Consider the following 144,179-nt stretch of genomic DNA (forward strand, 5'->3'; position numbering starts at 1 on the left):
ATAACTTAAAGTTACTATCTTACTTAAAAACCACGTCACCAAATAAGTAAACACTTACATAGTGAATAATAAATTTGGGTCGTTACACTTAAAACATTGATATAAACCAACAAGGATTCAATACTTAAATTGTTTAACTAATAATATTTCAGGTTATTAATAATAATATACCATTAAAAATAAAATACTTACACCAATTCATTGAGATTTTACGTGGGTATAACCGTATAAGTGTCTATCTATCAACAACGTTCACCAAGAATTTTCTTTTTGAGTCAGCTCTATTTTTACCTAGAGTTTTTTTCTTGCTTTAAAAAGGGTGGTTTTTGGTTGTTTTTGACCCGGAATCATTCATGGACATCGTTTTCTACGCTTCAATTTAAATAAGTGGGTTTCACATAAATTAGGGTTTTTTTGTTTTAATTATTTTGTGATCTGTGTCTCAGTGCGACGTTGTTTGATTTCCTTTTTTTTTTTTTTGCAGTGTTCATTTGGTTCACATCAACATATAACTTTAATCAACTACTGATTCAATCAAAATGACAAGATCGTCAACGATACAAGTTCAGAGACATGAGTATTTCAGTTACTTTTATTTTCTCACATTATTTGTAGGTTTGGATATGTCGTTCTATGTTATTAACTTGCATGTTGTGAGTTTTTTTATAGATTCATCTTTTCTGTTTTTAACGATTTTTTTTTTTTTGAAGAAGCTAAATTAGCTCACCCAAATTGACACCAGAGATAATCAAACCTGAGATCTTAAGAAGGATTACACTCCAAAGTCGCAAACTAATACCACCAGACCAACCCAAGTGGGTTCTGTTTTTAACGATATTAAATTTGTCATTGTATCTTATGTACTCTATTAGTTTGAATATTAGTTTGAATGAATATTTTAGTACTAAAAAAATGTTACGTAGGTGTCTAGTTGTTAATTATTGATGACAAATATGTGATTATGTCGTCATTTGCAAGTAGAAGAAATATTTACATAAAAATCACAGTTCACATTAGAAAACCTAGATTTTTGTTGATCACCTATGAAGAGTATTTATTTGTATGACAACTAGGGGGGAAGTTTAATTACCAGAAAGGTGAATAAATTTATACATATACTCAATCACATTTTATCTTTATAATATAATAATGCTCAAAATATATTTTATATTTTAACCATATATTAAAATAAATCCCATAAATTTTATCTAAAATAAATAAATATATCCCATAAAAAAATTATAAAACATAATTAAATATCTACATAAAATGATTGCACTTTGTACCAAAACCACAAAACATGATTGCACTCCCGAATACAGTTATCAATTTTTTTTAAAATAAGCAAAATATAGTTATCAAACTAAAAAGCAAAATACACTTGAGGTGCCACCTTTGTGGAAAGAGTTTAACCTCATAATCTCAAGGTGTTGAGTTCAAATTCCGTCAAAATAGTTGTAAAATGATCATTATGATTACTTGAAGTATTCCCCTTTACCAATTTTTTTATTTAAAATTACCACCATAAAAAGTAAAACCTGTAGAAAAATCAAAACAAACCAAAATATTGGGCCTAGAGGGAACTTCTGAAATGACAAGGGTGCATCAAGTAAGTTTATGGTGAATGGTTGAATAATTACTTACCATTAAACTAGTTTTCCCTCATTCAATAGCGTATTTGAATCTTATGAACTTTCCCAAACAAATGAAATGACACACTATGTATGGAGCTATAACTGATCGTGAAAAACAAAGCACTACAACATTTTTACAAGAAATCTCATTGCTTAAAAACCACTGCATTAACCGTAAATATAAACATCATAATGACAACCATTTATCATCGTTTTAGTGCTTCAAAAGTCAAGACATCAAACTAGGAGAGCAGAGTTAGGATCCTCTCCGTTTTCTCTCTTCATTTTATCTCTCCATTACTATCGTTTTGAAATGTATAAAAAGTAATTGGACCCACCAAATGTCACACTAATATATTTTCAAAACATTGGTAATGGAACTAATGGAGAGGGTAAAAAATGGTGAGGATCTTGATCCGGAAACAAAAGCTGATATCATACCATTTCTCAATTCCCGTTTCCTTGATGAACTTGCTGAAGAAGAGTAGCAGCCAGCTTTAGGGTTGCTTCTAAACGTTTCTGTGTATCTGCGTCTCCACCATCCTGCAAACTATTATCTGCTAACTGCTGATTTCCATTGACCTCTCTTTGAACCATCTGTGATAACTGGGGCACATTTGGCATCATCTGATGTTGCTTTTGCAACTGTAGAACGTGACCAAACTGAGATGTCGAGTGTTCAGAACTTGCCAGGTTGTTTTCTGCAGCATATGATTGTCTGGATGAGGTTTCCGACTCGTTAAATCTGTTCTGTCTTGGATCACTCGTTGCAGATGTGCTCATAGAGCTTCCCAATTGCCTCTGCTTCTCAAGAAGAGATGCAGCTAGTTGTGCAAGCTGTTCTGGCTGCAGGGATCCCACAGGGGTTGAAGGATCAAAATTTCTCATTTCTGGATATGATGACCTGTTATTACTGCCAAATGGAATACCAGAATTTCCACCGAAATGTTGAGTTGAACTTACATTCATGTGATGATGCTCGTCAGCAATAGGTTCAACGGCGCCGCTGAATTGATGTGAAGGTAAAGTTCTATTCGAGATTAAATTTTGTGGATTTTGAGAAGGCCAGTTTGGTACGGATGTCCGTGGCTGGGTGGAAGGATAATAGCGACTTCTTTCATCATAGGACTCAGGCATGCCAACCGCAGAATGAGCTGAATCAGAAATGAATGGAGCTGCTTCAAATTTGTTTCCCGGAAATGAAAGATTGCTTATACCAGAATTACCCAATTCTGAAATAGATGATGGGTTTGGAGGCATGCGTACGGATGGATAAGACGAATTTGGATACAATATGTTCTCATTATAGGACAATAGGTTTTCGTTTTTCGTTTCTCTTTCAATGTGCATAGGACCTTGGTTCAAACCCGGATATTCCAACCTCAGAATAACACCAGATATGCTCAACTTACCAGGTACCTTTAACACTTTCTCTGAGAAATCTGATGGAGGTACGAGAAATAAGGTGGTCTTGTCATCCACCTTGGAAACCGCAGCCCGCTGCTTTTCCTCCAGATAATGCATAAACTCATTGTAGAATTCAATGTCAGCATCGCTTCCTGGCACAAAGAAAACAACCCAGACTCCAACAGCTTGGTAGTAATGCTTGGACAGCATGTCTAGACTAGTTCTTGCAGTGCAATCTAAGAATTCCGGTCTGAAATAAATGCATTGCATTAAAACTCAACATAAAAGAATTGATAGGAAAATGAAGTTAATAACTATTGCCCTGTGTTCACTTTATTTCCTAGTTTCAACATTTTGTGTGAAATGGTGAACGTTAGAAAATCAGTGGAAGTGACATTTTTGAAGACAACTAACAAAAAATGCCATTTGACGTTGTGTTCACTTTATAAAACTATTGCCCTGTGTTCACTAACAATGGAGAAATCACTTTCTATTTCACTAACAATTATAAAACTATTGCCCTGTGTTCACTTTATTTCCTAGTTTCAACATTTTGTGTGAAATGGTGAACGTTAGAAAATCAGTGGAAGTGACATTTTTGAAGACAACTAACAAAAAACTTTTACAAAAATGTTTTTCACTATGTTTACCACTTATACATGAAAAATAATGAAAGTGACATTTTTGTAAGAGCAGAAAATTAAAACAGTGTCAAACCAAAACAAACCCTGATTGTTTTCAAGTTAAACTGAGGTTTGAGGTGGTTAAGTTAAGTGAGACCTAAAACAAAAGAATAAAATGGTTGTTTCACTAAGATTAAACTACATGGCGGGTGAAGTTTAATTATAGATCAATGAGGTGCTGTTTCTACCAAAAGACTAGTTAGTTATATCCTTTGGATTGCCATTCAAGAAAAATGCTTTATGCTATGGACAATAAAAATGTCACAAAAATATCAGTATATCCCTTTTTTGGTAATCAAAAGTTCAGGGAGGTGAGGTACCCCATTCCGAGGTCAGTGAGGGTTTACAGATTACAACAATTTTTCTAGTTTAATAGAGGCAAAAACAAATTTCAATATTTTCCCCCTAGCATCTCCAGGTTGTCTTTTCAGCCCATTTTAAAAGCCACTCTATCTCATGAGTCTTAGTAAAACAATACTAGTATAGAAATAGAAAAAAGTGAACTGTTTCAAAGCTGACACAAGACATTCTAAAAAAAATAGATTATAAAAGGAAAATTGTATACTTACAATGCGATATCTAGGACTTTCCCTACAGGGAAGCAGCGGGCACGACAAATAGGGGTCCCGCCTTTAGCAATGGTTCCTTCCCATTTCCACTCAGATGAAGATGAATTATCAGGTTCAGGTGTAAATCTTTTTTTCTCAACAAAATTTGATTGGAGAGCACCAGGACCCATTTGGAAACTATCATAAGGTTTCCGGCCTTCATGTCTGTCTATGCGAACCAGAGGTGAATTTGGTGGGTGATTAAATGTTTGTCCGTAAGTGAAATTTCCAGCGTCAAAGCTTTTATCAAAAGGCTCATGATGAGGAAAATCAGGTAATAATCTTGGGAAAACATGTTTTTGTCTTTCTAACTCAGAGAAAGCATACTCTGGAAGCTCTCTCTCAGGAGAAGAATCGCTCTTTAGTTTTTTAGCAACATGTAGATAGGGAGCATCTTCAGGCAAGCCCTGCAGATCTTCAAAGAATGGACCCCTTTGAGAATATTTCTGTGGAAAATCACCCTGATGAAAGTGTCTTTCTCTTGGTGGACTATTTATATGTTCATAAAATTCTTGTGATACTCCAAGTGGAGTGCCCTTCTCTCCAATATTCCTTTGCCCGTATGTGTTAGCTCCACCAGCCCATGAAGAACCCCTGTTGTTAAAGTCATAAGCATCAGAATCTCGAGAATCCCAATTCACGAACATATTCGGAGAACTAATGTTTTGCTCGCCGCCAAAGCTCCTATCCTGCCTGAAGTTCTCGGAAGATCCACCACGACCGCTTGACTTGTATGATGGGGATCGAGGGCCACCAAATGAGCTCTTCCCACTGCTTGATGAACCTGATTCACTCTTGGCAAAACAAATATGAACACGGGGATTCCCAAATAACTTTCCCTTGAGAGCATCCATTGCTCTGCATGCTGACATCTGATTTCTATAGCGAACAAATGCATAACTACGACCTGGAAATGTCGAAATCTTCTCAATCTCACCAAATGGAGAAAAAGCCCTTCCCAAAATTAATTCATCCACCTTCAACTGAGCCGGGAACCCAATCCACAAAACCTCACTGGGCTCTGGATTTTTATCACTAAATTTGGATTTGTCAGAATAATGTGGTTCAGGGCTACCATGACGTCCTCTAATCTCTCTTTGAGAGAAAGGAGATCCCCTTAATGCCGATCTTCGTTCATCACGTGAATAATCTTCATCACGTGTTACTGTTGATGGCTTGTCCTGTGATCAACAATATAAACTAAATGTGAAATTGTTGTATGTTTCGGGCATTCAGATTTTAGTATTTTTTAAGAGAAAAAAGAAACTATTTATATAACCAGGCTTAGATCACAATATGAAAAGCATGAAGGCTTTAACCAAAAACTAATGTATTATTGAGCTTACATAAAGAATTAAAGATTCAAACAAGTTTTATTTTGGTTTCCAATTGCCTTATCCTAACATATTGTTCCCATATGGCATATTGCTTGTGGCTTCCAAGTAATGTATTACCGCCTAATCTCCTTCAATATCCCAAATAGGAATTCCGCATAAAGAAAAAACAGAAACGCAAGATTAGCTATCTTATCCCATATGAAGTTACTTATCATCGATGATTTTACAGTTCCTTTAGATCCAATGGCATAAATGGACGCCAGACAGAGCCTATCTCAATCAGATTATTCTCCATAGTGATCTGAAGGTCACAGAATAACTTGGCAGTAGGCACCAAACTACACAAGCTCTGAGAGGACTGTAGGAGTGTTAGTTTACATGAAATCAAATCATTGTAGCATAACAGATACATGCATCGAGCCAAACCCAGTGTGGTCTTTCTCACTTTCACCAGTCATTAACCATATTAAGTATCAAAAATAAAAAAATATTATTCCAAGAGTGAGCTCCAATTTCCATATAAACAAAAAGTTTGAAAAAGCAAGTAGGCTCTGGATTATATAATAGGGGAGCAAACGGAAATTAAGGGGAGAAGAAAAGCAAGTATAGTGTGGGTTTACAGAGCAGAAAATGCAAACGGTTTTTTTTTTTCTTTTTTCTTTTGGTTTTATTTTCAGTTTGGCTGAAACTACAAAAGAAATTTATACAAACGAAATGGTAAACTGAAATCGCTCAGCCTGATATTGTCTTCTCTATCACTGTGCTTACTATTTATAATTTTATATCATCTCCATGAACTAGTTTGTTCTTCATAGATCAATAAATCTGAAACGGCACCAAGTCGCATTAGTATAGATATCACATACATACTGTAGTAGTGGGTTTATCAAATGTTAACTAGGCTAGATTCCCTCTAATAAGCTAGAGAAGTAAGATGCAAGAGTGATACTCTGCTCAATCAAGTGCCAAATCAGGATATAATACCATGGTCCAAGCTACATGTGAATTGGTGTGGATATATCATCTTGTTGATGAGACTGGATTCGAGAGGATAATGCATATGAAGTTGCAGGCCATGCAAGTCAAAATTAAGCTGCAAGCTGAAACTTAAGTAAATTGGCAATTATTGAGCTTCAAAAAGTATAGCTCACTTACAATGTTTGATAGTGTATTTACAAACATTGATGAAGTCTCTTGGCTTTGCCTCAAGTAATAAAGGCAAGTTAGACGAGATAGGATTAGAAATGACAACATTAGAGAGAGGGTTGGGGTAGCACCTAAAGTAGAAAAGATGGTGGAAACTAGACTGATGTGGTTTGGGCATGTAGACAGAAGACCTGCTGATTTTGTAGTAAGGACAGTGGATCAGATGGATGATGACTGGTAGTCAATTCACTAGAGCTCGAGGAAGATCTAGAAAATCTATAAGAGAAACTATTAAGAAAGATCTAGAGATTAATGAGTTGGATAGAAATATGGTATATGATATAATATTATGACGTTGTTTGATCCATGAAGCCGACTTCACTTAGTGGGATAAGGCTTGGTGGTTGTTGTTGTTGCTGTTGTTGTTGTATTATGAGACAGGGAGAGTAATTCTAAATAGTGATGCAGGAATTTCTCCAGAACAATCAATCAAATATCAATAGTTTGGTTCATGTTTGGAGGCCTCAAAAAGCCACAGTTCTACTAAGTATGTGCTTATGTTTTGTTGTTGCTTATGTTTTACAGAAATCCAGTCTACAACTACAGCCCTGACAAATGCAAGTGCATTCCTATCTGCAGCTTTATGCATTGCAAACCAATAGGTTTTAACTAGATTAATGTCTAGGCATGGAAAATTATGACTTAACATGGGGAACAAGATTCAGATACTTGATTGGGTAATCGCATGTCATAATCCACACTCCAAATGGACATGAGCATCCTAAAACATCATATAAAAATTATGTTCACTGATACGAACACAAATTTAACGTCATAAGCCATGCAAGTCAACATTCACATCCATAATTAGTAGTTACATATATTGTGTTGGATATTGAGCCATGTGCACTAGATTCAAACACAATAACACTGAATTGATATTACCACATCCTGCTGCAGATTCCAATAAGTGACTTGGATTAATTTCTGGTCTTATTGACAACGTAAGCAGTTCTGTTGTTTGAATGTTAGGATATTTCTGTAAAATTTTATTCTCTATTGCTAAACTTAATGAGTGAAGTTATTATTTGAAATTGATCTATATTGCAACTTAGATTGAATTTGATCTGCTGACTGCAGATTTCCAAATTGTTTTCATGTAGTGTGTATATGCTGTTTTACTGGGTTTTGGACTGTTATTTTTTCATAATTTTATGTAACAGGTTCTTTGATTGTTGATTTTTTGAACTTGTGCTAAAGTTTAGTTGTATATATTATAAATATAAATGAATTGTATTTCCTTTGTTTTTGGTTACCATAATATTGGTAGGAAGTTTCCACCGCCGTTAGCGATGACTAATCTCCGTCGGGGAACCTGTGGGGCACACAAGGTGGGTTCTCCCCTCCCAGCCGAATTTTCTCCATACACATGAGCCAGGAATCGAACCTCTGACCACATGCTTAAGGGGACCAAGACCCTTACCACTTGGACCAACTCATTGTTGGTTTTGAATTATATTTCCTATCAAATATAATTATGTATTACATCCATAATTAGCTTTCTTTAATATTACCAAATTAAGTACTATAAACCCTTTTCATGGAAGTGTATGCAAGAACTGAAAATTGAAGGTGGAATTCCCAGTCCCATATATTATATACCAATACATGCAATGTAATTGTAAAGCAATTTAAAGCAGTAGCATCATCTGATGCATAACATGTCAAAATTCCATAAAATCTCCAGGTCATTATTAGGCTTATATGTTTGGCAATATCAGCAATCTAGGCTGAAACCCAATTGCAGTGCTACTAAGGAGATTTCATTGGCAGAGCAGCAGATTTCTTTAACATTAGGTATTTGGTTGCGATTTGGTTTGAATCACGATGCCTTAACCACGGTGATGAATAAAATGAAGTCATAATTATGGGATCCTGACCACTGAAATGGGCAACCTTTAAGGTGACATTATATGATGAGCTATTGAGTGGTTAATCTTTGAAACTGTCCTGCTGTTTTAATAGTTTTATGGTTATTAACTTTTGAAGTATAGAGGAAACTGATGAGGCCAAGCAGTTGGAATGAAAAATACAACCAATTCCAGTTAACATATGAGTTGAACAGTCTTTTTTTTTTTTTTGTTTATTCTACTGGTTGAAACATTGACTTACTGGGTAGAATGATGTGCTAATAGGGTTACTGCCCACATACTATACAGCTGATGAGCCTTCTGTTTAATTTAAGTTTCTTTCGTTTCCCTACAGTGGCAATCTCCCTTTAATTTGCCTCTTAAATGTTCAATTCTTTGGGTAAAATCTTTTTTATTGTCTTTTACAGTCTTAAACCAAACAGAGCTGAAGCGATCAACTTCATGCAAAAGTAGGACACAATGAAAAGAAAATCAGAACTTTCAATTAAATGCCTAGTTTAAGTTTTTTACTCTACAGTAATTATCCCGGAATTGTTTTATCGACACAAATGTCAACAACAAACACCGCATATTGATACATCTTTCGTTTTTTGGAAATTTTTCTCTACTTGGATTGTGCACACCCGTGTCGACAAAACTGTCGGAATAACACAGCTCTATTTATCCTCATATATTTAAGTTCCAGATTAAATCTCTAGCCTTCTCTTAAAATCTAACCAGTAGGTGCTCCTAACTGGCTTTTTTATTTGAGATGTGGTATGTGAATCCTCTCCATTTTTTTATGTTCAGTCCTCTCTCCTTTTTCTAATCCAGTGGTTAATTGAGCTACAAAGAAAAAAAGAAGAGAGAAAGTGTTGGATGAATGGTCAAGATTATGGCAGCATGAGGAACATGAGAGAAAGTACTGAAGAGGATCCAAATCCGGTAACAGGAGCAACACATTCCACCCATTTTTTACGAGGTTTTGTATACATTTGATGTCAAAATCATTGGATGCAAAATTTCGGAGTGCGGAAATCCAATTCAGAACTTGCAAAAATGTGAGATGATAATGCTGCTAGATTTGGATTTGGTGCAATAACTGCGTCATGCAGTTACTGATATCAATTGTCCGATCTCAATAAATGGTCAAGCTCGCTTAAAGCTAATTTATTATTTTTTAATCTGAGCCCGTCGAACTCAGAATAACGACCGAGATCATTTACTGCGTGAAATTTCAACTGCAGCCGATTCGGGTCTAACGCTGCTTGGATCCATTTGGTAGTGTTGGAAGTATGGATTGGAGTGGAGTATCAATTTAAAAAGAAAACATTGTGCCATGCTTTTCTTGACAGTAATGTGCATGTAGTGGATTAACTTAATTTGATGGGTGAACCTTATCAATTACAATACATGGAAAACAATGACTGGTGTGTTGTATTCCTAAATTTTGTTGTTGCAAGTTTTTATTTATTTATATTCTAAACTTTATTTTCTAATTTGATGGATGAACTTTATCAATTACCATCACCATATATGGTCTTGATTAAATGAATTGAATTGAATTAAATTGAACAGAGCTGAACATTTGGGGTATATACATATAATCAGCTGGAAAAGTAACAAACAGTATAAGATTGGCAACACTGACCGCCTTTGCAAACTCGATTCTAAGCGGGTTGCCAGCAAGAGGAAAACCTTGCAGCGATCGCATAGCATCAATGGCATCTTCATCCATTTCAAAGTTGATGAAAGCATAGCTTCGACCGGGCTGAAATGCAACTTTTTCAAGCGGTCCAAATCGTATAAAAGGATGAGCAAGTTCATCCTCTACAATGTTGTGTGATAGATTCCCAACCCAAAGATGCCTGGAAGGAGGATTGCCATTGTTACCACTGCTACTACCACCACCACCGCGCCCCGTACCACTATTACCCTTATTGTCTTCATATCTTGAAGGATAATCCCTCCTAGGTCGATCCCTTCCGCCTCGACTTGACTATTATCAAACACAACACAGACACCAACAAAACACGGTAAATTATCATCTTTCAAACAATCTTCACTTACAAAATTAACACAATCACACTAAAATATTAAATTACTGAAATAAATAAGTTCAATTAATTGAAAAAGTATCATCTTTTTTCAATTAAAAAAATCATCATCTTTTTTATTTTCTTGCAACAGTTTGCTGAGAGAAATAAAAAAAATATATATCAAAAGTGAAATTGGTAACGAATTCAAGCTAAACTAATTGACGATAGTGAAAACAGAGAAACCCTAGTAGAGTGAATAGTGATTGAAGTGAAAAAAGGGGAAACTGGAAATTGGCGAAGTAGAGATAAAACTAACCATGGTGAATTGAAGAGGCGAAATTGTGAGAAGAAAAGAGAAATAACGAATGAGAATTTTGGATTCGCACGCAGAATTTGAGGATCGGAGAAAGAAGTGAGTGTCGCCGATTGAAGTTTTCAGTTTTTAGGGTTTGTGATGGTTAGTGGTGAGTGAGGGTAATACTAATCGCTATAACTGTGACTGTAAAGACGCAAGAACAAACGACAGATATGCTCATGAATCATGATATGCAAAAACAAAATACTATACTTTTTTTTTTTTTTTTTTTATAAGAAAAAACAAAATAGTAGTTGGGATCCTCTCCATTTTCTATTCTTTCCAACTCCAAAATACTATACTTGGTAATGCTGAAAGAGTATAAAATAAAATACGTATTTTGTCGTAGGGTGAGCAATGGACCGGTTAGGATAAGTATTTTTTGGGTTACTAAGAAGTATTCAATTTATTAGAGTAACAATATTATTTTAGATATAGATATTCTCGGTTATAGGTTCTGAGTTCGATTTTTAGCTTATTGTAAACAAAAAAAATGACATATAGTTGAATGTGATGTTTTTGTAAAGAAATAAGGGACAGGACAGAACAAAAATAGTTGTCCTGCATTTGATTTAAAAAAAGGAAAAAGGACAGCACAAAAAAAGTCACGAAGGACAGGACAACTACCCACTTTTTTGTTACTCACTAAAGTGGGGGACATCTTTTTGTCCAGCAGACAAATAAACAAAAAATACATTTTTATCCTTTAGGTTATCTCATTGCCTCTTCCTGAAATTTTTTTCCTACCCAACAATTATTCCTTTACCCCTACAAACACATTTTTCTTCCAATATTACTCTTTTAATTGTTTGACTTCACCCCTAATTTTTTTTTTTTTTGCCACACAAAAAATTTGTATAGTCAAAATTTCATACCGGAAAACTTTAATAAAAAATTCCGGGAGGAAAAAAAAAGCTGGAATTTCTAGCGTGCGTTGTTCAAGAGTATTGCAACATATCTGATTGCTACAAAATCAATATTTGAAAGGATTTTGATAGTACCCATCAACGAGGCAGTATCAAAATCTTTGGTTGCTCTTCATGAATTTTGATACCAGTTTATTGGATCCAAATCCCCTATCTCTAATTAATTGTTGTTGAACAAGAAAAGGGAAATTGGATTTGAGATTGGGGATTAGAGATTTGGAAACTGGAATTGGATCGAGAGTGAGAAGCATCGAGGTGTTAGTTTCTCATGATGTTGGAGATTTCTGGGTTTACGAGATGAAGATGATGTTGGGATTTTTTTAAAAAAATTTTTTTTCCAGAAAAGAAGATGAAGATGATGAACATTGTTCATCAAATTAATTATGAGATGGTTTAATTTTAATTAGAAAATATTTTTTAAAAAAAAAGTAAAATTATGCATTTTTTTAACTAAAAAATCATTGTACATTAAAAAGGACATTACAGTAAATTTTGTATTATTTTGTCCAGTACTTAACATATCAAACAAGATACGGTACAAAATTGTTTGTTCTGTGCACCGATCATCAAACAGAGTGCAGTACAAAAATTTGTCCTGTAACTCTCACTTATCCAGTACTGTTCTGTCCAGTAATCATCCTTTTACGAATCAAACGCACCCATATATTCTTGATTTTATAAGAAAAGTTGTTTGCTAAGTCACTAGGTGAAAATTTTGGTTGTATCCTAGAAAGAGAAACTCTTATCTAGGCACACACCCAACACCTCATTGTTGGGCACAACCAATAAAAACCTTCCACAACATTAAAATCAATTAAATCATAAATTATAAAAAAATCTCTTCTCTCTTTCTTCTCGGTACTTTACAATCTACATATGGTTTCATTTCAATGTCAAATTTGACAAAACCAGTGCACCTTTGAACAATTAATAAAGAAAAATAGAACATGCGGTTTGAACTAGATCCATTTCACGGTCAAATTCACAACTAAAAATTTATCAATAAAATTGGCAATAAAATCCATATAAGCACGAACAAAAATTGATAATGAATATAATTTGAAATCCTTTCAATTGGTGCGATGGGAGGAGGAGGAATCAATCATGGTGGAAGGTCTTGCCATCGCAGTGGACGAAAACAAGCGGTGTGCAGTGTGGGTGGGTAGTTGAAAACAGTGGCAATGGAAGAAGAGGAGAGAAGAAGGGCCACCTCACCGGTTCGGTTACTTTAGATTTTTACAATTTATATTTTATTTGATTTTAATGATGTGCAAAGTTTTTATTGGTTGTGCCCAACAATGAGGTGTTAGGTGTGTGCCTAGATAAGAGTTTCTCTCCTAGAAATTCTTAGTTCGATCTTCAATTTTATTGTAAATAAATAAAAAATGTTTAGTTATAAAGAAAGAAATAACATTGTTAAGAAAAAATGCAACAATACTACGACATATAATGGTCTTGTTGAGTATCAAGCTTCGTTATACGTAAATAAATTTCCAACTAATTAGACTACTGAATTATGTAGATACTAGGTATTCAACCCGTGCGATGCACGGGTTTGATTAAATTTTTTATTTCATAATTTGTTTATCGAATAAAATAATATGATATTTAATTTTTTTAAAATTTGATTAAATTTTTTATTTCATAATTTGTTTATCGAATAAAATAATATGATATTTAATTTTTTTAAAGTTCAATATGCATATATCATATATGCATATTAACCGCCATTGAGAGATTAAAGCAAAGGTACTCCATATATGTAGAGAAAGATTAGTTTTGCAAAAAAAAAAACAAATTAAAATATTTGTTTTGCCAAAAAAAAAAAAAAATTAAATGATTAGAGGGGTACTATGGGTAGTGCGCAGAGAATCCATTCCCTTTTTTGTTTTGAACAGCAATCAATTCCCTTCTTCCTTCTCTGTTAGCGTGTTTCTCCTCTGTAGTGTTCATTCCAACTCCATTCATTTTCTGCTATTCAGCCGCTGGGCATGGTGGCGATAGATGGATTTGAGGGAGGGTTTGGTTTGTGTTTTTGTGCGTGATCTTTCTGTGATGCTAAACAAAATTTAACTGACGGCGGGTTTGGTTTATGTGTTTGGGCATGATCTTTCCGCGACCTACTCGTTCTTGAGTGAGATGGTGATTTGTTTGGAGTTTATAGGGTTTGGGATATCTCCTATCGATATGAAACATGGGTTGGTTAGCCGAACAGTTGAAGAAATTTCGCAATCAACAATGGGGCTTATGCACATACGGTATGTGATCAATTGATTTGGTATTTTAAATTTAACTTTGGTCAAATTTTGGTCTCTGATCCTTGAGTAATCTGAACAATATAACACATAGATTCATAGCAATAATTTTCAGTTGGAACAACACATACCCTTTTGCTTTTGACAGAGATTGAAATCATTGAATCATATCTCATATCATAGATTCATAGGCTTACTCACCAAAAGTAGAAATAAACATTTGAGTGAGCAATGCAAAGGAAAATGTGGGGATCTCTCATAATTTTGGTTGTATATGACTTCTAATGGATCTAAGCATGATTTCTGTCGAGTGCCTGTTGAAAATAAAAATGAGCTTGTTTATTGTGGTAAATACTTGGCAAATTGAAATTGAAAAGTATTTATTATGATGTGTGAAGTATCTTAAGATCTTTTTCTCTTATCTGCAGTTGGTTTTGAAATGTGGCATCTTGGGTTGATTAATTTCATCAAGCCGCTATTTGCTATTGAATATTTGGCCAGAATTTGCTGAGTCCAGTGAAGCAGCCAATAGACAGGTAACTGAAGGAAATGAGTTCTCTGTAATCAAAATATCACACTGTCACTGCAGTCTGCAATATAGTATACACGGTTGAATGAAGATTGCTCGGCTCACATTTTGTGTTAACTTTTAAATCCGATTTACTGAATTTCAAATATGAATTGTTCGATTTTGTTACTGAATTAAGTCATAGCTCTAGAAAAGTCCTTTTAAGATTTTGTAAGCTTGGTATTGTTGTTAACCGATTTCCATTTAAAATTTGAATATTCTATGGTAGATGGTAGCTAGTTAAGTAACTGTTAGTGTAACTAAACTACAAATAATTCTAGCGCATAATAACTTTTCTTATAACTCAGTTGCTTTTGTCCATTTTTATGTTTCTAAACTCTGCAAATATTTTGTTTTCCCAATCAGGTCCTTAGCTTACATATTATAACTTATTATTGTCTAGAAAATGTTGCTATAATAACTTATTCAATCATTTATAAATATGGAGGTGTATTTTACTACATGTTTCCATTGAGGCGAGACCGTTAATCAACCTATTGGTTAATTAATTGGATTTTTTTTTATATATTAGCCCTTCAATTCTTAAAAATGGCTCTTAGTTATAAATGAGTTCAGTCAATAGATAGATAAAATTTGAGTTCTCTCGAACTATTTAATTTTAGAAGGAGCTCATTAAACACTTTAGTTCAATCATTTGATAACACAAATAAGTTAGCTTACAGCTTATTATATATATGTTAAGTTTGTTTGAAAGAAAAAAAAAACGCTCATATATAATGCTCTTAGTCATAGAATACTTATTAAAATGAACTTCTTTTACTAATACAATTAAGAAAACTGAAGACTAAGATGGACGGGAAAAAAAAATTAATCCCTCAAATTTGAAAAATGATAACTTAGTTTTTAAGAGAACATCAGATAACTTAGTCTTTTATTTATTTAACATTACAGTTCTAAATTTGTCTGAATTCATGTAAAAGATAATTCAAGGCTAACACAAACACACACAGGTCTTTCATTTACTTTGATGAATGTTTAATAAAAAATTGTTGAAGTGTTTAAGAGTAAATTAACTAACATTTTCTAATTTAAGCAACTAAATCAACATCTAATTTAAGCACCGTCCAATACTGACTCAAAGGCTATTTCAACAGGAAATTCTTCGCTGGCCATGAAATCTGGACATGAAACATGGGTTGGTTAGCCGAACAGTTGAAGAAATTTCGCAATCAACAATGGGGCTTTTGCACATACGGTATGTGATCAATTGATTTGGTATTTTAAATCAATCTTTGGTCAAATTTTGGTCTCTGACATGAACTGGTTTATATTCTTTGATTAATAGACATTGATGGTTCAAACATATTCAATGTTTTCTTTTTTGTAACATATTCAATGGTTGATTGGAATAGTAGTAGGCTGAAGCTGCCCCTTTTCTTATTCAATATTTATTATCTTATCAAGTATATTTACATTGAGGAAGACCATGAAAAACTTCATGGTATACTACATTTTTAGTGTGTTGTACATAATTCTCATCACTTTCAATAATGAGAATCTTCAAACCGTTCGGTGAAGTCACCCTTGAAAAAGCAACATACAGCTGTCCATGACTAAATACAGGTTTTGGCAAATATAATCCCACATAATTTAATGACTGGCCCTGACTTTTGTTTATTGTCATTGCGTAGCACACCTTTATGGGAAACTGCTTCCTCCGCAAGATAAAAGGCCACTTAGAGTCATCAGAAGTCAGAACAATCCTTGGGATTAGTACTTTTGAACCAACATTAGATCCTGTAATTATTTTTGCTTCTATTATTCTTTCTCCCAAATGCAAAATAATGAGTCTAGTTCCATTGCACATTCCTAAGGCAGGATTGATATTTCTCAATAACATAATAGGCATTCCTTCTTTAAGCTCTAAGCAATGATTAGGAAACCCATTAATACTCAAGGAGTTGAGAAATTCTACGGGATACATAAGCTCTTGTTCTGATATGTTATCAGTTGTTTTGTCAATTTCATCTGAGCTTCTGTATTGTTTTGTAGATCCTTCAGTAATCTGAACAATATAATTATTGATTTCATCAACTGTTTCATTTAGAGGAGTGAGTATTGCCCTTTCCCTGAGATATTCTTCATTCCACAAATGTCGCTTTAAGTTTGGATATGTGCTTTCCACAATTTGTTTGAGTGGATCGCCCATTGGTTGGATAAGATATTGATTTGGTATCCTTGTCCATGATGCAATCTCTTCTCCATCTTTGCATATAGTTTCAATGTTTCCATCACCAAGTTGAAGGAGCCATTTATTGAATTCGCGTGTCGAAGCCTGTTGTTCACCTGTAGTATCTCGGACTCTCATGCTCTTGGACAACATAAAAATTTTGCAGTGGTCCCACAGATCAGAATTGTTGATACATGCTTGAACTATATCATGCCGCCGTCCTTTTGGTATCACCGGAAGTATTTGCCTAAAATCTCCTCCAAGAATAATGGTCTTTCCTCCAAACGGCTGTTTTTTCTTTTCTGGGAATTTGTAACCAATTATGTCTTGAAGTGTCTTGTTAAGAGCTTCAAAAGCAAATCTTTTAGTCATTGATGCTTCATCCCAAATTATTAGATCTGTTTGAACCATTAGCTGAGCCAGATGAGTATTTTGTTTGATCGAGCACGTGCTGTTTTCATAGAGATCTAGTGGAATTTGAAATCTACTATGAGCTGTCCTTCCTCCCGGCAATAATAGTGATGCAATACCTATCAGGAATAAAAGAAATTAAAAATAAGTTTGATAGCACAAAAGTACATTAACAATAGTATTAAAGAAGATAATATTAAGATATGTTGTATAGATAAGTAGTTAATTTTATATTAAATACATGAAGGCTAAAAATGATTAAAAAATAAGGAAACATACATATTTACGTTAGAAATAAGGAAATTTATTTTTTATAGTTGATTTTTTATAAAGATTACCTGAAGAAGCTACGGCAAGCACTATTTTTTTCTCTGACTTGAGTTTGGCAATGATTGTTCTGTATAGAAAAGTTTTACCAGTTCCCCCATGGCCATATACGAAGTAGACTCCACCCATGTTTGTCTCGACTGCTTTTAAAACATGATTATATACAATAAGTTGTTGGTCATTGAGTAATGGATGACACCTTTCATGTTCTTTTATCAGCTCGATAACATTATAATTCAGCTCTTCTAGAATAAGGCGATTCTCCATGGCTTCCGATGCAATACTACTTGGTAACGGCATTCCAGAGAAATCAGAAAGGTATTTTCCATTTTGCACCAAAATCTTTTCAAGTTCAATTAAGCAGTATGATTGAATCTGTTCATCAGTCAGCTGCAACTCAGAGTGGTGAAACAATTTTCTTTTTTTGTAGAGAATATCATCAGACAAAATTTTCCAATTATTTTCCCAAAGCTGACTTATATTTGGTGAGGTTTGTGTCTCTTCAAAATTATTGTTAGTTTTTGTCCCTCTTATTTAATATTTTCTTGAACATTTATTTTCTTATTATATTATATAAACTTGAATATTTATTGTTGTCAATATATAAGTTTGGACGAAGATTTTATATATTTGAATTTTGGTTAAGGTAAAGAAAGTCTTATAGATGAATTTAAGATTTAACATGTGTCATCTTCTTATTTGCTTAAAAAAATGTCATCTTATTCTTATAAATATTCCACTATTTTATTTTCAGCCGTAACGTAAACATTCTTTTAGAATATGTACTTAATTTATCCAAAAAGTTATATTATTATGTAAATTAAATTAATAATTTTTTAATTGTTGGTGAATTTTAGTTGTGTGTAAATATGTTTAAATATATGTGTGATTATATTTTCTAAATATATGTAAATATATTTTAACATCTACGGTTTTAATAATTTCTAAAATTTATTTTGACAAATGAGCATCAACAATTTTTATTTAATAATTTTTGTCTTTTTTTAATTTAATTTAGAAAGTTTTTAGTACAATTCTAAGTGGGAGGAAAAAGTATTTAGCACAATTCTTTTCATCGATTCATTTTATGGTTGTAAGAATAAGATGGCATGCGTAGATTAAAATAGGACCGTCCATTAAAATTCATATATACTCATATTGAACCATCTAGATTTAGGCAAGTGTTATACGATAAATGCATGAAGATTATATATTTGGACAACCTCTAAGTCAATTTGAATCAATATAACTTCTTGCATGTATTACAATTATAAAAACCGCAAGACTTGAGTGTCAACTACAAAAAAAAAAAAAAACTTATTTTAATTTCTACTTTGTTTTTGTTTCTATATTTCTCTTGATCGAGATCAAGTAGATCACATACACATTGTAGACAATATAGTATTTAAAAATGAGACACATATTTATATTTCTAAATTATTTGGATTGTCCTCTTTTAATTGAATTCCTCCAACATCAATATACCCTCGATCTATATAAATTTTAAGGCACTTCAAAATCAATAAATAGAAGTCTCTTTTATCATCTTCAACTTATTCACATAAAAATAATTAATTATATTTCCATTAATCAACAATTTTTTATACAAATCTTTTACCTTATATAAAATAATAAATGAAAAAGAAAATAAGAAACAAATAAACTAAAACATTAGACTAATAAAATAATAAATGAAAAAGAAAAGTTGTCTAATTACAAACATTATATCAATAAAAAAAAATGATGGTTTACAAACTGCCATTAGAGTTAAATACACATCCTTACATGAGGTGTCATTTCATAGGCTTTATAAGGAGCAAAGATGCAACGTAAGCAAAAATATAAGTATGTTTTATCCTGTTCTTCTCCTTCACATGAAAAAATAGTCATATTCATATTAATCGATTCAACTCAAAGTTTAATTAATCATCGAACAAAACACCGGTTGATATTTAAAAAAATATCCAACCTAAAAAAGAAATAAAAAAATGATTAGAGATGTTCTAAACTCAGAGTAATAGAAAAATTTTAATTTACAAACATATTAATAGGCAACTATCACATATATGTATATCAATTTATTAATCAATCACGTGTAGAAATACCTGATATTCTAAGAGGTTAGACACCATCACATACCAAGGACAAAAACCAATATACTTATGATGTAACTATATATATGCACACAATAGCTTTTAAATCAATTCAAGACACTATAATGTGTAACTTTAAGATATGGAAGGTGAAGATGCATAACTTTTTTCTCATGGAGATGTTAGACAAAGAAACCATAGAGTTTTTGCCATGAGATAGATAAATTAAAATTTTGTTAAAACATAGAAGGTAGACTTCCTGGTATGGTGGTGGTGATAATTATCTTTTGGGTTAACTTTATATAGAGCTTGTGTTTGATAATTAGCTAAATTTACATATTCAATATTAGTGTCTCCAAGAATTCTTTGTTTTCAATTGCATTAATAGGAAATTGTAACATACAATATATATTTTAATAAGATATTGCAATGCAATTAAAACAATAACATGATGCATCATTCCACCTTTCATTACTTGCAATTCATTTTTGCCTCAATTCAACAACAATAAATTGTGTTAGTTTTTTTTAATATATTATTATTGTTTATTATTTATTATTAGAGTAACTCTATTATATGAAATATGAAAAGGTTTTAATAAAGATTGTAGACTTTTCTTATAGAGTGTCACATCATCACAATAACTTATATGTCTAAGTAGAGTTATAAAATTAGAAGTATGATCCCTTTTAATTCATTAGGCTAAGTAGAAGTATGATCCCTTTGGTTTCAAGCAATCCCTTCTAAACAATATAAGTAATGAAGAATGATCCCTTTTTAATTCATTTAGTATTGAAAGAATATATTTCAAGCAAGAGAGACACACATTTTTTTTATTATTAAATTCAGTTCTTTAAGGGATTGATCAAAGAGGTTTGGAATATCAAAGTGAGTCACTTGCTTGAAATATAATGATTCCTTTTTTTGTTAGTATTGAAAGAATTCCAATAGTCATGAATATTTTGTGGTTATATAAATCTTATATATTAGTTGGTCCATTTTAATTTAATAATTTTTCATTTTAGTTAGTTGGTCCCTTGTAAGAAGTTATATAGTGATAATTTGATATATTGATAATTAAAATAAAAATGATTTAATTAAAGATAATTAAAATTAAAATGATTTAATTAAAGGAGATGATGAAAAGGTTATATAGTGATAATTTGATATATTGATAATTAAAATTAAAATGATTTAATTAAAGATAATTAAAATTAAAATGATTTAATTAAAGGAAATGATGAAAATGTTTTTTAATAGAGATTGTAAACTTTTCTTATAGAGTGTCACATCATCAAAATACTTGATTGTGAGCAACTCAACATTCCTTTTACTTGTAAAAGATTTTAAGGCACTTCAAAATCAATAAATAGAAGTCTCTTTTATCCTCTTCAACTTATTCACAAAAAAATAATTAATTATATTTCCATTAATCAACAATTTTTTATACAAATCTTTTACCTTATATAAAATAATAAATGAAAAAGAAAATAAGAAACAAATAAGCTAAAACATTAGACTAATAAAATAATAAATGAAAAAGAAAAATTGTCTAATTACAAACATTATATCAATTAAAAAAAAATGATGGTTTACAAACTGCCATTAGAGTTAAATACACATCCTTACATGAGGTGCCATTTCATAGGCTTTATAAGGAGCAAGGATGCAACGTAAGCAAAAATAGAAGTATGTTTTATCCTGTTCTCCTCCTTCACATGAAAAAATAGTCATATTCATATTAATCGATTCAACTCAAAGTTTAATTAATCATCGAACAAAACACCGGTTGATATTTTAAAAAATATCCAACCTAAAAAAGAAATATAAAAAATGATTAGAGATGTTCCAAACTCAGATTAACTGAAAAATTTCAATTTACAAACATATTAATAGACAACTATCACATATATGTATATCAATTTCTTAATCAATCACATGTAGACATACCTGATATTCTAAGAGGTTAGACACCATCACCTACCAAGGATAAAAACCAATATACTTACGATGTAACTATATATATGCACACAATAGCTTTTAAATCAATTCAAGACACTATAATGTGTAACTATAACATATGGAAGGTGAAGATGCATAATTTTTTCTCATGGAGATGTTAGACAAAGAAACCATAGAGTTTTTGCCATGAGATAGACAAATTAAAATTTTGTTAAAACATAGAAGGTAGACTTCCTGATATGGTGGTGGTGATAATTAGCTTTTGGGTTAACTTTATATAGAGCTTGTGTTTGATAATTAGCTAAATTTACATATTCAATATTAGTGTCTCCAAGAATTCTTTGTTTTCAATTGCATTAACAGGGAATTGTAACATACAATATATATTTTAATATATTATTATTATTAGAGTAACTCTATTATATGAAATATGAAAATGTTTTAATAGAGATTATAAACTTTTCTTATAGAGTGTCACATCACCACAATGCATGCTTGTGAGCAACTCAACAACTAAAGTAATTTTTTTTTCATAAAATTTATTTTGTCAAGCATGAAATTTTTTTGAGGAGTAATTTTTTTATCACCACAAATTGCAAATCATATTTACACATGCATGATTTATATTTTATGTTTGGTAGTGTAAAATATGAAAGAGCATATATCTATTCATTGTTCTTTTTGTAATTTGTCTTTTTTTTTTCTTTTCTTTCTTTCATTATTATTGGGAGCCATTATTATTGTAACATATAGATAATTACTTTGGAGGATGAATGGACACACAAAATAAATTGTGGGACAAATTTTAAATAGATATGAGAAGTTCTCTAAAGCATGCCACATCATCACAATGAAGGCCTATGAGCAATTCAACCTTCCTTTTACTAGTAAAAGATAATTGAGATAGGAATAGGAATAGGAATAAAAATATAAATAACTATTGTCATGAATAGCTTGAATATTTATATATGTATTTAAGATTAATTATCATTATTATTGTTGGAAATAGTAAATGTTTCTTATTCATAATTTTCACAATTATTATTATTATTATTATTATTATTATTATTATTATTATTATTATTATTATTATTGTTATAGTAAAATAATACAACACAAATGAAGATGATTCATGTGAGGATGTTATGGAGATGTTTTAGCCTGAAAGGAAGGATGAAAAGTTATTAATGTTGCATTGTTGTTAAAGTAAAAATACCAAGAACTTGTGTATGAAAAAATCTTATACTTTAGAATTGAACAGATGATGAAAACAAACTGGGAGTCAAAATACTCAAGAAGATGCACAGGACCTCATGTCAAAAATTCGCAAAAGTATGAGCATCTGTTCACCATTAGTTGCACTGTTGTAGCCCTACATGCAAGTCTGCAGTTTGAAATTCAGGTACTAAACTAACTATTACTGATCCAACTAAACCTAAAATAATTAGAGTTTTTTATTAGTCATTAGAGTTCATATATCATGCTTATAAGTCACTTAAAAAGGGACTAATGCGATTTATATTCGCCAATGGTTTATTTTTTCAACCCAAAAATAAGTATAATATAAAATAGAAATTTTGACAAATTTGTTCATAGCTTATAGTATTCAAGTGTGCAATGAGAGTCCTAGAAGCACATAAATAGCCTATCTTAATAGAGTTTCATAATAGAAGTTGCATATATATTCATATAGCTTACATAGTTTTTTTGTTTTTTTTTTTTGGTCTTTAGTTGACACAGTTTTACCAAGTATGTAAAACAATTGTGTCATAATTTTTTTCTTTCCAAATTTAATATTTGTTATATTTTTTCATATTCTTTATATATTCAAAGATTTTGATTTATAATTTAATAATTATATTGTCCAGCTTTCCAAATTCAACCCATGCATATTATTTTAAGATTTTTACCGGCACAAATAATACGGCAGAGTAATAATAATATAAGCTTTATACTATATGCAGTGTAGAAACATTGGGAAGATCAAGCGGATAAAAAAGATAAATTATACTTTTAAAATAAGATAACAAAACAAATACACAACATAAATAACTCCAAAAACATAAATTTCATTAATACCCGGTGTTCAACACCGTAAAGCTTAAAAGTGAATAAAAACCTTGAAAATGATATAAAAAAATAAACACACCAACAATGCAAACAGGCCCAAAAACATAATCTTGTCCAAAAACACACAAACTTTTAAAAAACACTTAAAACACAATATCGACCACTTCTTCCAACCCAAGCTTCACTCTTCAGTCATCCAAATCTTCCACAATATCCTTTTGATCCACATCAGCCGAGTCCGGTGAAGAATGCAATCTGAAAAAGTAGTCAAGTAATGTTTTAGCATACACTGCTCAAAGACAAATAATGATATAATTTGTAACATCTTACATCAATCTTCTCCTCTTCCGTGCCAAAATTGGCGTCTTAACAGCAGGAGGTCCACTTGAGGGAGAACAAACATTGGCCACGGTGTCTTCCGGCTCTAACTGAAAGTCAGAAAATTATATGGAGAATTATAAATAGCATCAAATTTATTAGCAAGCAAAATGATATTACCACACCACAATGTTAACCACCTTGACAGTCGGCTTCAAAATTTTATTTGCCGTAAAACTTCGCCTTCCACGACTTTCAAAGTAAGAACTCATTCTAACTTGGAAAACATGTGTGGTACCAATGATATTAAGGAGTTGTTCAGGCAGTTCAGAGCTTCCCTCATTTCCCTTTTCAAATATGAAAGACATGTATTATTAGATGAGCAGGTTAATGCATACTTTTTTTTTTTTTTTTATAAACCATGTATACATGGAAATATCAATTTAGATAGGCACATATACGCACATTTTCCAAATTTGAGGTGAGGTCACCTAGCTTAACATGGACCACCTGCTCAGCAATTTCATCAAACAATACAAATATGGCTGTATCGGTACGGTCTTTCACCTGAAGCTCTAAACGGAACCTATAATACATATACCAATAACATGATTATATTTTTCAAGTACTATAGGTTCAAAAAAGTACCTAGTCTTTGGAAAAGTACCTAGTCTTTGGATATTCTATATCAACTTTGCAATGGTCACTCCTAAAATTTGTTTCAGTGGGAGAAATAGTTTTTCTACAATCTGGACATGAAACATAATACCATCCATTTTTCACTAAAATGTCATCGACAGTTGCAGCACAATGGTAGACAGCATTCTGCACATAAACTCGAAAGTATGAAAATAGGTGTTGTTAATTAAACAATAGATTAACCTATAAAGGAAATAAGACGTTGTTTACCATATTACTCCCTGAAGCTGCAATGTCCAAAAGTTCAGATATAGTCTTTACTTTGTTAACCTTAGGATGGAGAGGAAGATCTAAACTTCCATCTAGGCATGGCAATAAAACCCATACCCGCGGGTACCCGCCCAAACCATACCCGCTTTGACGGGGAAAACCCGAGTTGACTGGGTTTGGGTTCGGGTTTGGGTTTTCCCCGATTTCAAAAGATGGGGTTGGGGCGGGTAATGGGTACATTGATACCCACCCTGAACCCGTCCCCGAACCCGCCCCGCTTATACTAAAAATTAGATTTCATCTCTTTTAAATTAGAATCGCTTAAACAATCTCTTAAATTACATATATGTTTATTTTTTATTTTTAATTTGAGTATTAAACAAATCATTTTCTCTATTTCTTTCTTTATTTAAAAAAATATTGTTGAGAGAAAATAATTTTGGACATTTAACTCTTTTTTTTAATAAAAAATACTAAAATACAATATAAATTCATGTGGAAAGAGGCGTAACGGGGATACCCGAAACCCGTTGGGGATACCCGATCCCCGTTGGGTATGGGTTTGGGGTTATACTTTTTATCCCCGCTCGAATTTGGGATGGGTTTGGGCAAACCCGAACTTTATGGGTTTGGGTTTGGGGAGGGCAAAACCCGTCCCCGCCCCGCCCCATTGCCATGCCTACTTCCATCCATAACATTGGCAGCCCTTCAAAGACATTGCAATAACATATAAGCATTCAAACAAAAGGAAAGAAATAAAATAAAATAATAATTTGAAAACATACTTGGACGATTGAGCGAGTTTAATAGCTTCTGGGACGTCTATGTTGATATAAATTGTTGTGGATCTTGAAGATTGTACCAAATACTCACCTGAGAAAAAACATATATAAACAAACCCTTTCAGTGGAATAATATAATTCACGAAATATTTGGTAAATTTATTGGTAAAGCCGGTAAAATCGTATAGCAAGTTTAGGATAAATGCCCTCTTAATTGTAAGAAAAAAATAAGCTTGGATTGATGCTGATTTTTAGGCTTCTAGAAGAAAACTAAATAACCCAGGCAATAAAAGAGTGCCAATCTCTACTCTCTACCAGAGTCCTAACTAATTCCAGCCTATCTCTGCCATGATGTTTTGAACCTTAATTAACTGCTTTCTCAATTCATCAAATATCTCTATTAAACGCTCATGGTTATGCTAAAAAGTTTGTGACTGATCAAGGTTTCCTACATGCACCTTATATGTTAAATTGGATTTTGTAGAACTTTTAAATTTTTGTAAATTTATTATAAAATTAATACTATTTAGAAAGAATGAATAAAAAAACAACTAAAATGAAAAATATACCTTGATATTGTTTAACCAAGGTGGATGTGAAAATTGCCACGTTTGGCTCAAGAGTAGCATGCTTGTATTTTTTCAATTTTTTCTCAAACATTGAAACATGGTCATCCCACAACGTGACTCTTAACATGTCTCCACTGCAAAAACATTTCAAGTTGCAAAACCTCATTAATATGTTGCTTTCATACAATTGCTATACATTAAAACAATTAGAATGATAATGAGCAAGTTTAGATCAACCTTTCATTCCTTAAATAGAGTGACATAATATCAACCTTCCCATTAGCAGTTGTCCTCTCTTCAATCGGGGTTATTTCAATAATAACCCCAATGACATCTGGTTAGGAAAAAAAAAAAAAAACTTGACTTGCATGAAAAGAGATTAACCAAGAATGAAAACAAATAATAAGATAAACATACCTGCGTGAGACTGGTTATCAAATCGTTTGTGCAAATCTTCAAAACGAACAAATTCAAAAACATAGCGTGGGATTTTCCCATCATCATATTCTTGAGGTGTAAAGTGTGTTGATCCAGAGAATTGTAGCATGGAAGGATTATTTTCCACTATGATATATGTTTTTTTTATTTTTCAAGACTGTAAAAGTATCAATCACATACATTTTCCCCTCTTGCAAGACATTTTTGAATAAGTGTGCAAGCCTACTTGGTATTGTGCCATGTATGTAATTGTGCTAAATAAAAATTAAAGTTAGGAGAGGTGAACAAAATAATAAACAATGATTTAATAACTGCAATTAGGAATACCTTTTCGTCCATCAGTACCATGTCTGTACTAATGATACCCCTCCTTTTGTTTATGTTCCAGGTGTCCCACAGCCTAGTTATTCTGACTGTGACAGTGGACTTGGGAGTAACACCAGAGAGATCGTCGAGAAAGAGAGGCACACCATCAGGTATGACTTCCTTAGTCCTACACAAAAGGAAAGAATTTCCCTCACATATAAAAAAATGGAAAATGGGAAAATGGCACCATAAACAAATTTATAAAAAAGGGAAAAAGTGTTTTACTTTTTGAGACTATTTTCAGCAGGTGACATGGTGGAAAATGGAAGAGGATATCACTATAATAGCCAAATGGAGCAAGGCAATATGCATGGAATGATAGTGAAATGTGTCTAACTTATAAAGGTGCAAATTGTTTAATGATGTGTGTTATATTTGGAGGAATGGGAAGGGGCAAAATATTTGATGAGAATGTCAATTAAAGTTGATACTTATTTTGTAACTGATATTAGGAATATAAGTTAATTGGGTCATTATCTCCAATAATTATTTATACTGCAATTTTTATCTTTGTTGGTTAATCTTTTGTGTAAATAGTCTTTTGATGGGAAAAGGGAGTGACGTGCCCATAAATTTATATTTAGTGGATGTATGCATCTATAGTAAAAAATAAAATAAAAAAAAAAAAAAAACTGATTCAGATAAATTGAGTGAACCATGTTGGGTAGGGTTCACAATGCTCCGTTATATTCTTATTGATTATTGATGGCTTCTCATATAACAAATCATTAATTTTTTCAACTTAATTTTTTATGAGAATTGATCATTTTTTTTTTTCATACTATTCAATTTGTTTAGTACTGATGATTTGATATCATGCAAAGAGTTAGCTAAAAATAATCGTAAAAGAAGTTAGAGAGTCCAAAATATTGCTTTTATTATGTTAATGATAATAAAATAGGTTACAAAAAGTTATATGAGAGTTAATTACGAAGGATATAAACACACATAATAATGAATAATAAGGAAGTTAATTGAGGGTTATAGTACACATAAGCATGAATGCAATGAGAGAAGACACATAAGCATCAACTATTGCTTAGAAAAAAGAAAAAAATGAGGAGCTTTGTAGTGACGACACATCAGCAAAAAAAAGTTTGCTTTACAATTATATATAGATAAGTTAATGCAAACCAAGATTGCAAGGGAAATTCTATCATGGGCACAAACCCAAATGAAAAATATTTGGGCACACACAAATGAAAAAATATATAATTTAAAATAATTTAGTCACATTGTTTCACAACATTTCATTATCTTATCTATCGGTAATTTTTTAAAAAGTTTGTGTGTGCCTAAACATTAATGTTGGAAAAAGTTCACATTGGTGTGTGAATTGAAAATAAAATTGTCCCATATCGGGTACTAGAGCAACTAGTGTGTTGTAGCATACTAGTGTGTAGTTTGAGGAAATAAATAAATTAATTTTGATATCGGTTACAAACTTTATTTATTTATTTATTATTCATTATTTAAGGTTATAATGGTGCTTAAAAACTCTAACCGAAAAATTGAATGGTGGTAGCCAAAGGAAAAGAATTAGAGTAGCTCATATTATTGTATGGAAGATCAGAAACCAAAAACTGATTACCTAGCAGCGCAAATACTTTAGAATGAATTTTGTGAATGTGATTCTTGATTGAATTAATTTAGTAAGCCTATGAACATGTGAGTTTTAGTTCTTTTGGTTTTTTACTAAACAATCATGGTGGCTACGAAATACGGCGAAGACCTTGTTTGTCTTTTATCTTGGTCTTCATTTACTAGCCATACTGTAATTCTGTTGTAGGCTCAATTTTGAGGTTAGTTAATATCTCTTATTTGCCTTTGTTATGTAGTGATGCTATATCATTGAAACTCATCATAGAATTTGATATTAGTATGAACATGATATAGATATAAAACTATTTGCTGATGGAAATATTATAGATAAAATTTGTTCATTTGAATTCGATGAAATTGTCATGGTTTAGAATTTTATACTAAACATGTTAAGAATTCTTTTTCTTGAGAAAGGTCACTTAAGGTGATCAGAAAGTTATTTTTCGAAAGATGATTTAGGAAGTTGTTTTTCGGTAAAATTGATTTAAAAAGTTATTTGATTCCAAATTATGTTTTGATTATGAATATGAATTTCCTTTGGAGATTTTAAGTTTGATATGTCTATATTGAACTTGTTCTACGGTTTGTTAGACTTATAATTTTTTATAAAACTTCTATTGTGATTCATCAATTGATTTTGTTCAAAGAGAACATAAGATAAATTTTTTTGTATATTTTATAAGTTGAAATTTTCTTAATAAAGAGAAACCTTATTCGGTTTAAAAGTGATCAAGTATCACTACTTCCTTTAAATAAAGAATGGTCTTAGTACCATTATCCCTTTGATTTGAGATTGGTCTTAGTACCATATTGGAATGACTTTAGCGTCATTATATTGATTGATATTGTAGTATCATCAATACAAGTGGTATTGTAGTACCACTTGTGGTATCGTAGTACCATTGATTCATAGATTGAGGTTGTAGCATCAATCTGAGTGATATTGTAGCTAGTATCACTGAATCAGCGATGAAACATAGAATGATGTCGTAGCATCAATTCGAGTGGTATTGTAGTACCATTCAAGAAGGTGTATTCTTTGACCGATTTCTATCGTGTAGTAGCATATCGGTATACAGTTGAAACTGGGTTGTTTTATCCTGGGGACGGCGTGGTTGATAGTCTGCTTGCACAATTTTGGGCAGTGCCACGAAACGTCTTAAAGAGAGCGACCTAGTCCGCGGCTCAACCCAGTAATCTCTTCGGTGGCTAAAAATTTATTTTTAAACGGTTTTTTAAATCCGAAAACAACAATTTTAAGACGTTTCTTTCTGCCATGACTACCGAAGAAATTACTGGTTCATATTATTATGTCACCGACTATTGCAAACCATTTTGGTTTAAAGGGAATCACTTCAAACATTAGCAACAAAATAAATCGTATTTTTAGAACAATAAAAGAGTTGCTAACGTGTTGAAGGATTATATTTCAATTGTATTTGAAACAATTGAACACGTTTAAAAATGATAAAAAGTCTAAAGAAGATGCACTTGAAAGTCTGATAACTTGTCTTCTTTTGAAAGAAAAAGTTGTAAAGCAAGATCAGAAAAATAACGAAGTGCTTGTTGCCTCGAACAACAACACTAGAAACAGAAAAAGATACTCATCACTTTTGTTGATGAATGTTGAGATTATTTTTCATAAATCTTATGGAAAATAAAAGTGATAAATGATGTTCTTGACATGTTTCAATTCTTTGGAATTTAAATTGAAAATTAGTTCAATAAGAAAGTCAAGTAACTTCATTTTGTTAAGGCACAAAATATGATTCCCACATTTTTTAATGAGAATGAAATTATACATGAAACAACTACAACTTACTTTTTTGAGATGAACGGCAAAAAAAAAAAAAAAAAAAACTTTTACCGAGCTAATTGTTACAGTCATGTTTAATTTCGTCATTGCATCTCATTAGTGGGGGAATTCAATTAACTGGTTGGTTTTGTGCTAAATAGAGTGCCTAAGTGCAAGAACAAAATTCACTTGTGAAATTTTGTAGAACAGACAATTTAACTTGTCTTATTTTTCTGAACTTGGAGTAATTTGACGAAGGTTCAAATTCTCGACTCCAAGAGAGTTAAACTCTCTAGTAAAGCCCATGAATGTGTATTTGTTGATACACAGTTATCATCAAAGCTCGTAGGTTGTAGCCTAAATGCTAAAATGATCATAGAATCAAAAGATGATTTCTATGAAAATTAATTTCTCTTTAAAATTGGGAAATAGTGGGGGCTCTAGTGGGGGCATTGTACCTGATCACATTCCAGTGATCAGAAGCAGTAATGAGAACATCAAACAAGATGTAATAGAACCTCAAAGAGGTAAAATAGCAAAAAGTTGCTAAAAAGTATGAACCTGTTTACATGGTTTATAAATTAGAAGATGATCCAACGAACCTCCAAGAAACTGTCTTTCTTGGATGCTGATTTATGGTTGTAGCCGTAAATGATGAGATAGATTCTCTATGCTGATTTATGGTGGTAGCCGTAAATGATGAGATAAATTCTCTATTGTCTAATAAGACTTGACATTTAGTAGACTTGCCTCATGAGTACAAATTGAATGATTATAAATAAATTTTAGAAAGGAAAACAGATATATATCTTTTCAACATGTTTTCTCCAATTACAAGAATAATATCCATAAGGCCAAATGGATGTTATAACTACTTTTCTAAATAGTGAATTGGAAGAAGAATTTTTTATGGAACAACCTAAATATTTTTTTAACTCATGGGCAAGAAAATTAAAGTCAATATGTTAGATAAGACTTTTTTGAGTCTTAATCAAGCCATAAGAAATGGCATGAAAAGTTTGATGTAACACCCCAATATTTTCTATATGCATTTTATTGATTTATTATTTGATAAATAATTTCTATAGTAATATTAATTATTTTATATTCTATTTATTTTATTATTTGACGAGGTAATGGCTATTTCAATTATTATTTTGATAAGTCAAAATTGAACTATTTTGGTGCTACCAAGTGTATCAGACGTGAATGCCTAATAACATGACTACCTTCCTTCTATGTTACCAAAATGCACATGATGATCTCTTCTCCCTATTTGATATGTTATTAAATATGCCTAATATTTCCAAATCATTTCCTAATGTTTTGGTCTAAAAATAATTGAGAAGATAATTTCCTTTAATTGTCTTCAATGCTATTACCCCATTATTTATTTGATCAAAATTATGATCATCTCTCAATATACACACAAAAATATATTCTCTCTTTACTTTCATGATGTTGATGAGATGATACTTACCCATCGTTTCATCTCTATATATTTCAATCCATTTCAACCTCATTTTTAAATTTGGAATATGTTCCACCTCTATTGGCCAACTTTATTGCAAGATATTAATTCTTTATTATTGACAATTATTTTCATTTAGTGATGATTGACCATTTCTTTCCAATCTCTTTCTTAATATCACGTAAACCCCTCCCACACTATTATACTTTGTTCTAAGCCATCTCTCAAGTATATTTCTATTTCCTCAAAGTCAGTGAAGCAACAAACGCCTACCCAGCCTAGAAACGTTTTACGGTCCTTGCTGGTACGAGCAACTTCCCCTATTATTTAAGTGATCATCAAGTTTTGTTATAAGTCTCATTCTCCTCTAATTTTATTTGCGTAAGTTCTTGTCGATGAGCCTTTCTATACTATTTTCTATTTGTTTCATGAAAACTCCAATAATAGTTATATTCGTTTCCCGAGAGCCGTCACCGTAAAATTGTGATTGCGTCGTCGTTAACCGATGGATAGTTGAAACGAACTTTGGAGCGTGAGATATAGTGTGTGCATTGTAGCTGCGAACTTAGTCTATTATTGTGCTTGTAATGAAAGCGACTAAGGTAAGGGCTCTTTCCCCATACATTCATGCTACATAGGAATTTGTTGTGAGATAATGGTAGAACCTTTATCACTTAAAACAGGCCGAATGAATCAACTTTATGAACATAAATAAATAGATAAATAAAATTATTGGAAATAATCAGAAGACACAAAAGAAAATTAAAAGGGGCGAGGAATTAAATAGGTTCGGTTGATATATGATAGTGTTAATTGTAATGTTATATATTTACTTGTATGCTTATCGTAGTTTTGTGATTATGCTAATTGTTACATGTATCGTATACTTGCTTTCATGCTAGCCCATGTTTTCAAGTCTGTGTTGATTTCTTTGTTATATAAGCTACATATAAATGAATAATTTAACCGTTTTATATTCATATAACTATACTGTTGGTTTCATTACTTTTTGGTATAACTAAGAGGAAATATAAATAAAAGTGTATGGAAGGCTAGTTAATTATGTCGCAGGTGAGTTAGGTCGAAGAAAGTGGAGTTTCATGCATCATATAGGATATGTATAACAGAGTTTCTATAGGTAGCCTTTGTGGCTTGGTTTATTTTTAGGGCCTGTGTGACAGAACTTACTTTTAGCATGTGTGGCAGAACTTATTTTTTAGTCTGTGAGGCAGGAGCCTGTGTGGCAGAATCTACTTTTAGCCTGTGTGGCAGAACTTACTATTTAGCCTGTGTGGCAGAAGCCTGTGTGGCAGATTTTCTTATCCGAATCATTGTCTCATATAGGATTTGTCTTAGTTACATTGCATTGCATATAGAGAGGAAGAAAATTAACAATAGTAGATAATTATTCTGGACATAAAAGATGTTGGAGTAAGCCCTAAAAGCCAATCTATTTTGATAGAATCTTCTTTTGTATCATGACCTTGATTTATATATATATATATATATATATATATATATATATATATATATATATATATATATATATATATATATAATAAGACATTTCTTTATTATGTTTGTTTCAAACTAATAAAGTCCCTAGAATAGCTAGTCTAATTAATGGAACATTAAGTGTAACTTAATAGTGAGACTCCATTAAACATAAGGACACTATTCTTAAAGTATCCATAGTCATGTTTTACTGTGATGTGGGATAACAGTAAAACATAGAGACTATTATGTGAGTAGACTGATGACCTCATCTCACGAGTCATGAATATGAGATATCAAGTCTTCACGTAGATATATATATTAGGAGTAATATTTATATTGGATTGACCCGTCATGAGAATACTACATAGTATGTTATGAAAAGTGTCATAAGTTATTCTCATAGTGATAATGGTGTATACCACCCTTCGACCTGAAACCACTATGGACCCTAGATGTGGAGTAGAGTGCTTAGTTGCCGTTCAAACATTGTCCGTAACAGGATGACTATAAAGTCGGTTGATGGGTACTCCACAAATCATGCTGAGGGACATGAGTGACCTAGATGGAATTTGCCCCTCCTTCATAACAGGAGCAATATCTGCAGACCTCTTGATGGAATATGACTGATAAAATGCGTGGTCACGCCGAACTAAGTCAATATGAGATATTGAGCTTATTCGTTGCTCAGTATATTATGGGATCAAGAAATAAGATATTGAACCATACAAGGGTGACACGATCTATGCCTTGTGTTCAATATAGATATAAGGGCAAAGGGGTAATTATACACACGATCGTTATCACGGAAAGGATTCGTCAGATCACATGACATTCTCGTCGCTTGGGTAACAGTGATGTGTTGCTAGATACCGTTCACTGTTTATAATATTAAATATATGATTTAATATTATTGCCAACGTTCCGAGAACCTATAGGGTCACACACATAAGAACAGATAGAAGAGAGATTAATTAAATGGATGAGATTCATTTATAATTTGGTACACCGTAAGGTACGGTAAACTTAAGTGAGAAATACAGTACACCATAAGGAATGATACACACAAGTGGTTCTATAAATAGAACCTTTGTACCGACTTATTTTTCACGTGAAAAACTATTAGAAAACCTAGCCGCACTAGGATTTCTTGTTCTCTCAATCTCTCTACTTCCGATCATTCACAGCTAGCACTGTAGACGGAGGGGCTGTTCGTGTGGACTGAGTAGAGGCGTTTGTCGTTCGTGCAGCGCTCGTGATCAAACTCCTCGACGCTTCAAGAGGTAAACATATGAACACATAGTGATTCTTATTGTTCTAAGTGTTCTAGGTAAAGGGGTTTTTCCGCTCTTGAGTTTGATTTTTAAAAGAGTTTTAAAAGTCTACCTCTTGATCACCCTTCAGTGGTATCAGAGCTTTCTTAGATATCATGAATTCTATATGTTCGTTTACTGTTTTGTTAGCGTATTGATAAGAATATGATTCCTATTTGTTTATGTGATTCAATCGCTAATATTTTTCCAATCGCTTTAAAGAGAGAGAGGTTTTGCGATATACTCCAAGTTTTCAATATGATTGGAAACTCTAGAACAGAATATGATTCGGTTGAATATGTGGATCCAACTTTTGCCTTTTGAATCGTTTGAATAAGGAGTTACATTCTTGACATGCTTGATTTATTTTAATTTGATTAAAATATAAATTAACACCTTTTTGTATGAAGGTCGTATTGTAAATATGATTTACAATATGATGTTGAAATTTTTTGATTTGATATTGATAAACATTGCTACTGCACATGTTTCTAAATTAAATTTTGATTTAATCAAATTAATACAATTGGATTGTTTTCTCGGTTGATTTAATTAAATTTTTCTACTGCACATGTTGATTTAATTAAATTTTGTCTGTTGACATATATATATTTGTTTCAATATCAAGTCAAAGTTTTTCAAGAGGATGGTTCTTAATTTTGCAATCACTATTGGATATTGATTTTGCAATGGCTTTTGAAAAGTGTTTCAAATCGAGATAAGCATGTCAGATGTGTAACTCTACAATTTTTATTTTAGGAATGTGAATTAATTTTTGATTTATGGAAATCAATGCATTCAATTCTTATTATTTTGTTTCTATTTTTCCTGATTGTATCCGGATTGTTTGTTAAGCAGTATCATATATTTAATTGTCTTTCCAAATAAGTTTCGGTACGTTTCTTAAATTTTAAATATGATGCATATCAGATATGTGCTAAACATGTATTAGTTACTTATTAAATTTTAATTAATTATTAGAGGTGTATGGTTATGGCCTTAGCGTGTTTGGTGTTTATTTTATTTGGTTCAAATACGGCCTGCGTGTCGTGGTTTATTATTTATTTTTATTTTTTTTAAATACGGCCTGCGTGTCGTGACAATTTATTTATTTTAAATAATTGTAATTGCTCGTGATGACGGGAGGCAATACCAAATAAGGACGCCGGTGGAAAGACTTGAGAAGTCAAATCAAAGACCAAAGACTTGAGAAGTCAAATCAAAGACCGAAAATTTGTAATTTATATTTAGTCTATTTTTGTCTTTCACGCTAGGTGGCCATAACTATAGTACCTATCTTATATATTTTGTATGTGATGCATGATATGTAGGATGTGTATGTTAGCATGTTTTATTTATACGCTTTAAATTTTGAGTGTATCTTATATGCATGTTGAGAGTCGATTGTATGTGATACATAAGCCGGTGAGATCAAACTTAATTAAAATCCCTTAAAATAAATATTAAGTTGAAAGCTTTCCAACATTTAGCACTCATCAAGACTAATATTGAATTATGTGGGTTCGCCAAAGCGAGGTGCATTTTCTATACTAGTAAGGTGCGATAGGATAATTGTAATATCCGACTACTATTTTTTTGGGTTAACTTAAATAAACTAATTATAATAGGATTAGAGGAGTGCTAGCAACACACTCTTTAACAAACACACTCTAACACACTCTCTTCTATTGGTTAAAATTTATATGGGTCCCATAAAAGTTATATAGGTCCACATTTTTTTATGGGACCCATGTGAATTTCAACCAATAAAAGAGAGTGTGTTGGAGTGTGTTTGTTAAAGAGTGTGTTGCTAGCATTATTCATAGGATTATAAAATTTTAGAAGCAAGAGTTGGGAACAATCTATATGATGGATTAGAATAAGGAGTTATTCACCTAGCTAAGTAATATTTGAGAATTGTATAAGATACAATTGGAAGGAGTTCCTACCTAAATAGCTATGTTTTGGGTGATCAGCCAAAGCTGACTCAAGACATGGTGAAATATGGATCACGACCCACTAGAAAATCTTCCAACAGAATTTTCCGAATTAAATGTGAAGGGTCATTTGGTTTGAGTAAAATAGTGGGAGCATATTTAATTAAAGGCCTAGTTAAATATGTTTTAATCATGATACAAATATTCTTATTTTCGTAGTTAGATATATTTGGCATATATTTTATATTTTACTGTTAAATGTCCTTAGGAAGGACAGAAGGTTCAGAAAGGAGTTTCTGAATTGGTACATGTATTGAGAATCGTTCTCTCAAATACGAGAAAAACTACTAATGATTTTGAAAGAGTTGAAGTTGAAGAAAGAAGTAAGACTTCTTCATAGACCTTGTTATAGAAAGTTAAATTATCCACTTTTAATCTTAGGTATATGATACCAGATGTTAATTTCATATTTGTTGAAATATGAAGTTGTTTTAAAGAAGTGAAAATTTGACTATAGATAAAATCAACCTATGTTTAGAATGAAATAGTTTCATTGATCGTAGAAGTTGAGTTTGACATAGAACCAAATAATTGTTATGAAGTTTCCTTTAATAATAGAAACGTTGAACCTAAACCTTGTATTGACAAGAAAAATGACTCATTGTTTGAATAATAGACAGGTGTTGTTTCATTATCCAAATATTTTCTATTCTAGTGTTCTAATTAAGTAATGGAATTGAGTTCCATAAACATGATAATCTTATCTATAACGATCATGAAAAGGAATCAAATAAGATTTGAACCTTATGCATATTAATAGCAATATTGTTTAGTATTAATAAGTGAGACACACATTTCTAGATTCCATAGATAGGAATTTTGGACTCATTTGATTTATATCATTTGAAGGATGTGAGTTCCGCTTTTGAAAATAGTTCAGTATGTCAATTACCAACTAAGGCAAAGTGACATTTGATCTATTTGAAATATATACATATGAGATGTATATGAACCACTAAACTAATTATTTGCTAGATATAATTTTATTTCTTTTACTTCATTTACATTACTAATTAGCTTAGTAGATGTGAATATGTGTGCTTGACACAAAGTATGATTCTTTGAATTTGTTCAAAGAATTTATGAATGAAGTAAAGGAATAATTTTGAAAAGTATTAAGACCATACGAACAAGTCGTAATGGTAAATACTTTGATAATTAAGGAGTATAGTAACAACTATTTATATTACATCATGTTTGACATGATTACAAATAAGATAGTTCGTTTATATCTCCAGCGACTCTTTCAAAAATATTTATTTTAATTAGAGTTATTCTTTACCCACAAAAGTTCCAATAAAAGAAATCATAAAGACACCATATTTGATATGGAGGTAAGAGTACATAGTTCGACTTTATGATAGTTTGGATTGTAAGGTTTATTAGATAAACTTAATTCCGACTTGGATGAATGTGTATTTGTGGAGGTATCCTAAAGAAACTTAGGAATACTAATTCTACAACGCTCACTATGACAAAAGTTGTTTTGTTACTAGAATTAAAATATTCCTTTAGAAGGAATGTGTCTCTAGAATAGATAGTGGGAGTAATGTAGAACTTGAGTAAATTCAAGTACCATAAAATACATATCTTTTGAGAATGAACATAGAATCAGTTCCACAAGGGTTGTTATTGGATCACCAATTCGAGTAGCACAAGACCTATATAAGTCGGATATGTCATATCACACGGTTGAAAGACATGGTTTTACCATGACTCAACAAGGTGATCTGATGCTCATAGAAGATGAAAATGTGACTTATTAGGAGGTCGTGAGTGACCTAAATTCTGAGAAGTGACAGAATCTTAAATAGAGTCCATGTACACAAACCATATATTGATATTGGTTTTGAAATCTAAATGGGTAAGACCCATATGATGAAATTGGGTCTTGTTGTAAAGACTCACATGGATGGTATTGTGAATACCTTTAAGGTGTGATTGGATGTGAAAAGTTTCACACAAATGATGAAACCTTTATTTCAATCATAGTACTTAAACTCATTTGATTTCACTTGCAATTGTTGTATCTTTTACTACGAGTTCTGGCAGATGGACAACAAGGTTACATTCCTTAATTGGAATGACGTTACATATGTATTTGACATATGGATGGGGTTTCGTTAATCTAAAGGATGCTAGAAAAGTATATAAATTACAAAATTCATTTATGAATTTGTTCAAATTTCTCAAAGTTGAATTATCAGTTTTATTGATCAAGTTTTATGAAAACTAAGATTAATAAAGGAAATATTGTGCACACAAGAAATTCAGTGGGAGTATTTAAATTAATTTGGTATTGTATGTGGATGACATACTGATCATCAAGACAATTTTCATACACTAAACATGTAAGACATGATTAGGTAATTGTTTCTTGATTAAATACTTAGGTGAGACTTCCTAAAAGATAGGAATCAAAATCTACAGAGATTGATATATCTCAACCTTAGCCTACATACATATTTGATGAAGTGTACAAACACCTCGTGTGCTTAATTTTATTGAAATTATTGCATACGTCACATGATGTATTTTGTCTCAAAGACAATATCCAACCTCATTAGATGAGAAAGGGATGCATAAGGAGTATCCAAATGCTTTGGCAATTGGATTGATCATGTACATCATGATATGTACTAGACCAGATGTACTATATGCTATTAGCATAAACAATATGTACCAAATTATTTCTAGTGATTATCATTAGATCACCATCAATAATATCTATGGTTATCTTAAAATGACTAATGATGGCTTCTTGATCGGATATGGAAATGATCATTGTAAATGAGTTACAATGATACTGATTTTCCAAAACCAAAAAAAAACAGTATACCCAGATTGTAGTATGAAATAAACTTTATGCTCGGATGTCAACTTTGTAAGCATACAAGCTTCAGAAGATTGATATATCTATTACAAAAGTCAAATATATGATTTGAATCGTTTGTCTCATAAGATGAGGAAGAAAATTGTTTTCCTTACGTTGCAGATTCCCTTGACCTCATTAAAGATGGTAACGGTTTAATCTTGCAAGCAACGAAAAACTAGATCTCACCAACGATTCAAATACAAGTTTTGACACTTTATTTCCTTTTGATAGAAGATCAAAAGTGTAAATTGGAAGATGTATCGGGTACCAAAATAGGAAAGAGTTCCTTATCCACTAATAGAAAATCTTGCATAGAAGATGCTTGATGATGACGCTAGTCCAATAGATGTTGAGTTAATATCTGATTAGCTTTAGTGCTAGTGGGAGATTGTTGGAGTAAGCCCTAAAAGCCAATCTATTTTGATAGAATCTTCTTTTGTATCATGACCTTGATTTATATATATATATATATATATATATATATATATATATAATAAGGCATTTCTTTATTATGTTTGTTTCAAACTAATAAAGTCCCTAGAATAGCTAGTCTAATTAATGGAACATTAAGTGTGACTTAATAGTGAGACTCCATTAAACATAAGGACACTATTCTTAAAGTATCCATAGTCAAGTTTTACTGTGATGTGGGATAACAGTAAAACATAGAGACTATTATGTGAGTAGACTGATGACCTCATCTCACGAGTCATGGATATGAGATATCAAGTCTTCACGTAGATATATATATTAGGAGTAATATTTATATTGGATTGACCCGTCATGAGAATACTACATAGTATGTTATGAAAAGTGTCATAAGTTATTCTCATAGTGATAATGGTGTATACCACCCTTCGACCTGAAACCACTATGGACCCTAGATGTGGAGTAGAGTGCTTAGTTGCCGTTCAAACATTGTCCGTAACAGGATGACTATAAAGTCGGTTGATGGGTACTCCACAAATCATGCTGAGGGACATGAGTGACCTAGATGGAATTTGCCCCTCCTTCATAACAGGAGCAATATCTGCAGGCCTCTTGATGGAATATGACTGATAAAATGCGTGGCCACGCCGAACTAAGTCAATATGAGATATTGAGCTTATTCGTTGCTCAGTATATTCTGGGATCAAGAAATAAGATATTGAACCATACAAGGGTGACACGATCTATGCCTTGTGTTCAATATAGATATAAGGGCAAAGGGGTAATTACACACACGATCGTTATCACGGAAAGGATTCGTCAGATCACATGACATTCTCGTCGCTTGGGTAGCAGTGATGTGTTGCTAGATACCGCTCACTGTTTATAATATTAAATATATGATTTAATATTATTGCCAACGTTCCGAGAACCTATAGGGTCACACACATAAGAACAGATAGAAGAGAGATTAATTAAATGGATGAGATTCATTTATAATTTGGTACACCGTAAGGTACGGTAGACTTAAGTGAGAAATACAGTACACCATAAGGAATGGTACACACAAGTGGTTCTATAAATAGAACCTTTGTACCGACTTATTTTTCACGTGAAAAACTATTAGAAAACCTAGCCGCACTAGGATTTCTTGTTCTCTCAATCTCTCTCTTCCGATCATTCACAGCTAGCACTGTAGACGGAGGGGCTGTTCGTGTGGACTGAGTAGAGGCGTTTGTCGTTCGTGCAGCGCTCGTGATCAAACTCCTCGACGCTTCAAGAGGTAAACATATGAACACATAGTGATTCTTATTGTTCTAAGTGTTCTAGGTAAAGGGGTTTTTCCGCTCTTGAGTTTGATTTTTAAAAGAGTTTTAAAAGTCTACCTCTTGATCACCCTTCAGACCAACGTAAAAAGGAAGAAAAATAGAAATGGTATAGTTGTCCGTAGTAAAACTGTGATCGTTGCTTCTCCTCGTTCATTTGATTTTGCCGTGCAATTTGTAATATGTGTAATTATGTTGCCTTGTTTATTACTGTCGTTTAACAATTATATGCTGCCTATGTTTGTATATGTGTATCACCAAAAGTTTTTATAATAAACTAATAATTATATTTTTCATAAGGCGAAGTGTTTTGTTATTGTTTTATGACATTTTCTTGTGGTGAGTATGATTCAATATGGATAAGGAAATTGACCCTTACAACCAACATTTTAGGTACTCAAGGAGAAAGACATGTTTGAATGTGATGCTTGAAGCGCGTATGTACGGGGAAAATTGGGTTTTGTAATTTGTGAATTTTTATGTAATAAATAATTCGTCGTTGTATTTTCTTCCGCTGGAAATTTTCAAACAATAATTCAGTTTTAATTAAGTTTATATTACTCATCCAATTATCTTTGTAACCATTTTATTTTAAAAAGAAGAAAAAAATAGCGCCACATTTTCTAACTAAATATGATTTTTAAGAAATATCTTGGATAAAAATCCGGGATGTTACATTTGACAATTTTGATGATTGTCAAATGAATTTTGAAGTAAATGTAATCTTGGATATTGAGATTATTGATTCATGAATGCAAATTTCCTTAAATCAATCTCACTATGATGAGAAAGTTTTAAAGAAATATATTTACGGAAGCAAACTTATTTGCATACTATATGATCCTAGTTTAAAAACTATGGAGGAGCACTGTTGAAAGTGTAATACAATCAGAATATGAAAGCATTATTGGCATTCGGTATGTCACTAATTGTACTTGACCCGACATTATATGTCGTAGCATTGCATATGTCGTGGTACTGTTATGCCGGTTTGTTAGTAAACCGAAGAACTAGCATTGGTATGCTATTGAGAAATTCATGAGATAAAAATGACCATGAATCTCATATTACATTATTATAGATTTTCTGATGTTCTTGAAGGATTCAGTGATGTAGATTGGAATACATTATTATATGATTCCAAAACAATTAGTGACTATATATTTGAAATATATAGTAGAGAAACTGTATCTTGGAAATCAGATAAACAAACTATATATATTGGCTTAATCCAATATGATGTCTGAAATGATACCATTAGCCACAGCTAGTGAAGAAGCAAGTTGGTTGCTTGCAATTTGAGATTCCTTTATGGAATAATCTATGCCAGATGTGTTGATCCATTGCGATAGTACCGCGGCTATTGCATAAATTGAGAACCGTTATTATAATGGTAAAAGACGTCGAATAAAAAGAAAGCACAACACAGTAAGATAGTTAGTCTCTAAAGGTGTTGTAAGAATGGGTCATGATCACACTGATGAAAAATTTAGCAGATCCTTTGACGAAAGGAATAGCTAAAGAGGAAGTCCATAATACATCTGGAAAGATGAGACTAATTAATGCCTAAATGAATTTCTCATGATGGAAACCCAACCTAAATGACTGGAGATCCCAAGAAATAGGTTCAATGGGTAATAACAAGTTGTGAGGAGTTAAAGATGATCATGCAAGTAAATATAAGAAAAACATGATTCCTGAAAGCGAAAGGATGAGATAATAATACTTTTAATGAGATCTATACTCTATATGAGTGGAGTACCGAGCTTCAGGAGTACTCTTGATAGACTCACCTATATGAATGTGGAGGCCGGTTCCTATGGAATTTAGAGGCGAATTCCTAAAGCGTTCATGAAACTGGGATATACGTGCAAGGCCATAAAAGCACGGGCTATAAAGATACACCTTAAGAAAAGGTTGTGTGCGGGTTTGAGAAAAATCCGAGATAGAGTTCAAGACAAGTGTCACTCTTACTAAATCGGGCTCTTACTTGCTATGTAAAGGTTCAAGTCATAGACACTTTTGCTTATGCACAATCTTTTAGAAGCGTCCTACGATATTTTGGAATTTTCTTTTAAATTCAAGTGTGGGATTGTTGGAAAAAGTTCACATTGGTGTGTGAATTGAAAATAAAATTGTCCCATATCGGGTACTAGAGCAACTAGTGTGTTGTAGCATACTAGTGTGTAGTTTGAGGAAATAAATAAATTAATTTTGATATCGGTTACAAACTTTATTTATTTATTTATTTATTTATTATTCATTATTTAAGGTTATAATGGTGCTTAAAAACTCTAACCGAAAAATTGAATGGTGGTAGCCAAAGGAAAAGAATTAGAGTAGCTCATATTATTGTATGGAAGATCAGAAACCAAAAACTGATTACCTAGCAGCGCAAATACTTTAGAATGAATTTTGTGAATGTGATTCTTGATTGAATTAATTTAGTAAGCCTATGAACATGTGAGTTTTAGTTCTTTTGGTTTTTTACTAAACAATCATGGTGGCTACGAAATACGGCGAAGACCTTGTTTGTCTTTTATCTTGGTCTTCATTTACTAGCCATACTGTAATTCTGTTGTAGGCTCAATTTTGAGGTTAGTTAATATCTCTTATTTGCCTTTATTATGTAGTGATGCTATATCATTGAAACTCATCATAGAATTTGATATTAGTATGAACATGATATAGATATAAAACTATTTGCTGATGGAAATATTATAGATAAAATTTGTTCATTTGAATTCGATGAAATTGTCATGGTTTAGAATTTTATACTAAACATGTTAAGAATTCTTTTTCTTGAGAAAGGTCACTTAAGGTGATCAGAAAGTTATTTTTTGAAAGATGATTTAGGAAGTTGTTTTTCGGTAAAATTGATTTAAAAAGTTATTTGATTCCAAATTATGTTTTGATTATGAATATGAATTTCCTTTGGAGATTTTAAGTTTGATATGTCTATATTGAACTTGTTCTACTGTTTGTTAGACTTATAATTTTTTATAAAACTTCTATTGTGATTCATCAATTGATTTTGTTCAAAGAGAACATAAGATATTTTTTTTTTTGTATATTTTATAAGTTGAAATTTTCTTAATAAAGAGAAACCTTATTTGGTTTAAAAGTGATCAAGTATCACTAGTTCCTTTAAATAAAGAATGGTCTTAGTACCATTATCCCTTTGATTTGAGAATGGTCTTAGTACCATATTGGAATGACTTTAGCGTCATTATATTGATTGATATTGTAGTATCATCAATACAGGTGGTATTGTAGTACCACATGTGGTATCGTAGTACCGTTGATTCATAGATTGAGGTTGTAGCATCAATCTGAGTGATATTGTAGCTAGTATCACTGAATCAGCGATGAAACATAAAATGATGTCGTAGCATCAATTCGAGTGGTATTGTAGTACCATTCAAGAAGGTGTATTCTTTGACCGATTTATATCGTGTAGTAGCATATCGGTATACAGTTGAAACTGGGCTGTTTTATCCTGGGGACGGCGTGGTTGATAGTTTGCTTGCACAATTTTGGGCAGTGCCACGAAACGTCTTAAAGAGAGCGACCTAGTCCGCGACTCAACCTAGTAATCTCTTCGGTGGCTAAAAATTTATTTTTAAACGGTTTTTTAAATCCGAAAACAACAATTAAGCTTGTGTCTAAACAAGAATACCACCTATTGTAGGGAAAATTCTTTGATAGGCACAAATATAAATATGAGTTGTTAAAGCACACTCACAAAACAAACAAAAATGAAAGAAAAAAGAAATAAAATGATGTTGATTAATGTGATTGTATTATTTTCGTTTTAAAATTTTTGGATTAGTGTGTGCACCCAAATAAATTATTATTTGAGTTTGTGTCTGGGTAAGTCTTTCTCTTATCCCATTGTAGACTAAAGTAGAAACATTGAATTGACTTTTCTTTTTGTCTACAAGTGAAGTGGCGGGGATCACTCGAAGTGCACACACGAAGGTGTACAACTCAGCAGTATCGATATTGTCGATTGAATTTAGACTTATGGATTTGAAGTTATTTTTTTTCTCTTTTTTTATTGTCAAGTAGCCTTGACTTGAAATTCCACCTTTAAAGACGGATAAGTGGAGTGTCCGAGGTTTGAACCCCGACTCTTGCATATAAAATGTTGACGTCCCTACCAACTGAGCTAAGCTCACGGGTACTTTGAAGTTGTTCTTTAATATGTACTCGTACATTGAAATGAGTTAAGAAGTAATAGTATTTATTTTATTAGGACGTGACAAGTAACATGAGGGCAGTGTTTTAAAACCCGGACCGGACCGGCCGGTCGGACCGGGAACCAGTGGTATACAAGGGTTGGTCCAGTTGCAGGACCGGTTCTGCATTTGAACCGGTGAAAACCGGCGCAACCCGGCCGGGTCTCTGGTTGAACCGGGAACCGGAATAACCCATGGTGAACCGGACCGTATGGTTTGAACTTCAATAAATATTTCAAAAAATTCCAAAGGTGGCCAGCAGGATTTGAACACAGGTCCTTTAGATAAAACCAAGGCAGACTTACCACTTGGCCAATTGAGTTAATGTACTATTATTACATCTGATTAATATATAATATACAATCAACAAGGAACATATGAACTTGCTAATTTATTTTAAATTCACGCAATCATTTTTTTTTTACTACTGTTGACACCAATGTTATTTATTTGTATTAGTGTTTTCCCAATACCTATGTTATTTTTTTTAATACCTATGTATGAAAAAAATTCGACCTATTAAAAAAAACTGTTAATTTTTTTCATACATATTGTATATTTTATTTTGATATATAGTTTTAATAATGTAATATATATATTAGTCAAAATAAAAATAATGATGGAATGAGAATTTTTTGAGTTTTATTTTGAGTATATGAATTTTCATTATAAAAATATTGATATCAAATTTTATATTTTATCAATATTTTAGCATAAATATATATAATTTTTTAATAAAGACCGGGTCAATAGTCATGCGGTCTGACCAGTGACCAACTGGTCCGACCAGTGACCCAGAGCTTCAACCGGGTCGATCATTGGTCCGGGTTTTAAAACTATGCATGAGGGTCATGACACGTCCATATCCGATGTTATGATTGGACGGTCATTCTTATAAAAAAAAATATGAAAACTTCTCATTCTACCCACCGTAGCTCTTCTCTACCCTTCGTTTTTACATTTTTGCTCTTGGTTAACAACTTCGGAACGCGTTTTCCGAATTTTTTTTAGTTCAAATTCGGAAAAAAATTCGGAAAAATGAGTGAAATATTTTTGCTGAATTTCCTCCGTTAAAAATAATTCCATTTGAAGTGTACCAAACACAAAACTTAGGGTGTGTTTGATTCAATAGAGGAGGAGGGGAGGAGAGAGATTTTAATAGATGGGAGGGGAGAAATTTTAAAACATTCATTTTATTTTTTTTTTAATAGTAAAATTAACATTGTTTTGCCTCAGTTAAAAAACATTCATGTTTGGTTCAGAAGAGGAGAGGGGAAGGGAGGAGAGAGATTTTAATATAAACTTGTTTGGTTCACGAGGGGAGGGAAAAAATTTTAAAATTAAATTACATTTTTATCCTTATAATTTTAAAATTAAAACATACTCATGATTTTAAAACTATTTACTTAATCATAATTATAAACCACACATAATTTGAGCTATAACTCTTCTGCGCATATCAAACAGTTTTTTCACAATAATTTCTCAATTTTAAAAATCCAAAATAAATATAAAACATAGAGAATATTAAGAAAACAAAATAAACGAAAATTAAAAATTGGAAAAAGAAGAATGAAAACAATGTGTATATGAATGATACTATATATGATCGAAACATATGTGAAAAATCGATATGACAGCAACGTTAACATATATAATAGCAGTATGTGCCAAAGAAAAATATAATGGATATGAAATGATACTAAAATTGAATAGGAAATAAAGTTAAGATAGGAATCATTCTTATTGAACTTAGATCAAATAGTTGCGATACAAAAGGAATTTGAGATGTGAAAAGAGAGTTTGAGAGAGAAGAATAACAACTTCACCAATCACATCACTCACAAAATACCCCTACTACCCTATTAATAGTAACTCATATCCCCACATAGTCTCATTATTTCGGCTTAAGTTGACTAACTCCTATTTGGGCCTATCCAATATGGTGGGTTCATTACAATATCTCCCCCTTTAAAACCAACCTTGTCCTCAAGGTTGTAACAATTGCTCACAGCACCAATTTTACCCGTATCCCATTGCTTGAACTTTGTTGACCAAGTTGTTGTATGCATATTGCCGTGTCTACGAGGATCCCACTTTTTCCTTCTTTCCATCTTCACTTGACTAGTGTAGCCACAAATTCTCACAATTATATGCATGAATTGACATCCATATGTAACAATTTTTGTAACTCCAAAAGCAACTAGCTTTGCTACAAGGCTTCCATCTAGCACTATGAAACAATACTGTAATCTCGCAATCTTTTTATGCTTTATTTTTTCCATAATTTCTACCGCCTTGATGTCATTTATAGTTCCTTCATTGTCAATCATCCATGCTAGCACACATGGTATCCAAACAACATGAATCATATCACTATCCCCCCTATGAAGACAAACCTTGTCCTCAAGGTTGAAGTCAAGAAAATGGTGTAGAATAATAGTAGCAACTTCCACATGGACAATAAAACATCCACTAGGATCCCATTGAATGAATTGTTTTTCATGGAATAAACAAGCATCACCAAATTTTTCTAGTTCTTGTACCAAAGCAGAAACGAAACAAGCAGCTCCATCAAAATGGTACTCAATAATAAATCCTAGTTTGTACCATAATCTTTATTCAAGTATGTAATTAGCTTCTTTAGCATTTTGTGTAAAGACTTTCTTTAAAATGAAAAAATAAGCAACACCACCACCACCCGGATCCCATTTCTTGGAGTGCCTTCCGTTTGGTGTCATTTGCAATCTAGCTTATTATATGAGCTTATAAGCTTGTTTCAAAAAATTAGAGGTGTTTGGTAACAAGCTTTTTGTACTAGCTTATAGCTTTTTTCAGATGCTATTTCAGCAACACTCATTGGCAGTACCATGTTGTATGCACTACAAGTGGTAGTAAAACCATTGGTAACTTTGGGGCATGAATCAAGTACTGCAGCCACCCAAACAGATACATCAACAAGTTGAACTATTTGAGGCCATGGAGAATTAGCGTACTCAGAGAATGATCTTGGCAGCCACAAGCTTGGCATATCCTGAATATTAAGTTGATTACCACAAACTAGAACTGGTTGAAATAGAATATGAGCATTTATGGAGTTGTGTGAATTACGTGGTTGAGTTATTGTAGAAAACCTGTGATGGCTACCATATGGGATATGAGCATCTTTAGAAAGTGTAGCTTTGCCACCTTTTGTAGAAACAAGAAGCATATGATAAACAATTCCAACCACAACTACATTAAGCATTACACGTGGCACCCCAAGTGCTGACACTACAACATCATTAAAATATGGATCATGTGGAAAGGTGGATGAACCAACATTGGCATGAAAATCAAACTCAAGCTCTAGTCCACTAGGTGGGGCATTGAACAATCCAGTACCAACATATTTTCCCTGTGCAATTGCAAGAGTAGCGATGATTTCTCCCATAGATACATTCTTATCAACACCCTTTGTTATTGTTAAAATATCTTGTGCAATTCTATGTTCCCCAATTACACAAAAGTGGTTGTATTGTGAATCAATTTTTGACAGAACCTCGGTAGCTAGTAAAAATACTTCTATAAGTTTAATGATACCATAAACTACTGTGAAGTAGTCAGGATACAATTCTATCTCAACCCCCTTTAAATTCATGTATCCGCAACCATTTTCATCATACAAAATAAACATTGTACCAAGTTCTTCATTTTTAATGTTTCCTAATGTACCCATCACAATGATATATGCACTATACCAAGACTTCACACTAGTACAAATATAACATATTACACATCATGTTTACATCTGACGAGCATATGTCAGATGTAAAAGGCTATATGGAGTAGCCTTTTCATCTGGCTTCAATATCCACAGATGTAAAAAATAAATAGACAAGACTTTTTACATCTGACTTCAATGTACCAGAAGCATAACTAAACGCGGTGACAATCTTGTAATTATGGTGAAAATTATCTAAAATATGTATGTATCTGGCCATATTTAGCCACAGATGTAAAAAGTCAGGTTAAATAAAAAAAAAAAAAAAATTTTGGAACAAGGTAATATAGTGTATCTGATATATCTCTCTCCCAATTATCAAAAGAAATAAACCCAGCAACACCCACCTCTCACCTTCACGTACGAAGAACCAAAACCCCTCTCACCTTCACGTACACGAACCCAGCGCCGTCCTCAACTTCAATTCGCATCCCAAAACGCAGCAACCTAGAGCCGTCCTCACCTTCGCAAGAACCAGCGCCGTTCTCTCTCTCAACTCACCACCAGCGCCGTCCCCTCTCACGAACCCTAACTCCAAATCGAAGCTTAACTCCAAATCGAAGCTTCTCTTTCTTTCTCCGGCCTCTACTCTCACGAATCGAAGCTTGTTTTTCTCTCTCACATCGATTCAGGTACTCTTCTTTCTTTTTTAATCCTTTTTAAATATTTTCCTTTTTTTGATTTCTGTCGTGATTTTCCTTTTTAATTGTTACGTGGTTATGTGGTTTTGATGGGAGATGGGTATGATTATGGTGGAAGTGTGTGGTGAGGAATTTGTTTTCACGCATAGAAGAAGGTCTAATTTGTGTTTTCTGTTCTCTGTTGTCTCAGTTTGTTGGTTACAAAATCTCCCTTTGTTCTGATTTTTTCGTGGTTTATTACTTGGTTTGTTACTTGATTTCTTTGTGATTTCTTTCGTGATTTTACATGGTTTGTGGTTTGTTACTTGGTTTTAGCTCTTAGAATTGTTTCTACTGCAATTGATTTATGTTTTTTTTCATCTGCAATTGATTCATTTAAGTGATTGGTTTCCCATCGGGTACGAAACCAATACTTTAGTTGGTGTTACCATGTTTTAACTTAATTTCACAACATAGGTATGGATCGTAGTTGGATGAAAGCTAGTAGATTAAGTGCCGAGTTTGAACGGCGAGTGATTGAATTTATTCGATTTGCTGAAATCAATCTTCCATCTCCCGAAAATAATGATGAAAAAAATCTTCCTCCTAAAAGTAATGAACATTTTCGATGTCCATGTGTTCTTTGTGGAAATAAAAAACTAGAAATTCATAAGGATAAAAAGTATTGCTTCTGAGATGGAAGGAAAGACAGAAGAAGAAGTAGAAAGATATGCAGAAGTTTTCAGAGAGCGATACAAGGAGTTGAATGGTAAGTTGCCATGAACATGAAAATGTGAATATTTTGCAGTAGTAAAACTAATTTGTAGAATCCAGATGAGTATAGATATGTATTTTGAAGGAAGTTTTTGTGTGTGATAAAGTCAGTTTACTCGCTTCTTGGTGTACTATTGTGGTTATGAAATGTGAAGACTATGCAAATTATCCAAAATCCTTGCCCAATCCTAGTAGCTTTAGTTTGCTTGATTGATTGGCCAACAACTCTGATATGTTGAGATGGACTGTGTAGTGTTTATTGAGACAGCTACAATGCATCTACATATTTCCTTTTTTATGTGTGTTGATTTACCAACCAAAACTTGAAATTCACATATCTTAAAAAATATGGGTCTTCTGATTTATGTATTTTTCTTGATTGATGTAGATTATGACAGAATTATAAAAAACATTGAAAGAGGTGAGTCAAGAATAGCTCGGAAAGATGAGATCATGAAAGCTATTGGGAAGAAGTTGGACCGCTACAAGAATCCTTGGCTAGAGTTGAAGATACAATATGGACAAAACAAAGGGAAATTATACAATGAAGAATGTGATCGATTCATGGTGTGGATTTTATTTAATTTTCATTTTTAGTCTATTCTTATTGAATTCATTTATCCCCAATTCATTATGTTGTCTGGTTTTTAACAGAAAATTCTTAATATTATTTTATTGTGGCACAAAATTTTCAGATATGCATGACTCACAAACTTGGATATGGGAATTGGGATGAATTGAAGGCGGCATTTCGAATGTCACCCTTGTTTCATTTCGAATAACAAGGAGAGATGTGACACCCTCATTCGGCTGGTAGAGAAGGAAAATCAAGAATATGATGAAAGGGAGAGACAAGCTCGTAAAGAAAAGAAACTTGCCACTAAGGTTCTTTTGAATCCCTTTTTTTACCTAATGAATTTCTTGAATCATATTGAAATAAACTCTTTTTAAGTTAAAGTTCTACAAACCTTTCAGAGTTCGACTCCATCAAAGCGCCCCTTGCCAAGACAGGCAGAGAGTCCATCTCTGAAGAAGCGGAAGCAATTAACGATGGATCACTATGTAAGCTCGGTAAGTTTGTTGTCAATGCATCATATATTCCATCATCATGATTACATCCATGTTGCAATTTCACTAATGCAGACTGGTATTATTGTGGCAGGGGAAGAGAAAAAAATAAATGGATGAATGCCCTACATTCCGGTAAATGAGAGGGGTTGTTTGTAGGTTGACTTCTGATTTTAAAGCCTTGGTGACTTTGATATGGCCTAGTAAACATCTCTATTGATCGTAGCGTGGCTTCTGGCTTCCCAAGTTTGGTGCTAGGGGCTTCTACCTAACACCCTAATTTTACCTCTTACACCTTCCTTTCTGCATTCTTATTTTTTTACTCTCCACAGCGCTGCTTTGCCTAATGTAACCTACGACCCATTCTGCATATATAAGTATTTGCCTATGTGCCTGATTAGTACTTCAGCATTCTGCATTAGCTGTGTAGTTTCCTAGCTGTGTAGGACTTCCTTCCACAATTAGAAATTCTTGACATTTCTCACAATTGTCTTCTTGGAACACTTCCTTTCCTGTTTCCTAGCTGCATTAGCTGTTGTAGTTTCCTAGCTGTGTTTTGTATTTGGAATTATAATGGCATCATTTTAATCCTAGCCTTCTCACTTCTCATATGCTTCATTCTTGATCATGTATATGTATTGTAGGTGTTCGATGATCCCACGTCATTAACCGAGGAGGAGATGTATGAATTGCGAAACAGCTGGGCTACTTGTTTTCTTGACCTGTACAATCCCGAGGTAGATTATGATGTTTCCGATGATGAGGTTTAGGAGCTAGCTAGTTACAATGGATTCACATTAATTAGGATGTTTTGAATTGTAATGACTTGTATTTTGCTTGAATGTTATAACATTTTGGATTGTTGGTATTTTGCTTGAATTGTAAGACTTGGTATTTTATTTGAATTGTAATGACTTGGTTGAATGTAATTGTATTTTGGTTGAATGTTGAATTGTAACGACTTGGTTGAATGTAATTGTATTTTGGTTGAATGTTGAATTGTAATGCTATTTTGGTTTTTTTTTAATTACAAAATAGGATTTAAAAATATAAAATAAAAAAAAATAAATAAAAAAAAAAAAACGCAGGATTTTGAAAAAAAAAATTAAATAAAGTTACTATTTCACATCTGGTGACTTGGTCAGATGTAAAAGGTCCAATTTAATTAAAATAAAAAATAAAAAATTGGTCAGCTGAAACACGAGAACAGAGGTAAAAGGGGATACTTTTACATCTGGCGAATGTCAGATGTAAAAAGCGTAAACTTACTACTTCTTGTACGTCTACCTCTGACTGGGGCCAGATGTAAAATGGGGTTTTGGCCAGATGTAAAAAGTGTTTTCTGTACTAGTGTCATATGATAAACAAACCTAGTAGTAACTACACATCTCGTCGAATCAGGTGGCTCGGGTGGCTGGGGAGGATTCGACATTGCGTGATAAGTCCAATCTGGTGGTTTTGGCGGCAAGGACTTCGTTGGGGCGTTTAGTCGAGCATGTGAAAGGCAATTCGGTGTTAAGTACATCCAGCACAGTTCTTTCGATGGTGGTGCTGAAATCAGTTGGAGAGGCATACGAACAAGGGCCTTGTCGAGAATTTCACTCACCGGCATCAATTCTTCCATCCTTAAATTGCTCACACCAATAGATTCATCAGTCATGGATTGTTCTTCGGTTGCTTCCATGGAAGGAAGAGATTCATCTAAAATCGGAAACTCATCAATGACAACAGATGGTTCTGTCGGTTCCTTGGAGGGAAGGAAATCCTTCGACACCGGCAACACAACTGTTAACGAATTTGAAGCATCGATTGGTTCCATTGATGGAAACGTTTCGTCTGAAATTTGAAGCGCCTCATTCTTCGATTCAGACTCAGTGGTATCAATCTCTTGCAACAACTTGAGAATTCTTGCACCTGACTCTCGGATTTCGTGTGCATATTCAGTAGTGCGCAAATTGCGTTGCCGATTCGATTCCACCATGGGAGATGCGAAGTGCGATTTAACTGGTTGTGTTAAGGTTTCTCTGGGTGAGTTCACAACACCATGGGACGAGCTCCGTGAGAAGAATTTTCTGTGCAATTCTGCTTTAGCTTCAATTCGATCCCATACGGTGTATCCCGGACCGTCCAGATACGCCAATTTCGTCCATTCAACATTATACTCAGTTTTTATTTTTTCCCAATGAGCTCCTACTGCTGTCGCCCATGCCATGGAGTCGATGAAAGCACCAAATACTAAAATTGAATAGGAAATAAAGCTAAGATAGGAATCATTTTTATTGAACTTAGATCAAATAGTTGCGATACAAAAGGAATTTGAGATGTGAAAAGAGAGTTTGTGAGAGAAGAATAACAACTTCACCAATCACATCACTCACAAAATACCCTTACTACCCTATTAATAGTAACTCATGTCCCCACATAGTCTCATTATTTTGGCTTAAGTTGACTAACTCCTATTTGGGTCTATCCAATATGATGGGTTCATTACAGGATACTTCTCTCGGGAAATTTTTTTTTCTACCCCAACAATCTGCACTTTACCCCAACAATCCTATTTGAAATGACAAATATACCCTCATATATAATGTAAAACTGAAGAAAAAAAATCATTATTTACCCTAGTCAAAAAAAAGTGTACCGGTGTGAGTTTGGAGTTTTAGGAAAAGTAAGTGTAATTTTACATACCGGTACACTTTTTCGAAGTGTGCCGGTTCGATTTCTTCACCGGTACACTTGAAAAAAAGTGTACCAGTATGCATATTCATACCGGTACACTTTCAAGTGTACCGGTATGAATATGCATACCGGTACACTTGAAAAAAGTGTACCGGTATGCTTTCGACGTCTGAGTTTCATATTACATACCGGTACACTTTAAAAAAAGTGTACCGGTTCACAGTGATTTTTTTTTAATTTTTTTTTTAAAATTTTTTTTTTGTTTTTTTTCAGTGGTGCGTACTAGAGGATCAGACGGTAGAATTAGGCATAACAGAGGACGTGGAGAGTCTCGACGACATCAGGAGGAGCCGGAACACGATGAGCTGCCGGCAGTGCCTGAGCAGCAGGTTGAGGAGCAGGCTGTGCAGCAGGGTTGGCCTGGAGGGCTGATCGATACGAGTCTTTTGACTCGATACGAGCATCATGTTGCTCGTCATGTATGGTTTGGTCAGGTAATACTTTGTTTTTTTTGTTATTATTTGTTAAGTTATATTGACCATTTTTTTTTAATTTGTATTGTTTATACTCTCGTTGTAACACCCAAACCCATTATTTATATATTTCTACCTTTAGTAAAATCTTTTTCAAAATACGCAACGGAAAATCACATTTAATTTATTGAATATCGGTTCGAGTATTACACTCCTCTATCAAAATAATACTAATGTAATTAATTAGTAAAAATAGTGTTTATACAAATGTTAAATCAACTAATGTATTTATTAGCTATACAAAACAACCTAGATAAGGAGACTCTATATACATATAAAACCCCTTTTCCCGTGTCACAATCAGAGCGGAGCTTCACCGACGACTCGACATCGAATACCACAAAACCTGTAAATCTGGACCCCCAACGATCCAGCACATAACACATAAAAGAGAGTTAGATAACATACTCAAAATATAAGTGTAAGTAAATGGTACTTAAACACTTCTTCATAAAGACATGCATAATCATACATTATACATATACACCACCATCATTCATGCATATTCATATATCATGCATATACTTCATTTATCACATAATCAATCATCCACAATTATACACCAAACAGATAGTTTCACGTCGTCTCGGACAATACCAAAACATCAACAAATACACATAACTCAATTACAAATAGGAATACACATAAAGTTCCTAATGTAATCTAACACCACAAATACACGGTTCAGATTATGGTCATGACGGACCCTGCATTGTTCATTTTATAGTCATGACGGACTCTGCTCCTCACATACGGATTAACAATCAACATTTACCAAGTACGTGTCAAACATTATTTATCATAAAATGCACACATAATCCCTAATGCAATCTAATGCTTCACATTCATGCTATGTCCTCTAGACACCTCTAATGCATGTGGTATCATCTTCTTTATTAGAGTATCTCACCTCTAATATCCTTCTTTATCGGATAAATATAATCCGATATCCTTCTTTATTGGAATATCCAATATCACATATATTCATGAATGCATGTATATGTTTTTCATGAATTCACTCACAATCATTTTAATTAGCATTAAGCTCTTCATTTACTAATGTGGAACACTATCCAACATTACTTCTTTATTAAGATAACACTATACCTTAATATCCTTCTTTATCGAATAACATAATTCGATATACTTCTTTATTAAGTTAATTAACACCTTAATATACTTCTTTGACATTTTAACAAACATCATCAACACAATCAACAACAATTATATTCCACACACATAATCAACAACTATCATCACAATACAATTAATCATGGTTATAAACACCTAATTGCATGTTAGGATACCTTAAATCCATGTTACAAGTGCCTAATTGCACTTAAAACAACTATCAAAAAGTTGCTGAATTAGTACTGTTCGCTAAGCGAACCCGTAGCGAATGGATAGCGAACCAAGTCAGGGTAGTTCGAGCTCGTGGCGAACCAGTAGCGAGCAGTCAGCGAACTATTCGCTAAGCGAACCCGTAGCGAAGGCCTCCTGTCAGGACAGTTCAAACCTTGCGATTTTCATCTCAAATCACCCAAAAATCCCATTTTTCATGTTATAAACCCCAAAAGAGTTTGTATTCACATATAATAAACATAGATAAACACAAAAGGACGGTCCATTTCTCAGATCTACCTCAGAAACATCGAAAAAGTAAGAATTTGCCACTTTTATACAAAACTCACATAAGAACACAAGTTCTTGAGTCAAACACTCACAAATTCGTTTTTACTTATTTAAATCGTTCATGCGTCATGGTAAAAGCATATACAACATGTTATGAACCTACGAATCGATTTCCATTACGAAAAATCCATTCAAACTAAAACGAAAATGGGGTGGAGGAAGTTCGGGTGAGGAGAAATCGACATTCTCCCCTTCCTCGAGTCACCCACGGATATGAAATCTACTCTCTTACCTGGATTCGAAGAAAACATGACGAAGCTCTCGAATCCCTAGCTCTCCTTCTCGCCCTAGCTCCTCAAGCTCTCTCTCCTTTCTCTCAAGAACACAAGGACAAAAGAGAAATGAATTTCTCTTCTCCCTCTCATGGCTATATGGCGCCACACACACACACAAGGCCCATTGGGCCTCAAGCCCAATTGGCTTGGCCCAATAACGCGTTAACTCGCTCTACTCGCCTAATAACTAAAGTACTCGATAAATAACTCTAGTTATTAACTTAATTAAAATGCCACGTTAAATAAAATATTTTAACACATAAAAATAATAATACGAAAATTGGGTCGTTACAACTCTCCCCCACTTAAAAGATTTTCGCCCTCGAAAATTACGCAACTAAAACAACTCCGGATAACTCCTGTATCCGACCCTCCTACCAAACGCTCAAAACGCTACACATTACTAAGTTTGACAAAATTAGTTTATCCCATCCAACACAATTTTTGTCCATTTATCAACAAGAGATCAAGGACGGCTAGTTCCTCAATTTGTCGATAGATAGTCAACAATCATGATATCGGCATAAACCATTCTTATCAAACCGCTAAAACGTCAACTTCGCACGAAACATCCACAGACTCACATTCTACGGTACTCACAACTCTGCCCCAAAACAGGTACAACCAATCGAACACTCTCCGAAAGATACTTCCACAACTCCATAATTCTCATAAATCTTTGATTCCCTCATGAATCACTTAACCGTGTTACATCACTTATTCATATCGTATCTTATTCCAAACATATCACTCGATAATTCAATTCCAACAATCACTTGATGACCACATTCTCAAACTCCCTCGACACATGCTAAAAACTACCGTCTCTAACCGTCAAATTCATTTTCTAACATATCTTCAATCATTGAGTCGAATCTCTTTACGACTATTCTATTCCCAAGTAATCTCTTAACCAACCTTTGCATTCCTTAACACAAACAATTTCCAATACCACTTCTTAATCTTTTAGTAATTCGCTACTTCAAAATTAGGCTACCGCCTAAAATTGGTTCTCCAAACAATCATAACTTCTATCTCGTTGATTCCAAACGACATCTTCAGTTCGCTCACGCTCCACCTATCCATGTTCCCCATCATCTTGCATTGCAACAAGCACACTCTTCTCCGTTTATTCACTCATCGAATTCTTATTCACCAAATCACTACCGTCCCATCATCCATGATGAAACAATTTAAAATCTTTTACTTCATTGTCACCGATTGTGACCATACCTCATCAACATCCACGATGCATCTAACAAAACTAGTCTCTACCGACTCTTCCATTCCATGAATCCAAATTCCTTAGCAAATACTTACTCACTCTTATCTTGTGGGCACTGCAAAATGCTCTCCGACACTTACCTTAGACATCGCCTTCAACTCCTTACTATATGTGCTCAAACACAACATCTACTCACATGTGCGGTAATCCTTTTCGCAACTCTCACCTAGCACAAGTCACTTCCAACATGACCTCATTACTCATTCTCTGCACGTTCTTCAACAGCTAACTTTCTTATTTCCAATCATTCTAAGACGTTACTACTCACTTAGCTTCATCTCAACCTCCAAGACTCTACGTTCTCATTCAACATGTGACACCAATTGTCCGGTTATTATCCAAATCCAATTACCCTTTCTTCGACAAGCCTCTCACAAAATCTTTCGAATCGTTATCCTACTTCCATCTTCGAATAAACTCGACTACTCATACAATCCTTACTTCCAACGATTCAACAAACATACCAATCCTATTATGATATTTCTCAATTCCATTCTCGTCTACCTTAAAGCCTACTTCCCTTCATCGATTAATGAACACCAACGGTTCACTAATATTCACATCTCTTATGAAATTACTTCACACACTAGACTTAGAACTCCAAATTGTTCAACCAATTCAACCTACTACCATATGCACGACTCACGTAAAGCTTCTTACTCAAACATCTGCTACAACATCCTATCCACTTTGATGACAACTTACTTCAAAATCATCACCTCCTCAAGAATCTTAATCACTCCCTCTCCTTCATATTCGACTCGTTTCGATCAAACAGATACTTCAACTTTGGTCCACAAAACACGCCTCCATACTTTTAGTGCAACACACGATCTCCAACCGTTCCGAATACTCTTCATCTCACTTAACCAATCTCACTAACGCCTCACGGCGAAACACTTGGTCCGACAACTCCTCTTCTAATAGTTTCTCACAACTTGTTGCGCCCATTCATTCCACTTCGAACAACGTCGCCAATTCCTGAATATTCCGCTTCAAGAACATCTCTACTCATCTCATCTTCTCACGTTCGAAACATCTCGGAGGGATATAACCTTCTCCCCCACTTATCTCAAACCCACCTACACTCTTCCACTAGAACTTCTGGTGCTCACACCTAACGGTTCTATCGTCTCTAAACATATTCTTCCCAAAAGAAGAAACTAGTATCGACATCGTTTACACGCATGTCGCATACAAGGGACAAAACCTAACCCACGATACCTAAACACTAACACAAATTCATGCAAGCATTCAAGTAACCTATACTTCCCTCACTTTTCAAAGTTAGGAAATCAAAACAACACAAGAAAAATGAACATTGCATAGCAATAATTCATACTCACATTCAATCAACTCAGAACAAGACGTCAATAAAATAAATTTCTTGTCTGGCTCCCTCGCTTAGCAAAAGCTAGCGAGCTCCCGGCGAGATAAGTCACAAACATTCACAGGATTTAGCAAGACTTAGCGAGATTTAGCGAGGTTCATTCTTCGCCTAGCGAGCACATCCAAAAATCTGGGTGCTCTGCTACGGTTTTGAACTTACGCTCACTAAACTCTCGTTTTCTCGACTCACTAATCCACAAAATCCAAAACATCAAGCATATAACATCATTATAGACTTGAAAGCACAATTAGAATCATGCATCAACAATCACAACATAGAATTATGAGGTCTTCATGTTTTTACTCATAAAACGCATAGCAATTCAAATGCCTAGTAATTATCTAGCACATGTTATAAACAAACATATAACAAACACATACCAGGACACATTAATATCCTACTCGTCTCACCATTTTGAAAATTTAATTTTCACTCACCCAAAAGAAAATAACTCTATATTTTCACCAAAATCTTCAAGAAATAATATTAGTTTTTAAAATTATTTCAAATCATTACCACATGCAGTTTTATATCATGCCGGATCGTCACATGCAGTTTTACATCATGCCGGATCATCAACAATTAGCAAATAAGCATCAATCAACCAAGTTTAAACTATACCAAGGTTAAACTCTAAGCATATTCAACTATTATAGCATAGAAGTATAACACTCACACCATTACTCAACAAAAGAATGGATCCATTTATCAATTCACACCACTCATAGTTCCTAAATGAACAACATAAGTGATTTCACAAAACAAACAACACAAAATTGTTAGACAAACACGACTGACACACTACACTCACTTGGTCTGACTGCACAGACCTGCTCTGATCGACACATAACCCACACAGTCCGAAGACAACGGGGCTCTGATACCAATTGTAACACCCAAACCCATTATTTATATATCTACCTTTAGTAAAATCTTTTTCAAAATACGCAACGGAAAATCACATTTAATTTATTGAATATCGGTTCGAGTATTACACTCCTCTATCAAAATAATACTAATGTAATTAATTAGTAAAAATAGTGTTTATACAAATGTTAAATCAACTAATGTATTTATTAGCTATACAAAACAACCTAGATAAGGAGACTCTATATACATATAAAACCCCTTTTCCCGTGTCACAATCAGAGCGGAGCTTCACCGACGACTCGACATCGAATACCACAAAACCTGTAAATCTGGACCCCCAACGATCCAGCACATAACACATAAAAGAGAGTTAGATAACATACTCAAAATATAAGTGTAAGTAAATGGTACTTAAACACTTCTTCATAAAGACATGCATAATCATACATTATACATATACACCACCATCATTCATGCATATTCATATATCATGCATATACTTCATTTATCACATAATCAATCATCCACAATTATACACCAAACAGATAGTTTCACGTCGTCTCGGACAATACCAAAACATCAACAAATACACATAACTCAATTACAAATAGGAATACACATAAAGTTCCTAATGTAATCTAACACCACAAATACACGGTTCAGATTATGGTCATGACGGACCCTGCATTGTTCATTTTAGGGTAAATGATCATTTACCCCCCTGCAAAATAAGCAAATTTTCGTTTACCCCCCTATGTAGATTTTTTTTCTGTTTACCCCCCTGTAAAAAATAGATTCACTCATTTTGCCCCCTGTGTGTACAGCAGGACATGTGATTGTGCAAATTTGCTGAAGTGGCTTGTACACGTGGAAAAAAACATTTATATTTATTTTTAAATTCCACGTCAGATAATATTTTTTCTAAAAAAAAACTTTTCCTACAAAATTAATAAAACGAATTTTTTTTCCAAAATTAAAAGAAAATCCTACAAATAATTTTTTTTTCCCTACAAAATTTTAAAAATTTCCTACAAATAATTTTTTTTCGTACAAAATTATTATTTTTTCCTAGAATAAAAAAACGAATTTTCATATTTTTCTCTCAAATAAAGTTTATTTTCAAAATAAAGATTTTAAAAATTTATTTCAAATCTTTTTGGTTTAAAAAAAACAGAATCTTCGCTGGTTTGCTTCCACTGTCGTGATCATATTCGTCATCGTCTTCTTCAATCACCGGAATCGTCTTCTACTTCGTTATTGTCTTCTGCTTCTTCTATTTTTCTAGTTCTAGGGCAAATGATTTTGGTATAAGAGGAAAACGCGAATAAAACTTCTTTTTCTATTTTTTTAATTCAAAGAGATTAACAAAAAAATAATGTTTTGTTTTTAAAAAATAAAGATCATGTTTTTTTAATTCAAAAAGATTTGAAAATAAATCTTTAAAATTTTTATTTTGAAAATAAACTTTATTTTGGAGTAAATATTTATTTTGGGAGCAAAATAAGAAAATTCATTTTTTTTTGTTGGAAATTTTTTAAAAAATTTTGTAGGAATAAAAAGTTATTTGTAGGATTTTTTTGGGAAAAAAAAAAGAAAATCCATTTTTTTATTTTGTAGGATTTTTTTTTAAAAAAAAAAATATATTATCTGACGTGAAATTTAAAAAATAAATATTAATTATTTTTTCCACGTGTACAAGCCATGTCAGCAGATTTGCACATTCACATGTCCTGCTGTACACACGGGGGGCAAAATGAGTGAATCTATTTTTTGCAGGGGGGTAAACAGAAAAAATATCTGCATAGGGGGGTAAACGAAAATTTTCTTATTTTGCAGGGTGGTAAATGATCATTTACCCTTCATTTTATAGTCATGACGGACTCTGCTCCTCACATACGGATTAACAATCAACATTTACCAAGTACGTGTCAAACATTATTTATCATAAAATGCACACATAATCCCTAATGCAATCTAATGCTTCACATTCATGCTATGTCCTCTAGACACCTCTAATGCATGTGGTACCATCTTCTTTATTAGAGTATCTCACCTCTAATATCCTTCTTTATCGGATAAATATAATCCGATATCCTTCTTTATTGGAATATCCAATATCACATATATTCATGAATGCATGTATATGTTTTTCATGAATTCACTCACAATCATTTTAATTAGCATTAAGCTCTTCATTTACTAATGTGGAACACTATCCAACATTACTTCTTTATTAAGATAACACTATACCTTAATATCCTTCTTTATCGAATAACATAATTCGATATACTTCTTTATTAAGTTAATTAACACCTTAATATACTTCTTTGACATTTTAACAAACATCATCAACACAATCAACAACAATTATATTCCACACACATAATCAACAACTATCATCACAATACAATTAATCATGGTTATAAACACCTAATTGCATGTTAGGATACCTTAAATCCATGTTACAAGTGCCTAATTGCACTTAAAACAACTATCAAAAAGTTGCTGAATTAGTACTGTTCGCTAAGCGAACCCGTAGCGAATGGATAGCGAACCAAGTCAGGGTAGTTCGAGCTCGTGGCGAACCAGTAGCGAGCAGTCAGCGAACTATTCGCTAAGCGAACCCGTAGCGAAGGCCTCCTGTCAGGACAGTTCAAACCTTGCGATTTTCATCTCAAATCACCCAAAAATCCCATTTTTCATGTTATAAACCCCAAAAGAGTTTGTATTCACATATAACAAACATAGATAAACACAAAAGGACGGTCCATTTCTCAGATCTACCTCAGAAACATCGAAAAAGTAAGAATTTGCCACTTTTATACAAAACTCACATAAGAACACAAGTTCTTGAGTCAAACACTCACAAATTCGTTTTTACTTATTTAAATCGTTCATGCGTCATGGTAAAAGCATATACAACATGTTATGAACCTACGAATCGATTTCCATTACGAAAAATCCATTCAAACTAAAACGAAAATGGGGTGGAGGAAGTTCGGGTGAGGAGAAATCGACATTCTCCCCTTCCTCGAGTCACCCACGGATATGAAATCTACTCTCTTACCTGGATTCGAAGAAAACACGACGAAGCTCTCGAATCCCTAGCTCTCCTTCTCGCCCTAGCTCCTCAAGCTCTCTCTCCTTTCTCTCAAGAACACAAGGACAAAAGAGAAATGAATTTCTCTTCTCCCTCTCATGGCTATATGGCGCCACACACACACACAAGGCCCATTGGGCCTCAAGCCCAATTGGCTTGGCCCAATAACGCGTTAACTCGCTCTACTCGCCTAATAACTAAAGTACTCGATAAATAACTCTAGTTATTAACTTAATTAAAATGCCACGTTAAATAAAATATTTTAACACATAAAAATAATAATACGAAAATTGGGTCGTTACAACTCTCCCCCACTTAAAAGATTTTCGCCCTCGAAAATTACGCAACTAAAACAACTCCGGATAACTCCTGTATCCGACCCTCCTACCAAACGCTCAAAACGCTACACATTACTAAGTTTGACAAAATTAGTTTATCCCATCCAACACAATTTTTGTCCATTTATCAACAAGAGATCAAGGACGGCTAGTTCCTCAATTTGTCGATAGATAGTCAACAATCATGATATCGGCATAAACCATTCTTATCAAACCGCTAAAACGTCAACTTCGCACGAAACATCCACAGACTCACATTCTACGGTACTCACAACTCTGCCCCAAAACAGGTACAACCAATCGAACACTCTCCGAAAGATACTTCCACAACTCCATAATTCTCATAAATCTTTGATTCCCTCATGAATCACTTAACCGTGTTACATCACTTATTCATATCGTATCTTATTCCAAACATATCACTCGATAATTCAATTCCAACAATCACTTGATGACCACATTCTCAAACTCCCTCGACACATGCTAAAAACTACCGTCTCTAACCGTCAAATTCATTTTCTAACATATCTTCAATCATTGAGTCGAATCTCATTACGACTATTCTATTCCCAAGTAATCTCTTAACCAACCTTTGCATTCCTTAACACAAACAATTTCCAATACCACTTCTTAATCTTTTAGTAATTCGCTACTTCAAAATTAGGCTACCGCCTAAAATTGGTTCTCCAAACAATCATAACTTCTATCTCGTTGATTCCAAACGACATCTTCAGTTCGCTCACGCTCCACCTATCCATGTTCCCCATCATCTTGCATTGCAACAAGCACACTCTTCTCCGTTTATTCACTCATCGAATTCTTATTCACCAAATCACTACCGTCCCATCATCCATGATGAAACAATTTAAAATCTTTTACTTCATTGTCACCGATTGTGACCATACCTCATCAACATCCACGATGCATCTAACAAAACTAGTCTCTACCGACTCTTCCATTCCATGAATCCAAATTCCTTAGCAAATACTTACTCACTCTTATCTTGTGGGCACTGCAAAATGCTCTCCGACACTTACCTTAGACATCGCCTTCAACTCCTTACTATATGTGCTCAAACACAACATCTACTCACATGTGCGGTAATCCTTTTCGCAACTCTCACCTAGCACAAGTCACTTCCAACATGACCTCATTACTCATTCTCTGCACGTTCTTCAACAGCTAACTTTCTTATTTCCAATCATTCTAAGACGTTACTACTCACTTAGCTTCATCTCAACCTCCAAGACTCTACGTTCTCATTCAACATGTGACACCAATTGTCCGGTTATTATCCAAATCCAATTACCCTTTCTTCGACAAGCCTCTCACAAAATCTTTCGAATCGTTATCCTACTTCCATCTTCGAATAAACTCGACTACTCATACAATCCTTACTTCCAACGATTCAACAAACATACCAATCCTATTATGATATTTCTCAATTCCATTCTCGTCTACCTTAAAGCCTACTTCCCTTCATCGATTAATGAACACCAACGGTTCACTAATATTCACATCTCTTATGAAATTACTTCACACACTAGACTTAGAACTCCAAATTGTTCAACCAATTCAACCTACTACCATATGCACGACTCACGTAAAGCTTCTTACTCAAACATCTGCTACAACATCCTATCCACTTTGATGACAACTTACTTCAAAATCATCACCTCCTCAAGAATCTTAATCACTCCCTCTCCTTCATATTCGACTCGTTTCGATCAAACAGATACTTCAACTTTGGTCCACAAAACACGCCTCCATACTTTTAGTGCAACACACGATCTCCAACCGTTCCGAATACTCTTCATCTCACTTAACCAATCTCACTAACGCCTCACGGCGAAACACTTGGTCCGACAACTCCTCTTCTAATAGTTTCTCACAACTTGTTGCGCCCATTCATTCCACTTCGAACAACGTCGCCAATTCCTGAATATTCCGCTTCAAGAACATCTCTACTCATCTCATCTTCTCACGTTCGAAACATCTCGGAGGGATATAACCTTCTCCCCCACTTATCTCAAACCCACCTACACTCTTCCACTAGAACTTCTGGTGCTCACACCTAACGGTTCTATCGTCTCTAAACATATTCTTCCCAAAAGAAGAAACTAGTATCGACATCGTTTACACGCATGTCGCATACAAGGGACAAAACCTAACCCACGATACCTAAACACTAACACAAATTCATGCAAGCATTCAAGTAACCTATACTTCCCTCACTTTTCAAAGTTAGGAAATCAAAACAACACAAGAAAAATGAACATTGCATAGCAATAATTCATACTCACATTCAATCAACTCAGAACAAGACGTCAATAAAATAAATTTCTTGTCTGGCTCCCTCGCTTAGCAAAAGCTAGCGAGCTCCCGGCGAGATAAGTCACAAACATTCACAGGATTTAGCAAGACTTAGCGAGATTTAGCGAGGTTCATTCTTCGCCTAGCGAGCACATCCAAAAATCTGGGTGCTCTGCTACGGTTTTGAACTTACGCTCACTAAACTCTCGTTTTCTCGACTCACTAATCCACAAAATCCAAAACATCAAGCATATAACATCATTATAGACTTGAAAGCACAATTAGAATCATGCATCAACAATCACAACATAGAATTATGAGGTCTTCATGTTTTTACTCATAAAACGCATAGCAATTCAAATGCCTAGTAATTATCTAGCACATGTTATAAACAAACATATAACAAACACATACCAGGACACATTAATATCCTACTCGTCTCACCATTTTGAAAATTTAATTTTCACTCACCCAAAAGAAAATAACTCTATATTTTCACCAAAATCTTCAAGAAATAATATTAGTTTTTAAAATTATTTCAAATCATTACCACATGCAGTTTTATATCATGCCGGATCGTCACATGCAGTTTTACATCATGCCGGATCATCAACAATTAGCAAATAAGCATCAATCAACCAAGTTTAAACTATACCAAGGTTAAACTCTAAGCATATTCAACTATTATAGCATAGAAGTATAACACTCACACCATTACTCAACAAAAGAATGGATCCATTTATCAATTCACACCACTCATAGTTCCTAAATGAACAACATAAGTGATTTCACAAAACAAACAACACAAAATTGTTAGACAAACACGACTGACACACTACACTCACTTGGTCTGACTGCACAGACCTGCTCTGATCGACACATAACCCACACAGTCCGAAGACAACGGGGCTCTGATACCAATTGTAACACCCAAACCCATTATTTATATATTTCTACCTTTAATAAAATCTTTTTCAAAATACGCAACGGAAAATCACATTTAATTTATTGAATATCGGTTCGAGTATTACACTCCTCTATCAAAATAATACTAATGTAATTAATTAGTAAAAATAGTGTTTATACAAATGTTAAATCAACTAATGTATTTATTAGCTATACAAAACAACCTAGATAAGGAGACTCTATATACATATAAAACCCCTTTTCCCGTGTCGCAATCAGAGCGGAGCTTCACCGACGACTCGACATCGAATACCACAAAACCTGTAAATCTGGACCCCCAACGATCCAGCACATAACACATAAAAGAGAGTTAGATAACATACTCAAAATATAAGTGTAAGTAAATGGTACTTAAACACTTCTTCATAAAGACATGCATAATCATACATTATACATATACACCACCATCATTCATGCATATTCATATATCATGCATATACTTCATTTATCACATAATCAATCATCCACAATTATACACCAAACAGATAGTTTCACGTCGTCTCGGACAATACCAAAACATCAACAAATACACATAACTCAATTACAAATAGGAATACACATAAAGTTCCTAATGTAATCTAACACCACAAATACACGGTTCAGATTATGGTCATGACGGACCCTGCATTGTTCATTCTATAGTCATGACGGACTCTGCTCCTCACATACGGATTAACAATCAACATTTACCAAGTACGTGTCAAACATTATTTATCATAAAATGCACACATAATCCCTAATGCAATCTAATGCTTCACATTCATGCTATGTCCTCTAGACACCTCTAATGCATGTGGTACCATCTTCTTTATTAGAGTATCTCACCTCTAATATCCTTCTTTATCGGATAAATATAATCTGATATCCTTCTTTATTGGAATATCCAATATCACATATATTCATGAATGCATGTATATGTTTTTCATGAATTCACTCACAATCATTTTAATTAGCATTAAGCTCTTCATTTACTAATGTGGAACACTATCCAACATTACTTCTTTATTAAGATAACACTATACCTTAATATCCTTCTTTATCGAATAACATAATTCGATATACTTCTTTATTAAGTTAATTAACACCTTAATATACTTCTTTGACATTTTAACAAACATCATCAACACAATCAACAACAATTATATTCCACACACATAATCAACAACTATCATCACAATACAATTAATCATGGTTATAAACACCTAATTGCATGTTAGGATACCTTAAATCCATGTTACAAGTGCCTAATTGCACTTAAAACAACTATCAAAAAGTTGCTGAATTAGTACTGTTCGCTAAGCGAACCAAGTCAGGGTAGTTCGAGCTCGTGGCGAACCAGTAGCGAGCAGTCAGCGAACTATTCGCTAAGCGAACCCGTAGCGAAGGCCTCCTGTCAGGACAGTTCAAACCTTGCGATTTTCATCTCAAATCACCCAAAAATCCCATTTTTCATGTTATAAACCCTAAAAGAGTTTGTATTCACATATAACAAACATAGATAAACACAAAAGGACGGTCCATTTCTCAGATCTACCTCAGAAACATCGAAAAAGTAAGAATTTGCCACTTTTATACAAAACTCACATAAGAACACAAGTTCTTGAGTCAAACACTCACAAATTCGTTTTTACTTATTTAAATCGTTCATGCGTCATGGTAAAAGCATATACAACATGTTATGAACCTACGAATCGATTTCCATTACGAAAAATCCATTCAAACTAAAACGAAAATGGGGTGGAGGAAGTTCGGGTGAGGAGAAATCGACATTCTCCCCTTCCTCGAGTCACCCACGGATATGAAATCTACTCTCTTACCTGGATTCGAAGAAAACACGACGAAGCTCTCGAATCCCTAGCTCTCCTTCTCGCCCTAGCTCCTCAAGCTCTCTCTCCTTTCTCTCAAGAACACAAGGACAAAAGAGAAATGAATTTCTCTTCTCCCTCTCATGGCTATATGGCGCCAGACACACACACACAAGGCCCATTGGGCCTCAAGCCCAATTGGCTTGGCCCAATAACGCGTTAACTCGCTCTACTCGCCTAATAACTAAAGTACTCGATAAATAACTCTAGTTATTAACTTAATTAAAATGCCACGTTAAATAAAATATTTTAACACATAAAAATAATAATACGAAAATTGGGTCGTTACACTCGTTACAACTGTTAAATCCTTATTTTGCATACAAATTTAGTGTTAAAATACTATTATAGTTCATTTTCAATGTCTTATGATATGCATCCAATTATCCGGTCTAATTTATTATTCACAATGTATTTTTTTAAATATATGTAGGAACGTGTCGAAGGTGACAAAATTGAGCTACGAATAGCATCTTTAGGAAAAAAGTTAGCTGACAGGATTCCTGATCACCATCCTGAAGTTATTCAAGGTTGGTTGAATATTTCGGGGTTGTGCTGGCTTGAGCGGACTAGCTTGAAACTTACCGATCCGCAGCTTATATCCGCATTTGTTGAGAGGTGACACCCTGAGACATCGTCATTTCATATGTCGTTCGGCGAGATGACTATTACTTTGGACGATGTGGCATGTCTTCTGCATCTACCTGTTAGGGGTCAGTTTTATACTCCTGTATCAGTTTCTCAGGAACAAGCTGCGGCACTTGCAGCTGAGTTGTTAGGAGAGGAGTATGACTTTGCATTGCGAGAGACTGTATTGCAGAGGGGTGATTATTTTTCACAGCAGTGGCTATATGAGAGTTATACGAGGAATGTCAATTTGTACGGGAGACATGACTGCGCAGCTAGGGCATGGATGTTGATGTTGGTGGGATGTACCATTCTGGCTGATAAGAGTTATACACGTGTGGATGCCAAATGGCTACTTCTGTTTAGTGATTTGTCTGCAGTCCATACATTTTCGTGGGCCAGTATTGCATTGGTTTGTTTATACGATAACTTGAACGATGCATCCATGTTTTCTAAGAGGGCCCTTGCAGGGTATGCGACACTTCTTCAGGTATGCGACACTCACTACAAAGACATAATTTAAATATTGCGTAATTAATTTTTTTTTCTCTTTGCTGTGTAATTAAATTTTGTTTTTATCTTTGTTGCGTAATTTAATTTTCTTTTCTCTTTGTTGCGTTGTTAACAATTTTCTTTTTTCTTTTTTTTTTCTTTTTTGTAACTGTGTTGGATTCACGAGTATTTTCCTACCCTTGGTAGGCGGGCTCAGTCGGATCTTAATTGTGATAATCCTGGATTTCCTCGAGCTATGCGGTGGATGTATAAGCAAGGGAAGACCAAGCTCCCCGAGTATCGGCCTATATTGGATGCACTGACCCCTGATGACGTGATATGGCGTCCGTTTGAGACTCACAGAGGTAGCATTCCTTTTGATCTGATTACTCTGTATAGTGGTCATCTGCGTGGATCCACGGTAGTTCCTTACTTGCCCGAGAGGTGTATTAGGCAGTTCGGATTTGTACAGTATATACCACCACCACCACCACCTCTAGCTCCTGCCTATTCTGATATTGATAGCGACTGGATTGGTTATCACGCGTCCGTTGATCGGATCCTTCAGCCGACACATCCAGTGACATATGCTTATGAGACTGTACCTGATTACATGTCCTGGTACTATAGGGTATCACATCCTAGACTGTGTCGCTCTGTTGATGGACCACATGGAGCACCACCAGTTCCACAGTATGCACCTGCACCAGTAGACGATGCACCAGCAGAAGATGCACCACAAGAAACTGCACTACAGCGTGAGCGGAGATGGAGAAGTATGGCTCGAGGCGCGCTTGAGACATTTCTGACGAGGATAGACGCTGATAGGGATGATGAGGGATTTGAGGAGCTTTTTTTTGCACTAGATGTATGTCGTGGTGCATACCCATGACTAGTTTTTTATTGTTATGTTTTTTTGAACACTAGTTTATGTACTTTTATTTTTGGATTGTGTATTTTGTTGAACTATTTTTACTATATCGTGTACTTTATTTAGATTATGAACTTTATCGATCAAATGGTTTTTGTACTTCAATACATTATTTTTTGACACAATGAACATTACTAAAGTAGGCATTGCATTTTATTGACATAAAATATTTTTTGACACAATGAACGTTACTAAAGAATTTAGATATTTGATAAAACATAAGTAATATAAATATTCGACATAAAATAAACAATTAAAAATAGGTAATATTTAATTAATTGACACACAATTAAAAATTATTCAACAGACATAACACCACTAAGAGGTTTCACCGGAGGATTTAGAAGGTTCCAATATTGTAGGCGTCCGTTTAAGTTTGACATCCAAGATCTTGCTTCATGTGAACAAAATTTCTTTCAATCAGCTGTAACTTCGGGCAACGGAAACCCCTTTGACATGTCTACCAGAACCCAATGATTTCCATTGACAAAACCAATACAAAAAACCTTGCTGAAGAGGAATATGAAGTCATCATAGGAAAGAAAGTCTTACTAGGTTTACCCAACGTGACGAGAACGACATTATACCTATTTGCTACCAAGTAACCCATAGCAGGTATGGTGAACCATCTATTTGCTACCAGCGAATCTCTCACAACCTGCAAATCTTGTCTGAATAATTTCTCATACAAACTGTTATTATTTCTAAGCTCTTCATCTAACTCCCGGCGGACGATGGACCAACCTTCCTCTCTGTAACCAAGTAAAGATGCAACAGCTCTAAAACCACAATTTCCATCTTCAAGCACATCAGCAATGTCAACAATATGTGGATGTATATGATCAGGAAATTGCCCCAAATATTTCTGAGATGTCAGTTTTTTAGACAACTGAGTTAGTTGTTTCTGAGATGGTTGAGATTGTTGCTTCTGAGAGGGTTGAGATAGTTCCTTCTGAGATGACTGTGATTGTTGTGTACACAACCTCTTCGATGTACCTAGATTTATGTAAAAACAAAAAAAGTTGAATATATAATAATAGAATATAGAAATAAAAATATAAGCAATAACTATATTATCAAAAAAATAAATTAGTCACCTTGTGAATCACCATATTCTCTTTCAACATGTTCAAAGTATGATGGATCACGATACACATCATAACCTTTTGGTGCTTTGCCTTTATCTTTGTTCTTCACTCCTCCTCTGGTTTTTATTTTTTCAGGTGGTGGACACAATGAACTTGAGGCTGGATAAGCAAGTTCAAACACTTTACTCTTCAACGCTCTTTTACCAACAATATCAAGTGACCGAAATCGAGTCCATATTGCCTCCATTGCATTACTCATGTCCAACTCATATCCATCATTTGTGTCATCCTTCAATGGTTCTTCCATAGTTAATTTCTTCCAGTGACCGTGAACTGAATCTAACGGTATCGGTACACCGCTGGTTGTATATCCACTCAATTCACAAGCACAAGGCAACTCAGATGTTGACCTAAGTTTGCAACCACACAAGTTTTTATTTGTTCCAACAATGTCAATTCTCTTCATCTCATCAGAAATTAGTGTCATAGCGGCCTTGGAGACAAAGTTTCTCAAATATTGAAAAAATGGACTGTTGTGTGTCTTTTCTGCATAGTAAAAACTCTTTTGAAAAGACTTCTTAATTTTGTCAACTTCTAGTATTATGTTGTCATTCATGTCTTCCAAACACTTGCATAAGTCTCCTTTGCTGTGTTCAAACATTTGCTTCAGTCTCCAATGTGCAGACTCAACTCTAAATATCAAATTGCAAACAATAGTCATTTAAACGCCAAAAAAAGAAAAATATAATTACAATTTTAAAATAAAAAAATTATACCTATTAGTCGTTGTGTTTCCTAAATGCATCACTCGATTGGTCCATGCTTCAACAAATTGTTCTTTGCGAGGGGCCAACCAGGTGTTATTGACATATTCGACAAACTTGCTTGAATTAACACATGCTTGCTGAAACGCATTCAACCGCTGCTGATACTCCACCTCATCCGGACTTTCAACAACATCTCTCCACAAATTTTTCACCTTCTGTCGCATATCCTTAGGTATATGCACGGTGCATCTCGCATTCACATTTTTTATTATGTGTCACATACAAAGCATATTAGTAGTATGTGGAAATATATCTTTAATTGCATTCATCAAAGCAAACTCCCTATCAGTCAAAATTACTCTAGCAAATATATCTTGCTTAGTAATCAATTGCTTCAACTTACCTAACGCCCAATGATAATTGTCCGTCTTCTCAGATTCCATGTAAGCAAATCCAACAGCAAATGTCATGTTAGTTGACGTTATGCCAATAATTTCAAGTAGTGACTATCTATATTTATTAGTTTTGTATGTGCAGTCCATAACCAAAACAATGGGAAACAAGTTCAACAACTTGATTGAATCTGGATGCGCCCAAAAAATATCACTCAAAACATCTGAGCCATCATCTTTTCTTCTATTCCAGCTGACATATTTTGCATCATCTAACAACTGCGGCAAGTGTTGCAGCTCTGTTATGGAGCCTCTTTCCTGTTTTTGCATCATGTGTCTTTTCCTATATACAAGTGTGGCATCAACAATAGAATCTGGATTTTGATCTTTCAAATCTAAAACAATGTTTCTTGGTGCTACTTTACGCTTTGTCAAATCTTGAACACGTTTGTTTTCATCAGCGGTTAAACGTGCCTTGCGAGGATGACCATGATATTGGTCAGATAGCCCGTGGTTGTGAACTCCATGAATAACCTGAACTTTCCATCCTGAACCATCTGTTGAAGGTGCAGCTCTAATTTTAAATGGACAGTTACACTTTTTCAATGCAGTTGTCATGGAACTTTCTGAAGAGTCATACTTTCCACCTATGTCACAACCCAAAATCAACTTGTCATTTCTTCCTCTTATTCCGTTCTTTTTATCCGACCGAGTAATGATAATACCGACTTTATTGGCATCTCCAACATCTCGAGCCCATTTGACAACATCATCTGGGGTAGCAAATTTTTGATGAGTTGTAAAAACATCCGTAGTATCTACCAATATTTGACTTGTATCGCCGAGATATGCCATATCTGTTTAAAAATAAAAAAACAAATTAAAATTAAAAAAATTAAGAATAGCATACCGGTACACTTATTACATACCGGAACACTTTAACTACCGGAACACTTTAAAAAAGTGTACCGGTATGTATAATGATAAACGAAATATAATTAACATACCGGTACACTGTTTAAAAAGTGTACCGGTAACATTAACATACCGGAACACTTTTTAAAAAGTGTACCGGTAACATAAACATACCGGAAAACGTTTTAAAAAGTGTACCGGTAATATTAACATACCGGAACACTTTTTAAAAAGTGTACCGGTAAAGTTAACTTACCGGTAAGGATAAATACTTACCGGAACAATTTTTTTGGAGGATGAAAATTCTACCAGAACAGTATAATACGACAAAAATTATTTTTTTAAAATATATTAATTTTTAATAAGGGTATATTGAGTATTTTTAGAAAAAAGTTGGGGTAAAGTGCAGATTGTTGGGGTAGAAAAAAAAATTTCTTCTCTCAGTTAGAATACGACCCTTTACTTCTTAAATTTGAACAAGTTACCACTAACAAACATACCTATCTTGTCAAAAAAAAAAAAATATACCTATCTTTTTTCTACTAGAGTTACAATGATAAGATATTGAAATATTGGTGTACTAAAAATGAATCAGAAAAAAATTAAAATTTGTAAAATGGCATTTTCCTATACCCTAATAAAAATGGACATCCTACGATCTAAATAATGCACAACCAACGCAATCAATTAATGAAAATGAAAACCACATGATGTGTCATTGTGTCAACGTACGGATTACAAAAAATTCACATCCTTTTACTAGTACATATACTTAAGAGCATTAGCCGCTAATGCAATATATAGGTAATAGGTAATAGGTGTCACTTTCCTTAGAACATGAACAATGATGTTGAATGAGTATGTTGAATGAGTGTTGAATGATTGAAGATGAGTGTTGAATGAGTGTGTTGAATGATGTAGTTACACTTGAGAGAATAAAGTGTGGTTTGTTACCATTGATCAAGAGAGAGAAACATATAAAAATTTAGAGAAAATGGATTTAGATGGTGTTAGATTACACTTTATTCTCTCAGTGTAAATCACACTTGAGAGAATTCATTCTCGTTGAAAGAATTCAACATAGTTGAAAGCACATGTGCAAGACACATGACGCGTTTTGATTGACTGTCTGAATTTTTATCACATTAATACTTTGAACTTAATTATTTCATCGCAAATTAATTTTTTATTTTTTTTACCAAAATTCATGATTTTTTTTTGTCTATACAGTAAATAGAGACTTGGTTCATTTGATTTGGACACAGATTTTTTATTTTTATTTTTTCACTATATTAATCTTATTATTATCTTCCTATTAGTGTTAATCTTGAAGTATTAGTCTTTTTTTTTTTGTGAAATGGATCTCAATAATCATTTCAACAGCCAAAATTCTTCTAATTATCCCAACAATTATCAAAATCTCAACAATTACGTTGTGTTGCATTGCATTTTAAATTATTTGTATCGTACTAATTACGTTGCTTGTGTGTTGCATTGCATTTTAAATTATTTGTATCGTACTAATTATGTTACTTGTGTGTTGTATATTAAATTAAGTTAAGATGATTTGTATCGTATAAATTATTTAAATAAATTTTGTTTTTATTACAAAAACTAAAAAATAAATCGTTAAATGTTAATTATTTTAATTTAATTTTAATCGATAATTGTAATTTTATGTAATCATAAAAATATAAATATAAATCTAAATAAGAATATGAAATAAAAAGTGATGGGGTAGAGAAAGTGGTGGAGTAGAGTGTTGAATGAAAAAACTATTGGAGAGTGTAAAAATTGAATGAGTGTTGAATGAATAGGTAAAAGAAATAGAAAATGACGTGGAGTGTTGAGAGTTGAAAAAAGTGGTGTTGAGAGTTGAAACCATTGTGGATGATCTTAGTAGTTTACTTTTATTTTCTCCTTTCCCACGCCAAAACTAAAAGCTCCAACATTCTCAATCAATCTTAATTTAGTACATTTGAATGTGATGTTTTTGTTTGACTAATCTGAGGTGAATGTGATGGTAGTTTCCACCAATCATTCAAACTCTAAACTTAATTGACACGAAGAAATGAAGAATGCCAAGCCAACTAAAAATTGGAATGTAAATTTAGAATTGAAAGGAAACTTAAATCTCGATTCCTATACGACACAACCATCGTATTAAGAAAAACAATATAAATATATTAAACGCAAACACAGTTGGATAACAATGTAATATAGACTATATAGTGAATCAATATTTGAATTTTAGTTGAGAGGCATGTTTATATTTAGTGTCTAATTCTTTTGTACCTAACATTTCTAGTTTGAATGAGCTCGTTGATGGTGGATTGTTTTAGAATTGTGGGAGCTTAATTCTTTGTAAGATAAGGATTGCTCTCACTTATAAACACATATTCAGTTCATCTCGCAATCGATGTATGACTTTTTAATACACTCACTCGCGCCCAGCGCTTTTGGGCTTGGGACGCGGATATAAATGGTGGATTGTCCGATCAGAAATCTGATAGCAGGCGACCCAGAGGATCGTGGAGGAAGCTCTGATACCATCTTAAATAGAAGCTCGTGTTGAAAGGGCTTATAAATTCAATCACAGGTTTGGTATAATAATAAAAGAATAGTAATACCCAATAGCTTTAATTTTTAGAAGATAGAAGTTGGATCCAAAGATAAATAGGCGGTGCAGAATGATTTAGTAGTTAGTTAGTTAGGTAGTAGCTGTTAAAATTCATTAAATTCAGCCACCAAAAGTTAGAAACTATTTTTCCAAATAAATACCCTCTATTTATTTACTCCAACTACATCACACACACCGATCTCAATAACACAAATCCAATTTAACCTCTCATTAAAAAAATACTAGAACTAGATCTGCAAAACAAAAACCAAAATGGCCACTACAACATTAGTAGTAGCCATTGCTTCATTACTCTTTGCATTATCACTAACATGTCATGAAGTATCTGCAGCTACTACTGCTGCTCAATCACCGGCTCCGGTGATGGCCGATGCTCCAGCACCGGCTCTTGATGAATGTTTCACTGCTATAACAAACATGTCAGATTGTTTAACATTTGTGGAAGATGGGAGTAAGTTGACAAAACCAGACAAAGGGTGTTGTCCTGAGTTAGCAGGGTTGGTTGAAGGCAACCCTATTTGTTTATGTCATTTGCTAGGAAACTCTGGTTCTATTATTGGGATTAAGATTAATGTTAACAAAGCTCTTAAACTTCCTACTATTTGTAAGGTTACTACTCCTCCTGTTAGTACTTGCTCAGGTAAAAATCTCAATGCCTTTATTATTATGAGTTTTACTTTATGTTCAAATTTTAAAATGTGATATTAGACTTATACACCTTTAATTTGTAGATCTTGGATAGGCATGGTTTATTTATATTAATATATAACTCTAATTTGGTAATGTAACAAGAGGTACTTTTGTGACTACGAGTTTTTTTAGATTCTTTGCTTTTCATATTTGATGGTTTTATTTTATTTGGGAGATAATTTGATGACATTAGTTTTTTTTAGGAGATATAATGTGATTAAAATAAGATTATTTAAGACTCAAGAGGGTAAGAGAGTTAGAGAGATAGAGCGGATTTATTTTTTTGGTTACACATACAATTATTCGATTGTGAGGTAGTTGATTCAACCATGTCTCACAGACACAGTTAGAGACCAGTTACCGATCCATAGAATTCCTTTTGTTGTAACTTTATTTTAACATTTAAATTTTTTATAGTATATACTCAAATGTATATGCTTATCCTTAAAAATACATAAAAAAAATTGGTGCAATGTATTAACAAAAATTGTAAAACTTCAAAAAATTTGTCGTAGCTTATAGTAATTAGAAATTTCATCTTTTAAGGTATATAATGCAATATCTCTGCTAACTTAGTTAAGCCTGGACATAAAATTTCAATCTATCTATCGGCATGTGTGGTGTAATGGAATGGGCTACTCAAGCTGACTTATTGATACTGCCTTCTTCATTGAATTTAATAATTGTATGTTCATATCTAAAACAGTAATACATGCCAATATTTTGAATAATGCTTATGTGAACGTTAGTGCACATGTGACCCTGTTTTTTTCCTTTCATTTTCCCCCTATTTTTAAATATGTACACAATTTGTATTTCTCATATGTCTAATATATACAAGATATATCTCACATTTAAAATTTACAACTACATTCTGATCTTACTCTCTACAATAATAGACCAGATGCAAGTACATATTAGCACATGACATGGCCCATGTTTATAATAAATTGCTCACATTCAAAATGACAATAACTCCCTAGAACTACTCTCACCACCATATTTATTCAGCCAACCACAACAACAATATGGCAATATTTAGTGATGTAGGACCAGAAATAACTTTGACAACAACTCCAAATTGTTCACATTTATCATGGTGTATTTTCTTTTCTCTTTTTGGTGTAATGCATTGTAGTTGTTTGTACATACATAGTTTATATTTGGAAACAACAAATTATAGACTAGTATGGTAAGATCATATTTTGATCTTATAGTTTATAGCTTATAAGCAACCAAAAAAGACCTATATACAAATTTATATAAATTTGTCAATTTACTTGTTGAAGACTGTTTCAATTAATATTTCCATTTCTTATATACTAAATGTATGTCACAGCTATTGGATTTCCTGTGTCCCTGCCCCCATCACCAAGTGGAGATTCTATGCCACCAGGTAAGTTTTCCAGAAGTTTTTTGTTGTTAATATTATGCATATAAAAAAAATTATGCATCGCATGTTCTCTTGATATATCTTGAAATGGACTTGATCATGGGTGCTAACTTAAATTTATTTCTTGAAAAAAATAATGAAGGTATGTCAATGACGCCAACAGACTCGGCCGGCAGTCCTTCAAATACAGCTGATAGTTCTGCGGGTACGTGTCCGTATTTGAACATCGTAACTTCAAGTAAAACTCTTTTGGATAACTCAGCTCAACCAATTGAGCTATAATCATACTTTCCTTAGTATTTTTTATGTGCATGAAAAAATATCATTTCATTAAAATTTAGATATCCATATAGTATAGAATTTCCCATCAACATGTAATGCTACAATCTAAGAATTGAAGTATTTTTATTTATAAAATTGTGCAGGCGCTCTAAGCCCTACTGGAAGCAAAAGTGGAGCCTCAAGCATTCAAGCCTCCTCTGGCTTGATTTTCATTTTTGCCCTGTCAACTCTCTATATCTCCATATTCTTCTGATTTTAGAATTCACATTTATCCTACGTGTCATTAATTTTACTTCCTATTTGTGTATTGAGTGATTGCTTTAGTTAATTACATTACACACTTTAATTAGGGATTGCATCACAACACCATCGAGCTCTTCATTCTTGGTGTTTTGTGATATTTATTCTTATTTTTTCTTCCCAAACTACATTCTTGTGCTAGCTATATTATATATGTAATAATAATATGTTTCGATATTCATTTCATTAGTGAATGATTTGAATATGATATTGATGCTTGCCAAGAGACTATTTTATATATGTAATATGTCCTTTTTCAATATTTAATCTATATACTATTTTTTTTCTCTCTAAAGAACATTATGTTTAGATTGATGGAATGAGATGAAATAGAATGGAAAAGGATGAAATATATTAGGGAGCTTAACAATGAAATAGAATGAATTTCAAACCAACGAACCAGAAAAATAAAAACCAGGACGGGAGAGGCAAATACATCACCTACACCAGAAAAATAAAACCAGAACAAAACCTGAGAGCGCACAACATAAATCCAAACCAATCCAGACAAAGAGCACATCACCTAACCATAACACACACCCAAGATTCCCACAACCATTTGTACAAAACACAAGGGGTTTAAGCAAGCCTTTCCTAAGTACCATCACCAAGCTAAAACCTTCATTTTCTAAATTATTTCTTCGAAAGACTCCACCTTCTCATTTCGCGAGCAATGAAAGTTTTCAATGAAAACTAACAAAGGTATCTATACTTACAAAATCTGGAACTTCTACGCGGCCATATATTAGCTTAAGCATTTTTAAAATTTTGCGAGTATTGAAACATTTACAAGTTAACATAAAAATACAAAGCGAGCTAGGAAAGTCAGCTATGTATCAGAATTGAGAACTTAACCAAGCCAGGCATTTTAAGTTAAACAATCGGTATGAAAAATAAAAATGCTGCAAGGAGTCATATTGAACTGAAAACTTTTAACGAGGTTATGACTAAAATTATCATATGGAGATGAACTTAACAAATCAGATTTAATTAAAGGCAACTTCAAGTATATCACTAGTTAAAAAAGATAAGGGTTTACCTTTGGAACTCTCTGATATCTTGTAGGACCTTTTCCTCATCAAGCAACAATTGTTGCATTTTAAGGATATTATCATCAAGTTTTGGTATCAGATCATTAGAGTCTTCACCCTCTTTCACAAGAGCTTATTGATATTCTGATTCATGTGCTTAAAATCTTCCTTGTACTTAGGTACCGTTTGACCCAGTTTTTTTTAGGTGTAAAAGTTCTTTTAGCTATAAAGCTATAAATAATAGCTTTTTAACTAAAATTAAAATTGTTTGGTAAATCTTAAATTGTTGTTTTTTATTATAATAGGGTTAAAAGATATGTTTGAAAATATATTATAATTTTTCCTAAAATATAGAAGCTGTTTTTTCTTTTTACTATAGCTTTTAAAATTTGTTGTTTGGCCTAACTTCTTACTTTTAAAGAACAAGAATAGGAAAAAAAGGTAGGTCAAACGGTACCTTAACATTCTGTGTCTCAAACTCCTAGAATTCTTCCACAAACTATGTCATATAATCATCTAGCTCCTTTGAAATGAATTTGCAAAGTCAGAAATTGAAGTCAAGCGTCATCAAAGGAAACATATTACCATCGTAACATAATTTATAGTCAATAGCAACTAATATATTGAGTCAATATATCACCCAAACATATTAAATATAGGATAACTTACCAGTTATCGAAGCAACATTTAACCACATCGGTAAGAATTTTACCAATACAAAACCTCACCGACGCAACATTTAATAAGGGTCATCAAGGCAACATTTAATAAGGGACATCAAGACAACATTTAATATAAGGTCATTGAGACAACATTTAACTGAATTTATATAGCCTATAAAAATTGGATTTGAGGGTCATCTAGGCAACATTTAATAAGGGTCATCAAGGTAACATTTAATAAGTGTCATCGAGGCAACATTTAACTGAATTTATATAGCCAATAAGAATTGAACTTAAGGGTCATCGAGGCAACATTTAATAAAGGACATTGAGCAAACATTTAACCAAATTTATATAGCAAATACAAATTGGACTTAAAGGGTCATCGAGGCAACATTTAAATCAAATTGTCATCGAGACAACATTTAATAAGGGTCATCGAGGCAACATTTAATCGAATTTATATAGCCAATAAGAATTGGACTTAAGGTTCATCGAGGCAGCTTTTAATAAGGGTCATCGAGGCACCTTTTAATAAGGGTCATCGAGGCAACTTTTAATAAGGGTCATCGAGGCAACTTTTAACCGAAATTATATAGCCAATAATAATTTGATTTAAGGGTCATCGAGCCAACATTTAATAAGGGTTATCAAGGCGACATTTAACCAAAGTTATATAGCCAATAAGAATTGGACTTAAGGGTCATCGAAGCAACATTAAATAAGGATCATAGAGGCAACATTTAACCGAAGTAGGGTCATCGAGGCAACATTTAACCAAAGCTCATCGAGGCAACATTTAATCGAATTTATCTAGCCAATAGGATTTGTACACCGATGCAACTTTTAACCATATGAGAATTTGCAGAGCCAATAGAAATTTAACTTAAGCGTCATTGAGGCAACATATTACCATCCTAGAGTCAATAGCAACTAATATATTTTGAGTCAATATATCACCCAAATATATTATATATAGGGCATCTAGTCTAATAAGATTTACCGGTTATTGAAACAACATTTAACCACGTCAGTCAGAATTTAACCAACACAAAAGCTTTGGAGAAAGCCAACACACTTTGCAAAAATATTGGTCTAATTCAAAATATTGATGTCAAATAGAGTCTTCCGGCAAAAAAATAGGAATAAGAAAAAGAAAAAAAAAACCTTAACAAAATAAGTCTCCAGACAAAAATATAGACCTTTTAGGATATATCTATTTAGAACTAAAAATAGGAAGGAACTGTTGAAATTAATTAGAGAACAAACCTTATGATGATACTCATAAAAGAGAAAACGGTATCTAGCTTCAACAGAAGGAGATCCTCATCACATTTATCCTTTCATATCCAGCTAGCTAGGTACAGGTACATGTAACTACAATGCAATATCTCATCTCTGCACATACCATGAACGTAGAAACTAAGGGTTTGCATGTTTAACAAGAAAACTACAAGTACATGCAGAAACACTCACACGGAAGTTCTTAATTAAGCCATTTCTTACTACCTAAGTCCAATTTAAAAACCCATCCGGTAACAAGAACAAAGATAAGATCAATTTCGTAAATAGGTGTCATTCACGTATCACTTATTTGTTATTATTACATTTACAAACTAAACAAATTTAGATGTTCATAAAAGATCACGTCATAATAGTAATTTGAAACGTAGTAATAAGGGTTCAGATTGAGAGTGAGAAGGGTTAATGGGAAAACGGGAAGAGAGAGAGAGTGTGTTACCAGTTAGAAGAGTTGTCAGAGAGAGAGAGAGTGGCCATGAGATGAGGTGCTACTGCTAGTTCTTCTGGTCCTTAATATGAGCATACTTCAGATTTTTCACTTGACCTGTTCATATACAAACGAGACAAAGAAAGGAAGTGTCATGGTTCAACTTGAATTCGTTATTAGTTGTCAAGGCTTGATTGGCTGTACCTAAATCTTTGATGTTGGATCAATGCACACCTAAGAATGTCTCTAAAAACAGCCTCTAGCAGTTTGTTCTCAAAAGTAATGTTTAACTATATGATTGATTATCGTACCTTAGTAAGTAAGTTGAACTACTACCATTAGGCATTTTCCAAAAACAAGGGAGATGAACTACTACAATTATGACTTATGACTAAAATTATCATATGGAGATGAACTCAACAAATCCGATTTAATTAAAGGCAACTTCAAGTATAACACTAGTTAAAAACAAGGGTTTACCTTTGGAACTCTCTGATGTCTTCTAGGGACCTTTTCCTCATCAAGCAACAATTGTTGCATTTTAAGGCTATTGTCCTCAAGTTTTGGTATCAGATCATTAGAGTCTTCACCCTCTTTCACAAGAGCTTATTGATATTCTGATTCATGTGCTTAAAATCTTCCTTAAACTACGTCAATAAGGGTTAAAGGGTTCAAAAAAGTTCAATCTTTTAATCATGGCTTCTGAACTTGCAAGAAAGACTCAAGAATTGACAGAAATTTATGAATTTTGAGGCCTCAATTAAATATTTGACCATTATAACTTCACAATCTCCAATAACTCCCTTATGCAAAGATTTTGAATGCAACAAAGAATCGAAAGAAGAAGAAAAAAAAAAAGATTTTTATTATCATCTAATCCCTAAAACAGATTGCGGGGAGGAAGTACCTGAAACTTTGACAATGGAAGAAGGGGATCACCACGACACGATCATAGGGTGTGACTCTGAAACTAAAGAAAACCCATTTTCCTTCGAATTCCAATCGATTCCCTGTTCTCGCGACCTCTGACTTTGATTCCAATGTCTCTTCCATTGAATTCCACTCTTTCAAACCAAAGTCACTTTCCTTCGAATTCCAATCTTCATGGATCTCTCCTTCCGGATACACGAATTATCGGAGATTTTTGATACAGGAGAGGGAGAGTGGATAACGTCGGCTACACGAATCTCAGAGAGAGAGAGAGAGCCTCGTTTTAGGGTTCTTGAGTAATAGAGGGCAAAGAAATTTGAATTTTTTTTTAACAATAAGAAACTTGAAAATTCATAGAAAAAAAAAAAACCTTTTTCGCAAGGGACCTTCCCATTTTGCTGAAGAAATATTTTCTCCGTCACTAATCTTTTATATTATAAGCTTGTATACACAAGCAAACTCTAAACCCTAATTCGTTTTTCCTGTTTTCCCTCCATTTTATCTTGCAATTTTTATTAAAAAATAATACAATTTTGTCTTGACTAGGATTTGAACTCGCAACCCTTCAATGGAAGACAATATTTCCAACCACTATGACAAGTATACCAATTGTGATTAAAATTATGTGCAATAATTGATAAGTACCATCAATTTTAAAAGTATATCATATCAAAATTATTGTTGACTATATTATTCATCACGAAATATTTTTATGTCTTTCCTGATCAATGTTTTTTTTCTACCGGATCCTAAATTTAGAGAATAATTATCATGTGAGATTTGGAAAGTTATTATCACGTGTAATTTGGAAAGTTATTATCAAACTCAATTCTGCTAAATCAATTTTTTTTGCAATACAACCATAGTCATGTCACTAATCACATTCATTATTTTGATTTTAACATTGCAGATTTAATATTAACCGATGATCAATTGATACAATATGCACTAGCAGACCAATTGTGATTTAAATTATGTCCACAAAGTGTTAAGCTCCATCAACTTTCATATGAAAGATTTCATACGACAATTAAGCACCATCAATTTTCATTGCACAATTTAAACAATTAAAAACCGATAATCTCTTATATTATAAACTTTCTAACATAAGCTGACCCTAAACCAAATTTTTTTCCCCTCTCATTTTCTCTTTCTTTTTATTGCAGCTTTATATTAAAAAAATACAGATTTGTTATCGAACCTGCATCCCTTACTTACAATAAAACCTTTCAACCGCTAAAACACGTGCTTCAATTATGAAAGAATTTAGGAATCCTAATATGTTAACCCCGTTTTCAATAAATTTGAACGGCAGAATTAATCACAATTTTTATTTATTTATGGATGTCTACTTAAGTTTATGTTCTTGATTATGTCTTTAATTTTTTTTTAACCTTTAATTATCATCAATTTTTTAACCTTTAGTTATCAGCAATTTATTTTTTAATAAGTAAACAAAACGATGGGGTTCCAAATTTTTTTAAAAAATATATAAAATAAGCACATAAACAAATATAGAATAATTAGTCCATGAAATTCCATATACTACTCTTATTGAAAATGCTCTTATAATTTTTGTATTTTATTTTTTATTGTTACATATTACACCTAATTAGACCCATGCACCGCATGGGTCAAAGTTCTAGTTATATGCGATTTTCAAACATAAGATTTATCGTTGCATATAAATTTCTTTTCAATTTTCTACCAACATTTATTATTATTTTTATTTTCTTCTTCTACCAAAATTATGTGATACTATCTTATCAAAAAAAAAAATTATGTGATACTAAATTATGTAGCAACCTAAATTATGCAGCAAAAAAAATAAAGCAAAATTATGTGATGTTAAATTATGTTTCAATTCTTATGTGATATTAAATTATGCAGCAACCTTAGCTAGCATTATATCTGCAGCACTAAATTTTGTGGCAAAAAAATAAAGTTCATTTTTAAAAAATAAAGATTCTACATTTTTTAATTAAAAAAGAGTTGAAAATAAATCTTTTTTTGTAATCAAGCTAAGTAGGTGTGTTTGGTCTTACTTATTTTTTTTTTGAACCAAACAAACTTACTGCATTTCATTAATTATCAAAAGCTCAATACATGAAGGAATAATCTCAAATATATGGAAACTAGTCCAGGAATTGGCCGCCCTAGCTAAATTGTGAGCAACCGAATTCACTTGTCTCCTAATAAACTTAACTTCAAAGTTTACACATGATAACATAAGAAGAATAATTTCATTAACGATTGAGAGAAACTCTGAATTGCCTCGCCGTTTGGTACGAATAGCATCAACCAACACTTGAGAGTCACTTTCAAACTGGACGCTTTCAAAACCTCTACTCTTAGCTTCATTCATAGCTTGCAAAAGTGCCCATGCTTCACCCTCCTCTGTTGATAAAGTCAGTTGCTGCCACTGCGTAATTCCAGCCATAAACTCACCAGAATTATTACGAAAACAAGCACCCATCGCGGTCCTGCCTGCACCGACAAAAAATGCTGCATCTACATTGCACTTTAACCAACCTATCCGAGGCTTTTCCCACCGACTGGTGCTGACAGGCGGATCAACCTGATCATCGTTACTTCGCAACTTATGGACGGCAATCCACTCGTTCCACTGATCAAACGCAGTCCGGCCAATCTGGATTGGGCTTCTAAGATCATCGTTCCAAATTTTATCATTCCGGTTCTGCCATATACTCCATAACAGCATAGCCACTCTACCTATAGTAGCGTAATCCTCATTCCGACACACGGCAAACACTCTATCTGCCGCACTACCTTGCTGACAAGCTGCGGAACCCAAGACAGATGACAGTCCAGCTGCTTGCCAACTGGATTGAGCAGAAGCGCAGGTGAAAAAAGCGTGTACATCATCTTCTACCTCATCTTCACATAATGGACAATGAACATCACAATCAACATGACGTTCTAGTAACCGATGCCTCGTTGGAATACATCCCCTACATAATCGCCAAAGAAGATGACGCGCTTTATGTGGAGCATGCGCTTTCCATATTTCTTTCCAATTACCTTTTACATGGTATTTATCATTATGGAAAATACACTTCATAGCAAGCTTGTACCCGGATTTGACAGAGTAACACCCATTTCGTTCCTCCTCCCAAACCATTTTATCCACATAAACTGACCCAATAAGAGGTGTCGCAATAATCCTCTCTGCCACCTGGACTGGGAATAACATGCGAATTTTAGACATGTTCCAAGCTTTATAATTATCTACCATCAGGTCCCTAACACATAAGTTATACATTCCTTCAGGTTGAGGCGAAGGAATCCAGCGTTCTCCATTCCCACGTAACCAAGGATCCGACATGACGTTTATCTTGTCACCACCACCAATCCTCCACCTACACCCAAGTAACAGAACCTGTCTAGCTTTCCAGATACTACGCCATGCAAAACTAGGATTATAGCCCAGGGACGCCTCCAACAAAGTAGATCGTGGAAAATACCTTGCTTTAATAAGTCTAGCCACCAATGTATCTGGATTTTGTAAAATTTTCCATGCTTGTTTTGCTACCATAGCCATATTAAAGGCCTCAAAATTCCGAAAACCCAAACCCCCTTTATCTTTGGGGCAAGCAAGTCTCTCCCATGCTAGCCAATGAATACCTTTACTATTACCATTGCCACCTCCCCACCAAAAGGCATTTATCATTTTTTCAATATCATCGATAAAAGAAGAAGGGAGGATAAACATACTCATAACATATGCTGGGATGGCTTGAAGCACTGACTTTATCATAATTTCTTTTCCAGCTTTCGATAAGGCTCGTCCTCTCCATGAATTTATCCTCTTCCAGATACGATCTTTAATATAGGAAAAAATTGCCTTCTTACTTCTACCTACCATAGACGGTAGGCCGAGATAAATACCTGTGCCCAACACATGTCGCACACCAAGTATACCGGTTAAATCTGCTTGAGCCGCCTGTGACATATTGCGACTAATGAACACTTCAGACTTAGACAGGTTAATTTCCTGACTCGAGGCCTGTTCATAAGTTTGTAGAATGTTTAAAAGTTGGGTCACCTCAGCAACATTAGCTCTGCAGAATAAGAAACAATCATCTGCAAACAAGAGATGAGACACTTCAGGGGCGCCTCGACAGATTCGCACACCATGAATGTCTCCTCTACTAACAGCTTGGTGTATTAGAGCGGTCAGTCCTTCCGCCACAAGAATAAATAAATAAGGGGACAATGGATCTCCCTGCCGTAAACCTCTTCCTGGAGTAATAGGCCCAACTTTGTCAAAATTCATAAGCACTGAATAGTTAACAGAACTCACACACATCATCATCCATTGAATCCACTTCTCTCCAAACCCCATTTTGACTAACATACCACGAAGGAAACCCCAATCCACCTTGTCATAAGCCTTACTAATATCAATTTTTAATGCTAACTCACCTCTATATCCTCTAGTCTTTCTCTTCATAGCATGTATAACTTCAATAGCAATAAGGGCATTATCAAGGATCGACCTACCCTCGACAAAAGCTGATTGTTCCTGGGAAACACATTTATCCAGACAAAGCTTCAACCTATTAGCAAGCACTTTAGAGACTATCTTGTAGAGGACATTACAGAGAGAAATAGGTCTCAAGTCTTTCATCGAAGTAGGATTATCACACTTAGGGATGAGACAAATATTAGTTTCATTAATGCTAGAAGGGAAATACCCCCTATCTAACCAGGAAGATGCGGCTACAAAAATATCCTCTCCGCAATGTTCCCAGAACCTTTGGTAGAAAGCTGGGTTGAAACCATCAGGACCTGGTGATTTATCCGGGTGCATCTGAAATAAAGCTTGTTGTAATTCAATTTTGGTCAGGGGTGCCATAAGTGAATGATTATCCTCCTCTGTCACCCTTTGTTGGATAAGATTAAGCACAGGTTCATGAATACCACTTATATTTCTGAAGAGAGCATTAAAATAGCTCTTAGCTACCCCGCACAAATCCTCTTGAGTATGAACTATAGTACCTGCGTCATCCGTAAGATTGGTAATCTTTTTTTTCTTACTACGAGCTGAAGCGGACATATGGAAAAATCGAGTATTCAAGTCACCCTCTTGAAGCCAATGCATCTTGGCTCGCTGCTTCCAGTACCCCTCCTCCTGAACCAGTAAAGTAGCATGCTTATTAGAGCATTCCTGAAACCTCCTACTCTCTACCTCCCCCTGATTATCCCTCAACGCCTCCATCTCACGGACACATTCTTCAATCTCCTGTTTAAACTTCACTCTTTTCCCTTTGCCCCACCTTTGTAACTTGTTAGCACACCGAGCAACACGATCAACTATCGCAACATTGTCATTCACACCCCAACCATCAATCACCGTCTCTTCCAAATCCGGTTCCTTCAGCCATTTATTCTCAAACCGAAAGGAGCCATTGAAGCGGACTGTTATAGTAGGAGAGCATTGAAGTAAAATTGGACTGTGATCTGAATGTGAGGCCAAGAGAGGTTAGATAGTCTTACGTCAGGAAAGATATGCAGCCAACTCGTACTAGTCATAGCTCTATCCAACCGCTCTTCAATAACATGAGGTGTACCTCGACGTTTAATCCAAGTAAATGGGTGTCCTGCAAGAGGAATATCGATTAAATTACAGTCAGCGATGGCTTGTCTGAATCCCATACACAACCAATTGGGATGTGGGTGAATGCCCTTTTTATCCTCCTGTGAAAGTAGATCATTAAAGTCACCAATTATACACCAGTTGAAAATAAATCTTTAAAATCTTTATTTGGGGAAAAAAATTATTTTTGTACGAAAAAGCAAATCTGCTTTTTTTTTTTGTAGGAAAAAAATTATTTTTAGGAAATTTTATTTTTACTTTTGGAAAAAGAAAAAAGAAAATTCGTTTTTTTTTTGTAGGAAATTTTTTTAAAAAAATATATTATGTGACGTGGAATTTAAAAAATAAATATAAATGATTTTTTTCACGTGTACAAGTCACATTAGCGTATTTGCACAGTCACATGTCCTGCTGTACATTCAGGGGGCAAAATGAGGGAATCTATTTTTTGTAGCAGGGTAAACAGAAAAAAAAAAAAATCTGCGCAAGGGATAAATGAAAATTTGCTTATTTTGCTGCGGGTAAATGATCATTTACCCTTCTTTTTATATATAGGTAATATTTGAATTTGGTATTGCCTTTTTTTTAAAATACCATAAATATCCTTATCTTTTTTTTTCACACTCTTTTTAACTTCCAAAATCAACCACACAAACAAATTCTATTAATTTTATAGTTTCTACTAATTTGTGCCTTTCTTAAAAAAAAGAAATATAAAAAATTTATAATATATAAATTTACACAACTTAGCATAATAGAAAAATCGATTCACACAAACGGGCACGTAAGTCGAACTATTGGTTGGTATATTGGATAGCCAATCATTTCTTTCATCACGAAGTGGTAATGGATGACCATAAATAAAGTTGTTGATCTTTTCGATGTAAGCTTTTGACTGACTGGACACATAACTTTAATAAAATTTATAGATGTTCAAGTGAAAGATGCTCCTTTGTACTCACAATCATAAAAAATGTGAAAATTTTGAAGATATTTATGTGATAGTAATTAACTGAACAAATAACTTTGATAAAATTTATTTCAAAATCATAAATTAAAAAGAACAAAATAAATTCATTTTTATCGGATAATATAAAGAAGAACAAAATCATAAATTAATTTTTTTGTTTTTTATTTTAAAATAAAGGGTAAAACAAAAAATGATCTAAAAGATAAAAACTATAACAAAGTTTGATATTATCTTTATCTTCATCACTTGTTGCAAGATTCTATAATTCTTTTTTGGCCAATAGGAAAGAAGAATAAAAAATATCAAATCTGATTCAATTTTAAAATAAAGATAAAATAAAATCGAAAATTTAGATTACAGTTGAGGGCAAAACAGTAATACCGCATAATACCCAATAAGTCGGTTACTCAGCCTATAAATACAAGTCCTTCTCATTCACATATTTTTATTGGTAAATTCTTATCTACCCATTCCATTAAAATGGGCTGAGGTACCCATTTGAGTTGGCACAATCTAAACCATTTGATCTATCATCTATTATTTATGTAATAAAATATAAAATTTGCAAGGCTAGTATGTTAGAATAATGTAATTGCAAAAAAACCCCTCTAATTTTAACATTGGTTTTTCGTTTCATCTTCAGATTTGCAAGTGAACATTTTTATATTTTCATCTCTAAATTCTTCTTCTTTTCTTACTTTCCAGATTATTTTCGTCATATTCTTTTTTCAAAATTTCGAAACTTGATATCCAACAAATTGCAGTGAAATATTATAAGGCTTTTGTAGATCATGATTTTAGGAATCTAATGTCACAAATCTTTTGTTTTTTCAACAATCATGGAAGGAGTAATCAAAGAAAAACGTTTTTTTATGGGATTCACAACTTCAGAATTTTTTTAAATCTTATGTTTTGATGTTTAAAACTTGATAATTTTGTGTTAAAGATCGTTAGATTATCAAATCCGGGTATTTCTTCCATAAATCTAGGTGAAGTTCTTCAGCAATTCTGAGTGTTCTGGACTGGGCCAAGAGCTGGCCCAATCACTTATGCCCGACATTTGGGGCATGGCCCAATAAGGGGAGACTTCCACGACACGTCAGGCAAAGACGTGTCCTGCTCGGCATAACGGATTAGCTACACTCTAACCACGTGCTCGTCTATCCGTGCACGATGACTCATTCAGCTTTAGCTTAACAGCTAAGGAGCACGTTTAACACGTGCTCCATTGTCCAACCATATCTATCACGGAGTCATCCTTCACCCGCCAATAGCGGAACGACTCCAACCAGGATAGAGGCAAATAACTGCTTTCCCCTACGATACAGGGGCTATCCTGGCAGTTGAGCCTATTGGGCCGGTTATCCAGGCCCAACAGACCAACCTTTGGCCCAGCGCTGGGGGCACTATATAAGCTCTCCTAGACAGGAGAGCCAGGTATTCTGATTCATTCTCACTATACTTTCTCTCTCTTCTTTTGTATCTCTCTTGTTCACCTTGCTGACTTAGGCATCGGAGCACCTGCAGGTACAAACCCCCCCTTCGGTGTGGACGCTCGCTCAACGGACCGGCCATCAATCTATTCTGATCACCAGGTACGATCAGTGGCGCCGTCTGTGGGAAACTGAGTTCTTCCCCATTCTTTAACCTTTCCTCAAAGAAACAAAGATAAAAAACCAAACCTCTCAAGAAACTTCATCATGGCCAGTTCTTCGCAGCCACTCAACACCGACGCCAGCGATGACAACGTGCTCAACGTTCCGTCCTCTCCGCCGCCGCAGCATAACACCGTGCTATCACCGGTGCGTGACAATACCACCGTACCACGCGGTCCAGAAACCGACTCCCGCGACGGACGGGAAACCTCACTCTCTTCCGATGAAGAAGACGTTGAGAACCTAACCGATCGTCGTATGGGCAAACGCCCGCAATTCAAGCAAGAAGCTCCGGCAAACAACGCCGAACAGCCCGCCGTCTTGGCCAACTCTGAGGTCGCAGCCTTGATCGCTGCCCTCAAACAAACAACGGAGGCCATGCAGGCTCAAAATCGTCGACTGGACGAGCAGAGCGAAAGAATCGCCGCGCTGGAGAAAAGCCGGCGTCGCAGAAAGACCAACTCTCCCCCGCGGAGACACCAGGCTACTCCTTCCCCTCCTCGACCGGCGGCCGTCAAACATCGACGCCCCGACTTAGAGAGGGTCGAAGTTACTCCTCGGAAGAGGGACCGTACTCCTCCACATCGCGAGGGTAGGCTCTCCCCGGGCAAGAAAGGAAAACACGAAGCTCCGCGCCGCCATTCACCTCAAGGGTTGGCGAACATGGCCAAGCATGGCGCGTCGGGCAGCTACCGTCCTCGCAAATCTCGCAGTCCAACGCCCATGCCCGGCGACTATTCTCCCCGGTCTTCCGAGGACCATTCTCCTAACGGGAGCGACGAGGGTGATCCCCGATGCCCCCTGACCGCAGACATTCTGAGGAAGCGTGTCCCAAAGGGCTTCGAGAGACCTCCTACGCTCCCCGCGTACGATGGTTTGACCGACCCCGACGACCACATAGCTAATGTCAACGCTAACCTGGATTTCAGGAACATTAGCGGGGCCATTAGGTGCAGACTGTTCCCAACCACGCTGAGGAAGGGAGCAATGGCATGGTACCAAAGCATGCCCCCTCAATCCATCCATTCATGGAGGGATCTTACTGAACAGTTTTGCAGACACTTCACTGCTTCCCGCAAGCACCCAAAGACTGTGCATGCCTTGGAGGCCATATACCAAGCTGAAGACGAAACTCTCCGCAACTTCGTCGAGAGATTCAACAAAGAGGCTGTGCAGGTCGAAACGACCGACGACATGAAAAAATACTTGCTGCAGAGGGGCCTTCGCCCGGGCAGCGATTTTGCCAAAGCTGTGGGCATAGAAAAGCCACCCACCTGGGACGACCTCCTCCTAAAAGCTCAAAAGTACATTGATTACGAGGAAGTCCAGGCAGCTGATGTCGCCCGCCTTGCCCGACCTGGAAGCAGCCACCCTGCCCGCGAGTCCTCCCATAGGAACGATGACAGGGGTGGCGACAAGGGAAGCGATAGAGGCGGCGACAGGGGTGGCGAGAGGGGCAGAGACAGAAGGAGGGGCGAAAGACGAGAGCCTCGTGGCCCTCCAAGCACATTCGCCACCTACACCCCCCTCGTCAAGTCACGGGGAGAGATATTCGCTGAGGTTCACATCTCTGAGTTCGACAGAGCAAATGTGAAGCAACCAAAGCCAACCCCCCTGAAGCCCGGCCAAGACAAAAATAGGTATTGCAGATACCACAAAAGTTATGGTCACAGGACCGACGACTGCATCCAACTGAAGGATGCTATTGAAATCATGATCAGAAACGGACAACTAAGACAGTTCGTGAAAAGAAACAACGACCCTCGACCAGATGCCGCGGAGACACGCGCGGTCGAGGAAGTACCTCCCCAACCAGCCGGGAAGAACAACGCCAAGCAGATAGCTATGAGCGTCTCCCGGCCAGAAGATTTTGCTATCCCCAGCGGTTTTGGGGACACCCATACTAGTCCTACGCTTACCACGGGGGACTACTTCACAGACTCACTCGTCATATCCGGCGGTCACATGGACAAGCACACCGTCGGATCAATAAAAAGAAAATTCGAGGATCTCATCAACACGTCCTCGAATATGAACGCGACGCTGGACAAGGTGAAAGGGCGATCAATGCCTTTAGCTTTCTATCTCGAAGAGCTGCCCGGTGGGACGGCCAATTATCAGATTCCTCTCCTTGTCCGGGCAGATATGGCCAACATGGACGTTCGCCGGGTGCTCATAGATCCGGGGAGCTCATGCGACATCATGTACGCCAGTTTATTCAGAACATTACAGCTGGACGAGACACACCTCACCCCATACATGGGCTCAGACCTCACAGGATTCAATGGAGCAACTACTAGGCCTTGGGGTTATGTCGACCTGATCGTCACCTTTGGCTCCGAAGAGACTGCTAAGTCGATCAGGGTGAAATTCTTGGTCGTGGACTGCCCTTGCCTCTACCAGTGCATCATCGGCAGGACGGCCATAGCAGACCTGGTTGCTGTCCCTTCTACTGCCCACCTGAAGATGAAGTACTATACTCATAAGGGGCAGGTTGCTACTCTACACGGGGACATTGAAGCTGCAAGAAGATGCTTTGACGCAGCGTCCAAAGGCAACAATTTCATTGGCAAGGCTCCTGACCCAAAGAAGCAAAAGCCTTCCTCGGAAGCACCACCAAAGCCTTCCCCGGAAGCATCATCAAGTCTGCCCGCCCCAAATGTGAGCTCTATTGACCTCGACAGCCGCACCTCCAAGAAAGAGCACAAGGAGGAGAAAAAGCTAAAGAAGGAGGAGAAAGAGGACGACGAGGCGAGCAAAGAACATTATCGCCCCATTCCAGATGGAGATTTCGAGATAGTCCAGTTTGGCGAGGATCCAGAAAAAGGAGTCAAGATTGGGACAGGGCTCCCCGAGTTGGCGAGGAAGCAGCTGAAAGCCTGCCTTAGAGAAAATGCTGACTTGTTCGCATGGCACGCTGCCGACATGCCCGGGCTGGATCCAAACATCGCTTGTCATCAACTTACTGTCGACCCACTTGCTAGTGTCGTAGTGCAACGTAGGCGTAGGCAGTCTCCCGAAAAAGCGGAGGCCGCTGAAAAAGCTGTAAAAGACCTCCTAGAGGCAAATTTTATTTCTGAAGCCAGATACACTACCTGGTTGTCAAACGTTGTACTAGTTAAAAAATCTAATGGAAAATGGCGCATGTGTGTTGACTATACCGATCTCAATAGGGCTTGCCCTAAAGATTCCTATCCTTTACCTTGCATTGATAAATTAGTCGATAATTCTTCTGGCTTTAAATTATTGTCTTTTATGGATGCATATTCAGGATACAACCAAATCCCAATGGTTGTGGCCGACAGGGGAAAAACAGCTTTCATGACCGAGTCGGGCAACTATTACTACAACGTAATGCCCTTCGGTCTAAAAAACGCTGGTGCTACATACCAGCGGATGATGAACAAAGTATTCCGGGCAGAAATAGGCGACATGCTCGAAGTCTACATGGACGACATGATCGTAAAATCCCATGACGAAATCGACCATACCGCCCACTTACGTAAGGTCTTCGAGCAGGCCAGAAAACACAACATGCGATTCAACCCAGAAAAGTGCACCTTCGGGGTACGGGCAGGAAAGTTCCTCGGATTCTACCTAACAGAACGAGGAATCGAAGCCAACCCCGACAAATGTCGTGCCTTTACGGAGCTCCCAACTCCGAGCAACAAAAAATCCATACAAACCCTGAACGGAATGCTGACCTCATTATCTCGCTTCGTAGCAAAATCTGCTCAACACGCATTACCGCTTTTCAAATTACTTAGGAAAGAAGCTGTGTTCGAATGGACGGACGAGTGCGAGCAGGCCCTTCAACATCTTAAGAAGGCCCTCTCCGAACCTCCAGTCCTCTCACGCCCGGATGTCGAGGAAGTGTTATACATCTACCTCTCCGTCGCATCCGAGGCCGTCAGCGCAGCCCTTGTCCGCGAAACAACGGAAGGACAAAAACCAGTGTACTTCACGAGCAAGGCTCTACAGGGCCCGAACTCAGATATACACAAATCGAAAAGGTGGCCCTCGCCTTGATCAACGCAGCAAGAAGACTACGTCACTACTTCCTAGCGCACACAATCATAGTACGAACCGACCAACCCATCAAATCATTGCTTGGTCGACCAGACATGGCGGGCAGGATGCTCAAATGGTCCCTCGAGCTTTCCGAATTCGACATTCGTTACGAAAGCAGGAAAGCGCTAAAATCACAAGTCCTAGCAGACTTTGTGGCCGAAATGACGAGTCCAGCCTCCTCGACAAGCGAGGCAGACAAATGGACAATATTCGTCGACGGAGCGTCAAGCTCCACGGGAGCAGGAGCAGGAATTATCCTGGAAAACGAAAATGGGATCATCATTGAAGTATCCCTAGCACTATCCTTCCCGACATCAAATAACCAAGCAGAATACGAAGCCTTCCTAGCAGGGCTACGGTTGGCCGAGGACATGGAGGCAAAAGAAGTAAAAATTTTCACAGATTCACAACTTGTCGCCTCACAAGTATTGGGAGAATATCAAGCCAAAAATGATAATCTCTCTGAATATCTAGCATTAGTGAAGGAAAAAATCACTAAGTTCGAATCCGTGGAGGTGCAACACGTTCCACGCGAGCACAACAAACGGGCAGATATCCTGTCCAAACTGGCGAGCACAAAAAAGAAAGGCGGAAACAAATCCGTCATTCAGGAAGTACTCCCCCGACCAAGCATCGAGAAGGCGAGCAACGCCCTCGACATAAATGTCATTGGCGACCAAAATTGCTGGATGACCCCCGTGTACAACTTCCTCGCGAATGGAACCCTCCCTGACGATCAGAAAGAGGCAGCAATAATTAGACGTCGAGCATGCGCATATGTCGTCCTCGACGGAAAGTTATATAGAAGAGGATTCTCAATCCCACTCCTTAAATGTATCGACGAGGAAACGGTCGACTATATCTTGCGCGAGGTACACGAGGGAATCAACGCCCAGCATCTGGGAGGAAGATCCCTGGCCAGAAAAGCTCTCCGAGCAGGATACTACTGGCCCACCATGCAGCAAGACGCAAAGGACCATGTGAAAAAATGCGACAAATGTCAACGACATGGTGACATGCACCTAGCTCCTCCCCACGAGCTCAAATCTATGTCGTCGCCATGGCCCTTCGCTTGGTGGGGCATGGACATACTTGGCCCCTTCACAAAGGGACTTCACCAAAATAAATTTCTAATAGTCGCCGTGGACTACTTCACCAAATGGGTAGAGGCTGAACCTCTCTCCGACATAACGTCGTTCAGGATACTCCGTTTCTTCAAACGCGACGTACTCTGCCGGTTTGGGATACCACAAGCCGTCGTCACGGACAACGGGACACAATTCACGGACAAAGGATTCCAAGACTTCCTCGCTGCTCTGGGGACCAAGCAACATTTCACTTCAGTGGAACATCCCCAAACTAACGGGCAAGCCGAGGCCGCCAACAGAGTAATCCTGCGCGGCCTACGACGAAGATTGGATCAAAACAAAAAGAAATGGGTCGAGGAGCTCGAAAGCGTCCTTTGGGCCTATCGCACAACACCACACTCCACAACCGGGGAGACTCCATTTAGAATGGTATATGGAACAGAAGCAGTCATCCCCGTGGAGGTGGGCGAGCCATCTCGCCGAACCGAGCAGCCGCTCGAAGAAGAAATGAACGACGAAGCTCTCCGTGAAGAGCTAGATCTCGTCGAAGAAATTCGTACGGGGGCATCCCTTCGGGAAGCCACCCTTAAACAAAAAATAGCTGCCCGACATAACGTCAAAGTCATCAAAAGAGAATTTGAAGTGGGCAGCCTCGTCCTAAGACGAAATGCTAAGGACTCCCAGGATGGTAAACTGGCGGCCAACTGGGAAGGACCATATCGCGTCATTGACAAAACAGAAAATGGCGCATACTATCTCGAGGATCTTCGAGGAAAGAAACTTCCTCGACCTTGGAACGCCCAAAAATTAAAACAGTATTATAACTAAGTTATTGCCAAACTAAAAAACAATTCTAAAAGGCTGCTCGGATCCTCTAGCAACGAGCCCGACACCCCGACAACGGAAAGCACGCGGGCACACGTGCTCGATCCAATAACTGAAAAAGAGATACTTTGGCTCAGGAAGGGCAGAGCGTCTCCCCGACGAGGATGACCTTTGAGACAAGCTCCTCGTTTTCGTGCCAAGGCTTAACGCCCAGCTCGCGATGGGAAGTTCAAGCCGCGGGGACGGGCACAACAACGTGTCGGTCTCTGTATTAGCCTCAGAAAACAACTCTAGGCGCTTAGTTAGTTCCCTAAACTTTCTAAGTTAAATCCGAGGACGACATCCTCGACGAAACGCGCTCGCAACAAAAAACTTACAAATATAAAAACGGTTTTGTCGAGCAGGCATACAACAATGTCGAGCAAGTATACGAATATCAAAACCAAAAATTTCTTAAGTTAAAAACGAGCAAGCATAAAGACATGCATATTCCACGCAGGCATAACTTAGCAAAACGAAAACAATAATTTAAACATGCAAACGAGGAGCATAAAATAGACGAGCAGGATGAATAAAACGGGCATCATTGTTATAAATCACCGGGCATAGAAACCCACTTGTTTGAATGTTACAAAAACCGGGCACGCAGGCCCCCGAAAGTAAATTATCATCAAACAAAAAAATTACAAGTCATTGGCGCGCAGGCCCAAATAAAAAACCGAGGAAGATCAGGAGCTTTCATCATGACCCTCTGGGTTACCCTCTGGTGCCCTCTCCTCCCCGACAGCTTCCTCATCCTCCTCGTCTTCACCATCACCTTCCTCTTCATCATACTTCTCCTCCTCAAGGGCCATTTTCTTATACTCTTCAGGAATAACAATCTGCCCGTTCTCAACCCGTTTGAGCTTGTGAATGCCATCAGTAATCAAGCCATGCTCGGCATTCACAACCCTGAGTTGGGCGATCGCATTCTTCCACCCATGCACCATGCTCGCCAACATCAAGCCCCCTTGTCTTTTGATTTCCTTCACCAAGTCTGCCCGACTCACCAGCCTGGAAGTTTCAATGGCCTCGTCGGCAGCTGGAGCAAGCTTGGACTGCAGGTCAGCTATCACCGCTTCCAAGTTCTTTTTCTCCTCGGCTCCCCTGGTCTCCACCTCCTCGAGCCTTTTCTTAGCAAGCTCCAGCTCATCCCGGCTTTCCCTAACATCTTCCAGCAGCTGGCCATAATTCTCTTGCTTCCCCCTCAGATCGATCAGCTCACCCTCCATCAATACAATTTTTCCCTCCAACTTGGCATTCCGGGCAGCCAGCTTTTCCACCTCACGAGATGGCCCCCCTTCATTTAACACCAAGGCTGTCTCCGCCAACCGGATGACAGCAGCAATATCTTGGGTGAGCTGGTTTTGTCGAGCAGCCGCGGAAACCCCCAGAACATAGTCCCTCTCCGAGACGGGCACCTGAGGAGGGTTGTTGTTAAAAAAATCCTTGTTGCTCAAACAAGCAGGGAGAACAAATCCCCCATCACCCTCAGACAAATCGACGATGGTCTTCATCGGCTCCTCCCTCTGCCTCTTCACCCGACATCCCGGGGTACCTGCTGAGCTTCCCACCGGCGAAGATTGGCTGACGCTCCCCGAAGCAGCCTGTTCAGCAACCAAAACATTAGGCTTGGATTTCCTCGCCTTTTTCTTTGATTTCTCTCCCTTATGCTCAGCAGCTATCCTCAACAGCTCAGAAGCAAGATCAGCCATTCTACCTGCAAAGATGGAAACATGGTCAGAAACACGGGGAGAAACTCAAAACATCAAAAGTGCTGAATAAAAAACGGGCAGGAACTAAAAGAGATACCCAGCAGAGTGTCCTCGGCTGAAACAGTTTTGCACGACAGCAACAATTTGGTATTAACAAAACGAGGCTCGATCCTCGGTTTACCATACTTATCTAATGCAGCATCTCCTAAACTGGTTATAACCCTACAAGGCTTAAAGCCATCCACGTAAACCTTCAGCTTCTCAAAGTCTGCCATCTCCGCCGGGGTCAGGTCCTCGGCAGCAGTCAGATATTCATCGGTTCGCATTACAAAATGCTCCGACGACCACGACAACGGGAAACGAAGGACCCACTCCGTTACCTGCTCCCCCTCATCGTCCAATTGAGGAGATCCGTCCTCGTGGAATACCGGTTTGTCCATATAAAGAGAGTTTAAGGCAAACTCCGTCACCGGCTTCACCACGTAATATCTCTCCTTGAAGCCCCGGGCAGACTCCACAAACATCTTGAATATCTTGCTCGACTGGTGCTTCAAAGACACCCAACCTTGTTGGTCCCCGACTTTCTGTCGTTGAATTTTGAAGATATAGAAGAATAAAGAGACGGTGGCCTCCACCTCCAGATACCGACAAAGAATCTGGTACGCCCGGATGAACGCCAACGCGTTTGGATGAAGCTGGGAGGGAGCTACCTTTAACCGGCCAAAAATCTCGGCTTCGAGGTTGTTGAAGGGCAATCGATATCCCATCTCCTTGAACGCCATTTCGTACATGGTAAATCCACCTTCAGTGTACGGCGAACAAATCCGCTCCCCTTCAGCAGGCATATGGACCTCCCAGTGGACCGCGCCAGCCTCCTCGACGATAGTAAAAAGTCGGGGATCCTGAGCGGTAATTGTCGAAGCAATGCCCCGAGGCTCGGGTGCAACCCAGGCCAGCTCCGGATCTGTTATGGTGTCGACCAGCTTATGTTTTGACGCCGCTTGGCTCCCCGTAGCCTCCTCTGTGTCTGACATTTCGAACACCTGAAAAGCAGCGAAAATAAAGTGAATTCGACAGTCATATCAAATCCACCCTTTCACCACAATTCAAGTGAAAGGGCGTGTAATAGGGCGAGGACGCTGTCCCCGACCAAAAGCCCTTATCAAAATGGCAAAACAAAGACAAAAACAGAGGAGACGAGGAAAACCATTTAACAAAAACGGGGAGAAGCTCCCCGACACAAGCTCAAAACGTTGCTCGACGCTTAGAAGCAAACTTAGTTTTGCATAAAATCCTAAAGTCAAAAACGGGGAGAAGTTCCCCGACACAGAGTTGCTACAAACTCCTCTATCCACAGAAATTTCCCAGCGAAATAACGGGGAGAAGGTCCCCAACACAGAGTTTTTACAAACTCATTTTTCTCAAAAGAAAAAGCGGGGAGAAGGTCCCCGACACAAGGGTCAACTAACCTAGTTTTTTGCTACAATAAACGGGGAGAGGAAACAACACTCTCCTCCCCGACATAAAACCCAGAATTCCCAGAAATTCAAACTACTCATGGTGTTCTTTGCAGAACCCAGAAGATTCATCATCTTCATCTTCATATTCATCACTTTTGCCCAGAAATGCATGAATGTTTATCAACATTCAAAACGATTTTTCCAGAAACCCATATGTTCTTCATTTTCCCAGAAAGTCTAACGAAAAACAGGCTTGAATCTAACGAGAAAAGGTCAAGGATTTAAGGCACCAACACATAGGGCAAAATGGGTACAAAACAAACCCAAAACAACAGAAGCAAAAGGCAAATAAAAGCAAAACTACAAGTAAAGTTCAAAGGGCCAAAACGCATGAAAATGCGAACACAGAGTTACCATCAACATAGAGTGGATCTCAACCCAAAATCAAAGAGGAAAAAGAACTTTGGTTACCTTTGATTAGGAAGAAATTCGAAGTTTGGAGCTTGAAGTCTGCGGGCTTGGAACACGAACCTTTGGAATACGAATGGCAACAGCAAATAGCAAGCAGCAACAAGTGCAGAGGAAACAAACAGGTGAAGAAGGGAAAAGTTGCAAATGACCTTTCTTCCCCCTATTTATAGACTCTCCAAACCCTGCACCTGCATCACAAAAAGATACGCCCCTTTCATCACCACCGTTGATCAGAATCTTACGGCCCTGATTAAAAGCCATCAAATGGCCCTGATTCAATCTAATGAAAATCGAAGAGACGCGCCAATCTAACGGCCCCAAACTCTCCTCGTAAAACGAAGTTATCATAACCTATTCCCTAGGCAATAATGGCGCCCCTTCATAGCCCACACACGTGGCGCTATCAAACGAAGCATCATGTCTTTTCATATCCCATCGAGCAGAACCACGCGCCTCTCGAGGGACTCATCGTTATCACCAACGTAAATATCTCCTCGACACAGGGAGCTAACGTGAATTACGGGCAAGTCGAACAAACATCACAAATAAACATGCCCGTAATAACAAGCAGCATCAACTGGGTGCAACATGTGCGATATTTACTCGACAATTAGTCGAGGAACCAAAAAGCCAGTGACTTTCGAAAGTAAAATCTCTTCCCCGTAAGATCCTCCTCAAACATCGTGGCACGCGCTTCGAGTAAAGGGAAACTTCTCCCCGTAAAATCCTCCTCGTCATGCCACTGAGGAATTTACGAGTAACATATAAACTCTGCTCGCGCAAACGAGCAACAAACATAGTCAATGAATTATGAACTCCTCCTAGGATTAATGAGGAAAACAACTCCTCGACATACGGGCATGGACCTTAAGTCATTACTCCTATAGCTAGGAGCAACGACTTGGGGGGCTCCTGTTCTGGACTGGGCCAAGAGCTGGCCCAATCACTTATGCCCGACATTTGGGGCATGGCCCAATAAGGGGAGACTTCCACGACACGTCAGGCAAAGACGTGTCCTGCTCGGCATAACGGATTAGCTCCACTCTAACCACGTGCTCGTCTATCCGTGCACGATGACTCATTCAGCTTTAGCTTAACAGCTAAGGAGCACGTTTAACACGTGCTCCATTGTCCAACCATATCTATCACGGAGTCATCCTTCACCCGCCAATAGCGGAACGACTCCAACCAGGATAGAGGCAAATAACTGCTTTCCCCTACGATACAGGGGCTATCCTGGCAGTTGAGCCTATTGGGCCGGTTATCCAGGCCCAACAGACCAACCTTTGGCCCAGCGCTGGGGGCACTATATAAGCTCTCCTAGACAGGAGAGCCAGGTATTCTGATTCATTCTCACTATACTTTCTCTCTCTTCTTTTGTATCTCTCTTGTTCACCTTGCTGACTTAGGCATCGGAGCACCTGCAGGTACAAACCCCCCCTTCGGTGTGGACGCTCGCTCAACGGACCGGCCATCAATCTATTCTGATCACCAGGTACGATCACTGAGTATTTGTATTTGTTCACATTTTGTCAGATTTGGATTTTGGTATTTGATTTAACACATTTTTAATCAAAAATAAAATCAGAAATATATTAGAAATGATTTGTATGATTTTTCTGGGTTATTAATTGTAGTTTTTTATATTAAAATTAATCTGAATAGTGCGAATTTTGATATACATATGCGGGTCATATTCCGGGTCGCTGTGACCCGCTGGAGGTTGAAGATGATGCTGTTTTTATGTAACCTTTGTGATATATATATTAAAGAACTAAATAACAACACAACTATCATGTTGGCGCAGCGGTAACTGATTCCTTAATCAAGCAGCTGGTCGTGTGTTCAAGTCCATGCTATGCCACTTTTTGCGAAAATTTATAAAATTATTACTTAAACGTTGGCCTAAAGTGGTATATATATGGTAAAATTTATTAATTACTTAATATTTTGTGGAAATTAATTAATTACTTAATTATATATGGAAGGAATCAAATTATCGATGTAACTTTTGAGTGATGTTATCTATTATTAATATATTAAAATATATTACCACCTATGTACCAAAAAAATATATATATTACCACCAAAGTTACTAATTTATCCTTATTATTTTTAATCATGTTGCAAGTTTTATATCCTTAATTGTAATTTCACTAAAATAGATTATAAGAATATAGAAATAGAAACATAAATAATATTTTTCATAAAAAAAAAACATAAATAACATTTTTCATAAATAAATACAACTATTAATAATAATAATAATAAGGGTCTTGCTAACGAGTGCCCCCGGGGCACTCTTTAAGCATTCTATTTAAAGAAACTTTTTATTCAAAAAGTTAAACACTACAATTTCCAATGCGTTGACTTTACGCATTCCGAGAAAAATTCTATAAAAAACTTACTATTTAAGGGCTTAAAGAGTGCCCCGGGGGCACTATTTAGCATTTGCCTAATAATAATACAATAAAGTTAATTACTATCAAATTTACAAAATTATCCAAAATATTCCTAATTTTTTTATTAAAAAATATACACGGGACCATTATTTGTGACGGATACATAAAAAATTAGATAGTTTATCATTGATAATTATAATCAAATTTATTTATTTACTTAATAAGTTTTACAAAAAATAGCACAATAGTTTCACTTATATTTTAACAATATTATATAATAAATTTTTAAATATTTAATTCTGAATAAATTTTCTACCATGATATAATGATAAACTTAAATATTGAATAAAAGTCAATGACTTGTGTTTTTGTAAAAAAATTCAATGACCAGTGCGACTGCACGGGTCTTTAAACTCTATTCTTACTACTTTTAACCACGTTGCAAGTTTTATATCTTTCAACGTAATTTCACTAAAATAAATATTTAAAAAAAATATAGAAAGATGATATGCTTAAAAATAGAAACATAGAAATTATAGAAAAAATAAGATGAATATGCATAAAATTATGAATATAGAAATAGAAACATAAACAATATTTTTCATAAAAAAACTAGCAGGACAATGAAATATAAAGATAAAATATAAAGAATATAATATTTGGTAAAAAAAAAAAAACAGAAAAAGAACAATGGTAAAACTATCACCAAGAAACATTAGGTCTCCGTATTAATATATGAACATAAATATAGATAATATAGAAATTATGAAAAAACAGGCTACCTAATTAATATATTAGGTCCCTGTATTAAATATATGAGTATAAATATAGTCCCGTATAATTATTAAAAAATAGACAACCTTATTAATATGTTAGTGAAAGTATAGGTCTCACAAAAATTGGATAATTTATCATTGATAATTATAATAAATTTATTCACTTTTTTTATAAAAAAAGTTTCACTTATATTTTAACATTATTACATAGCAAATTTTCAAATATTTTCTAAGTAAAGTTTCTACAATAATATAATGACAAACTTAAATATCGAATAAAAATCAATGACCCGTGCGAATGCACGTGTATTTAAACTAGTACTCTATAAAAAAAAAAACATAAACAATATTTTTCATAAAAAAAGAAAAGAAACATAAACGTTTTTTTTTTAATAAACGAAACATAAACAATATTACTACAAAATTTGATACTAACCATTAATAATAATATAATAAGTTTAATACTAACCATTAATAATAATATAATAAAATTAATTAGTATAAAAAACAATCAAAAGGGGTGATTCCGGGTCAAAATTGATCCTAAACCACCCCTCTCTAATTAATAAACCAAGAAAAATCATGTATAGTGTCATATACATAGTTTTTACTACATTTTTATGAGAGGAACAGGAAAACTGCACCTAAAACAATACATATAAGTTTTGTCTTATCTATATAAAGACCATTAAATCTTTCAAAAGCTCTTCTAAAACTCATAAATGATCCGTAACACTAATGCAGACTAGATACATTAAATATACAATGAACTGATAAAATACATTTTTGCTTATAATAGAGTTAATAGGTTTTACCCCTATAATGTTAGCAAGTTTTGCTTTATCCCCGTGTATTTTTTTTTTTTTTTTTGCATTTCCCCCCTAAAATGTTAGCGGAGTTTTCATGAAAGAGACATGAAATTTGACTAAAACTATTGATTTTGACCGGAGATTTCAAATTTTATCAATTTGACTGTTCAATATCACTTAATTGGACTAACAAACGAATTAGAATGAGAATTTTGATGATCGAACTTCAAACGTATAGACCAATTGTAATAATAGTCTCATCTGAGACCTAATTTTTATGAAAGGACCATAAAGTTTGACTAAAACTACTGATTTTGACTAAAAATTTCGAATTTTATAAATCCGACTGTTCAATATCACGTAATTGGACTGACAAATGACTTAGAATGAGAAATTTGAAGATCAGACTTCGAATGTATAGACCGATTGTAATAATTGTCTTATCATAAAACTAGTTTGACTACATCCATCGATTTTGACTGGAGATTTTGAATTTTATCAATCCGACCGTTCAATATCATATAATTGGACTAACAAACCAACAAGAATGAAAAATTTGATGATCGAATTTCTAATGTATAGAAACCGATTGTAATAATAGTCTCATCAAAAACTTAATATTTTTTTTAAAAGAAACATAGTTAGTTTTTAAAATATAAATTAAGAGGATTTCACAAAAATGTTTTAACCATGAATTGAATATGTATGGCAACGTTTAAGTAATAAATAATAGTCAAAAAAAGGCACTGCCAAGGTTTGAACACATGACCTACTAGTTTGGTTAAACAAACAACCGCTAGGCCAAGCTTGCTACTTGTTAAATGGTTTAGTTTCTTAAATTATATACCATATAACCAACGTAAAAAAAAAGAATCATCTTCAACCTCCAGCGGGTCACTCTGACCCGGGTTACGACCCGCACACTTGGATCCAAAAGTCGCACGTTTCAGAGCATTTTTAACATAAAAAATCACCACCCATAAACATCATACAAGTCATTTCTAATATATTTATGATTTTAATTCGATTAAAAAAAGTGTTAAATCAAATATTAAAGTCAAAATCTGACAAAATACAAACAAGTATAAATATCAGATTTGCTGAAGAACTACCCAGATTTGTTGAAGAAATATATAGATTTGATACCAAAATCATGGTTACATTATAGTATGTTAACAATTATGCAAGAGATGAATTTGCATAAGAAGAAGGAGAGACATTTAGTAAAAAGAAGAAGTAAAAGGAGAGTTGATCTTAACTGTTGATCAGAACAGATGGATGGCTAGTTAGCAGTCCGTTGAGCAGGTGGTTGACGGCGGGTCGAGCAGCTGATCCACGGAGGGGGTTGTACCTGCAGGTGCTCCGATGCCAAAGTCAGACAAGGAAAGAGAGCAAGAGAGATACTAGAGAGAGAAAGTAAATGAGAGAATAAATAAGGTTACCTAGCTCTCCTGTATAGGAGAGCTTATATAGCCCCCAGCTCTGGGCCAAAGGTCCATCTTATTGGGTTGGACTTGCCAAGGCCCAATAAGATGGACTGCCAAGATATCACCCTTAGATAGTGGGTAGAACAGTAATTTGCTCATATCTTGGAGAGGTTCCACCATGTTCTGCTGACATGGATATGACGGGGCAAGCCATGTGGACTTTAGAGGGTATGAAGTGGACTAGTCCTAGTCTAGTCCAGAACAAGAGTTTTTTTTTTCCGGAAATTCTAACAGGTTCATACGAAGAGGAAGGAGATGGAAGAGAATGACAGAAAAATTAGGAAATATGAATTGGATCATGGGTGAATCTATAATTCTTAAAAGTTGTATTGTCACAATTGAAAAATACCACATTTTTTTTTTTTGGTAGAAGAAAAATACCACTTTTTTTTTTTTTTTTTTTTTTTTTTTGGTAGAGGAAAAATACCACATTTTAATGATGCTATAAGTGATATTTTGATTGAACCAATGTATTTAAAACACATAGGATGGGCTATCTGACCCAATTTTAAGAAATGGGTAGCCAAGTTCCCACCATTTTTATTTGCTTTGTGCGTTTTCATATCTTAGGGTTTTTTTTCTCTCTCTTTCTCTCGTTCCCTCTCATAAGCCGCCAGAAAATTTTCTTCAATCAACGAACAAACCCTAGGTTTTCTGTGATCTTTCTCTCTTCTCACGTTCGCTATAATCATCCTACACTCTTTAATCGGCGAAGATGTCTCCTTGCTTCCCTTTCCTACCTCCAGGGTACTTGATGAAAAGCGATGCCTTGATCGAAGAATCGATTAAGGTTTGTTGAGCCAGTTTCGATTTTGCATTTGTGCTCAACTTCGCGGGTGTTCTTGAAATTAGTTTTTATGTTAGGGTTAGGTTATTATGCTGCAAGTACCATAATATTTTAATCGATGATAGTGATAGTTGTTATGCAATTTTGTGTCATGATGATACTTGATTTTTATAACTGGTTTGTATGAAAGATTGCAATGCTTGCTTGAACATACTAGCATATTAGCTTCTTTAGTCTTCCCTATCCGCTATTTGAAAACGTTGTTATGTTGCTTTAAAGATCCGTTTGGACTTGGACTTGGAGAAAAAGAAGAGGGAGAAAAAGGAAAAAAGAGACAAAGAACATAAACATAAAGATTCAACATCCTCTCATGCAACAACTGTTGGTACAAAGTTCAAATTCAATGAAGTAAAGGAACCCAAAGACAATGGGAAGTTGAAAAAGGTTGAAAATCATGAGAATGAACAACTTGGGAGGGGTGGTCTTACAGAGGAACATGATCAACCTGTCTCTGATAGTTCTCAAAGTAGCAAGAGGAAAAGGGGCTCTTTGTTACCTAGTCAAGATAATGGTGAGAAAGCTTAAAAGCTGCTCAATTAATTTACATTGATCATTGCTGTGTTGTTAAATCCTTGTTTGAAATCTAATTTGTTCTCTTATGTGAAACAGGGCCTCCCATTAAATTGAGGAAACACCAAGAACCCGAGGAATCCAAACAGGGATTTCAATTAGGGTCTTCTTCAACAAGTGTTGGACTTCCTAGTTCACACTCTCACGAAGCAAGAACAAATGAACGGCCACTGCAGGCTATCACAAAAGTTGAATCCAAACAAGGATTTCAATTGGGGTCTTCTTCTAGAAGTGTTGTTCCAAATTCACACACTTATGAAGCAAGAAGAGTTGAACGCCCACTACAGGGTATCACAAAAGCTGATACTACCAATCAGCTCCATCAAAATCCTACTTCCAAAGTTTGCAAACCATTGCAGAATTTGGTTCTTGTTGATGCTAAACCAGCAAATGAGACAGTTAATAAAGAAAGTCGAAGGGTGGAGGCTTTGTATAAATCTTTACTTAACATTCAGGCGGTAACCTATGAATTATTGGATTCATTAGATCAAGATTGGTTATTTAGTTCGGTACTCAAGGAAGCAAAGCCCTTCTCAAAGAAACAGAAGACTGATGCCTTTCAATGTTCAAAATCTCTATGGCCTCGGGCGCAATACATGCCAGAGATTGACATATATGCTTTGCCATACACAATTCCATTTTGATTCTTTTGGAATTTGGTTAGACTGTAGAAGGTAGCTTTTAGTTGGGAACAGTTCTCTTCATTATTGATAGAACCTTTGTAAACAGGAAAAAAAACTTGTAACAAAATTTCATTGTGGCAGAGAACCATATACAATTTTTATCAACATGGTTGATGATTGATGTAGTTTTTAATTGGATACCAGATACCAGAAGTAGCCAGTAGTATTCAAAGAATGTGCATACTTATATCACTTTTTTTTATCTAATATGAAAAAATGAAGTATTACAGACAAACTTTTAACTCATTACATAGTCACTGATATTGAGTCAAGTGACATGGCTTTTGTCTGCGTTTATCATAATGTTCTTAGCTTCAAAACAAGGGTACCTTGACTTTGTGCAATGTTGACATTGAAGCATCTGAAACTTCTTCATTACCTCCCCCTCCCCTCGCCCCCCAAGTTTCTTATGTTCCACTTATGTGGAGAGTTAGTTTTAAAAAACTTTATGAAGTATCCACCAATTTGGTCAATGACATTGACAAACCTCTAGCAAAAAATCCCCTTTGATATGTTTGTTTTCATCCAAAAGATTCCAATATTAAACTTAAAAAACCTCGTTTTAGGGTTCTTGAGTAATAGAGGGCAAAGAAATTTGAAACTTTTTTTTGTCAATAAGAAATTTGAAAATTCTTAGGAAAAAAAAACCTTTTTGGCAAGGGACCTTCCCATTTTGCTGAAGAAATATTTCCTCCGTCACTAATTATAAGCCGTAAACATCCTTGCATATAAATTTCTACCCAAATTTATTATTACTTTTTTAAGTATAACTCTACTTTGCATTGAAATAAGAAAAGTAAACTATAAATATATATCTTCACATCTATACATATATCTATACATCTATACATCTATATCTATATCTATACATATAATAAATAGGATACATGACTTTGGTATGGATTTTTCATTATCTCAATTTTACCCTTTAATAATTGTTATCTATATCTATATCTATACATATCTATATCTATACATATAATAAATAGGATACATGACTTTGGTATGGATTTTTTATTATCCCAACTAGAACTTTGACCCATGCGGTGCATGGGTCTAATTAGGTGTAATATGTAATAATAAAAAATAAAATACAAAAATTCTAAGAGCATTTTCAATAAAGAGTAGTATAGGGAATTTCGTGGACTAATTATTCTATATTTGTTTATGTGCTTATTTTATATTTTATATATTTTTTAAATAATTTTGGAACCCCGTCGTTTTGTTTACTTATTAAAAAAAATTGCTGATAACTAAAGGTTAAAAAATTGATGATAATTAAAGGTTAAAAAAAAAATTAAAGACATAATCAAGAACATAAACTTAAGTAGACATCCATAAATAAATAAAAATTATGATTAATTCTGCCGTTCAAATTTATTGAAAACGGGGTTAACATATTATGATTGCTAAATTCTTTCATAATCGAAGCACATGTTTTAGCGGTTGAAAGATTTTATTGTAAGTAAGGGATGCAGGTTCGATGACAAATCTGTATTTTTTTAATATAAAGTTGCAATAAAAAGAAAGAGAAAATGAGAGGGGGAAAAATTTGGTTTAGGGTTAGCTTATGTTAGCAAGCTTATAATATAAGAGATTATTGGTTTTTAATTGTTTAAATTGTGCAATGAAAATTGATGGTGCTTAATTGTCGTATGAAATCTTTCCTATGAAAGTTGATGGAGCTTAACACTTTGTGGACATAATTTAAATCACAATTGATCTGCTAGTGCATATTGTATCAATTATCACCGGTTAATATTAAATTGTGATTAGTCACATGATTATGGTTGTGTTTGGTTGTATTGCAAAAAAAATTGATTTAGCAGAATTGAGTTTGATAATAACTTTTCAAATTACACGTGATAATATCCGGTAGAAAAAAATCATTGATCAGGAAAGACATAAAAATATTTTGTGAGATGATCCGGTAGAAAAAAATCATTGATCAGGAAAGACATAAAATTTTTTTGTGATGAATAATATAGTCAACAATAATTTTGATATGATATACTTTTAAAATTGATGGTGCTTATCAATTATTGCACATAATTTTAATCACAATTGGTATACTTGCCATAATGGTTGGAAATATTGCCTTGTATTGAAGGTTTACGGGTTCGAATCCTAGTCAAGACAAAATTGTATTATTTTTTAATAAAAATTGCAAGATAAAATGGAGGGAAAACAGGAAAACAAATTAGGGTTTAGAGTTTGCTTGTGTATACAAGCTTATAATATAAAAGATTTTACCCTTTAATAATTGTTATTTTTTATTAAAAAAAAGGAAAAGAAGGGAAAGTAACTATAATAAGCAGATTTTAAAAGAAATAACTGTAAACTCATGGTAGTTTTCTCGATTCAAAGCCCACGTTACAAAAGGCATCAGTTATGCAAAAACCAACAAAAAATGAAACATGAATTTTAGTGGTTTGCCTATCCAAACAACAACAACAAAAAAGTGGGGGAGAGGAAAATTGCATGACTCAAAGAAGTGGCGGTGCATCAGATACAATGAAATTCTTTCATAGTTTCATATGCTGGTTTTTGTGACTTTCACATCATATTACTTTCATTTGATTTATTATATTTTTTACTTTATTTAGTTTGATAATTTTGTGGTCCGACGTTGAAAAATCACTGCAAAATCACCTATTCCTATTAGCATAAAAAGGAGAAAAGTTTGTATAGGAAAAAAAAAACTGAGGCAATACACTACAATAATAATGGCCGGCACCAACAATACATTATATTATTCCATATATTTTGTGTAACTCATTTTTATTTTCCTTCCCTATTTCTTCATATGTTTCATTTCTGTTCTTCATTTATGTAAATTCTTTCATGCATTTTGTTTTTTATTGTTCTCGCTTTTAGCCATCTTCCTTTTTTATGGGAGTAATCATAGAAAGGGTGGAGGGAAGAGATCACATTGTTGAGGGTGACTATGAATAAATTCTTTTCATAATTATTTAATCGTCGTCCTGTTAGTCGAGTCCTCAATATTTTTATAATGGAATGATGTATATACATCTTTATATTTTTTCAGTTTTTCTCTTAACAAAAAACTTATCTCATCTAAAGAAGATGGAAAGTTTAAATAACCGCAATAATCGTATCGACGTTGTTTTCATCATTACTGTCATTTTCAGTAAAAAAAATAAGGGTCTTTTCTTTTTCTTCTTATTATTGGCCACTAAATAATTACTTTTTTATGTTTATTTTTCTCAGGCTTTACAGGTTCTATATGGAGTGTTTTCAAATGAAATGATATAAATATGTTACAATAGCAAGGGTTGTACAATGTCGACGGACTTAATTTGTACATATTCATTTATAAGGATTTTCTTTTTAAAGTATGTGGTTTTTTATTTAAATTACAAGACTAAAATTATTTTTGTTGATGATGTGTAGACATTTGAATTATATATTGCTGCATTCTGAGGGAAATCCAAAAAAGGTACACACTTCGTCTGCATTCTAAATCTCATACAATAGTGTTGCCCTTAAGATAGAAATGAGGTTTTAATTCTCTATTTTCTTACATTTTGTTATTCAAAATTCTTTTATTTAATTTCATTTTGTTTAGGTGTCAATCTGTTTGCATTATTAATTCCATAATCTTTTTTTGTATACACAATACTTACACAAGGGTATTTGTGTAATTTTATTTACTCAAGGGTATTTGTATAATTTAGTCACTATAATTCATATACGTTAGCAAAATAGAAAACATTAATTACACAGCCGGATTAAGCGTTACGGTTTTTAGTTTGAATTTAGCTAATTGTTTTAGCATATGTTTTACTAAAATAGTTTTTGAACGCATTGATCTTCATTTTTGTATTGAGTTTTTTGTACGCATTTTTACTTAATAGTTTTTTAAATTTGATTCAACGTCTCTATGTGACTTTTTTTTTTGTTTTACGGCATCTCTATGTAACTTAATTTATTTTTATTTTTTTTATAAGCTTGACTTAATTTTTTTTTTCCATAAGTCAATTATTCATACAAAATTTAGAATAATCTTCAACATACATAATAGAAAATATAGATCACACATATAGGCGCGAAATGCGGCCTGTCTGACCGCTAGAAAATAATTAGGATTGAGTTAATAAACTTTTAAGTAAAAAAAAATAAATTTATAAAGGTTAATAACTTTATTATAAACTTATTTTTTTTGTTATTATATAATGATAATTATTTAGTTTATTAACACAATCCTGAAGTAGCAAAGTTTTTCACAAGAAAGGGGGGTTTGAATTGTGAACCTTTAAAAATTGTCCTTTTAAAAATTAGATATCAAAACATACGTTAGAATGATCTCAGAATAAATAGTATAAGTTAGGAGAATGATCTTAGAACGATCTCAGAGTTGCAAACAAAACAATAAGTGATTTGTGTGTGTTTGTGTTTGCATAAAATTAATATGAGTTTAAGGGAGAGAAGAGACACAATAATTTTATCCTGGTTCACCCCTTAATAGTATGGGCTACTCCAGTCCCCACGCTCCTGTGAGATTGTCCACTAAGAGATTCTACCGATCTCAAGATACACTTCTTCTTTGATCTAATCCAAGATCACAATCTTCCAAGCTTCACTTGCTTGATCTACCTAAGTCTTCCTAGATTTTATGAGGTGTCACTCAATCAATAGTTACGTATTGAATTGAGCCAATCTTTACAATTTTGATAATGGTTTGGATCTAAAGCTTTCTCACTCAAACTAAGTTGAAAAGCTAGTTACAATAAAATATCTCTTTGTTCACTCAAAATGGATACTGATCCTAGTATGATAATTACAAAATATGGAGTGAAAGAGATCTTTAAAGAAGAGCTTGAAAACTTGTATCACAAAGACAAGTAGATTAATTGTTGTAAATTGAACTCTTGCTCTTCAATGTTGCCGAAGCCTTCCTTTTTAAGTTGAACCTTGAGTCTTCAGTTCCTTGGTCCCAAAGGAAGTTCTCCAACGGCTAGTTGTTTCAAAATAGACAGCTCATGCTGAATTGTTGAGTGGATAAGCTCAAACTGATCTTTCTCAGAACGTTCTCCCTGCTGTTCTTCATGTTTTCAAATAAAAGGGCCATAATGACAGCTTGCAATGGGCTGTAGATAGTTGTTCCTTTGCTTCCTCCCCAAGTATATCCGTTATAGACCATTTAGGCACGTTTTGGACAGCTGTAGATGAGCTTGCAACTTCAAAAGCAAAGGACAATCATTCTCAGCATCATTCTGAGATCGTTCTCCAATCTGGGCGAATTTTACACATGATCTTCAAATGGAGAATGATGCAGAACTGTGGCCAGCTGTAGTGTGAAGGGAATGCAGCTGTGATGTCCTTGCATAACTATTCACTTGTCCTTTCCATGTACTTCATTTTCTTGATTAAAAATTAATCTCTTGGAGAATGTTCATTAAATAATGACATTGAAGGTACATGACAACTATGAGTTGAATGTGTGTTGTCTCATCCTTATTGGTCTATGTAATTCTTGTCCAAACACTCTTGATACACCTGATTAGATGATGCCTTGAGAAATTATCATGTTGCACATGCTTGATCATTAACTTTGTCCAAAGAGGAAAGTCACTTTCTTTCCAACTTATTCCTTGCCTTAATTGTTCATGAACTGTTGTGATCTTGTGAGTTAAAACCAAGATAAAGTGCTTCTTTGTCTTGTATATGGTTGACTTAATGAAATAAGTGCTTTTGCATTTATTCTTGTTCATGAGGAGAATGTTGCAATTAAACCAGAGATCATTCTCAGACTGATCCTGAAGCTTCTCTTTTTGCCAAAACATAATGAATATCATTGAGATTAGAAGCTTAATTGTTCCTGACTAATTAAAACACTTAAGAGCACTTGTTAGATAACAATGAGATCAGAATTACATTTAAAATATAATTAAGATGTTTGTTATCTTTAAAACATCAAATTGGGATTTTGCATTTTGCCTCAACAAATCCCCTTTCACAAATTAGTTTAGATAAAAATCAAACTTATAATAAATTATTGTTTACAATTTATTTACGTTAATAAAATAGAAAACGTGGATCACACAAACAGGCGCGGAATGCGCCTGTTTAGCCGCTAGTAATTTAATGATTGTAATATCCAAAAAATACACATTTATTACACTACCAACTTTTCTTAATATGCTTGAAAATTTTAAATGAAAGCTTATATTAAAGGACGGATGGAGTATAAAATAAAAAAGAACAAAACACAATCCAACATTACAAAATACTTCCTCTGTTCCAAAACTTTAGTCCTTTTAGATTTTTGCACGGAGATTAAAAAATGATAAAGATTGATAAGTTAAGTCATTTTTACTCTTAAAGAAAAAATATATTTAATTAATGTTTTTGTTTTAGTAAGAGTATTAATGGTAAAGTATCGATAATCATGCATTGGTTTCTTGAAAGAAATAGAGATTTGTGACAAAATAAAAAAGGTAAAAGGACCAAAGATTTGAGACAAATTGAGTAGAATATTGTATAATTTTTTTATATATAATTTTGTTGTCAAGTAGTCTAGTCAAATACTCTAGTGGCTTTTGTTACAATGCTTTATGAATAAAATATTATTTTAATATTTTACACAATTTATATTCAATACAACTTAGTCATTTTATTTTAAGTATTTTAAACAACTTAGTAAAAAAATAAAATTGTTGTCATATGATTTATCGTGAGACAAATAAAAATAGTCTTTTGTCCGGTCAATTACCTATAATCAAATCACACAAACGGACACTTAAGCCGAACTATTGGCTGATATATTGGATAGCCAATCATTTCGTTCATCACGAGGTGGTAATGGGTGACCATAAAAAAGGATGTTGATCCTTTCGATGTAAGCTTTTGTTGGTGTAAGCCCTAGAGGCCAATTATTTATAATTGCATGATACCTGTATTGGATAATTTACTTATTAAATAAATGCTTTTCTTTATTATGTTTATGTGTTAAATAATAATAGAGTCCCTAGAATAGTAAGTTCATTGTATGGAACGTTAAGTATGACTTAATCGTGAGATTCCATTAAATATAAGAACACTATTCTTAAACATATCCATAGTCAAGCTTTATTGTGAAATGGGATAACGTTAAAGCATAAAGACTATTATGTTGGTAGACTGATGATCATATCTCACTGATCATGGATAATGAGTTATCAAGTCTTCACATAGATATAAATGTTAAGGGTAACTTTATATCGGATTGACCCACCATGAGAATACTGCATAGAGTGTTATGAAATGTCATAAGTTTTCTCATAGTGATAAAAGGTGTATTCCACCCTTCGACCTGAAACCACTATGTACCCTAGATGCAGGAGTGTAATACCTTGTTGCCATTCAAACGTTATCCGTAACTGGATAATTATAAAGTTGGTTGATGGGTATCCCACGAATCATGCTGAGGGACATGAGTGACCTAGATGGAATTTGTCCCTCCTACATAACGGGAGATATGTCTATGGGCCCAATATTGAACTAGACAAGGATGACATACTATGCCTTGTGTTCAATATAGACATGAGGGCAAAAGGGTAATTGTGCACAAGATATTTATCACGAAAAGGTTAGTCAGATCACGTGACATTCCTGTGACTTGGGTAACAGTGATGTGTTGCTAGATACCGCTCACTATTTATAATATTACGATTAATATTATTGCCAACGTCATAAGAACCTACAGGGTCACACACATAAGGACAGTTAAGAAGGGAAAAATAAGTAAGACTTATTGCGGGGGTGCAGTTAGTGACAAACGGTTATTGGGCTTGAGAAGCCCAATTTCGTGTAAACTAAAGACCTCATAAGAAACTCTATAAATAGAGCCTTATGAAGTTCAGAAGTTACGTTTTTAAAACCCTAACCGAATATAGAGAAATTCTGAATTTCTCTAAACCCTAAACCGCACAAAAATTCCCTCAGCCTTCATCCAAGAACAGCTAGCACTGTGAGATCGAAGGTTCCTGTTCGTGTGGACTAAGTGGAGGTGCTGCAAGTGCGGTGCTTGTGATCACGAAAGGCGGCCACAAATTTGTTCTTCAAAGGTAATATTCTAGACCTGATCATGCTCATTCACAAGAATCCATTGATGGGAAATTTTAATTTTAAAATTCCGCTGTGTTTATAAAAGTGTTTATGAAACGATTTCCCAACAGTGGTATCAGAGCCACTTGTGAAACCATGAATCGGTTTGTTGTTTTATTACTGTTTTATTAATATGGTTTTGAATCGGTATTAATAATAAGAACAACAAGGATTAATAAAATTTGATTGATCGGTTTTAAAATATATATGTGATATATATTCTGATACGACGCATCGGTGTATGTGATACATTGATCGTGTCATTCATTCGAATGTTTGAGTGATTGGCGTTTAATTTGGATGATTGTGAGCGTGAGCTTCGGAACCGTTTATGGTGAAGCATCATATATCCGATCGTTCATCTAGAACTAGCAGTCCTGAAACGTTTTGATGAATGGTGGTTGTATTAGGGTTTATAACAATACAAGTGTTGTGTTGTTATATAAACAGAACATATTGTTCATTGAATGTTTTAAGTGATTGTCGTGAGCATGGATGATTGTGAGCGTGAGCTTCGGAACCAATAACTGGTGAAGCATCATATATCCAATCGTCTATGGTGAACAAAATCCTGAAACGTTTTGATGAATGATTACTGTAACAATACAAGGGTTGTGTTGTTATAAAAACAGAGTACGGCTAGGGTTTGTATCTGAAGCATCAAGTGTTGGTGCGATTAGGATTCATTGATGAAGTGTTCATCGAAATTTAGCTTCCGGGGCTTCGCCCCGGAGGCCCCGCAAGGGGCGCTGCCCCTTTGAACCCCGTCCGCTGCCCCGGCTAACTCTGCGTAAGGTGATCAATCATGGTATTTTATTAATTGGACTAATGTAATAATAATAAATTGTATGTTTATTGTTATTAATGTTGCATGATGAATGGTTATGGCCTTAGTTCTTCTTTTCGTTTTATTTGGGATTTTAAATACGGCCTGCGTGTCGTGCCTCTCTTATATTCTCTTGATGTAATTTCTTTTCTCATCTCACTCCCTCGTATGAACACGAGTTTCTTGTAGTGATGTAATATAAGATTAGCAAATAGGACAGGAAGGACAGCAATGAAGATCTATCTTGAAGAAGTATAGGTCGTTCTTAGACATAGCATAGGTTCTCTCATTGACTTGAGGGAACAATCACGCTAGGGGCCATAACCATATCATTTTATTATATTATGTATGTTGATGCATGTTATGTATGGAGTGACGTCATTGTATGTAAGCCGTGGTAAGGTGAGATCAAATTAATTATAAAAGCCCTCAAAGGAATTAATATTAAGTTTTATCGCTTTCCAACGAATAACGCCCTTCAAGATCAATATCGATCAATGTAGGTTTTGCCAACGCGAAGTGCATTGTCAATATTGATAAGTTGCGGTGAGGTAATTCATTTATCCGATCGCTATTTAATGGGTCTAACTTAACTAAAGAAAATATAATAAGATTATATGACTTTAGAAGCAAATATTGGGTTATTCCATGTGATGGATTAGAATAAGCGTTATTCACCCAATAGAAAGGATATGAGAGTTGTATGAGATACAATTGGAAAGGAGTTTCCTACCTAAATAACTAAGTTTTGTGTAATCAGCCCAATGCTGACTTAAAACAAAGTGAAATATGGATCTCATTCTCACTAGAAAATCTTCCAACGGGATTTTCCGAATCAAATGTCGAGGGTCATTTGTTTTGAGTAAAATAGTGAGAGCACATGTTTAATTAAAGGCCTAATTAAATGTGTATTAAAATTGTTCAATACTTATATTTTCACTTTTACAATTGTAGATCACCATGTCAAACACCAATACTTCGAACAACATTTTGCGAAGCATTCTTGACAAAGAGAAATTGTCTGGGACAAATTTTCTTGATTGGCATCGTAACTTGAGGATAGTCCTCATGCACGAGAAAAAGCTGTATGCTATTGAGGAACCCCAACCTAACCCTGAGGATGAACCTGCGGCCAATGCTCCTAAGGCACAAAGGGATGCTTATCAGAAGCATCTTGATGATGCCATGGATGCAAAGTGCCTCATGCTGGCTACCATGACCTCTGAGCTTCAGAAGCAATATGAGGACATGAATGCGTTCGATATGATCGAACACTTGAAAACGCTCTATCAAGAGCAAGCCAGGATTGAGAGGTTTGAGGTTTCCAAAGCCCTGTTTTCAGCCAAGCTATCTGAGGGATCTCTAGTAAGTCCACATGTGCTCAAGATGATTGGGTACGTGGGGAACTTAGAAAAATTGGGATTTCCACTTGGAAATGAGCTTGCAACTGATCTGATCTTGCAATCGTTGCCGGAGAGTTTTAATCAGTTTGTTCTGAACTTCACTATGTCGGACATGGAGAAGACTCTGCCACAACTGCTAGGCATGTTGAGGCAAGCTGAGCAGAACATGAAAACAAAAGGGAAGTCCAACCATGTTCTTATGATTGGCAATGGAAACAAAGGGAAGGGCAACAAAGGGAAGGGAGTCAAAGGGAAGGGCAAGGAAGTTGCCAAACCCAAACCTACCCCTAAAGCCTTGAAGCCCACTGGGGAGTTGCAAAGGAGGGTAGGTGCTTCCACTGTAACAAGACTGGACATTGGAAGAGGAACTGCCCAAAATACCTGGAAGATAAAAAGAATGGAGTAGAGAGCTCCAATTCAGCAGGTATCTTTGTTATTGAAATTAATTTATCTACTTCTTCTACATGGGTATTAGATACCGGATGTGGTTCTCACATTTGTACTAATGTGCAGGGGCTGCAAAGGAGTAGAGGATTGGCTAAAGGTGAAGTCGACCTACGAGTGGGAAATGGAGCAAGAGTTGCCGCATTAGCTGTAGGAGTTTTTAATTTGACTTTACCTTCTGGTTTAATAATACAGTTAGAGAACTGTTTTTATGTACCTGCCATTAGCAGGAATATTATTTCTGTTTCTTGTTTGGATAAACTTGGCTTTTCATTTATAATAAAGAACAATTGTTGCTCCATTTATTTAAATGATATCTTTTATGCCACAGCACAAATGAGTAATGGATTATATATTCTTGATCTTGAAATGCCAATATATAACATTGATACAAAAAGGATTAAACCTAATGAGTTAAATCCTACATACCTTTGGCACTGTCGTTTAGGCCATATAAATGAGAAACGCATTTCCAAGCTCCACAAAGATGGGCTCTTGGATTCATTTGATTATGAATCTTTTGAAACATGCAGATCTTGCTTATTGGGAAAAATGACAAAGACCCCATTCACTGGTAAAGGTGAAAGGGCAAGTGATCTATTGGCTCTCATACATACTGATGTATGTGGACCATTGAACACACATGCTAGAGGAGGTTTTCAATACTTCATCACATTTACTGATGACTACAGTAGATATGGATATGTGTATCTAATGAAGCATAAATCCGAATCCTTTGAAAAGTTCAAAGAATTTAAAAATGAAGTACAAAACCAACTAGGAAAGAAAATCAAAATCCTTCGATCAGATCGAGGAGGTGAGTATTTAAGCCTAGAGTTTGATGACCATCTAAAAGAGTGTGGGATCTTATCCCAACTCACTCCTCCTGGAACACCACAATGGAATGGTGTGTCTGAGAGAAGAAACCGAACCTTGTTGGACATGGTGCGGTCTATGATGAGTCACGCTGATCTTCCAAACTCCTTTTGGGGACACGCCCTATTAACAGCAGCTTATACACTTAACCGTGTTCCTTCTAAAACGGTTGAAAAGACACCATATGAGATGTGAAGTGGCAAGAAACCACATATGTCTTACTTAAAGATTTGGGGTTGCGAAGTTTATGTAAAACGTCAAATTTCTACTAAACTTGAACCTAAATCTGACAAGTGCTTCTTTGTGGGATATCCAAAAGAGACAAAAGGATATCACTTCTACAATCCTTCTGAGGGCAAAGTGTTTGTCGCTCGAACAGGAGTATTCCTAGAAAAGGACTTTGTTTCCAAAGTAATCAGTGGGAGGAAAGTAGATCTTGAAGAAATTCACGATCCACAAAGTAATGACACACCAATGGAGGAACAAGAGCGGGATGCACAAGATGTTGTGACAGAGAATCCTGCTCATATAACACAAGAACCACGTAGGTCCAACAGGATACGTCAAGAACCTGAAAGATATGGATATCTCATATCGGAACAAGGTGATGTATTACTCATGGATCAAGATGAGCCTGTGACTTACCAAGAGGCCATTACTGGCCCTGAATCTGAGAAGTGGCTTGAAGCCATGAAATTTGAAATGGATTCCATGTACACAAATCAAGTTTGGAACTTGGTGGAAGCTCCTGATGGGATTAAACCCATAGGATGCAATTGGGTCTTCAAGAAGAAGACTGACATGGATGGAAAGGTACAGACCTACAAAGCGCGATTGGTTGCTAAAGGTTTCAAACAAATTCATGGGGTAGACTATGATGAAACATTTTCACCAGTTGCGATGATCAAATCCATTCGGATCTTACTTGCCATCGCTGCATACTATGATTATGAAATCTGGCAGATGGATGTAAAAACTGCCTTCCTTAATGGGAGTCTCCTTGAGGATGTGTATATGACACAACCTGAAGGCTTTTGCATTCCAGGAGAAGCCAAAAAGATATGCAAATTACAGCGATCAATCTACGGATTGAAGCAAGCTTCCAGAAGTTGGAATCTTCGTTTTGATGAAACTGTAAAACAGTACGGATTCATTCAAAATGAAGATGAGCCTTGTGTTTACAAGAAGGTTAGTGGGAGCATAGTCGCATTCCTAGTATTATATGTAGATGACATATTACTAATAGGAAACGACATCCCTACCTTGCAACAAACTAAAACTTGGTTAGGGAATTGCTTTTCTATGAAAGATCTGGGTGAAGCAGCCTATATATTAGGAATAAGAATCTATAGAGATAGATCACAAAAACTGCTTGGCCTAAGCCAGAGTACATATATAGATAAAGTGTTAAGACGCTTTAATATGCATGATTCCAAGAAAGGATTCATTCCTATGCAACATGGCCTATGTCTTTCAAAGACACAGTCTCCTTCATCTAAGGAAGAAAGGGACCACATGAGTAAGATCCGTTATGCATCGGCTATAGGATCTATCATGTATGCCATGATATGTACTCGACCGGATGTTTCATATGCCTTAAGCGCAACAAGCCGTTATCAGTCTGATCCTGGTGAGGCTCATTGGGTGGCTGTCAAGAACATCCTTAAATACTTAAGGACTAAAGACTCATTCCTAATATATGGAGGCCAAGAAGAGCTAAATGTAATTGGTTACACTGATGCTAGCTTCCAAACAGATAGGGATGACTTTAGGTCGCAATCAGGCTATGTGTTTTGCATAAATGGTGGTGCTGTGAGCTGGAAGAGTTCAAAGCAAGATACAGTTGCTGATTCTACAACCGAAGCTGAGTACATCGCTGCATCAAATGCAGCAAAGGAAGCTGTTTGGATAAAGAAGTTCATTACTGAACTTGGCATATTCCCTAGCATTGTGAATCCCATTGAATTATTTTGTGACAACAATGGTGCAATCGCACAAGCTAAGGAACCAAGATCTCACCAAAAGTCCAAACACATACTCAGGCGCTATCATCTTATTCGAGAAATAATTGATAGAGGAGATGTGAAAATATGCAGAGTACCAACACTTGAAAATGCTGCTGATCCACTTACAAAGCCTCTTGCTCAGCCGAAGCATGAGGGCCACACTAGGGGCATAGGTATTAGGAGTATGCCTGATTGGCTCTAGTGCTAGTGGGAGATTGTTGGTGTAAGCCCTAGAGGCCAATTATTTATAATTGCATGATACCTGTATTGGATAATTTACTTATTAAATAAAGGCTTTTCTTTATTATGTTTATGTGTTAAATAATAATAGAGTCCCTAGAATAGTAAGTTCATTGTATGGAACGTTAAGTATGACTTAATCGTGAGATTCCATTAAATATAAGAACACTATTCTTAAACATATCCATAGTCAAGCTTTATTGTGAAATGAGATAACGTTAAAGCATAAAGACTATTATGTTGGTAGACTGATGATCATATCTCACTGATCATGGATAATGAGTTATCAAGTCTTCACATAGATATAAATGTTAAGGGTAACTTTATATCGGATTGACCCACCATGAGAATACTACATAGAGTGTTATGAAATGTCATAAGTTTTCTCATAGTGATAAAAGGTGTATTCCACCCTTCGACCTGAAACCACTATGTACCCTAGATGCAGGAGTGTAATACCTTGTTGCCATTCAAACGTTATCCGTAACTGGATAATTATAAAGTTGGTTGATGGGTATCCCACGAATCATGCTGAGGGACATGAGTGACCTAGATGGAATTTGTCCCTCCTACATAACGGGAGATATGTCTATGGGCCCAATATTGAACTAGACAAGGATGACATACTATATGCCTTGTGTTCAATATAGACATGAGGGCAAAAGGGTAATTGTGCACAAGATATTTATCACGAAAAGGTTAGTCAGATCACGTGACATTCCTGTGACTTGGGTAACAGTGATGTGTTGCTAGATACCGCTCACTGTTTATAATATTACGATTAATATTATTGCCAACGTCATAAGAACCTACAGGGTCACACACATAAGGACAGTTAAGAAGGGAAAAATAAGTAAGACTTATTGCGGGGGTGCAGTTAGTGACAAACGGTTATTGGGCTTGAGAAGCCCAATTTCGTGTAAACTAAAGACCTCATAAGAAACTCTATAAATAGAGCCTTATGAAGTTCAGAAGTTACGTTTTTAAAACTCTAACCGAATTTAGAGAAATTCTGAATTTCTCTAAACCCTAAACCGCACAAAAATTCCCTCATCCTTCATCCAAGAACAGCTAGCACTGTGAGATCGAAGGTTCCTGTTCGTGTGGACTAAGTGGAGGTGCTGCAAGTGCGGTGCTTGTGATCACGAAAGGCGGCCACAAATTTGTTCTTCAAAGGTAATATTCTAGACCTGATCATGCTCATTCACAAGAATCCATTGATGGGAAATTTTAATTTTAAAATTCCGCTGCGTTTATAAAAGTGTTTATGAAACGATTTCCCAACAGCTTTTGCGTCATTCCTAATGCTAATGCAGGGTAACAGATATCAATAAACAGAGCTTAGCGAACCAGAGTTGATGTGATGGTTGATGTGATGTAAAATTGACAAACGCGTCTTTCACAGTGAGATAATATAGATATATACATATATATATATATATATATATATATATATATATATATATATATATATATATATATATATATATATATATGGTGGCGTCTAAGGTGAGGAAGCTATTAAGTCCCTCATCGGTGGATCATTAAAAATTTACCGTTAGATGTAATCAACAGTTTAGATCTTTTAAAATAAAAAACAGAACATCTAGGTTTGCTACATACAATCATGTATTCCTCTTCTTCACCACTACTCTCTCACATCTTCAACCTCTCTATTCAACAGAAACTACATCATAACCGCAAACCCCGACGAACAACCGCACCACCGACGACCATCACCACTGCTGGAAACATGATTAGTTTTGAAAATCTATGAGAATCTCTTTCCCTTTTCCGGTATTTACATTAAATCAAACACTATAAACTTACGGTTTTGTTTTCGTTTCAGCAAAGAGCCCTATGTTATTTAGATCTGTAATTTCTCTAAACATGGTTTATTATTTTCAAAATTACCTTGGTATTGTTCATCTCTCTCTGAATAATGGTTGGGTTGGTTTAAAAAAGGCATATGTTTGATCATTCAAAAAGAATATTCATGGGTGAGTTTTAGTTTTTAGCTTCACAATTTTCAAGCCACTTAAGAGTAGAATTAGTAGCATTCAAAACAAATATCGTTTTAGATGCTTGAGCAAGAGAAAGAAAAATTCACCGGTCGTGGTGGTCGCCGTCAGTGGTGCAGGTGTTTGCCGGAATTTGCGTTGGTAGTGACCGACAAAAAAGAAATGTTTTTTTTTTAAACAAAAAAGAAATGTTGAAGCATTACATAGTGATGAAGAAGTATAGTAGATTGTGTGTAGATAATCCTAGATACTTTCTTTTTTAATTTGAATAGATCTAAGCTGTTGATTATATCTAATGGTAAAATTTTAATGGTCTACCGGTGAGGGACTTAAATAGCTCCCTCACCTTAGACGCCACCTATATATATATATATATATATATATATCCTGGATAGTTGTCCAATTGTCTATCTAAACTCTAATCCACAAACCAATGAAAACCTTTCATTTAGCCACATCATCCACTTACATCCATTTAATGTGTGGCCCTAACTTTAATTATTATTACTAGTGGCCAAACGGGCACGGAACGTGCCCGTTTGTGTGATACGCGATTTTTTATTGCGTTAATGTATGTAAATTATAAACAATCCATATAAATTATAAACTACCATTGAACCATATTTAGAGAAGATGTTAAAAAAAATTTAAGGAATGATAAATGTAAACACAAATTAATGACACTATACAAAAATAATTTTTTTTATTTAAAAAAAGGCAAGAAAGAATATGATTTAATCATCAATTAGTCCATGTTCACAATAATGTAATATGCCTTTAGAAATCGAGTGGTTTCTTGACAAAAATAAAAAATAAGTACAGAAATTAAGTGGTTCATACTTTATTGCTGGCAAAATATTAGAATTTTAAACTTTTCTTTGACAAATTTAATTGAATTTGTTTTGATGAAAAATAAATAAGAGAAACACATACTTGGTGTTTACTATGAATGAGAACAGATCCTCTCATGTCCAAATTGGACCGCAGGGGGTGCAGTTTAATCCTCCACCATCAATTTTTTTATTTGAATGAACAATAAACAACAAAAAAGAAATGGAAGACTGAGATCCAACATGAGGGAATTTGGACATGAGAGGATCTCCTATCTACTGTGAATATACAATTTCCTTTTCAATTAAGGGGGATCTTTCAATGAGTTACATTATAGTAGATGGTGTGTACATCCCTTTCGTTACATGTGTAGTAACCTTTTGTATCATTAATTTTTGTTGTCAAAGATCTTGTGCAAAGTAACACCATTCATCCACACTTAAAACTCCCTATAGAACCATGGTAGACAAAACAATAGCAAAACATCAATAGCAAATTGGGGTTGGGATTCTCCGGTAGCAAGCAAAGATCGCTCTAATTTTCCATTAATTTCACACTCTCAAGTCATCATCTTATTTCTTTCTTTTCTGACCTTTCTCTCAAAATAATTTTTTGGTAAAAAAAACAATTTGAATAAAGTTTTGGGAAAGATAGAGATGAATAGATGATATAGTGCGTGTCTATGTTTTCTATGAATAAACTTTTGGTCAAAAATTGCCTATGAATCTTCAAAGCATTTGAACAAAAATTGCCAAGAAATAAAAAATGCAAAAACAATGAAATTGAAGTGAATATGCATAGAAGAATAACATAGAAAAAATGCAAAATCAATGAAACAGATCAATCAAAAAAGTAACAAAGCAATTTCTTTTGATACGGTTACATACTATTTTATTCGGTCAATTTCTTTTGGCAAATCAGCAATGCATGAGAGTTAGTTTGGAGGAGGATAACCATATCTATGTTTATTAAGTTTTCTTCTAGAAATTCTGTAAAAAAAAAAGGCTTAACTACACATTTGGTCCCTTACGTTTATTTTAGGTTTCAATTTGGTCCCTTACGTTTAAAAAGTATCAATTTGGTCCCTTACGTTTATTTTAGGTTTCAAGTTAGTCCTTTCCGTCAATTTTGTCACATGTGGCAGTCAATTTGCATATGTGGACTGACGCGTGGCACTTGGACACAGTGACACGTGTACTGTTCAAACGTTGAAAGTGACAAAACTAACGGAAAGGACTAACTTGAAACCTAAAATAAACGTAAGGGACCAAATTGATACTTTTTAAACGTAAGGGACCAAATTGAAACCTAAAATAAACGTAAGGGACCAAATATGTAGTTAAGCCAAAAAAAAAAAAAAAGAAGTTAAGAAAGCAAAGTCACATAAGTGCACCATGAACAAATTCACATAAATAGTTAAGAAATAAAAAATTTAACATAGTTCTTTACTTCGATCTTTATCTTTGATTTGAAACATGTCCATAGAATATGCCTACAAAACAATTAAAGGAAATGTTAAATGCATAACTTTGAACTAAAAATGATTGCTTGCATGTAAGTGAAATTTTATGGTTTCCTTTGACAAAGTAATTAATTAAATTTGTTTCATGAAAAAAAAAACGAAAATAAAAGAGCACGTACCAAGTGCCTATACATTGCAACGCATGTACCCTCGTTGTGAAGCGAAATAGATATTAGAGAAACATGGAAATGAGATGAAGAAAAACATAATTGATAATGTATTAATTATTTTGAAGTTTGTATTGAAGATATACAATGAAAGGGTTAAAGATAATAGAGAGAAAGAGATATGAAAAAACTACCAATGAAATAGTAAGTTGAAGGGAAGTTAAATTTAAAATAAAATACAAAAAAACTGAAGGGTATATTTGGAATAAAAAAAGGCTACACCAAAAGAAATGTTTTCCCTTTATTATTGTTATAGATTATAGATATAGATATAGATATCTCAATTGATATTGCACTCGGAAGAATAACATTAGTTGTAGAAAAAAAACTATATATATATATATATATATATATATATATATATATATATATATATATATATATATATATATATATATATATATATATATATATATATATATATATATCTTCGAATAATAATATTCACCACTCCCTCCCTGCATTTAACCAATGGAGGCGTCCTCAATGGTACCTTGTTTTCCTACTCTATATTTTCTATTGTCCTGTTCTTCCGAATCTCTCTTTTGATGTTGATAAGATCTGCTTATTTTCATGTTGAATAGATTCTAATAGAAGAAAAAAAAAGATTGTAAAAATTACAATAACCATTGTTAGATAATAGAAATATAAGAGACATTTAATAATACAATAACGACAATGAAAAAAATATTGAAAATAATATAGTAGGAACAAATTAAATTTTACATTTTGTGTGATATGAGTCAACATTCATTCGCTAGCACATAATTTATTCATCTATGGACTATTTTAACGGAATTTGAACAAAAATGGCAAAGGAATTAAGAATGCAAAAATAATGAAATTGAAACAATGAGTGAAAGAATAAGAATAAGAATAAGAAAATATAATAATGTAGAAGAATGGTGAAAATTGGAGTAAATATGCATGATAGAGAAATGAAGTAAGTACTTGGTTTGTTTCTTCTCATTGTGTGCTTTTCGTTTCCTTCCCTTTTTTTATGGTAATGTGAAGCACCAATGTATTAATTGCTTCATTTTCTATTTGTTGTGGTTACTGATTTATTCCTGAATATATTAACTGCTATATAGAATGATTTGTTTTTTGGTGATCAATGAGCGGTTGTTAATCTGAGGGAGGAGAATGGAACAAATGAAGAGAAACTTTTTGTGTAGTTGGTTTTGAAAGTTAAAGAAAATATGATTTCGGAAGTTAGAGTGTCAATAAGGGTAATTTGGGATTTTTTAAAAAAAGGCTACACAAAAAAAAAGTATTCCCTTTATTATTATTGTTATAGATATAGATTATTATTATTATTATTATTATTATTATTATTATTATTATTATTATTATTATTATTATTATTATTATTATTATTATTATTATTATAGTTGTTGTTGTTGTAGATCTTCTTCTTCTTATTGTTTTGGGTTATTATTCATTTTAAATTTCTTTTTCATTTTATTATTTCGTGTATTATTTTTTTCAAAATAGTTAATGTTTTTGGTAATAATTTTTTGTCCAATCTTTATGTATATAAGGAGTTGGTCGATTGTCAGGACTACTTACTAATGTTAGTAAAAAAAAAAGATAAAATAAAATTTACTCATGGCTGGTATGCTCTACATGATTTTTATCATATTCGATTTTGAGTATAAGTTAAGTTAGTTTATCTTTTCTCCAATAAGTTCCAAATTAATTTAAATGACAAATTCGATAATGAAGTAATTTATCAAACTCATAATCATCCAATGAGATTTGTAATCATCCAATGAGATTTGTTGTAACACCCAAACCCATTTATTTAATAAAATTCTACCATTATAAATCTTTTCAAAATACGCGACGGAAAAATCAAAGTTTATTATTATGAAAGTCATGGTTCGAGCATTACACTCTTCAATCATAATAATACTAATGTAGTTAATTAGTAAAAATGTTTGTTTATACAAAATAATCCCCTTTATCGGAAGATACAATTTTTCAAATAAATACAAGAATGTCATAAAGACTCTATACCCTAAGTACACCCTTTTCCCGTGTCACAATCAGAGCGGAGCTTCACCAAAGACTCGACATCGATAACCACAAAACCTGTTAATCTGGACCCCCAACGGTCCAGCACATAACACATAAAAGAGAGTTAGATAACATACTCAAAATATAAGTGTAAGTAAAACGGTACTTAAACACTTCTTCATAAAACATGCATAATCATACATTATACATATACATCACCATCATTCATGCATATTCATATATCATGCATATACTTCATTTATCAGCATACATCATTAACCTCATTCAATTATAAGCTACGAAAGGTTATAACCAAATATCAATCATAATTCATAAGATATTGAAGCCAATTACATTTAAAATCATCGGACAATCAACACATACATCAAGTCTAACACACATAGACAATTATCACAAATTCCAAACATATGTGTCACATATCAAATATCAAATAATGTACACATATCCTAATGCAATCTAATGCCACAATCTTCATGCTATGTCCCCTAGACATATCTAATGCATGTGGTACCATCTTCTTTATTAGAGTATCTCACCTCTAATATCCTTCTTTATCGGATAAATATAATCCGATATCCTTCTTTATTGGAATATCCAATATCACATATATTCATGAATGCATGTATGTATTTCATGAATTCACCCACAATAAATAGCATTAAGCTCTTCATTTACTAATGTGGAACACTATCCAACATTACTTCTTTATTAAGATAACACTATACCTTAATATCCTTCTTTATTAGAATAACAAAATCCTAATATCCTTCTTTATTAAGTTGATTAACACCTTAATATACTTCTTTGACATTTAAACAAACATCATCAATAATCATCACACAACATCAACAAATAATTGCATAAGAACACAATTAATCATACCATCAACATACATCGTTTATTACATACAATGTATTCACTTGCATTTTAACACAATCCCAAAAATATAAGCTAATTGTATTAATCATGCACTATCTCACAAAACAAACTCCGGAATCGGAATCTACGCGAAAAATCGAGTAAAATGGGTTTCGGGTACATAAACCATCAAAAGTCAAAAGTCAACGGTCAACCAAAGGTCAACGCAGAAATTGACTGAGCTGAGCCAGGCTCGGAAAGAAACAGAGCCAGGCGCAAGGACCAGCAAGCTCCCCAGAAAAGCTACGCCAGGCTCAGAAAAAGCTGAGCCAGGCGCAGGGACCTGCAAGCTACCCAGAAAAGCTGCGCCAGGCTCGGAAAAAGCTGAGCCAGGCGCAGGACGCAGAGTAATTTCGAGTTTTCCTGAGCAAAGACCAAATAATCACTTATTTTCACATATAAGCACTTATTATGACCCAAAAACACACATACATCATTTACCACATTTATATATGATCAAAAACACTTAAGAACAACTTGTTACCATCTATAATCACTTATTTTATGATTCAAGACTCATTTATTTCAAAAACTCAAAATCTACTCATAAATCCCATTTTTCATGTTCTAAATCTCAAGTGAGTTTGTATTCAAGTAGAACAAACATATCTAAACACAAAAGGACGGTTCATTTCACCGATCTACCATTTTTACTACGAAAAAGTAAAGATTTACCACTTTTACTCAAAACACTCAAGAACACAAAGTTCTTGAGTTTAATCATCCATAAACTTCATTTTTATCCAATAAATTCGTTCATACATCATGATAAAAGCATGTTAAACATGTTATGAACCTTAGAATCGATTTCCATTAAGAAAATCCATTCAAACTAAAACGAAAAATGGGGTGGAGGAAGTTCGGGTGAGGAGAAATCGACATTCTCCCCTTCCTCGAGTCACCCACGAATATGAAATCTACTCTCTTACCTTAGATCGACGAACTCACGAGCTTTGCTCTTGGATCTCTCCTTGAAGCTCTTGCCCTAGCTCTCCTCTTCTCTCCCTTCTCTCTACTTTCTCAAGAACAAAGAAAAATGAGCAACTTCTCTCTCTAACAAGGCTAAATAGCGCCCCCCTCCTTTGTGTCAAGGCCCATTGGGCCAAAAGCCCAATTGCTCGGCTCAACTCGCGTTAACTCTCACTAACTCGCGCGTTAACTAAATCTCTCGATAAATAACTTAAAGTTACTATCTTACTTAAAAGTCACGTCACCAAATAAATAAACACTTACATAGTGAATAATAAATTTGGGTCGTTAACAAAGCTGATAGTAGAGGAGATATTCATGGAGTAAAAATTTGTAAAAATGCTCCTATCATTTCGCATCTTCTTTTTGCAGACGACTGCTTTTTGTTCTTCAGGGCCACGGAAAATGAAGCCTTGGTAATGAAGAATATTTTGTCTATTTATGAACAGGCTTCAGGTCAGTCAATTAATCTACAAAAATCTGAAATCTTCTGTAGCAAAAATGTTTCGGATCCTGTTAAAAATTCAATATCCCATATTCTAGGAGTACAACAAGTACTTGGAACAGGTAGATATCTTGGTCTCCCCTCTATGGTGGGAAGAAGCAGAAAAGCTACTTTCAGATTTATTAAAGATAGGATATGGAAGAAGATAAATTCTTGGAGCAGTAGATGTCTTTCTCAAGCAGGTAGAGAGGTCATGATTAAATCTGTTCTTCAAACTATACCTTCCTACATAATGAGTGTTTTTTTAATTCCACACTCCTTAAGTGATGAAATTGAAAAAATGTTGAACTCATTTTGGTGGGGTCATAACAAAGACCAGTCACAAGGCATTAATTGGCTCTCTTGGGAACGTTTATCTATGCACAAAAGTGCGGGTGGCTTGGGTTTTAAAAGTATCACAGCTTTTAATTATGCAATGCTTGGCAAGCAAGCCTGGAAACTTCTTACTAACCCAGGTAATTTAATCACTAGACTCTTCAAAGCTAAATATTTTCCCAATATTGATTTCCTTAGTTCAAGCATCGGTCATAATCCAAGTTATGTGTGGCGAAGCATCTGGAGTGCAAAGTTTGTTGTTAGAACTGGGTATAAGTGGAGTATAGGGACTGGCCATAATATTCCTATTTGGGATAGCAGATGGCTCTCTGATGGTTCTATCTTATCACAACCAACCAATATGCATGTGAATTTAGCTGATATGCGTGTGTCTGATATTCTAGAACCCAATGTAAAGCAATGGAACCCCACTTTAGTTACAAGTATGTTGGGAACGCAGTTAGGCTCAAGAATCCTCAAAACTCCTCTCTTTGATTCGGTTTCTCATGATAAGATCATTTGGAGATTTGAAAAGAATGGAAAATACTCGGTTAAAAGTGCTTACCGTTATTGTATAGAGGATACTCTTGATTTATCTCATCTTAAGGTTCCAGGTAATTGGAATCTGGTCTGGCAAATTCAAGCACCTCCAAAAGTTAAGAATTTTATGTGGCGTTTATGTCGAAATTGCATCCCAACCAGGACCCGTCTCCTTCAGAAAGGTGTCAATTGTCCCGGGGAGTGTGTCCTGTGCGCCACCGAGATAGAAGATAGCATACACATTATTCTCTCTTGTGAAGTTGCTCGACAAGTTTGGCAAAAATCCGGCTTCTTGAACACTATTCAGCAGCACCTCACTGTTAATAATAACATTGCAGATCTAGTGTTTTCTATTTTACAGGTACTGACAGCGGAACAATGCTCCCTTTTCTCCACGGTGCTTTGGAGTTTGTGGCAATCTCGTAACAACAAATTGTGGCGAAGTCAAGTAGAGACAGCTTCAGTAGTGCTCGACAGAGCCTGTACGGTCCTTACGAATTGGCAAATAGCCCAAATCGCACCAAAGAAAGGCATCAACGGGCAACAACAACCAGCCGCAGCAAAATGGGCGTGACCGAGTTTGGGTCGCTAAAAATGCAATATTGACGCCTCCTTCTCCTCAGGTCTTAACAGAGTTGGCATAGGTACATGTATTAGAGATGATCAAGGCAGATTTGTCGTTGCTAAAACAGAGTGGTTTTCACCTGTTTGTGATGTGGAGATGGGTGAAGCCCAAGGGCTTCTACAAGCTCTCAAATGGGTTCGAGATTTACAGTTGGAAGATGTTGATTTTGAACTTGATGCGCAAACTGTTGTTACAAAGTTTCATAGTAAAAAGGATGATGTATCTGAATTCGGGGAAGTCATCAAAGACTGTCAACGTTTGCACAACACCTTTTTCAAAAACTCAAAGGTCGAGTTTATCAGGAGACAAGCCAATGTGGTCGCTCATGTTTTAGCACGGGCAGCCCCATCCCTAGCTAGTTTCCGTGTTTTCACTGATACACCTATTTGTATTCATAACTTTATTATTAATGAAATGTTTTAAGCGCCTTTACGTCAAAAAAAAAAAAAAAAAAAATTTGGGTCGTTACAACTCTCCCCTACTTAAAAGATTTTCGCCCTCGAAAATTACGCTACTAAAACAACTCCAGATAACTCTTGTATCCAACCCTCCAACGAAACGCTCAAAACACTACACATTACTAAGTTTGACAAAACTAGTTTATCCCATCCAACACAATTTTTGTCTATTTATCAACAAGAGATCAAGGACGGCCAGTTCCTCAATTTGTCGATAGATAGTCAACAATCATGATGTCGGCATAAATCATTCTTATCAAACCGCTAAAACGTCAACTTCGCACGAAACATCCACAGACTCACATTCTACGGTACTCACAACAAGTACAACTAATCGAACACACTCCGAAAAATACTTCGTGGAATACTTCCACAATTCCATAAGTCTCATAAATCTTTGATTCCCTCATGAATCACTTAACTGTGCTACATCACTTATTCATATCGTATCTTATTCCAAACATATCACTCGATAATTCAATTCCAACAATCACTTTATGACCCATATTCTCAAATCTTCCTCGACACATCCTAGAAATTATTGTTTCTAACCGTCAAATTCCTTTTCTCACATATCTCCAATCATTGAGTCGAATCTCGATACGACTATTCTATTCCCAAGTAATCTCTCAACCAATATTTGCATTCCTTGACGCAAACATTTTCCAATATCACTTCTCCGTAATCCTTTAGCAATTCGCTACTTCCAAATTAGACCACTGCCTAAAATTGGTTCTCCAAACAATCATAACCTCTATCTCGTTGATTCCAAATGACATCTTCAATTCTCTCACACTCCATCTATCCATGTTCCCCATCATCTTGCATTGCAACAAGCATACTCTTCTCTGTTTATTCACCCATCGGTTTCTTATTCACCTCCGACCTCTACCAATCATCATTTCTCTATGGATAGCTATCTATAAACTCCTCCTTAGTACATTCGATACCAAAATCAAACCCTTGAATTTAATCCACAAGCTCCAAATATTCGCCATACGATCTAATTCCATCCATCAAATCCTAATATAAGGTACAAGGCCTTTCCAATATCAACACTTTGTCTTAGTATTCTTACTAATGACTCCTTGTCTACTCCCAATATGACATCCCTAGAAAATTTCCAAAAATTCTCGTCCAAAAATACACTTTAAGTTACACACCAAATCATTACCGTTCCATCATCCATGATGAAACAATTTAAAATCCTTTACTTCATTGTCACCGATTGTGACCATACTACATCAACATCCACGATGCATTTAACAACACTAGTCTCTACCGGCTCTTCCATTCCATGAATCCAAATTTCCCAGTAAATACTTACTTACTCTTATCTGGTGGGCACTACCCAATGCTCTCCGACACTTACCTTAGGCATCGCCTTCAACTCCTCACTACATGTGCTCAAACACAACATCTACTCACATGTGCCTTTTCGCAAATTCTCACCTAACACAAGTCACTTCCAACATGACCTCATATTACTCATTCTCTGCACGTTCTTCAACGGCTAACTTTCTTATTTCTAATCATTCTAAGACATTACTACTCACTTAGCTTCATCTCAACCTCCAAGACTCTACGTTCTCGTTCAACATGTGACACTAATTGTCCGGTCATTATCCAAATCCAATTACTCTTTCTTCAACAAGCCTCTCACAAAATCCTTCGAATCGTTATCCTACTTCCATCTTCGAATTAACTCGACTACTCATACAACTCTTACTTCCAACGATTCAACAAGCATACCAATCCTATTATGATATTTCTCAATTCCATTCTCATCTACTTTAAAACCTACTTCCTTTAATTTCCTCGATTAATTAATATCAACGGTTCACTAGTCTTCACATCTATATCTCTAGCTTCTCAAACTTCTTCCAGAAATCACTTCACAGACTAAACTTAGAACTCCAAATTGTTCAACAAATTCAACCTACTACCATATGCACGACTCACGTAAAACTTTTTACTCAAGCATCCGCTACAACATCCGATCCACTTGGATGACAACTTACTTCAAAATCATCACCTCTCAAGAATCTTAATCACCCCATCTTCTTCATATTCGACTCCTTTCGATCAAATAGATACTTCATCTTTGGTCCACAAAACACGCCTCCATACTTTTAGTGCAACACACGATCTCCAACCGTTCCGATTACTCTTCATCTCACTTAACCAATCTCACCGACGCTCTTTCGGCTAAACACTTGGTCTGACAACTTCTCTTCTAGTAGTTTCTCACAACTTGTTGCTCTCATTCATTCCACTTCGAACAACGTCGCCAATTCCTGAATATTCAGCTTCAAGAACATCTCTACTCATCTCATCTTCTCACGTTCGAAACATCTCGGAGTGATGCAATCTTCTCCCCCACTTATCTCAAACTCACTCGTACTCTTCCACTAGAACTCCCGGTGCTCACACCTAATGGTTCTATCGTCTCTAAACATATTCTTCCCAAAAGAAGAAACTAGTATCGACATCGTTTACACGCATGTCGCATACAGGGACAAAACCTAACCCACGATACCTAAACACTTACACAAAATCATGCAAGCATCCAAGTAACCTATACTTCCTTCACTTTTCAAAGTTAGGAAATCGAAACAACACAAGAAAAATGATCATTGCATAGCAATAATTCATATTCACATTTATTCTAGTCCTAACAAACACAAGAAGGCAAGAATTTCACATCCAATCAACTTAGGATACGACATCAACAAAATAAAATTCTTGTCTGGCTCCCTCGCTTAGCAAAAGCTAGCGAGCTCCCGGCGAGACAAGTCAAAAACATTCACAAGATTTAGCAAGACTTAGCGAGACTCAGCGAGGTTCATTCTTCGCCTAGCGAGCACATCCAAAAATCTGGGTGCTCTGCTACGGTTTTGAACTTACGCTCACTAAAATCTCGTTTTCTCGACTCACTGATCCACAAAATTCAAAACTTCAAGCATATAACATCATTATAGACTTGAAAGTACAATTAAAATCATGCATCAACAATCAAAACATAGAATCGTGAGACCTTCACGTTTTTACTCATAAAATTTATAGTAATTCAAGTTCCTAGTATTAGTCTAGTACATGTTATAAACAAAACATATATCAACCACATACTAGAATACACTAACATCCTATTCTTCTCACTATTTTGAAAATTTAATTTTCACTTACTCAAAGAAAATAACTCTATATTTTCACCAAAATCTTCAAGAAATAATACTAGTTTTTAAAATTATTTCAAATCATTACCACATGCAGTTTTATATCATGCCGGATCGTCACATGCAATTTTACATCATGCCGGATCATCACATGCAGTTTTACATCATGTCGGATCATCAACAATTAGCAATATGCATCAATCCATCAAGTTTAAACTACAAAAAGGTTAAACTCTATGCATATACAACTATTATAAACATAGGAGTATAGCACTCACACCATTACTCAACAAAAGAATGGATCGATTAATCCAATTCACACCACTCATAGTTCCTAAATGAACAACATAAGTGATTTCACAAATCAAACACAACAAAATTGTTAGACAAACGTGACTGACACACAATACTCACTTGGTCTGACTGCACAGACCTGCTCTGATCGACACATAACCCACACAGTCCGAAGACAACGGGGCTCTGATACCAATTGTAACACCCAAACCCATTTATTTAATAAAATTCTACCATTATAAATCTTTTCAAAATACGCGACGGAAAAATCAAAGTTTATTATTATGAAAGTCATGGTTCGAGCATTACACTCTTCAATCATAATAATACTAATGTAGTTAATTAGTAAAAATGTTTGTTTATACAAAATAATCCCCTTTATCGGAAGATACAATTTTTCAAATAAATACAAGAATGTCATAAAGACTCTATACCCTAAGTACACCCTTTTCCCGTGTCACAATCAGAGCGGAGCTTCACCAAAGACTCGACATCGATAACCACAAAACCTGTTAATCTGGACCCCCAACGGTCCAGCACATAACACATAAAAGAGAGTTAGATAACATACTCAAAATATAAGTGTAAGTAAAACGGTACTTAAACACTTCTTCATAAAACATGCATAATCATACATTATACATATACATCACCATCATTCATGCATATTCATATATCATGCATATACTTCATTTATCAGCATACATCATTAACCTCATTCAATTATAAGCTACGAAAGGTTATAACCAAATATCAATCATAATTCATAAGATATTGAAGCCAATTACATTTAAAATCATCGGACAATCAACACATACATCAAGTCTAACACACATAGACAATTATCACAAATTCCAAACATATGTGTCACATATCAAATATCAAATAATGTACACATATCCTAATGCAATCTAATGCCACAATCTTCATGCTATGTCCCCTAGACATATCTAATGCATGTGGTACCATCTTCTTTATTAGAGTATCTCACCTCTAATATCCTTCTTTATCGGATAAATATAATCCGATATCCTTCTTTATTGGAATATCCAATATCACATATATTCATGAATGCATGTATGTATTTCATGAATTCACTCACAATAAATAGCATTAAGCTCTTCATTTACTAATGTGGAACACTATCCAACATTACTTCTTTATTAAGATAACACTATACCTTAATATCCTTCTTTATTAGAATAACAAAATCCTAATATCCTTCTTTATTAAGTTGATTAACACCTTAATATACTTCTTTGACATTTAAACAAACATCATCAATAATCATCACACAACATCAACAAATAATTGCATAAGAACACAATTAATCATACCATCAACATACATCGTTTATTACATACAATGTATTCACTTGCATTTTAACACAATCCCAAAAATATAAGCTAATTGTATTAATCATGCACTATCTCACAAAACAAACTCCGGAATCGGAATCTACGCGAAAAATCGAGTAAAATGGGTTTCGGGTACATAAACCATCAAAAGTCAAAAGTCAACGGTCAACCAAAGGTCAACGCAGAAATTGACTGAGCTGAGCCAGGCTCGGAAAGAAACAGAGCCAGGCGCAAGGACCAGCAAGCTCCCCAGAAAAGCTACGCCAGGCTCAGAAAAAGCTGAGCCAGGCGCAGGGACCTGCAAGCTACCCAGAAAAGCTGCGCCAGGCTCGGAAAAAGCTGAGCCAGGCGCAGGACGCAGAGTAATTTCGAGTTTTCCTGAGCAAAGACCAAATAATCACTTATTTTCACATATAAGCACTTATTATGACCCAAAAACACACATACATCATTTACCACATTTATATATGATCAAAAACACTTAAGAACAACTTGTTACCATCTATAATCACTTATTTTATGATTCAAGACTCATTTATTTCAAAAACTCAAAATCTACTCATAAATCCCATTTTTCATGTTCTAAATCTCAAGTGAGTTTGTATTCAAGTAGAACAAACATATCTAAACACAAAAGGACGGTTCATTTCACCGATCTACCATTTTTACTACGAAAAAGTAAAGATTTACCACTTTTACTCAAAACACTCAAGAACACAAAGTTCTTGAGTTTAATCATCCATAAACTTCATTTTTATCCAATAAATTCGTTCATACATCATGATAAAAGCATGTTAAACATGTTATGAACCTTAGAATCGATTTCCATTAAGAAAATCCATTCAAACTAAAACGAAAAATGGGGTGGAGGAAGTTCGGGTGAGGAGAAATCGACATTCTCCCCTTCCTCGAGTCACCCACGAATATGAAATCTACTCTCTTACCTTAGATCGACGAACTCACGAGCTTTGCTCTTGGATCTCTCCTTGAAGCTCTTGCCCTAGCTCTCCTCTTCTCTCCCTTCTCTCTACTTTCTCAAGAACAAAGAAAAATGAGCAACTTCTCTCTCTAACAAGGCTAAATAGCGCCCCCCTCCTTTGTGTCAAGGCCCATTGGGCCAAAAGCCCAATTGCTCGGCTCAACTCGCGTTAACTCTCACTAACTCGCGCGTTAACTAAATCTCTCGATAAATAACTTAAAGTTACTATCTTACTTAAAAGCCACGTCACCAAATAAATAAACACTTACATAGTGAATAATAAATTTGGGTCGTTACATTTGTAATATAAAAAAAAACTCATGTTTTAACATCAATTGTTTTCCATGATCAATTATATGTTGTCATTTCCAGGGTTATTTTACATAATATGTTAAAGATATTGTCAATCAATGTTAACGAATAAGTTTCCAAGCTAACTTCAAATGCGATGTATAAATAAGTTCTATTGTTACTATTATTTTGATAATACCTATTGTTTCAATTTTAAATTTACTACTTATACAAATAATTTTTTGACGTTATGCTATAAAATAGCGCATAAGACTCGTGCATCGCACGGGTAAGCGTCTAGTAATAATAATAAGTTTGGACATTGATGACCCATTCTTGAAAATCATACCCGTTTTTTTATAGATGTCCAAGTGAAAGATGCTCCGTTGTGCTCACGATCATAAAAAATGTGAAAATTTTGAAGATATTTACGTGATAGTAACTAACTGAACACATAACTTTAATAAAAAAAGATATGTCTTATGTTATGATGAATTTATTAATAAAAGATTTTTGTTGCTACTAAAAAAAATCAAAAATATTGTTGGTATTATAAAAACTTCACACAAAAACTCATGTATTCTTTTTAGGATAAATGATCATTTACCCCCTGCAAAATAAGTAAATTTTCGATTACCCCCTATGCAGATTTTTTTACTGTTTACCCCCTACAAAAAATAGATTCCCTCATTTTGCCCCCTGGTTGTACAGCAGGACATGTGACTGTGCAAATCTGCTGACGTGGCTTGTACACGTGGAAAAAACATTTATATTTATTTTTTAAATTCCACGTCAGATAATATTTTTTAAAAAAAATAAAAAAATTTCCTACAAAATAAAAAAACAAATTTTCTTATTTTCTTTTCCCAAAATTAAAAAAAATCCTACAAATAAATTTTTTTTTTCCTACAAAATTTTAAGAATTATATCTTTTTTCCTACAAATGAATTTAAAAAAATTTCCAACAAAAAAAAAATCCTCCCAAAATAAAAAAAAAATGAATTTTCTTATCTAATTCCGAAATAAAGTTTTTAAATATTTATTTCCGAAATAAAGTTTATTTCCAAAATAAAGATTTTAAAGATTTATTTTCAAATCTTTTTGAATTAAAAAAAAAAACAAAATCTTTATTTTTTAAAAACAAAACCTTTTTTTTTTTGGTAATCTCTTTGAATTAAAAAAAAAATAGAAAAAAAGTTTTATTCTTGTTTTTCTCTTCTACCAAAATTATATGATACTAAATTATGTAGCAACCTAAATTATGCAGCAAAAAAAAATAAAGCAAAATTATGTGATGTTAAATTATGCTTCAATTCTTATGTGATATTAAATTATGCAGCAACCTTAGCTAGCATTATATCTGCAGCACTAAATTTTGCTGCAAAAAAATAAAGTTAATTTTTAAAAAATAAAGATTCTACTTTTTTTAATTAAAAAAGAGTTGAAAATAAATCTTTAAAATCTTTTTTTGGGGGAAAAAATTATTTTTGTACGAAAAAGCAAGTCTTTTTTTTTTATTTTGCAGGAAAAAAAATATTTTTAGGAAATTTTATTTTTAATTTTGGGAAAAAAAAATTCGTTTTTTTTGTAGGAAATATTTTTTTAAAAAAATTATGTGACGTGGAATTTTAAAATAAATATAAATGATTTTTTCCACGTGTACAAGCCACGTCAGCGTATTTGCACAGTCACATGTCCTGCTGTACATTCAGGGGGCAAAATGAGAGAATTTATTTTTTGCAGGGGGTAAACAGAAAAAAAATCATCGCAAGAGGGTAAACGAAAATTTGCTTATTTTGCAGGGGGGTAAATGATCATTTACCCTTCTTTTTATATATAGTATAGATATAGATGTATAAATAAGTTTAGTCAACTATAAATAATATGTTCACTACTATTTACAACAATGCTAATAAAGGTAATATTTGAATTTGGTATTGCCTTTTTTTTTTAAACACCATAAATATCCTTAGCATTTTTTTTCACACTCTTTTTAACTTCCAAAATCAACCACACAAACAAATTCTATTAATTTTATAGTTTCTATTAATTTGTTCCTTTCTTAAAAAAAAGAGAAATATAAAAAATTTATAATATATAAATTTACACAACTTAGCATAATAGAAAAATTGATTCACACAAACGGGCACGTAAGTCGAACTATTGGCTGGTATATTAGATAGTCAATCATTTCTTTCATCACGAAGTGGTAATGGATGGCCATAAATAATGTTGTTGATCATTACAGACAAACTTTTAACTCATTATTGCATAGTCACTGATATTGAGTCAAGTGACATGGCTTTTGTCTGCGTTTATCATAATGTTCTTAGCTTCAAAAAAAGGTTACCTTGACTTTGTGCAATGTTGACATTGAAGCATCTGAAACTTCTTCATTACCTCCCCCCGCCCCCAAGTTTCTTATGTTCCGCTTATGTGAAGAGTTAGTTTTAAAAAACTTTCTGAAGTATCCACCAATTTGGTCAATGACATTGACAAACCTCTAGCAAAAAATTCCCTTTGATATGTTTTTTTTCATTCAAAAGATTCCAATATTAAACTTAAAAAATTTGAATTTTTAATTTCACTCGAATCAACTTTAATGTTAATATACAATTGATAACTTTGAAATTGAATATAAGCGGATTACGACGAACCAACTTAATAATGTTGGTATATTATTGACTACTTAAAAATAGACTAGACTTCTAAAAGCACTTTGAGTAGCTTGTTGTTTGCGGCACTATTCACAAAAAACAAAGTTAAACACAAATGACAAATCACTTTTGGTAGTGTCCGTGAGCGTAAGTAGCACTTTGTTTGGTGTGTCACCTTGAAATTTTCTCATTCCACCCACTCACTTTCTCCCCTACCCCCTAGCAATTTGGAAAATGTTTTCCGAATTTTTTATAGTGTAAAATTTTACACTAAAAAAACAGTTCGGAACGTATTTTCCGAATTTTTTTGCGCGCTAAGTTAGTAGGCGAGAAAGTGAGTGGGTGGGATGAGAAAATTTATGTCACGTTGGTGGGTGTGTTGTGGGCTTGATCATCACATAATACCGTTATTCACACGGCGTCAACGATCTTCTCCACAGATTCAATTCAACTTTTCAAAAACTTTAAAACCCCAATCTCTGCTCCGACCGATCTCACCAATTCCAACAGAAATGATTGCAAATGATTTCCACGACGAAGACAAATGGCTCGTTGAAGGAATCGCCGCCATTCAACACAACACATTATTCATGCTTCGGGCTCTCGTACTTACTATCTATACTTACTCACTTTCACAACCCAATTCTCAATTTTCTTTAATTCCGATGTATTGAATTCAATTGAATCGAATTGTGTTTGCAGGACGACAATAATCTCAGAGATTCACTCAAATACTCTGCGCATATGTTATATGAGCTTCAAACTTCTAGGCTTTCACCTCATAAATATTATGAAATGTGTATAATTCTTATTCTCTTATTCATATAGTGCATTTTGTAATCTATTTTTATTTAGGTTTGAAGAAGTTTGATTC

The 144,179-nt window shown here is 34.7% G+C and overlaps 8 protein-coding genes, 1 long non-coding RNA gene and 1 pseudogene across 9 annotated transcripts; 4 read left to right on the forward strand and 6 right to left on the reverse strand.

The window, feature by feature from the left end:
* Positions 1–1,843: 1,843 nt before the first annotated feature.
* On the reverse strand, positions 1,844–11,319 carry LOC123905741 (flowering time control protein FPA). The gene is made up of 4 exons (XM_045955454.1): positions 11,081–11,319; positions 10,377–10,724; positions 4,294–5,513; positions 1,844–3,291 (listed from the first exon to the last, which is right to left on the reverse strand). Exons 1-4 carry the CDS (start codon positions 11,081–11,083, stop codon positions 2,082–2,084), a joined length of 2,781 nt encoding a protein of 926 aa, XP_045811410.1. The 5' UTR covers positions 11,084–11,319; the 3' UTR covers positions 1,844–2,081.
* A 4,969-nt stretch (positions 11,320–16,288) lies between these two features.
* Positions 16,289–18,097, reverse strand: LOC123904107 (ATP-dependent DNA helicase PIF1-like). Its single transcript, XM_045953797.1, has 2 exons — positions 17,809–18,097; positions 16,289–17,589 (listed from the first exon to the last, which is right to left on the reverse strand). The coding sequence occupies exons 1-2, from the start codon at positions 18,095–18,097 to the stop codon at positions 16,289–16,291; spliced, it is 1,590 nt and encodes a 529-aa protein (XP_045809753.1).
* A 5,832-nt stretch (positions 18,098–23,929) lies between these two features.
* LOC123904110 lies at positions 23,930–27,558 on the reverse strand (annotated as a pseudogene).
* Positions 27,559–47,762: 20,204 nt separating this feature from the next.
* On the reverse strand, positions 47,763–54,286 carry LOC123904111. The gene is made up of 4 exons (XM_045953799.1): positions 53,428–54,286; positions 49,165–49,596; positions 48,676–49,080; positions 47,763–48,445 (listed from the first exon to the last, which is right to left on the reverse strand). Exons 1-4 carry the CDS (start codon positions 54,281–54,283, stop codon positions 47,763–47,765), a joined length of 2,376 nt encoding a protein of 791 aa, XP_045809755.1. The 5' UTR covers positions 54,284–54,286.
* LOC123905742 lies at positions 50,886–52,425 on the forward strand. The gene is made up of 5 exons (XR_006808488.1): positions 50,886–50,998; positions 51,392–51,570; positions 51,699–51,888; positions 51,979–52,074; positions 52,166–52,425. It is a non-coding gene; the product is annotated as an uncharacterized LOC123905742 (long non-coding RNA).
* A 263-nt stretch (positions 54,287–54,549) lies between the features above and the next one.
* Positions 54,550–71,388, forward strand: LOC123904112 (protein MAINTENANCE OF MERISTEMS-like). The gene is made up of 5 exons (XM_045953800.1): positions 54,550–54,553; positions 55,024–55,244; positions 69,811–69,995; positions 70,089–70,494; positions 70,684–71,388. Exons 1-5 carry the CDS (start codon positions 54,550–54,552, stop codon positions 71,386–71,388), a joined length of 1,521 nt encoding a protein of 506 aa, XP_045809756.1.
* A 499-nt stretch (positions 71,389–71,887) lies between these two features.
* LOC123904113 lies at positions 71,888–73,752 on the reverse strand. Its single transcript, XM_045953801.1, has 4 exons — positions 73,622–73,752; positions 73,292–73,531; positions 72,525–73,207; positions 71,888–72,423 (listed from the first exon to the last, which is right to left on the reverse strand). Exons 1-4 carry the CDS (start codon positions 73,750–73,752, stop codon positions 71,888–71,890), a joined length of 1,590 nt encoding a protein of 529 aa, XP_045809757.1.
* Positions 73,753–73,788: 36 nt separating this feature from the next.
* LOC123904114 lies at positions 73,789–74,529 on the reverse strand. Its single transcript, XM_045953802.1, has one exon. The coding sequence runs from the start codon at positions 74,527–74,529 to the stop codon at positions 73,789–73,791; it is 741 nt and encodes a 246-aa protein (XP_045809758.1).
* A 2,846-nt stretch (positions 74,530–77,375) lies between these two features.
* Positions 77,376–80,157, forward strand: LOC123905743 (non-specific lipid transfer protein GPI-anchored 11-like). The gene is made up of 4 exons (XM_045955455.1): positions 77,376–77,870; positions 79,260–79,316; positions 79,456–79,518; positions 79,739–80,157. Exons 1-4 carry the CDS (start codon positions 77,483–77,485, stop codon positions 79,846–79,848), a joined length of 618 nt encoding a protein of 205 aa, XP_045811411.1. The 5' UTR covers positions 77,376–77,482; the 3' UTR covers positions 79,849–80,157.
* Positions 80,158–108,177: 28,020 nt separating this feature from the next.
* Positions 108,178–109,927, forward strand: LOC123905744. Its single transcript, XM_045955456.1, has 3 exons — positions 108,178–108,425; positions 108,702–108,993; positions 109,092–109,927. The coding sequence occupies exons 1-3, from the start codon at positions 108,351–108,353 to the stop codon at positions 109,694–109,696; spliced, it is 972 nt and encodes a 323-aa protein (XP_045811412.1). The 5' UTR covers positions 108,178–108,350; the 3' UTR covers positions 109,697–109,927.
* Positions 109,928–144,179: the final 34,252 nt, after the last annotated feature.

The sequence above is a fragment of the Trifolium pratense genome, linkage group LG2, assembly GCF_020283565.1.
Source record: "Trifolium pratense cultivar HEN17-A07 linkage group LG2, ARS_RC_1.1, whole genome shotgun sequence".
NCBI lineage: Eukaryota > Viridiplantae > Streptophyta > Magnoliopsida > Fabales > Fabaceae > Trifolium > Trifolium pratense.

Excerpts from the sequence above, each read along its gene's own strand:
- LOC123905741 (XM_045955454.1), bottom strand. Across the intron at positions 5,514-10,376 it reads GAATCGAGTTTGCAAAGGCG|GACAAGCCATCAACAGTAAC; the intron begins GTCAGTGTTGCC and ends TGTTGATCACAG. Across the intron at positions 3,292-4,293 it reads AAAGTCCTAGATATCGCATT|ACCGGAATTCTTAGATTGCA; the intron begins GTAAGTATACAA and ends CATTTATTTCAG.
- LOC123904107 (XM_045953797.1), bottom strand. The coding sequence starts at position 18,097 with ATGCCGTTACCAAGTAGTATTGCATCGGAAGCCATGGAGAATCGCCTT. Across the intron at positions 17,590-17,808 it reads GCTTGCCGTAGCTTCTTCAG|GTATTGCATCACTATTATTG; the intron begins GTAATCTTTATA and ends TATTCCTGATAG.
- LOC123904111 (XM_045953799.1), bottom strand. The coding sequence starts at position 54,283 with ATGGCATGGGCGACAGCAGTAGGAGCTCATTGGGAAAAAATAAAAACT. Across the intron at positions 49,597-53,427 it reads TACTAGGTTTGTTTATCATA|TGAAGTCTTGGTATAGTGCA; the intron begins TGACACTAGTAC and ends TTTGTACTAGTG. Across the intron at positions 48,446-48,675 it reads TGAAATAGCATCTGAAAAAA|GATTTATTATTGAGTACCAT; the intron begins GCTATAAGCTAG and ends GGTACAAACTAG.
- LOC123904112 (XM_045953800.1), top strand. Across the intron at positions 69,996-70,088 it reads ATATCCGCATTTGTTGAGAG|GGGTCAGTTTTATACTCCTG; the intron begins GTGACACCCTGA and ends TCTACCTGTTAG. Across the intron at positions 70,495-70,683 it reads GGTATGCGACACTTCTTCAG|TATTTTCCTACCCTTGGTAG; the intron begins GTATGCGACACT and ends TGGATTCACGAG.
- LOC123904113 (XM_045953801.1), bottom strand. The coding sequence starts at position 73,752 with ATGACATTTGCTGTTGGATTTGCTTACATGGAATCTGAGAAGACGGAC. Across the intron at positions 73,208-73,291 it reads GGAAACACAACGACTAATAG|AGTTGAGTCTGCACATTGGA; the intron begins GTATAATTTTTT and ends TTTGATATTTAG. Across the intron at positions 72,424-72,524 it reads AGAATATGGTGATTCACAAG|GTACATCGAAGAGGTTGTGT; the intron begins GTGACTAATTTA and ends ACATAAATCTAG.
- LOC123904114 (XM_045953802.1), bottom strand. The coding sequence starts at position 74,529 with ATGGCATATCTCGGCGATACAAGTCAAATATTGGTAGATACTACGGAT.
- LOC123905743 (XM_045955455.1), top strand. The coding sequence starts at position 77,483 with ATGGCCACTACAACATTAGTAGTAGCCATTGCTTCATTACTCTTTGCA. Across the intron at positions 77,871-79,259 it reads TCCTGTTAGTACTTGCTCAG|CTATTGGATTTCCTGTGTCC; the intron begins GTAAAAATCTCA and ends TGTATGTCACAG. Across the intron at positions 79,519-79,738 it reads TACAGCTGATAGTTCTGCGG|GCGCTCTAAGCCCTACTGGA; the intron begins GTACGTGTCCGT and ends AAAATTGTGCAG.
- LOC123905744 (XM_045955456.1), top strand. The coding sequence starts at position 108,351 with ATGTCTCCTTGCTTCCCTTTCCTACCTCCAGGGTACTTGATGAAAAGC. Across the intron at positions 108,426-108,701 it reads TGATCGAAGAATCGATTAAG|ATCCGTTTGGACTTGGACTT; the intron begins GTTTGTTGAGCC and ends GTTGCTTTAAAG. Across the intron at positions 108,994-109,091 it reads GTTACCTAGTCAAGATAATG|GGCCTCCCATTAAATTGAGG; the intron begins GTGAGAAAGCTT and ends TATGTGAAACAG.